Source organism: Mustelus asterias, chromosome 2 (assembly GCF_964213995.1).
Source record: "Mustelus asterias chromosome 2, sMusAst1.hap1.1, whole genome shotgun sequence".
Classification (NCBI taxonomy): Eukaryota; Metazoa; Chordata; class Chondrichthyes; order Carcharhiniformes; family Triakidae; genus Mustelus; species Mustelus asterias.
This window is the reverse complement of record NC_135802.1, coordinates 108,411,926-108,556,104: the sequence shown is the minus strand read 5'-3', so window position 1 is coordinate 108,556,104 and position 144,179 is coordinate 108,411,926. Positions and strand designations below refer to the sequence as shown.

The following is a 144,179-nucleotide window of genomic DNA, read 5'->3' as shown; positions in this document are numbered from 1 at the left end:
GATAAAGAATTTCCCCACCTATTCTTTATCAATTCGGAATTAAATGGGCAAAACTGAATACCTAAGTCCTCAAATCTGAGCTAGGGGTGTCTTCAATGGACACAGTTGGATCCTCCCGCCTCCACTCGAGCTGTTTTAATTTAAACTCTCTTTCCTGGAATCCTCTTTCCTCCTTCAATTCCTTCCTCATTTTCCCTTTCTCAAATCTCAGTTTCAATTTCCACTGCTCCAATCTTAATTTCTCCGCTGCTAATTTGTCTGTTTATGTTCCCCACTTCAATTCTTTTGTCAGTCCGTTAAAACAATCTGGAAAAGCCCCAATCCTGTTACGACCAGGGGAGAAGCTGTGCACTGAATTCCCCTCTGTTTAACCTCCTGGGTTGGTCACAAGGTTTCAGTTTCTGTTTTACAAGGATATGTCTTTTGCCAATCCAAATGTATTAACTACTTAAGTTATAAACAATGAGGAGCCAAGTTACACACACACAAATGTCTCTTCCTTGGACAGCGAAGAGCTTCAATGAGTCTGAGAATTATAGAAAATATCTCTCTTCACACTCTCCTGAGGGTAGTCTGTATTTTCACCTACACCTTGGAAGATGGCCTTACAATTTTAAGTAGTTTGTTCTGTCTCATTGGAAATTTTGTAATTTGAAATCGGGCGAAAGTTGAAAAGTAATATTTTCAAAAATATAGGGGCACAGCCATGTGACATTGTATTTCATGAAATTGTTTAAAAGTGTATCAAGCAGCTTGCTAAATTCAGGGTCATGGTTCAACAGCATCCATGACAAAGCAACCTACTTGATTGGCACCCCATCCACGAGCTTAAATATTCACTCCCTTCACAACCCAGCACACAGTGTGCATCATCTACAAGATACACAGCAAAACCGTACCAAGTTTTCAGCAGCATCTTCCAAACCCATGATCCGTCCCACCTCAAGGAACAAGGACTGGTGGGATCACCACCATTTGTAAGTTTCCTCTCCACATCACAAAATATCCTGAAATATATTGCCATTCCTTCATCACTGCTGGATCAAAAACTCCCTTCCTCATGACATTGTGGTATACCTACACCACATGGGCAGCAGTAATGCAAGAAGGTGGCTCACCACTACCTTCTCGATCCTAATAAATGGTGGCTATGTTGGTGACGCACGTATCTCAAGACAATAATAAAAAATGCGGCACTATAGCACAGTGGTTAGCACTGCTGCTTCACAGCGCCATGGACCTGGGTTCGATTCCTGGCTTGGATCACTGTCTGTGTGGAGTTTGCACATTCTCTCCGTGTCTGCGTGCGTTTCCACCGGGTGCTCCGGTTTCCTCCCACATTCTGAAAGACGTGCTGGTTAGGTGAATTGACCCAAACAGGTGCCGGACTGTGGCGACTAGGGGAATTTCACAGTAACTTCACTGCGGTGTTAATGTAAGCCTTACTTGTGACTAATAAATAAACTTTAACTTTAAAAATGTACGTACAGCCAAAACTTTCCATCTGCAATGTTGCATGGCTGCCCAACTGAGCTATAGACCAAGTGACTACTGTAGTTATTGAGAGTCCTCTGCAGGAGAACACTCTTGACTATATTCAGCCATAATGAATGCATTGATTACCATTCTGGGTGGCACAGTGGTTAGCACTGCTGCCCTATAGCGCCAGGGACCCAGGTTTGGTTCCCAGCTTCAATCATTGTCTGTGTGGAGTTTGCATTCTCCCCATGTCTGCGTGGGTTTCCTCCAGGTGCTCCAGTTTTCTCCCACAGTCCGGAAGATGTGCTGGTTAGGTGCATTGGCCACACTAAAATTCGCCCTCAGTCTACCCGAACAGTGGTCAGAGTGTGGTAATTAGGGAATTTTCACAGCAACTTCATTGCATTGTTAATGTAAGCCTACTTGTGACACTAATAAAGAAACTTTATAACTTAAAAAAATTTACAACCAGTGCCTGTATTATCCAAGCAACTGAACTCAATTCAGGTCCACTTCACTTTCAGAGCCATCAATTATTTTGAGGGCCTTAACAAGTAATCTTTCAACTCCCATCTCATTTCCCAATCACAGGACAGAGTACTTAAGACAAGTGAAGAAAAGCTGTAAAGCTCAAATGTCCAATATTCTGGGTTGCCAGAACCCTGGTGTGCAAACTACATTCTAACTATTTCCTAGAAAACTGCAAATTTCAGAGCAGCCATGGAACTGGAAGTCTTCAGGCTTGGGCAGAGTTGGCCTATTAATTATGTAATAATTTTGATGGAGACAAGAATCAAGACAAATAAACAGCTCACATGGCCTCCAAGAATCAAATGTTGCAATCACATTTACATAATTTACCAATACCATATGTAAATTAATCTGAGCATTATGCTTTCAAACTTAACCTGCAACGTACATTGTTTAAAGTTTATTTATTAGTCACAAGTAAGGCTTACATTAACACTGCAATGAAGTTACTATGAAATTCCCCTAGTTGCCACACTCCGGCGCCTGTTCAGGTCAATGCACCTTACCAGCACATCTTTCAGAATGTGGGAGAAAACCAGAGCACTCCGAGGAAACCCATGCAGACACGGGGAGAACATGCAAACTCCACACAGACAGTAACCCAAGCCAGGAATCGAACCCAGGTCCCTGGCGCTGTGAAGCAGCAGTGCTTACTACTGTGCCGCCCCATTGCCTGAAGGTAACATGATGTTGTATTCTGTGCTTCTCATTCCATACTTGGAAATAGGCTGCCATGGATCCTGCTCAGGTAACCTATTTAATGTTGTCAGTTAAATAAGCTATTCTACTACTTTTCCCATTGCCCTGTTGATCTTGCCACTTGAAAACTCTCTCTTTTTCACATTGCTGAAATCTTTGTTTGTGCAGAACAAAAATCGGGCCATAGAGTCACAGTCATAGAGATATACAACATGGAAACAGGCCCTTCGGCCCAACTTGTCCATGCCGACTAGGTTTCCTAAACTGAACTGGTCCCATTTGCCTGTGTTTAGCCCATATCCCTCTGAACTTTTCCCATCCATGTACCTGTCCAAATGTCTTTTAAATGTTGTAATTGTAGCCGCCTCTACCACCTCCTCTGGCAGCTCATTCTACATACGCACCACCCTCTGTGTGAAAAAGTTGCCTTCAGGACCCTTTTAAATCTTTCCCCTCTCACCTTAAACCTATGCCCTCTAGTTTGGGACTCCCCTACCTTGGGAATACCTTGGTTATTCACATTATGCCCCTCATGATTTTATAAATCTCTATAAGGTCATCCCTCATTCTCCTATGCTCCAGGAAAAAAGTCCCAGCGAATCCAGCCTCATAATTCAAACCTTCCAGTCCCAGTAATATCCTTGTAAATCTTTTTTGCACCCTTTGCAGGTGAATAACATCCTTCCTATAGCAGGGCGACCAGAATTATACTCAGTCAAAGCTAATTCATAGAGTTTGGGGAAAGTGTTTGGTTGGGGAGACTAATGAGGGCATCAAGTCTCACAGAGCAAGTGGTTGATATTCCAGTAGGGCACCAGGCAACAACAACCACCCTATCAACAATAAATAACTGCTACAAGATTGAACTGTTTGAGAGAAACAGAGTAACTAGCTATATTTCAGGTCAGTAACCTTTGAAATATTACCTGTTTTTCTCTCCACCTGAACTTGCTTGAGTATTTCCAGAATTTTCTTTATTTCAGATTTATTATTGCTAACTTTTCTATTTAAAAATCATTTAATATTTTTAAAAAGCCTTGGAAATATCTGGAATCCTAAGAAAAGGATTTGAGTCAAATTTTAATCTTTTGTGCGTTACTTAAATGATTAATTAGATATTCATTATTGTGAGTTTACGTGTGGCACAGTGGTTAGCACTGCTGTCTCAGTGCCAGGGACCCAGGTTTGATTCCCAGCTTGGGTCACTGTCTGTGCGGAGTCTGCACTTTCTCCCCGTATCTGAGTGGGTTTGCTCCGGGTGCTCCAGTTTCCTCCCACAGTTCAAAAGATGATTAGGTACATTGGCCATGCTAAATTCTCCCTTAGTGTACCCGAACAGGCGCTGGAATGTGGCAAGTAGGGGATTTTCACAGTAACTTCATTGCAGTGTTAACATAAGCCTACTTGTGACACTAATAAATAAACTTTTAAAGTTTAAAAAATCAGATGCACAATTGGAACAATATTTTTTCTTATCCTCATTTTTGTTATTTTCCACCCCATTATAGATCACTCATTCCTCTCCAAAATCCTCCCAGGATGGAGCACATAAATTAAGTGATCACCAGGCGACTGGCACAGAGAGGCATACCAGCCCCTTTCGCTCTCTCTTCCTTTATGTGGAATGTGAGCTGAGTTTTTTTCTTCACCTTCTGCAAAACTATTGAGATTAGGAAGTGATTGTGTTGGGTTATCTGTGATAAAACTGCATACCATCAAGCTCCAATTGATGGGCACAAGCAACACACTGTGCCACAGTCTCATATTTAAAAGAATCCCTCTTCGCAAGAATGTGCCATGAAAGCTCAAGCGTAAAGTATGAAGTACTTTGTATTTGCTACGTGGAAGGTTCAGTTAAATTACCCATGGTGTCCAGTACAGAAATCCAAGAGAGAATAAATCCATGCAAGGCTTGTGAATTCCTAGACAAATGGAATAAATAAGACTTATTAGTGACTTTTAGAGAAGTGGATATAGTTATATCTGGTCTGAAATAATGCTCATACAGATCATGAACTGTTGTGTATGAGCTTTATTTACACAATGGGGCTTTTATTTTCAATTAATTCATTAGTAGAATATGCACCCTGTTGTTAACTCATAGATGCAGACAGGAGTCATATGACAGGGCTCTAGAAAAAATAAAGTGGAAAACTTCTGCATTATTTTAAACTTGAACTTTGCGATTGTTGGCAATCCAAGGGTAATCCAGGTCTTGGAAGTTTTCGCAAATATTGGGCAAGCATCATTTGTCAAAAACCCACCGAGATAAAATACTAGGTTCACAGGGTCATTTCAGCCCAAATATAATGGGCCACAATTTCCTACTAGCAGTGGAAAGTCATGGCCCTCCCCAACAGCATTGTGGATGTACTTACACCTCAGGGATTGCAGCAGTTCAAGCTCAGGACCACCTTTTCAAGGGCAACTAGGAATAGGCAAAAATGTTGGTCTAACCAGCTCTGGAAAACTTTATTGGAACTTCCGCTCGCTGGAGCTGCTTGGAGTCTGCAGGGGAAAAGTCTCCATAGGCTACAGTGTGATGCAACTCCAGCAAACTCAGACGCCATGTGCCCTTTTCAACCCCCCTGGATGTGACAAAGCAGGTTGGATAAAAGGGCCCAGTGAAATTTACAGGCCAGGGAGAAGGGAAGTGGATGGGATTTGGTGGTTGGGAGGATTGCGTTGGCAAAAGGCAAAGAATCAGTGATCGGCTTGTGTGGTGGGGGAGATTGGGTGGGGTCAGACATTGGGGAGGTCATGATGAATTAGGGGGAGACCTTGCTCCACAACTTCTGCCCTGAATCTTGAGTAACAGCAATTGTGCACGCGTGTGTGTGGCAGGACAATACAGAAATCCCAACGCACAGACACGCACGCTAAAAGCGCGTTACTTTCAAACCCTCATTCCAGCTGTTTTCTGCAAGTGCTTTGCTGAAACAGCTGAATGCAAATGAACAAGACCGTGCTAACTTGGCCTGGTTGTCCCGATATTGGGTAAGTATTTACGCCTGATTTACAATTTTTATTTTCTCCTTCAGAATCGGCGAACAGAAGCAGGAGACTTATCTGAACATTTTTTGTTGGGCTAATCTTTTGTAGTAGTGTCCATAATGCTTAAAAACAGGAGGTGAAAGAAGATTGTTTTTAAAATTATGATTTATATATTGTAAGGAACTATAACAGATAGAGTGGGTTATGTAAAAAGCTTCAGCTAAAGCTTTTGCAATGTATTTGTTTAAATGTAATGTTGATCCTTACAAGCCTCAGTAATTAATTCAAATGCTTTAGGAAAGTTTAGTCCCTTAGTTGATGTATGCAAGCCTCCAGCAAGCTGATGTGAACAATTTCTCTGACAGATATTGCAGAATCCTGTGTAGAATGAAAATCTGGAGTCAAGTTCCACTAACGTTTGAACCTCTCACTTTTAGCTTGGCTTCTTAAAATCACTGAAATTCTTTTGAGGCTTTGATGTAGGCACTTAGATCATGAGAGAAAAGTCAGCAACATGTCAAATTTACAATTAACATGTCCAAACCTTCCCTTTCACCTTCCCCTACTCCCATCCCTCCCTCACCTTGTTGTTGACAGAAAGACAACAGAACTGTTGTGTTGATGTAAAAAATATTTTATTGACAGTTGTGGTAAAGAGATTTTTTTTATTGCAATTAAACAAAAATGTCATACTGCAGCTACTAAAGTAAAATGTTTAGTTAAATGTTAACATGGTATTAAAGTTTTGTATTTAACATTATTTTTGTTAATAAATATTTTCCATTAAACTTACAAAATTCTACAATTGCTTTATGATAGAATAGAATCCCTACAGTGCAGGAGGCCATTTGACCCATCGAGTCTACACTGACTCAGAGCATCCCACCAAGGCCCTATCCTTGTAACCCCATATATTTACCATGGCTAATCTCCCTAGCCTACACACTTCTAGACACTAAGACACAATTTAGCATAGCCAATCCACCTAACCTGCACAACTTTGGACTGTGGGAGGAAATCGGAGCTCCCGGAGGAAATCCACGCAGACACTGGGAGACTGCACACACACAATGACCAAGGCCAGAATTGAACTCGGGTTCCTAGTGCTGTGAGGCAGCAGTGCTATCCACTGTGCCGTCCCATGTTTTAATTGAAACATCAAAACACTATTTAAATGCGAAATTATACAAATGCTTTATTGAATCACTGCAACACAACATTTAAATATGATTAATTATAAAGGAAGTAAACAAGGCAGAAGAATATGTTTGGATTTTCCACAGCCAAAAATGTAAACTTTCCTTTGCTCAACCTCATGCAACAAGGTATCAAAAGTCATGGTCCAAGAAGTTCTGACCTCTTCTTCCTAATTACATTTTCAGTTTCCATATTCTAAATTAAAAGATTCGAACACTTTTAAGAATGCCACATGTAAAGTCTGGGTTGTGGGCGCAGGGGAATGAGGAGAATCCCATGGAGGTACGTCCTGTGATAGGATTGGTCTGGATGTTTAAAATAGGCAGAATCTTCACAAACACGGCATACTAAAAGAAAATCTCTCAGATTACACATTGGAGATTAATGGTCTGCCACCAAACAGAAGTCAGAGCGGCAGTTAGGAGGCTAAAGTGTGCCCAGTCCCGGGTATCGAAGCTAATTCCAGGCAAGCAGATAAAGAACAAAATTCATTCGGAGTTTCCTGACATCCATAGGAACAGATAGGAAGCATAAGCAACAGTTAGGCAAGAGGGGTGAATCAGTGAATGTACCAGTACCCAAGGAGACTTATAAAAGTAGAAAGAAATAGGAAGGTTTTTTTAATGTCTAATGAATCTTGTTACCACAAACACAAAAAAGTCAATCATTCAACAATTAACGGACATGGTATAAATATAATCAGGTTTTTAAATTAAAAGATTTTTATACTTTTAAATACTGGGATAGTTGTAATAACTCGGGTAGGGTATATTGATAAGATTAGTTGTGACCATTTGCATAACAGTTTTACACACTTCATAATCAGAATGGATACAAGTGGCAAATGCAAATAAATAAAGACTCTCTCATATTATTCTGGAGTTAATTTGGGAGACGGTTAGTAGAGCGCTCCTATTTTTCATCTGGTGATCAGCATTTCCCTCAATGTAAAAGGGTGTGTTGAGTTAATTGATGAGGTGGTGGGGAAGAGACCGTGGCTGACATTTGCATGGGCCTCGAGAAAGGGATCCATGTGCTGAAAACAGAAGCTGAACACTCTGAGGTGGCTCCCTACGCAGAGCCAAAAATGAAAGCAAATTACATGAACTGGTAGACAGACTAGCTATTGTGAGCAACTGCTATGTACTCAAGATGAACACCAGGTAAACAAACATGATGGTATGCAACAAAAAGTTGCAGACATACATACAAATAAAGAGAACTAAACTGCTCAGCAGATTTCACGGTTTGTGATTCTGGTCCACAAAGCCCAAAAAGAGGTTCATTGAAATAAGATTTTGACTGCCAGAAAATTTTAGACAGAGAAAAACAAACATATTCTATGGGATAGGGGAAGATTGTTCACAATTGTGATGGACCCAGTAGCCTTTGGTAGATGAGAAGTATGGACAGTCCAAAAGAGAACCCCAATGTTTTTGAGCCTTTTTGGTGCAGATGAACAGAAAGCTTCTGTGTCATACAGATCAATAAATATATTGGGGCACATATATCAAAGATCAAAATGACGATGGGTTGACACACGTAACTAGCAGGAATGTCTATCAAACTAGCAACAGAACGACAGATATCAACAGTGCAGGATGATGCATGCTCTTCTCTGTTCAGACATGAAAGTGACATGCAAATGAAGGAAATTCCTGGATCAGAGCCCACTCTGTAACCTTGTAAGCTGTAACTTATTACAGCTAGCCTTCTGCAGATGTTTGTTTTTAAACCTTTCCTTTCATTTGAAATGCCAGGTTACTGAGTTTTACTGACTAGCAAGGCCCGAGTGCTGAGCTAACCTAACTGAGGGCAGCATTTGAAGTGCTATTATTGGTCTATAATGACAGCCCCTAAAATAGGGAGGAAAAGAAAAATGAACTAGAGGCTTCTTGGCCCCAAGCAGTGACTCCTACTTGCAAAGCACAAGCCTAAAGATTTTCAGAATCCAGTAAAATGGAAACTGAAGGAGAAAATTGGAGCAGAGAAAGTTATTCAATTGGTGCCCTGATCTCATTGTATCATTGAACATGTCGCTGTCTGTACGTTTGCTTTCAAACCTGATAAAGAATTGTTAGGCAAAGCATAAGGTGAGAAGATGAGAGATTATGGCTGCACCAACTCATGACATTATTAATGGACCCATCCATGAAAGCAGGGAAAAGTGTATATCGGTCAATAAAACCAAAGATATATTCGGGATTATTAACCTTTTGAATATTATTACCCTTATGAGGAATCCATTATCTTTCAGAACCTAAAGTTTGCCATTTGTAACTTGGATTGGTGATTCATTTTAAAGGTCAGCACACATTTTGTAGAACAGATAATGAGACAAAATGATACTGACAATACAAATTTCCCTTTGCACCATACTGACTGTAAATCAAGCAGTGAAACAGACTTACTCAGCCATGAACTATCTGCCACACGAACACACAGTGAAAGCAACTTGGGGAAATTTATTTCACGGGAGGACTGGTAAGAGGAATAGACAGACACATACAAACCACATGCATGTTGAAGAAAAGGGTGCATGCAATGGTCCGAATTGTTTTTCAATTACATGGCAAAACAGATGTCGAGATAACAAAATGCAAATGCTCAGAATATGAAATTAAACAGTAAGAGCGAGAAAGGCACGCATGTGGATCAGCTTCTAAGAGAGGAATTCATACATTGAACAGGTCTACATATTTTGACTCATGAATTTGACCATTGTGGTTCTTGGGAATAAAATAGTTGTGCTGGATGTCAAAGGGCAAACTAAACCTAAATGTGACATTAACATAGTATTAGCCTTGCGGCATGTTGAACTTGCTTTGTCATTCAATAGCCTTAAAATAATTTTAAATTTACTAACAAAATGTCCATTTTCCAATGAGACTTACACTTGGAAATTACTGTTGGTGATATTGTTAAATTAGTGTTTAAAATTAGATTAAAGGGACAATCCTTGAAAACAAAGATGAGAAGGAATTTCTTCAGCTGAGAGTGGTGAATCTGTGGAACTCTTTGCCACAGAAGGCTGTGGAAGCCAGGTCATTGAGTGTCTTTAAGACAGAGATAGATAGGTAGGTTCTTGATTAATAAGGGGGTCGGGGTTATGGGGAAAAGGCAGGAGAATGGGGATGAGAAAAATATCAGCCATGATTGAATGGCAGAGCAGACTTGATGGACTGAATGGCCTAATTCTGCTCCAACCAAATTCCTATCTTCACTATATCAAGTGTCACTAATCCATTCATAATAGATTAGAACACTTCCTGGGTTTCACTTAATTCCTGTGATATTTCCCCTATGAACACTTTACTTGTTACATAAACAATTCATCCTCTGTGGGAAATCTGCTAGTTTATTTGAAAATTGATAGCATTACTCAGTAATTTCCAGACTTTGGCACTTTTATGAATTACAGGAATTTTGACAGTGCAGAAGGAAGCTGGTTGGCCCATCAAATCCACATTAACTCTAGGGCATTCTATCCAATCCCACTCCCTTGCCTTAGCCCCATAACCTTGCACATTCTTTCTTTCCAGATAGCAATCCAATTCCTTTTTGAATACCTCAAATCGAATCTGCACCACACAACCGTCTCAGGAAGTTTGTTCCAGACTCCAACCACCTTCTGGGTAAAAAAAAAATCTCCACATCACTTTTACTCCTTTTGCTAATTATTTTGAATCCGTGCCCTCTGGTTCTTGATATTCTCTTGAGGGGGAACAATTTCTCACTACTTAACTGTCCATATCCCTCATGATCTTGAGCACCTCTCTCAAGTTTCCTTTCAGCTTTCTTTTCTCAAGAGAAAACAGTCCCAATCTCTTCAGCCTATCCTGATCATTACAGTTGCGGTCATCCCTGTGAAAACAATAGAAATAAAATTTATTAAACTAAAACTTAAAATTTAAGCAGCTTTAAAATAACCATTCTGGTTTCCTTTTGTTCATCTTGTGTGAGAGAGATGAATGCACTTTTCACCACTGCTAACTTCACTATTACCTGCAGAGCAGATCAAACACCTGGCTCGATGAAGCCATGATGTGGAGATGCTGGCATTGGACCTATGGAGCCACAGACGAGTGTAACAGAGCAAGAGAGAAAAAAAACTGATAACACTTCTCATCAAGCTAGTACAGCCCAAATGCCATACACAGAAAATGTTTTTCTCATGTTTTATTCATTTAATAAAACCACCCATTTATCTCCAAGTGTATTACATAAAAAACATTATAAATAATTATGTTAAATTAAGTACCCTTAATATAGCAGAATGACCTTAGGCCTCAACATTTACAAATACAAAAGGACAAATGGATTATATAAGCCAAAATCACAGTATTTACTTTGTGAAAAAAGCACTTGCTACACTGACATTTATTTTATAAAATACATTGTGTAGGTTTCAGAATTCAATTTTAAATTGAAGTCATTGAATTACTACTTGGTTCATTTTATGCACAATGCTAGCTTTCAAAGTAGACAACAGCATACAGCAGTGGTGTTCAACCTGTGGCCCATCAGGGTTTTGAGTGCAGCCCTAACCCCCACCCTCCAAGTTTCTGTCCACATAGCTTTTTTCCTACTGAAATGATATGCACATAAAGCAAGAGTATGTGAAGTGAGGTACGTGCTGATTGTACACAATGACCGTCAGAGAGCTATGCGCTCCCTCTGCATCCAAAGTGCTGCCACAGTGCACTCAAAATTAGTGTGCACAATCATGGCATAAGCTGAAAAATGGTCAAGAAAAAAAAGGGGCAGATTTTAAGAAAGATGTTTAGTTACCTTCAGTACAGCCAGTACAGCATAGAATTTCCGCAGCAGCTTTGAAAGAGTTCTGGCATAAAAAGGCTCGAGGACATTGGGGTGGGAAAATTGCTGAGACCTTTCAAGAAACATAGGTAGTTTTAAAATAATCTGTACTAATATTTGTGGGTATTAGAAACAAGGTATAGCTTTAAGTAAGTTTAATGTGTTTTTGTGCAAGAAAAGGTTGAAACTTTAGTTAGTTTCATGTTAAACAAAGATGCTTGCATGTCTGTGGGTTTTAGTAACTTTAAACTGTGCTTGCATTGTAACTAAAGGGTTTACGACATGAAAACAAATAGGGTTTAAATAAATACGAGGCTGTTGCTTGGCAACTGGGGCCACCCTAAGTTAGAAAGAAATTTGGGGTTTAGTTTTAAGCTGGACCTAGAAGCAGCTGGACAGGATAAGGGAGCTGCAAAGAGCAGAGTTCCCCAAAGAAAGTCCAGAAACAAGGGAGTTGGGACAATAAGTATATCTCAGGAAGATAGTTAAGTTAAAGGAACAAAGAAGTTGAAAAATGTCCTGTTGAGTGAAGTTAAAGTAAAAAGCAGAGAATGTGTTCCAAGTTAAAGAGACAGTTGCAAGGCCCAGATTTAAAGTGAGAAGCCAGACATCAGAGATAAATCAAAGGTTTGGTGACAACTTAATACCGCCTGTGAAGAAGTGGTGTTCTGTTGGCATGGCTGAGAATGTGTGGAAGCTTCAATGCACATGGTAATTCAAGTCAGAGGAACACTGAAAGGAGAGAATGAAATCCTGGAAGTGGATCCTTGGTGAAGTTATCAGAGAGAAAGTGTTGCTTGGGAGAAGATTCCAACGCCTATTTATCCAAGAGTGGAGTTTGGAAACACTCGGGTGGAAGTAAGGTTCCAATGAAACCAGTTAGCTCACAGTGTGATAACCATCTAGGGAGATTTGATGAGAAATCCACAGAAGTTGTATTCGGTGGCATCTGCCACTTGGTTTCAGAGTGTGGTGTGTCTGATAACAGTTGGTCTACATAGACTGTATACTTACCAAGAACGATATAGTACAAGATATATTGTGTAACTTGTGTTATCTTTAAAAATCTGTGTATATCTGTGCAGAGAGAAGTGGGCTGAAGGAGTATTGTGTTATAGTCAATCTTTTCATGTTTAATAAATGTTTTAATCGTTTGTTACAATTGATTCTGTTCATCCACGTCTCTAAATTTTAAAAACAAGTTACGGTCTATTGAGCCAAGGTTCCAGTCTGGGACCTAACTATCCAGTAGTATCAGCTGGAACTGTAGATCGTAATAGACCCAGAAACTCTTGGGGGATGCGGGGTTAAGCTCCACACCTAACACCACAATTTTCTGGCTAATGTTCTCATGAGCATTGTTTGCACTGGATCTAACCAACTGCAGAATTAGCCCATTTTCACTTAACTGATTTGGGTACAACCCATTTCTCCTGTACAATTTATTTTCATTCATAAAGCGTCTCTGATTATTAATGAAAGTGACATTCGACCATGGGTATGTGTGATGAGCAAAGATTTTATTTAAACACAAATAGTGGTTGGTGAGAGGAGGCAGATTTTTGTTGGACTGAAACTTCTGAATAAGACTCCATTCCTCTGTGGTATGCTGAATAGACCTCTCCGCTTTCCAACAGCAGTTGCCACGGCACTTGCTTCCTATTCTTCATGGGGCAGGTTTGAGCAGCAGAAGGGACATCATCAGGCTCTCTGATTGACATTGTCTGCAGATCTATCAATAGTCCTTTCAGGATAGCAAAGTTGTGAAGCACATAACATATCACAATTTGCAAGTTAGTGCTGTGTGCAAATGCAAAGTACCCCGAGACTTATCCAAATCAGAACCTTCTTTTGACCATCACAATGGCTTGTGAAACTTTTATCATTGTCTTCATATGTGCTTCATTGTAGTGTTCCTCTGAGCAATTGGTGGTCCTACAAAACATATCTTGAGACATAGGACTAGCAAGAATGCATGGAAACAGTGCTACCTGCAAGTTCCCCTCCAAGGCACACACCACCCTAACTTCAAACTATATCGCCTGCCATTCCTACATTGTCGCTGGGTCAAAATCCTGGAACTCCCTTCCCAACGCCACATGGATTGCAATCGCTGAAGGCGGCCACCATTTCAAGGGCAATTAGGGATGGGCTACAAATGCTGGCCTAGCCAGTGATACCCACATCCCATAAATGAATAAATAAAGAAATCCCATAGTCACTAAACAGTCATTCTACTCCTTACATCCACTGTTGAAATAGAGCTGAAATTGTGAAGAATAAAGCACCATAACAGAATTTTATAAACCCACATTGCCTGCCAGTGCAAACGAGCTGCATATTTGATGAACTGGGCAATCTGGCACTTTGGAAAACTTTGATGGGCCTCTCAGGCAGCCTTGGCAAAGGCTTGCCTTGCAGAGGAGTGCACAGCTAATTGGCTGATCTGACTAAAGCGGCACAGTGGCTAGCACCTCTGCCTCACAGCGCCAATCCCTGGTTCGATTCCGGCCTTGGGTCACTGTCGATGCGGAGTTTGCACGTTCTCCTGGTGCCTGTCTGGGTTTCCTCCTGATGCTCCAGTTTCCTCCCAGAGTCCAAAGATGTTCAGGTTAGATTGATTGGCTATGCTAAATTGCCCCGTAGTGTCAGGGGGACTAGCAGGGTAAACACATGGGATTACGGGGATATATAGGGCCTGGGTGGGATTATTGTCAGTGCAGGTTCAAACGGCCAAATGGCCTCCTTCTGCACTGTAGGGATTCGATGGCTCCATTAAAGCCCCCTTGTGGCTCCCTGAAATAAGCTTGTGGCAGAATGGTTGAGCACTGGGGTTATTTTCTCTAACACAGAAAGAACCATGTGTGCAGTGGTCTTTGAAGATCTAGCTAATTGCCTGAAGCCAGACAGAGATCTTCTAGGACAGGGATTCTGTGGTGTCCCTGGGTCTACACATCCTGCTGGTTGGTGAGAAATGACAATTAGCTTCAATGCCTTTGATGGGGTTTGATGGGGGATGGGAAATTCCCACTCATTAGCAAGTGACATGAGCACAGAGCACGTGTGATAAGAGAGGAGTGGGCTCAAGATATTCTCCTAGCATCAAACAATCAGTCAATGCCTAATGTCCGGTTTCACATACAAAAATTGGTTATTTGAACGAGAAACAGTGAAGTTGTCAATCTGCTTGGAGCATTATCCCAATATATAAGAAAGCTCCATCAGAACAAGGACAGATGAAGGAATTATTTCAACATAGCCTCTGACCCCATTATTTTCAAATGAAAAAAATTGCTGAAGCAATGTTAAACTGCTCCCTTACGTTTGCAGTGTGTAACATCTGTGAGTCAGTTCGTCCTTTCCTTTGAGATGACCACCTGAAAAATTAAAATCCTACAAAGAGATATAGTCATCTCTGAGAAAGAAAATCCCCTCTTTCTGAACATCTAACAGCTGTGCAAGATACCATGACTTCTTCTAAACTCTTCCTCTTCCTTTTGGTGCCATGATTTTAAAGGGGACCCATTGGGAGACTACAGTTGATTAGATTAAATCAATGACAACACATTCAGAGCTGTGCTTCTGAGAAGCAGGTCAGTGTTAATATTCATTTAAGTTGTTACAAGAACATATCTATGATTTGGTCAAAGCAGCCGTTTCCAATTTTTCTACAAACAGTTTAGGAATTTTCATAATGAACTGCAGAAGTTTCATTTCTGTAGGAGACTGTTAGAATTACATTCAAACATCACCCCTCTCAGAAATGCTTGATGATTAAGCCATTGTACAAACATAAGCAACTACAGTACAAATCTTAAAGATATCCCAATTTAGTTTTCAATAAGGTGGGCTCCATAAACCTAAATTCAACCAATACCGTATCCCATCACCAAGTCATCACCCATCATCCCAATCCTTGCTAATCTACATTGGCTCCTGGTTTCCCAATGTCTCCAGTTTATAATCTTCTTCCTCCTGTTTAAGTCCTGATTTGGAGATGCTGGCGTTGGTCTGGGATGGGCACAGTAAGAAGTCTCACAACACCAGGTTAAAGTCCAACATGGTTATTTTGAATCACGAACTTTTGGAACGCTGCTCCTTCATCAACCTGGTGTTGTGAGACTTCTTACTGTTTAAATCCATTCACAGCCTTGCATGTTCCCACATCGTTCCATAGCCTCCTTCAATCCTATGCCCTTTGCTAGATCACTGACAACCATTCCCTCAGCATCTGAGCATCACATTCTGACATTCCTCCTCTTCCCTGTCAGACACTCCTTTAAATTCACATATAGACGAATAATGGATAATCCCTCCTCATGTCTCCTTCTTTAGATTGGAGAAAATATTTTGCCAGAAGAGACTATATAAATGCACGCTGATGTTGTTTTGTTAAATCCAATTCATTTTCTTGGCATTAATACCTGGAGATCTCAATCAGAAAAATGTATAGTGATTTTACACAATAGTTTCATACCACACAAACAAAAGGACACAGTGGACACATGCTAAAACTGCAGCGAGGCAAAACTGGATTTTTTCCTTGATTTTGACTCAGTGAGACACAACCAGGTGTTTATTGATATGGAGTTTAGTCACAGGATCACAAGGTTAAACCAGTAGGCAATGATAAATGAGCTTTTCCTCCTAATGGCCGATTAAGGATAAGGTGATCAATGATTAAAAGGGAATGGTAGCATCCCAAAAGTCCACTCACACAAATTCAAATGCAACCACAAATGCTCATTACGCATCGAAACCTGCTGTTGACAAGCAGGCTCACGTGAGTATTGTCACACAAGATAGCTAAGACCAAATTGCTATGCCTCCTCCGATAGCCCCTTCCAAACCTATGATCGCTAACATCTAGAAGAATAAGAGCTGCAGACACATGGGAACACCACCACTTGAAAGTTCCTCTTCAAATCACACACCATCCTGACTTGGAATTATATCACTGTTCCTTCACTGTCAATGGGTCAAAATCCTGGAACTCCCTTCCTAACAGCACTGTGGGTGCACCTGCACCACACGAACTGCAGCAGTTTAATTAAGGAAGCTCACCACCACCTTCTCAAAGACAATTAAGGATCAGAAACAAATGCTGGCCTGGCTAGTGATCCTCATAGCCCGTGAGCAAATAGAAAAGAATCCTCACGGAGAATTATCCAGCAAGAAATCAATCTTGTGGGAGGTGAGCAAATTTGGTCATCTCTCTAAAGAGTCATGCAGACTCGAAACGTCAAGCCTGTCTCTCCAACCACAGATGCTGCCAGACCTGCTGAGCTTATCCAGCATTTTCTGTTTTTTATTTTGATAATCCCTCTCCATTGTCGAGGACCCTAAAGGATGTTGTCAGCCCCATCTTCAGTGGCTAGCTCTCATCTCCAAGGAGCTATCTGCTGACTGTTTCAAGGCACGAGGAGCTCAGGAAGGCACAAGATGAAAGCATTATGGCAGCCCCCCAAAAATCCTGCAAACACACAAGATGGTCTGCTGGTTGCACACAAGCTTCACGTTGTTGGATTGGAAGGCTTAGTATTGAAGAAGATTCCAGGATGATCTGGGGTGCCACGATTGCCAGATGTTTATTCAAAGGCTCCCTGTATCTGTGGGAAGGCAGCCAGAGCTACAAATCAGAGCATCCACTTATTCCAATTAGCCTCATCAGTTGCAAAGTGCAGATATGTCCCGACAGCAGCTCCAATCAACCAAAGGGCTTGGACAAAGGTAAGGATGGCAGATTCACGCCATCAAGACTGCCATGAGCAGAGCGAAGATTGGTTCTGGAGAAGTGCACCATTTTGTTGTAGATTGTAGCCGTGGAATTTGGATTGATTGGAAGCTGTTAAATGAGAAACGGTAGCTAATCTTTTGAAGAAAAAGAGCTGCGATTCTACCTGAGAAAGTTCAGAACTTTGAAGGACAGTGTGGCCGAAATTCACGCTGTATATACTGTCCAGTAAATTTGAGAGATCTATCTTTGTAGTATCGCTATTTAATGCGTTTATAGTCTATATTTACTCCTATTCACCTGCTAATTCATGTTTAATTTATACTGATTTGATCGTTAAAGTAAAAGCTATAAAGTGATATCTGTCCATTAGTTTTCATTGGGATTGTTCGGTAACTGGTTATTTTGGTTTGTTGCTTTCCTCAGGGATCATAGCAAATGTTAGTTATAATTCAAATGCAAGTACTCATTTGATAATAATAATAATAGCTCATCACTTAAGTTACTTCAAAGTTTCCACAATTTAAACTGGCTTCTGATGTCAGGATGAAGTCTGATCTAACAATTCTAGTTATTACTAATAATAGATTTGAGACTAACCTGAAGCTACAACTTTTGAGCTACCATCTGTTGGAGGCTAATTGAGTGTAATTATTTACAACTGAACATTTTGCATTGCATAAGCAAAGCATATTCCATCACATTCCTGACTTGTGCCTTGTAGAAAAACTTTGGGATGTCAGGAGGCGAGTTACTCGCTGCAGAATTCCCAGCCTCTGACTTACTCTTGGAGACAAAGTGGCCGGAATTTTACTGCCACGCCCGCCCCAAAATTGGGACGGGCGCGGCTCGCAGAAGAATTCGAGGTTGTAAAATACCAGCCAGTATTCGTGTGACTGGTCATGAGGTTGATGGTCAATGCTAACCCCAGGATGTTGATGATGTCAGTGATAATATCATTGACAGTCAAGGGGAGACAATTAGATTCACTCTTCTCAGAAATGGTCATTGGCAGACACTTGTGTGAGGCTACTTTCAGCCCTAACCTGAACCTTGTTCAGATCTTGCTGGAAGTCGGCACGGCTTCAGTATCCGAATGATAACACAGGAGCCTGAGCTACTCAATCAGTGATGCCCTATGGCGGAAAGGATTAGTCTCCAATCACAATCATCTTCCTTTGTACTAGCTATGACTCCGAAGTACAAGCTGGACAATATTCAGTCGTGGAATAAGAAGTTGTAAGTGACAATCGCAAAAGTGTCATGGAATGGATGTCTCTACAAAGAGAGAATCTAACCATCACATAGCTTCTCTCTTTATGGAGACATCCATATTAAACTTTGTTACCATCACTGAATCCCCACTATCAATATCCTGGGAGTTACCACTGGACCTTAATAAATGATGCAGCTAGAAGAGCAAATAACTCACCTCCTGACAACTCCCTCCTCCCCCACAAAGCGTGTCCACCATCTACAAACCACACAAGCCCAGGAGCATGGTGGGATATTCTTCACTCGCCTGGATGAGTGCAGCTCAGACGCTTCTCAAGGCAATTTTAGATGGACAAATAGATTAATTTTTTAAAATACAAATAAGCTTATGATCAATCCCTGGTAGAATCATTTCAACCCATGATGAATAAATTATTGACTCTTTTTAATTTTTTGAAATATACATCAACTGCAATTTGGGAAGTAAACATCTGAACCTTTAAAATTTTGGAGTGAAACCAATTTTTTCAATGAAAATTTAATAAAGAGGAGGAGAATTTTGCAGACTGTCCTTTCAGTAAAGTATCTAAATTCACATTATTTTCACAAATCTGCAAAATACCCTCAAACAGTTACAACAGAAAAGCACTAAATTGCAACAATTTTGGCACCAAAACCTGGGCTCTCCGCTAAGAATTGGAATAAATTGGAAGTAAAAGTAGATGCTACTCCTCACATACAGCAGAAGATGAGGGAACCAATCAAAAATCACACAACAAACTCACTACCGGGAATTACAATAAATAGGCAAGTGTCAAGTGGAAAGAGGGCTGTGGAATTCTGTAGTCAGATACTGGACCAAAACCTTTTGTCCCTAGCTCTGTCCCTATGGAACTGCAAGTTTCAAGATCCCGCTATTGGGCTCAGATCAGAGGCCGGAGCTTATATTGTGCAAGGAACAGTCACTGACATGTGATTTTCCACAAATTAGGCACTTTGTGGTCAGAGGATGGGTTCAATTACAAATTAAGCGAGCGAGCAGGTTCTTGAAGCTGGAGGGCCAATAAGATGTCCTCCAGCTTGAAAGCAGGACAACAGATCAGATAAGAGAGAGGGTGCACAAAATTAATGCAAAACATCTCCAACATTGTCAAATATAAAATAAAGGCCTTTGCAGCCAGAGGATGGTGGGGTAAGAGGTTCTGAGGCTGCTGCTGAACCTAGGCTAGCACAGAATGCCTGTCTAGAGCACTATTCCTGAGTCTGCCAGCGGAAGGCCATCCACAGGCAGCAGTACTGTTTCCCGCTACTGCAGGGACCTACTGAAAAATCCCAGTCAATTCCAACAAGCAACTTAATAGGCCTTGAACAACCCTGCCACACCACCTTCCACTTCTGGGGAAAAAGGCTCAGGGAGTTGAGGAATCATCAAGCGTGCTATTTTTAGTGCCCCTGCTTCTGTGCCCATCCCCAGCAAAGCCTAAATTTCATGCCCCAAACCTTGCCTCGAAACCCTTTCTGCCAATGTCCCCAACATATATAAAATATAAAGCAAGAGTGGGCCATACCACCCCTCAAACCTGCTCTGCCATTCAATATGACTGCAGCCAATCTTCAAATTTAACTCCACTGAATGCGGGGATGTTGTTTCCTCTGGCTGGGGAGTCTAGAACAAGGGGTCACAGTCTCAGGATAGGACTGAGATGAGGAGAAACATGTTGACTCAAGAGGGTTGTGAACCTGTGGAATTTTCCACCATAGAAGGCTGTGGAGGCCAAATCACTGAATACATTTCAGAAGGAAATAGATTTCTAGACTCTAAAGGTGTTGAGGGGTATGGGGAGAGCACTGGAGTATGGTATTGAGATCGAGGATCAGCCATGATCATGCTGAATGACGGAGCAGACTCGAAGGGCCAAATGACCTACTGCTGCTCCTATATTATATCTCATCCTTGCAATCAATCTCGTGAATCTTTGCTGCATACTCAAAGACAGGCATCGTTCCATAAGTTTGCTTTTATTAATTCAAGGGATATGGGCCAGCATTTATTACCCATCCCTAACTACCCTTGAACGGAGTGGCTTGCTGGGCCATTTCAGAGGGCAGTTAAGAGTCAACTGTATTGCTGTGAATCTGGAGTCACCTGTAGGCCAGACCAGGTATGGATGGCAGATTTCTTTCCTTAAGGTACACCAGTGAACCAGATGGGTTTTTACAACAATTGACAATGGTTTCAAGTTCACCATTAGACATTTCATTCCAGATTTTTTATTGAATTCAAATTTGACCATCTCCCATGGTGGGATTCAAACCCAGGTCCCCAGAGGATTACCCTGGGTCTCTGGATTACCAGTCCGATACCACTAAGCCATCACCTCTACAGAGAGCAAGACTGTACACAGCACTGAGACATCCACTGAAATATACAAAATTTGCACAGGACGCCACAAGGTGCATTCTTCCAATCCACCTAACTAACCGCTACCCCACAACTCCCCAAGAATAAAGGTCAGACTACAGTGACCTTCACTCCTCCACAGACCAACATAACCAGCAGCTAAATGCTTCCGGTTTTCCACATATCGACCTGCATTTGCATCATCCCAAACCTTAAAAAACTTCTCATAGATCAACAATAACATCCACTCTTTGCATCCAAATACCTTCACGTAGCTTCTCTCTACCTCTGCCACCTCCAGTGTGTATCCCTGCTCTCGACTCCAACATGAGACTACTCATATCATCACTGATGATTGTTTTTTCAACCACCACACCCATCCTTCTGACTCTGTGCCAAAATTCCTTCAAGTTGCCATTTGTATTTTCATGAGGATTTTACCCTGAGCACTTCAGTTTATTGTCTCTTCCGTCCTCCTCAGTGCCAACATTTTTTGGAGTATTAAGACATTGTTCTTTAAGTATAAAGCTCTAAATTCGGAAACACTGAATTGTTAGGAGCATAATGTTCAAAAGGGCATAGGCAGATTGACAAAAAGGGCACTCAAGGGGCAGATGAAACTTAAGTCCAAAGACAGAAACAATGGCCCAAGTCTTCCAAGGATTGGCAATCACCATCGGATTGTTGTTCCGCTGTTACTTTTCTGCAGCTCCACATTTCTGGCCAGGACTTCCAAACCCAGCTTTTACAGAAATTTGGAGCATACCTGAAATGGAACTGCTCCTTTGTAGCATTGGATTGTTGGGGGAAGACAAGCCACTCCCCCCTTTGTACAGCACCAGCTGTCATATTCTGGTAGGCAAAGAGTTTAAATGTTCCAAAGCTTATTTGATAAGCTATGGACAGAAGGTAAGTGTGAAAAGGGGTAGGGTAGCAGGTGGGTTGGAGGAGGATGGTGGTGGTGGTGGTGGTGGTGGGGGGGGGGGGTTCAGTTATGTACTTCCCAGGAGTTAAGACTAGGATTTTTCTGTCCAACCGACGTTTCCTGGGAAACTTTTGAGGTAAGTCCCACAGAACTGTCCAAAGTCTCAGGATCAAACTCAGAGTTGGAGGCTTTTGCAGAGAGTCTAGGGCACAGAGAAATTATCCATCTGGATAGAAATGGTTCGATCAATCAGACGCAGCATGGATTCATGAGGGGAAAGTCGTGCTTGACGAACATGTTGGATTTTTATGAAGATGTGACTAGGGCGGTTGATGGAGAACCGGTGGATGCGGTGTTTTTGGATTTCCAAAAGGCGTTTGATAAGGTGCCCCATAAAAGGCTGCTGAAGAAGATTAGGGCACACGGAGTTGGGGGTAGTGTGTTAAAGTGGATTGGGGACTGGCTATCCGACAGGAAGCAAAGAGTCGGAATAAATGGGTGTTTTTCCGGTTGGAGGAAGGTAACTAGTGGCGTGCCGCAGGGATCGGTACTCGGGCCGCAACTATTTACCATTTATATAGATGATCTGGAGGAGGGGACGGAGTGTAGGGTAACGAAGTTTGCAGATGACACAAAGATAAGTGGAAAAGTGAATCGTGTGGAGGACGGAGAAGATCTGCAGAGAGATTTGGACAGGCTGAGTGAGTGGGCGAGGATATGGCAAATGGAGTATAACGTTGATAAATGCGAGGTTATACACTTTGGAGGAAATAATAACAAATGGGATTACTATCTCAATGGAAACAAATTAAAACATGCTACCGTGCAAAGGGACCTGGGGGTCCTTGTGCATGAGACGCAAAAGCCCAGTCTGCAGGTACAACAGGTGATCAAGAAGGCAAATGGGATGTTGGCCTATATCGCGAGGGGGATAGAATATAAAAGCAGGGATGTCTTGATGCACCTGTACAGGGCATTGGTGAGGCCGCAGCTGGAATACTGTGTGCAGTATTGGTCCCCTTATATGAGGAAGGATATATTGGCATTGGAGGGAGTGCAGAGAAGGTTCACCAGGTTGATACCGGAGATGAGGGGTTTGGATTATGAGGAGAGGCTGAGGAGATTGGGTTTGTACTCGTTGGAGTTTAGAAGGATGAGGGGGGATCTTATGGAGACTTATAAGATAATGCGGGAGCTGGATAGGGTGGAGGCGGAGAGATTCTTTCCACTTAGTAAGGAAGTTAAAACTAGAGGACACAGCCTCAAAATAAAGGGGGGTCAGTTTAAGACAGAGTTGAGGAGGAACTTCTTCTCCCAGAGGGTGGTGAATCTCTGGAATTCTCTGCCCACTGAGGTGGTGGAGGCTACCTCGCTGAATATGTTTAAAGCGCGGATGGATGGATTCCTGATCGGTAAGGGAATTAAGGGTTATGGGGATCAGGCGGGTAAGTGGTACTGATCCACGTCAGATCAGCCATGATCTTATTGAATGGCGGGGCAGGCTCGAGGGGCTAGATGGCCTACTCCTGCTCCTATTTCTTATGTTCTTATGTTCTTAAGTTCAAACATCCCAAGAAATTTCAAAGGAGTCAGATGTATTGAGACTTTCGGGTCTTTTCCGGTCTCTAATATTTGGCAATCAGAAAATCTGGGGCCAATATAAAAAGGGGTCCATTTCTAACCAGGACACAGGAGCAGAGGGACCTGGGGGTATACATGTACACACCGTCGAAAGTGACAGGGCAGGTTGAGAGCGTAATTAATAAAGTGCACAGCATTCTAGGCTTCATTAGTCGAGGTACAGAGTACAAAAAGTTATGATAAACCTGTACAAAACGCTGGTTCAGCCTCAACTGGGCACTACACTTTAGAAAGGATGGGAAGGCATTGGAGAGAGTACAGAAAGGATTTGCAATAATGGTTCCAGATATGGGGAATTTCAATTCCATAGATAGATTGGAGAAGCTCGGGCTGTTCTCCTTGGAGAAGAGGTCGAGAACAGAGTTGATAGGGGCATTCAAAATCAAGGAGGATTGGGACAGGATAGATAGGGAGAAACTGCTCCCATTGGTGGAAAAACCGGAGGACACTAATTTCGGGTGATAGGCAAAAGAAGCAATGGCCACATTAGGAAAAATTCCCAATCCTAAGCACGCAGCACGTGCTTAGGATTGGGAATGCGCTGCTTGAGTGTGTGCCAGTGGCAGATTCAATTGTGGCTTTCAAAGCTAATTTGGATCATTATCTGAGGAGGAAAGATTTGCAAGGGCTATGGGGAAAAGGCAGGTGAGTGGCACTGAGTGCACTGCTCTTACTGTGAGCCAGCACAGACGCTATGGGCCGAATGACCACCTTTTGTGCTGAAACAGTTCTATGAAATAGATGTCAGCAGTAAAAAGAAATGATTTATTTTAAAAATCAGGAGCAAGAACTCTCATCCTGATATGTCTTAATGCTATCAGAAGTAGAAGGCTGTAAACCTGTTTTTTACAAAGCAGGAGAAGAGAGTTTAAAATCCCAAAGTCCACGTGCATACTTATAAAAAAAGAACAATAATCATTCAATGGTAACTACTGAATTATAAATTAAGATCAGTGTTGGAGATTGATATAAATGATGAGATTAATTTAGTAGACTCCTTAAATAGGCTTTAAATAGCTTCTCTAATGAAATATTAAAATCTATACGCTTGTAGTTAGTAATGTTTACAGAATTTCTACAAACCATGAGTAAGATTAAATGAACAGGTTCCTTTGCCTTTCTCTTTGGAGATGATTTCATCTTCTGAGACATGAGTGTTATGAACCTGCATCTGCCGAGGTGCTATCCATCCCTCCTGGATTTCCAGCCCTTGGGTAATTCACCTTCCCTGTTGGTAACTGTACCTGGACTGGCTGGCCCAAAACTCACCTCTCCTGATCCCGGGTAAACTAGTGCCTCTATGTGACACACTTTATCTGTCTATATTTGGCTGGTATAGCCACACATTCCAAACTGCTGGACTCAATCTCACTTGGATGTGTACCTTCCAATTTTACATCTTTTACATATAATTAGGTAAAGATCTCCTGAGATTCAACCAAAAGCAGAGCAAGAGCTAGAAGACTAAAGGCTCGAAACTTATCAAAAATACAGCACCTTACATTTCCTTAATTTACCAAAAAACCTTTCTCTCTACAGGCCATGCTGAGTGATAAGGTCTACAAAATTATGAGAGGCATAAACAGGGTGGATGGTCAGAGGCTTTTCCCAGGGTGGAAGTGTCAATTACTTCAGGAGAGCAATCCATGTTTCCGACATTAAAACAGTGACTACACTCCAAAAATACCTCATTGGCTGTAAAACGCTCTGAACATCTAGTGGTTTTAAAAGAGCTATATAAATGCAAGTATTTCTTTCTTTGGTTTTGGCAGTCAAATCTCTGAATCAGATTATTCAAAAATTAAAAAGCACACTACATAAGTTTCCATTTGTAGTTTCCAAATCTCCCAGTCTTAAAAAGTGGCTTTCATTATAGTTATGCAGTACGATTCAACCCCAAAAGAGTATTTTAAAACAAAACAACACATACCCCAAACCAATGGTGTGGTTCACAAATAGTCAGACATTATCAGCAACTCAGAATGTCCTTCATCTGCATCCCATTAATTTGATTACAAAGCAAATACATCATGACTAAGATCTGCAGGAATTCGGTGCTCAGGGTTTTAAAGTTTGAGCCTTTCAAATACCTCCCCTATTTTGTTCTACGCACAAAAGTTGTTCCAGTGCTGGCAATAAAGTTTAATCCAGAAATGCTATGGTTTGTGGTTCTTTATTTGCCTTTATGTTCCATTGATGTCAAAACCACAGAATATTTCCGTCTTGTGATTCCATTCAACATAAGAACACTCAGCATTTGAATTGATGATACTAGCCTTATAGGAACATTTTTAAGGAATTGTACCATGTGAAATTTGACATCTTGTAACTTAAAAATTAAACTTTTCAAGGGAGATAAACAGAATAAGGACTCATAACACTTTTAACCTAAACCTTCACTAAACCACATGGTTATTTACTTTTTTTGAAAACAAGTTTCAAAAAAACTTCCAGCTGCCCTTCCATCCTTTAATCTTTAGTTTCGCCTCTTAAATATACCAGGGAATGCAAAAGCCACTGCCATGCAGTCCAAAATGTACAAGAAATAAGCGATGCACAATAATGAATCTGAACTTCCATCCCTGCCCCCTCCAAAACATCTTGGTTTGAATCCCTGGACAATTATGGAATATGTATCAATTCTTCCACAATACCAAAAAAAAGACAGATCAGATACAACACCAGCTCCAGACAGGTGAAAGTGCCACACCATCACCCTTCTACTACCCTTGGTCACAGCAAGTTGCCCACTACAAATCAAAATTTCAAGCATAGGTGTGGAAAAAAATCATTGCGCGCACCTACTAATTAATTCAGTTCACAGTAAATTACATCAGTATAGGTAAACAGTTTGGTTTTGGCCCGTCCCAGTCAGTTTAGTATCAAATGAAAATTCTCCAACACACTGTGCAAATCTGTAATGCTGCCCAAGGCCATTAAAGCACCAGTCTATCTACAAGCAGTTAACAAGAAACCTGCACATGTCCCTCTCAGGCATTGCAAGAAATAGGGAAACACCCAAAATATTTTCCCAATTATCTTAGCTCCAGCTGAGCTAAAAAAAGAAATACAAAATTATAGTGTGGCAACACAGAACTTGGCAGCAGAAATGCACCATTTTCAAGGGAGAAAGATGGGGTTGATTGCAACAGTACCACAGAAGAAAGAGTTTAAAAAGTCATCTTCAACCAGGTCACTCACATTGTCTGGAGACAGAAAAAGCACAGATGCTTGCCTGAGAGTAGCTTGCCCATCCTTAGCTGTAGAAGTTGAACTCAAAAAGGACAAAATAAAAAAGTGAGAGAAAGAAACCTATTAAAAGCAATGGTAGCAGTGGTTAGCGCTGCTGCCTCCTGGGTTCAATTCCAGCCTCAGTAACTGTCCTGTGTGGAGTTTGCACATTTTCCCCATATCTGCGTGGGTTTCCTCCAGCTTCTCCGGTTTCCTCCCATACTCCAAAGATGTGCAGGTTAGATGGATTGTCCATGATAAGTTGCCCCTTAGTTACATGGACAGGGCCTGGGTGGGATTGTTGTTGGTGGATACGCAAAGGGCTGAATGGCCTCTTTCTGCACTGTAGGGATTCTATGGCTCTATGAAGTACTGCCCTTGCATGCCATTAAGGGATCCCATTTAATTCTGACCTCCTTTCAATGCTGCTTTCAGGCTGCACATACTGAACACATACAAACCACCAGCAGTACTTTGATCTTATATTGAAAATAAGATCATCCATTTTCCCATAAGAATATCAAACGTTACTAGATAGCACAAAATGATCCATATGATTCAATACGCTACCACACCTTTAAATGCCAGCAATGTACTTCGTGCTGCAATGTACAAACTGCTCTTTCATCCTTAAAAGACTCGAGCAAATGTCCAAATGAAAATAACACTCTGCAGTAGTCAATTCTTTAAAATAACACCGCCTCATTATACTTCATTTTACATCAGCACTGTGGATGGTTTAAGACAGTAACCCAAAGGAAAAGATTTGTGAATGGATTGTAACTGATTTAGAAGTCACCCAGTTAAAGTTTTTGGGCAACTACTTTCCAAAACAGGCTGCACAATACAAAAGGATCCTCTGATTCTCTGCAGATAAAAGAACCATAAAGCAAAGTATGTTAGGTTAGAGGTCATTGGAATCAGCTGTCCAGAAACATAATTCCTCCTTTCTCCTAAACTAGGGGGAAAATGGAGGTATATTCACTGCCAAGCTCAATAAAACCTCCCTCTGTCCTACTAACCCCTTCATTTGACTCAATGCTATTTTATTTGATAACCTTCCAGTAAAGTGCAGCGGAACATTTTATTACATTTCAGATGCTTTATAAATTCAAGTTGTTGCTGTAAGTCATCAAGAATCTGTTCAAATCTGTTCTGTAGGAATAGGGATGTTTTGCTGCTATTATATAGGGCGTTGGTGAGGCCACATCTGGAATAGTGTGTGCAGTTTTGGTGTCCTTATCTGAGGAAGGATGTCCTTGCTATGGAGGGAGTACAGCAAAAGTTTGCCAGGCTGATTCCTGGGATGGTAGGTCTGTCATATGAGCAGAGACTAAGTCGGTTAGGACCATATTCACTGGAATTTAGAAGAGTGAGGGGGGATCTCATAGAAACTTATAAAATTCTAACAGGGTTAGACAGGGTAGATTCAGAAAGAATGTTCCCAATGGTGAAAGAATCCAGAACTAGGGGTCATAGTTTGAAGATAAGGGGTAAACCTTTTAGAACTGAGGTAATGAGAAATTTCTTCACCCAGAGCGTGGTGAATGTGTGGAATTCACTACCACAGAATGTAGTTGAGTGCAAAACGTTGTCTGATTTCAAAAAGAAATTAGATATAGCTCTATGGGCTAAAGGAATCAAGGGAAATGGGGGGGGGGCAGAAGGGGAATCAGGATATTGAATTTGATGATCAGCCATGATCCAAATGAATGGCGGGGCAGGCTCGAGGGGCCCAATGGCCTACTCCTGCTTCTAGTTTTCAGTTTCCTTTGCATATCCAATCTACTCTTTAAAAAACATACACACATAATCAGGCACATTCCAACTTTAACCCAAAATAATCATAGTTGGGTTAAATCTGTATGGTCAGAAATCAACCTGTGACACCAGAAGTTTTTAAATCATCAGTTGTAGTGAGGAACACTTCTCTGCCATTTTTTTTTTACTTTCTTCATTTGCTCAAATGGCAATGATTCACACTGGTGCACAGCTCCACAGAAGCTGAAGACACGATTAGCTCATCCAAGTGGCCACTATCCAAGTGTAAACTAGGACAATGAGTTCAGCAGACCACTAGGTCAAAGGGGACATTACAGCTGAACTAAAATGTGTTCCCACAACATACACCAATGCCCTTATTCTCAGGATGGTATGATTGCGTACACTTGAGAAAATCATAAAATCAGCAAACAGTAATTAGGCCCAATAAATTTAGCAGATTCTTCTCCTCCAAAGCCAATTATTACACCCAGTATTACGATCACAACTGCGATCAAAATAAGAACAGGAATCATGCCTGGAAACAAGTCTTTTGAGCCTCTGGGAGGCAACATCACCAAAATCCTTTAAAATAAGTCTTTCCCACCCACAAGTCCAGTAATTTAGTAATCACAACTATATTAAGATGTATATATAGATCTTTAGGATGACCTTAATGACAATCAACATCTATTACGCAATTTGACTGTTTACTATTGTGAATCACATGGAGAATCACAGCACATTGGGATACTCAATTGCTGTGTCATTTAGGATCTTAGTCAATTATCTGCAGAGATCAGGGTTTCCATTCTAAAATTTTCAATGGAGAAAGGCAGCAAACAGAAACAAGACAACTCACCCAAAGAAGTTCAAGTCCAACAATTGCATCCCAACAATCTCTCAAGAATGTCTTCATGACTGGTTTCGGAATACCAATGGCAGTGTTCTGAGAACTAATTATTTGTGGTTTGTGATGTGACTGGAATCAAGGAGAACAAAACATTTAAAAACAAAAACTCACCTGAGAGTAAAATGAGCACCTTCTGGGTTCCTTGGAGAATTTGATGCTGACCCTGATACTCTAACATTTCTGTTCTGGCAATGAAGAAAAGAGACTTGCATGAAGTAAATGAAAAAGATTCATCAGAAGTTTATCTTTTGTCTTCGTTTTGGGTCATTACAAAGCTAATTTTACTAATCAAATGATTAAGAAGCAGTGACACTTTGAAAGTAAATATTAAAATATGCCCATGCATGGAGAAAGAATTTTGATGAGGATATGAAGATTCAATTATTTTTTCAATACAACCCAAGCAAAAATCCTGAGTACATTGTACATTTAAAAAAAGGTTACATACTGTAATTTTAAGAATTACATACTGTATTTCATAACAAGTGCTTTAATATTACATGAAAAATGCCCGAAGACGACCTCAATTGACGCAATATTTGATCAAATGGCACATTTAAATTTTAAAGTTGTACTAGCCATTCGTGACAGCATGTTATTGCAGATGACAGCCCTTCAAATTGGCTCGGCATGTTTAATGAAACTTGCAATCTATAACTTTGATCCAAAGTGAAGCAGACTTCCGAAACAAAGTTCTGTAGTGCACTGACTTCTATTTACTCAGAGTCGAAGTGTTACAGAACTTTTGTCTTGAAAGAATAAATTCCCACATCCATGTAAAACCTTCAATGAAACTGCAAAATGATATTCCGACACGATACAAAGTGTGGGGGGAAAAAAAGAGAAGCTATTTTATGCAATACTACAAATTTACTATTAAATAAATTCAGATCTATGGACATTTTAACATTCATTCTAAATCCATTAGCTCTCCATTTTACATGCGGTCAAATTGTGGTCCAGATCCCAGAAATCAAAACACTAATACAGAAATATTAAAATTATAACTATGTGCCCAAGAGTGTAAAAGCTGATTACACATTCACCGCATAAGGGTTGTGCACTCAGACATTTCAAATTAGCTTCCACATGCACCATCGTGAATTTTAATTTAATTTAAATATTTCAATTGTTATTCTGGAAGCAACAGTAGAATTAACAATTAAATCCATTGCAAGATAGAATGTGCTGATCTCATGTCCAACATTACACACTAAAACTTATAAAACTTTAACAGGTTCCAGCTACAGCCACAGCTTGCAGACAACTCACGACACCAGTGGAAAGTTATTCCAGTTATTGCTGAAGGGTGGCACAGTGGTTAGCACTGCTGCCTCGCAGCACCAGGAACCCAGGTTTGATTCCCAGCTTGGGTCACTGACTGTGTGGAGTCTGCACGTTCTCCCCATGTCCACGTGGGTTTCCTCCTGGTGCTCCGGTTTCCTCCCACACTCCAAAGATGTGCAGGTTAAGTTGATTGGCCATGCAAAATTGCCCCTCAGTGGCAGGGGGATTAGCAGCAAAACACGTGGGGTTACAGGGGTGGAACTTGGTGGGATTGTCATCAGTGCAGGCTCAATGGGCCAAATAGTCTCCTCCTGTACTGTAAGGATTCTATGATTGCATCTCTTGCAATGCTGAACTACCACTTTCGATATTACTACCAGGACTCCACTACATCCAGGACCTCCCAGCCGTGGATACACCAGTGTAGAAAAGAATGTGCATCCATTGAACCAGGGCAGAGCCAAGCCCTGGAGCGAGGAGCCAAACCCAGAGCGAAGCGCAAAGTGCAGCCCCTCAGAACGCAGCCCCCAGAGCCCCGCACCCCCCCAGTGCCAGAGCCCAGCCCCCACCCAGTGCCAGAGCCCAGCCCCCACCCAGTGCCCAGCCCCCACCCAGTGCCAGAGCCCTGCACCCCCCCAGTGCCAGAGCCCAGCCCCCACCCAGTGCCAGAGCCCAGCCCCCACCCAGTGCCCAGCCCCCACCCAGTGCCAGAGCCCAGCCCCCACCCAGAGCCCAGCCCCCACCCAGTGCCAGAGCCCAGCAGCTCCCCAGTGCCAGAGCCCAGCACCACCACCCCAGTGCCCAGCCCAGCCCCCACCCAGTGCCAGAGCCCAGCACCACCACCCCAGGTCCCAGCCCAGCCCTCCCCTCCCCTCCAGTGCCCAGCCCTCCCCCAGTGTCCACACCCCCCAGTGCCCACACCCCCCAGTGCCCAGCACTCCCCTCCAGTGCCCAGCACTCCCCTCCAGTGCCAGCCCCCATATCACAATCCCGGTTCTGCTGCTGCGTCTCGGTGTCGATCCCGGACCTGGATTCCCGGTCCCTCCCTCTCTCCGGGTGTCTCTCTCTCTCTGGATTTCTCTCTTTCTTTTCCTCTTTCTCTCCCTCCCAGTTTTGCCGACGTGGATATTTTGGGTTCCGAGACGAGATGCTCGTTGATTGGTTCTTGGCCGCCGGGGTGGAAGGTCACGGTTTCCAAGATTCCGCGCCAAAAACACCAGAAACCCAATCCTGTGTCCGAGAGACTGAGCCCTGTGTGTGTGTGAGAGAGAGACTGAGCCCTGTGTGTGTGAGAGAGAGAGACTGAGCCCTGTGTGTGTGAGAGACTGAGCCCTGTGTGTGTGTGAGAGAGAGACTGAGCCCTGTGTGTGTGAGAGACTGAGCCCTGTGTGTGTGTGAGAGAGGGACTGAGCCCTGTGTGTGTGTGAGAGAGAGACTGAGCCCTGTGTGTGTGAGAGGGACTGAGCCCTGTGTGTGTGTGTGTGAGAGAGACTGAGCCCTGTGTGTGTGTGTGAGAGAGAGAGAGACTGAGCCCTGTGTGTGTGTGAGAGAGGGACTGAGCCCTGTGTGTGTGTGAGAGAGAGACTGAGCCCTGTGTGTGTGAGAGGGACTGAGCCCTGTGTGTGTGAGAGAGAGGGACTGAGCCCTGTGTGTGTGTGAGAGAGAGGGACTGAGCCCTGTGTGTGTGTGAGAGAGAGACTGCGCCCTGTGTGTGTGAGAGAGAGGGACTGAGCCCTGTGTGTGTGTGAGAGAGGGACTGAGCCCTGTGTGTGTGTGAGAGACTGAGCCGTGTGTGTGTGAGAGGGACTGAGCCCTGTGTGTGTGTGAGAGAGAGACTGACCCCTGTGTGTGTGAGAGAGACTGAGCCCTGTGTGTGTGAGAGAGACTGAGTCCTGTGTGTGTGAGAGAGAGGGACTGAGCCCTGTGTGTGTGAGAGAGAGACTGAGCCCTGTGTGTGTGTGAGAGAGAGACTGAGCCCTGTGTGTTTGTGAGAAAGAGGGACTGAGCCCTGTGAGTGTGAGAGAGACTGAGCCCTGTGTGTGTGAGAGGGACTGAGCCCTGTGTGTGAGAGACTGAGCCCTGTGTGTCTGAGAGAGAGACTGAGCCCTGTGTGTCTGAGAGAGAGACTGAGCCCCGTGTGTCTGAGAGAGAGACTGAGCCCTGTGTGTGAGAGAGACTGAGCCCTGTGTGTGTGAGAGAGAGAGAGACTGAGCCCTGTGTGTGTGAGAGGGACTGAGCCCTGTGTGTGTGAGAGAGAGGGACTGAGCCCTGTGTGTGTGTGAGAGAGAGGGACTGAGCCCTGTGTGTGTGTGAGAGAGAGACTGCGCCCTGTGTGTGTGAGAGAGAGGGACTGAGCCCTGTGTGTGTGTGAGAGAGGGACTGAGCCCTGTGTGTGTGTGAGAGACTGAGCCGTGTGTGTGTGAGAGGGACTGAGCCCTGTGTGTGTGTGAGAGAGAGACTGACCCCTGTGTGTGTGAGAGAGACTGAGCCCTGTGTGTGTGAGAGAGACTGAGTCCTGTGTGTGTGAGAGAGAGGGACTGAGCCCTGTGTGTGTGAGAGAGAGGGACTGAGCCCTATGTGTGTGAGAGAGAGGGACTGAGCCCTGTGTGTGTGTGAGAGACTGAGCCCTGTGTGTGTGAGAGGGACTGAGCCCTGTGAGAGAGAGACTGAGCCCTGTGTGTGAGAGACTGAGCCCTGTGTGTCTGAGAGAGAGACTGAGCCCTGTGTGTCTGAGAGAGAGACTGAGCCCCGTGTGTCTGAGAGAGAGACTGAGCCCTGTGTGTGAGAGAGAGAGACTGAGCCCTGTGTGTGAGAGAGACTGAGCCCTGTGTGTGTGAGAGAGAGAGAGACTGAGCCCTGTGTGTGTGAGAGAGAGACTGAGCCCTGTGTGTGTGAGAGAGAGAGAGACTGAGCCCTGTGTGTGTGTGAGAGACTGAGCCCTGTGTGAGTGCGAGAGAGACTGAGCCCTGTGTGTGTGTGCGAGTGAGCCCTGAGTGTGAGGGAGAGAGAGAGACTGAGCCCTGTGTGTGTGTGTGTGAGAGAGACTGAGCCCAGTGTGTGTGTGAGAGAGAGACTGAGCCCCGTGTGTCTGAGAGAGAGACTGAACCCCGTGTGTCTGAGAGAGAGACTGAGCCCCATGTGTCTGAGAGAGAGAGACTGAGCCCCGTGTGTCTGAGAGAGAGAGACTGAGCCCCGTGTGTCTGAGAGAGAGACTGAGCCCCGTGTGCCTGAGAGAGAGACTGAGCCCCGTGTGCCTGAGAGAGAGACTGAGCCCCGTGTGTCTGAGAGAGAGACTGAGCCCCGTGTGTCTGAGAGAGAGACTGAGCCCCATGTGTCTGAGAGAGAGAGACTGAGCCCCGTGTGTCTGAGAGAGAGACTGAGCCCCGTGTGTCTGAGAGAGAGACTGAGCCCCATGTGTCTGAGAGAGAGAGACTGAGCCCCGTGTGTCTGAGAGAGAGACTGAGCCCCGTGTGTCTGAGCGAGAGACTGAGCCCCGTGTGTGTGTGAGAGAGAGACTGAGCCCTGTGTGTGTGAGAGAGAGACTGAGCCCTGTGTGTGAGAAAAAGAGGGACTGAGCCCTGTGTGTGTGTGTGAGAGAGAGACTGAGGCCTGTGTGTGTGAGAGAGAGAGAGGGACTGAGCCCTGTGTGTGTGAGAGGGACTGAGCCCTGTGTGTGTGAGAGGGACTGAGCCCTGTGTGTGTGAGAGAGACTGAGCCCTGTGTGTGTGAAAGGGACTGAGCCCTGTGTGTGTGTGAGGGAGAAACTGAGCCCTGTGTGTGTGAGAGAGAGACTGAGTCCCGTGTGTGAGAGAGAGACTGAGCCCTGTGTGTGAGAGAGAGACTGAGCCCTGTGTGTGCGAGAGAGACTGAGCCCTGTGTGTGAGAGAGAGAGACTGAGCCCTGTGTGTGTGAGAGAGAGACTGAGCCCTGTGTGTGTGAGAGAGAGAGACTGAGCCCTGTGTGTGCGAGAGAGACTGAGCCCTGTGTGTGTGTGAGAGAGACTGAGCCCTGTGTGTGTGAGAGAGAGAGACTGAGCCCTGTGTGTGTGAGAGAGAGACTGAGCCCTGTGTGTGTGAGAGAGAGAGAGACTGAGCCCTGTGTGTGTGTGAGAGAGGGACTGAGCCCTGTGTGTGCGAGAGAGACTGAGCCCTGATTGTGAGAGAGAGACTGAGCCCAGTGTGAGAGAGAGACTGAGCCCTTTGTGTGTGAGAGAGAGACTGAGCACTGTGTGTGTGTGAGAGAGAGAGACTGAGCCGTGTGTGTGAGAGAGAGACTGAGCCCTGTGTGTGTGAGAGAGAGTAAGAAGTTTAACAACACCAGGTTAAAGTCCAACAGGCTTATTTGGTAGCAAAAGCCACACAAGCTTTCGGAGCTCTTAGCCCCTTCTTCAGGTGAGTGGGAATTCTGTTCACAAACAGAGCTTATAAAGACACAGACTCAATTTACATGAATAATGGTTGGAATGCGAATACTTACAACTAATCAAGTCTTTAAGAAACGAAACAATGTGAGTGGAGAGAGCATCAAGACAGGCTAAAAAGATGTGTATTGTCTCCAGACAAGACAGCCAGTGAAACTCTGCAGGTCCACGCAACTGTGGGAGTTACAAATAGTGTGACATGAACCCAATATCCCGGTTGAGGCCGTCCTCGTGTGTGCGGAACTTGGCTATCAGTTTCTGCTCAGCGACTCTGCGCTGTCGTGTGTCGCGAAGGCCGCCTTGGAGAACGCTTACCCGAATATCAGAGGCCGAATGCCAGTGACCGCTGAAGTGCTCCCCAACAGGAAGAGAACAGTCTTGCCTGGTGATTGTCGAGCGGTGTTCATTCATCCGTTGTCGCAGCCAACGTTGTCTACCTGATACGCTGCAAGAAAGGATGTCCCGAGGCATGGTACATTGGGGAAACTATGCAGACGCTGCGACAAGAGAGAGACTGAGCCCTGTGTCTGTGAGACAGAGAGACTGCGCCCTGTGTGTGTGCGAGAGAGACGGAGCCCTGTGTGTGTGAGACAGAGACTGAGCCCTGTGTGTGAGACAGAGACTGAGCCCTGTGTGTGTGAGAGAGAGAGACTGAGCCCTGTGTGTGTGTGAGAGAGACTGAGCCCTGTGTGTGTGAGACAGAGACTGAGCCCTGTGTGTGTGAGAGAGACTGAGCCCTGTGTGTGTGTGAGAGAGACTGAGCCCTGTGTGTGTGAGACAGAGACTGAGCCCTGTGTGTGTGAGAGAGACTGAGCCCTGTGTGTGTGAGAGAGAGAGAGACTGAGTCCTGTGTGTGTGAGACAGAGACTGAGCCCTGTGTGTGTGAGACAGAGACTGAGCCCTGTGTGTGTGAGACAGAGACTGAGCCCTGTGTGTGTGAGACAGAGACTGAGCCCTGTGTGTGTGAGAGAGACTGAGCCCTGTGTGTGTGAGAGAGAGAGACTGAGTCCTGTGTTTGTGAGAGAGAGACTGAGCCCTGTGTGTGTGAGAGAGAGAGAGACTGAGCCCTGTGTGTGAGAGAGAGACTGAGCCCTGTGTGTGAGAGAGAGACTGAGCCCTGTGTGTGTGAGAGAGAGACTGAGCCCTGTGATGCACCATCAATGAAGTAAAGACTCGTTTGTATGCAAGGACAAATAGGCTTTTATTCGCAAAAGACTTGGAGCACACCCATGCTGATGAACTGGTCCAGAGACTGAGGCAGGGGGCTGGGGAGCAGTCACCTTTATACCTGGACCAGGGGGGAGGAGTCCCGGGCACGGCCGGCAGGGACGTGTCCAGGCATGTCACAAACACAGGCAATAAGCTAACAGTGGTTTACCACATTCACCCCCTGTTTTAAAAAAGAGTCCGGCGGGGGTGAGGTGGGTGGAACGATATTTACAGAATTACAAATTTAGTCTCTCTGGGGGCTTGATCCTCCGCTGCGACCGCCGTAGTGCCGGTTGTGGTGTCGGTTCCGGTGACTGCGGTGTTGGTTCAGGCGCCAGTCCGTAGTCGCTCGAGTCGTCTGTAGTCCCTTCCGATTGTCGGGTGCGTGGTGGCTGCTCCTGGGGCTCAGGCGTGCTGTATACGGGGGTTGGGGTTGTGGGTCGTAGTGGTCCCTGGGGCACCTGCGGGTGCCAGGTCTCGAATAGAGACCGTGTCCTCCCGCCCGTCGAGGTACGCCACATAGGCGTATTGGGGGTTGGCGTGGAGGGGTTGGACCCTTTCGACCAGGGGGTCCGACTTATTGGTCCTCACGTGCTTCCGGAGCAGGACAGGGCCTGGGGACGTCAGCCACGATGGTAGTGAGGTCCCCGAGGAGGACTTTCTGGGGAAAACAAACATTCTTTCATGAGGGGTAGCATTGGTAGCTGTGCAAAGGAGTGATCTAATCGAGTGCAGTGCATCAGGGAGGACCTCTTGCCAGCGGGTGACTGGAAGACCTTTAGATCTCAGAGCTAGTAAAACGGCCTTCCAGATTGTTGCGTTCTCCCTCTCTACCTGTCCGTACCTGTGGTTGTAGCTGGTGGTCCTACTCGAGGCTATGCCTTTGGAGAGCAGGTACTGTCGCAGCTCATCACTCATAAAGGAGGATCTCCTGTCGCTATGGATATAGCTAGGGAAACCGAACAGGGTGAAGAGGCTGTGCAGGGCCCTGACGACTGTGGCCAAGGTCAGATCCGGGCAGGGAATAGCGAAGGGGAAACGTGAATATTCGTCAATGACGTTGAGGAAGTATATGTTGCGGTCAGAAGAGGGGAGGGGGCCTTTGAAGTCGACGCTTAGGTGTTCAAAAGGGCGGGTGGCTTTTATGAGGTGTGCTCTGTCTGGCCGATAGAAGTGCAGCTTGCACTCTGCGCAGACCTGGCAGTGTCTGGTTATAGACCTGACTTCCTCAATGGAGTAGGGCAGGTTACGGGCTTTAATGAAGTGAAAAAACCTGGTGACCCCCGGGTGGCAGAGGTCGTTGTAGAGAGTCTGCAATTGGTCTATTTGTGCGCTGGCACAAATTCCCCGGGACAGGGCATCTGGAGGCTCATTGAGTTTCCCGGGCCGGTATAAGATGTCGTAATTGTAGGTGGAAAGCTCGAATCTCCACCTCAATACTTTATCATTTTTGATCTTGCCCCGCTGTGTGTTATTAAACATGAATGCAACTGACCGTTGGTCCGTGAGTAGGGTGAATCGTTTACCAGCTAAGTAGTGGCGCCAGTGCCGTACAGCTTCCACTATGGCTTGGGCCTCCTTTTCGACAGAGGAGTGTCGAATTTCAGGGCCTTGGAGGGTTCGTGAGAAGAAGGCCACGGGTCTGCCCGCCTGGTTAAGGGTGGCGGCTAGGACGAAGTCAGACGCATCACTCTCCACCTGGAATGGGATGGATTCGTCTACAGCGTGCATCGTGGCCTTCGCGATGTCTGCTTTGATGCGGTCGAAGGCCAGGCGGGCCTCTGCCGTCAGGGGAAAAGATGTGGATTTGATGAGCGGACGGGCTTTATCTGCATAATTGGGGACCCACTGGGCGTAATACAAGAAGAAGCCCAGGCATCTCCTCAGTGCTTTGAGGCTGGTGGGGAGGGGGAGTTCCAGGAGGGGATGCGTGCAGTCGGGATCGGGACCGATGACCCTGTTTTCCACAACACAACCAAGGATGGCGAGGTGGTGTGTGCGGAATACGCACTTCTCCTTATTATAGGTCAGATTTAGGAGTGTGGCGGCGTGGAGGAATTTGTGGAGGTTGGCGTCATGGTCCTGCTGATCATGGCCGCAGATGGTGACGTTATCCAGGTACGAGAAGGTGGCCCGCAGCCCGTTCTGGTCTACCATTCGGTCCATCTCACGCTGGAAGACCGAGACCCAGTTGGTGACGCCAAAGGGGACCCTAAGGAAGTGATAGAGGCGGCCATCCGCCTCGAAGGCAGTATATTGGCGGTCTTCCGGGCGAATAGGGAGCTGGTGGTATGCAGATTTTAAGTCGAAGGTGAAGAACACCCGATATTGCGCAATCTGATTAACCATGTCAGATATGCGGGGAAGGGGGTACGCGTCCAGCTGCGTGTATCGGTTAATGGTCTGGCTGTTGTCAATGACCATGCGATGTTTCTCCCTAGTCTTAACAACTACTACTTGGGCTCTCAATGATCCCCTCCCCTAGGAGCCGTTGTACTTCGGACCTGATAAAAGCTCTGTCTCCAGCACTGTACCGTCTGCTCTTGGTGGCAATCGGGGGTGAGATTTTCAAACAGTGAGGGAGGGGCGACTTTAAGGGTCGAGAGGCTGCAGGTGGTGCACGGTGGGTGATCTAAGAACTGCTGATTGCAAACGGAGAGCGGGGGAAAAGGCCCATTATACTCCATGGTGACGCTCTTAAGGTGACTCAGGAAATCTAGCCCCAGGAGTACGGCACTGCAGAGTTGTGGCAGCACGAGGAGCCTGAAATTTTTGTACACTGTGCCCCGTACAGTCAGGGTGGCAACGCAGTACCCGAGGACATCCACCGAGTGGGACTTTGAAGCCATGGAGATCGTTTGCTTCACTGGCAGTACTGAAAGGGCGTAGCGACTCACTGTGTTAGGGTGAATAAAGCTCTCCGTACTCCCACAGTCAAATAGACAATTTGTAGTGCGACCGTTTACCTCGATGTCCATCATGGACCTGGCGAGTTGGTGAGGCCTGGACTGGTCCAGCGTAATCGAAGCCACCGTTGGATTTTGTGACACGGCTGACGGCGTCCAAGATGGCAGCCCACACGGCTCAAACGCGGCTGATGGCGTCCAAGATGGCGGCCCGCACAGCTCACACACGGCTGAAGGCGTCCAAGATGGCGGCCCGCACGGCTCACACGCGGCTACCGGCACCCAAGATGGCGGTCCCCGCGGGTCGCACGCGGCGCTACTAGGCTTGGAGGTCGATTTCGCCCTGCATACCTTCACGTAATGGCCCTTCTTTCCACACCCGGAGCAGATCGCATCCTTCGCCGGGCAGCGTTGTCGGGGGTGCTTCCCCAGGCCGCAGAAGTAGCACTTCGGGCCTCCGGAGACTGCCGCAGCGGTCGAGTCATTGGTGGGACGTGGCGTAGGCCTGCGGCCCTCCTGAGTACAGAGTGGCGCCGACCGCGGTGTCCATGATGCGCCCCCGTGGTCGGGTGTGTAGGCCTCGAGATTACGGAAGGCCACCTCTAACGAGTCGGCAAACGCCACAGTCTTTTGTAGGTCCAGCCCACCCTGTTCCAGCAGTCGCTTTCGGATATAGTTTGACCTGATACCCGTGACATAGGCATCTCTGATTGAGCCCTCAGTGTTTTGGGTGGCTGTTACGGCCTTGCAGTTGCAGGCCCTGCCAAGTGCTCGCAACGCACGCGGGAATTGATCACCCGATTCTCCTGGCTGTTGTCTGCGAGTAGCCAGAAGATGTCTGGCGTAGATTTCATTAGACTGTTTGTTGTACCGGCCTTTTAAAAGTTCGATCGCATCCTTGTAAGTTTCAGCGTCTCTAGTCATCGAGAATACTTGATCGCTTACCCGGGCGTGGAGCACGTTTAGCTTGTTGGTTTCGGTCCAGACGACGGAGGAGGAGGCGAGGAAAGTTTTGAAACATCGCAGCCAGTGGTCGAAGCTGTTAGAGGCTCCTACATCTTGAGGGTCCAGTTCTAATTTATCGGGTTTTAGTATCTGCTCCATCCCAAAACTTTTGCTAATAAAATTGATGCACCATCAATCAAGCAAAGACTAGTTTGTATGCAAGAACAAATGGGCTTTTATTAGCAAAAGACTTGGAGCACACCCATGCTGATGAACTGGTCCAGAGACTGAGGCAGGGGCTGGGGAGCAGTCACCTTTATACCTGGACCAGGGGGGGAGGAGTCCCGGGCAGGGACGTGTCCAGGCATGTCACACACACACAGGCAATAAGCTAACAGTGGTTTACCACACCCTGTGTGTGAGAGAGACTGAGCCCTGTGTGTGTGTGTGTGAGAGAGAGAGAGAGAGAGAGACTGAGCCCTGTGTGTGTGTGAGAGAGAGAGACTGAGCCCTGTGTGTGTGTGAGAGAGGGACTGAGCCCTGTGTGTGTGTGAGAGAGAGACTGAGCCCTGTGTGTGTGTGTGTGAGAGAGAGAGAGAGAGAGAGACTGAGCCCTGTGTGTGTGTGAGAGAGAGACTGAGCCTGGTTTATTTGTGAGAGTGACTGAGCCCTGTGTGTGTGTGAGAGAGAGAGACTGAGCCCTGTGTGTGTGTGTGTGTGTGAGAGAGAGAGAGAGAGACTGAGCCCTGTGTGTGTGTGTGAGAGAGAGACTGAGCCTGGTTTATTTGTGAGAGTGACTGAGCCCTGTGTGTGTGTGTGAGAGAGAGGGAGAGAGAGAGTGAGAGACACTGAGCCTTGTGTGTGTGAGAGAGGGTGTAGAGACTGAGCCCTGTGGGTGTGTGAGAGAGAGACTGACCCTGTGTGTGAGAGAGAGAGGGACTGAGCCCTGTATGTGTGAGAGAACATAAGAGCTCGGAGCAGGAGTAGGCCATCTGGCCCCTCGAGCCTGCTCCCCCATTCATTAAGATCATGGCTGATCTTTTTGTGGACTCCGCTCCACTTACCCACCCACTCACCATAGCCCTTAATTCCTTTACTGTTCAAAAATTTAGCTATCCATGCCTTAAAAACATTCAATGAGGTCGCCTCAACTGCTTCACTGGGCAGGGAATTCCACAAATTCATGACCCTTTGTATGAAGAAGTTCCTCTTCAACTCAGTCCTAAATCTGCTTTTGAGACCATCTAAATTTTGAGGCCATTCCCCCTAGTTCTAGTTTCACCCGCCAGTGGAAACAACTTCCCTGCTTCTATCTTATCTATGCCTTTCATAATCTTATATGTTTCTATAAGATCTCCCCTCATTCTTCTGAATTCCAAAGAGTATAGCCCCAGTCTACTCAGTCTCTCCTCAGAGAGCCAACCCTCTCAACTCCGGAATCAACCGAGTGAATCTACTCTGTACCCCGTCCAGTGCCAGTATATCCTTTCTCAAGTAAGGAGACCAAAACTGTACACAGTACTCCAGGTGTGGCCTCACCAGCACCTTATACAGCTGCAACATAACCTCACTGTTTTTAAACTCCATCCCTCTAGCAATGAAGGACAAAATTCCATTTGCCTTCTTAATTACCTGCTGCACCTGCAAACCAACTCCTTGTGATTCTTGCACAAGGACACCCAGATCCCTCTGCAGAGCAGCATGCTGCAATTTTTTACCATTTGAATAATAGTCCATTTTGCTGTTATTCCTACCAAAATGGATGACCTCACATTTACCAACATTGTACTCCATCTACCAGACCCTTGCCCACTCACTATCCCTTTGCAGGCTTTCAGCGTCCTCTGCACACTTTGTTCTGCCACTCATCTTAGTGTCATCTGCAAATTTTGACACACTGCACTTGGTCCCCAACTCCAAATCATCTATGTAAATCGTAAACAATTGCAATCCCAACACTGATCCCTGAGGCACACCACTCGCCACTGAACGCCAACCAGAAAAACACCCATTTATCCCCATCCTTTGCTTTCTGTTAGTTAACCAATCCTCTATCCATGCTAATACAATACCCATAACAACGTGCACATTTATCTTATGCAGTAGTCTTTGGTGCGGCACTTTGTCAAATGCCTTCTGGAAATCCAGATACACCGCATCCACAGGTTCCCCATTGTCCACTGCGCATGTAACGTTCTCAAAGAATTCCATCAAATTAGTCATACATGACCTGCCCTTCATGAACCCATTCTGCATCTTACCAAGGGGACAATTTATATCCAGTTGTCTCAAGAGGGTGCAGAGACTGAGCCCTGTGTGTTTGTGAGAAAGAGGGACTGAGCCCTGTGTGTTTGTGAGAGAGAGGGACTGAGCCCTGTGAGTGTGAGAGAGACTGAGCCCTGTGTGTGTGAGAGAGAGACTGAGCCCTGTGTGTTTGTGAGAAAGAGGGACTGAGCCCTGTGTGTTTGTGAGAGAGAGGGACTGAGCCCTGTGAGTGTGAGAGAGACTGAGCCCTGTGTGTGTGAGAGAGACTGAGCCCTGTGTGTGTGAGAGAGAGACTGAGCCCTGTGTGTGTGAGAGAGAGACTGAGCCCTGTGTGTGTGTGAGAGAGAGACTGAGCCCTGTGTGTTTGTGAGAAAGAGGGACTGAGCCCTGTGTGTGTGAGAGAGACTGAGCCCTGTGTGTGTGAGAGAGAGACTGAGCCCTGTGTGTGTGAGAGAGAGACTGAGCCCTGTGTGTGTGTGAGAGAGAGACTGAGCCCTGTGTGTTTGTGAGAAAGAGGGACTGAGCCCTGTGAGTGTGAGAGAGACTGAGCCCTGTGTGTGAGAGAGAGACTGAGCCCTGTGTGTGTGAAAGAGAGAGACTGAGCCCTGTGTGTGTGAGAGAGACTGAGCCCTGTGTGTGTGAGAGAGAGACTGAGCCGTGTGTGTGTGTGAGAGAGAGAGACTGAGCCCTGTGTGTGTGAGAGAGACTGAGCCGTGTGTGTGTGTGAGAGACTGAGCCCTGTGTGTGTGTGAGAGAGAGACTGAGCCGTGTGTGTGTGTGTGAGAGAGAGACTGAGCCCTGTGTGTGTGAGAGAGAGAGACTGAGCCCTGTGTGTGTGAGAGAGACTGAGCCCTGTGTGTGTGAGAGAGAGACTGAGCCCTGTGTGTGTGAAAGAGAGAGACTGAGCCCTGTGTGTGTGAAAGAGAGAGACTGAGCCCTCTGTGTGTGTGAGAGAGAGACTGAGCCCTCTGTGTGTGTGAGAGAGAGACTGAGCCCTGTGTGTGAGAGAGAGACTGAGCCCTGTGTGTGTGAAAGAGAGAGACTGAGCCCTGTGTGTGTGAAAGAGAGAGACTGAGCCCTGTGTGTGTGAGAGAGAGAGACTGAGCCGTGTGTGTGTGTGAGAGACTGAGCCCTGTGTGTGTGTGAGAGAGAGACTGAGCCGTGTGTGTGTGTGAGAGAGAGACTGAGCCGTGTGTGTGTGTGTGAGAGAGAGACTGAGCCCTGTGTGTGTGAGAGAGAGAGACTGAGCCGTGTGTGTGTGTGTGAGAGAGACTGAGCCCCGTGTGTGTGTGAGAGAGAGACTGAGCCCTGTGTGTGTGAGAGTGTGCACAGCCTGTGTGTGTATGGTGTTCATCATTGGTGATTTTCAGCTGAACATGAACTGGTTTATTGTTACATTGAAATGAGGGTTTGGAGCATAAAACACAGTTAGAGAAAATAAATAAAGATTGATGTTTTGTCTCCAAATCCTTAAGCAATTATATTTACTCATCCATTTTCAAAACATCCAGATTTGGATGAACCTATTCTGAATTATAACCTTACTTGATCCATTTTAATCTGAGAAAATGAGCACAGCACCACATATTTAAATGCTTTTGTTACCAGTCTATTTTTAAGTAATAAATCACATCATTTCAGTAAAGTTCTTTTATCATTAGCAATAGGAGCTACTGCACATATTGTGAAAATTGGAGCGAACCTTACTTTTTCTGCATCTTGTGATTCCTAGAAGTTCAAATTAATCACACATTTTAGACACAAAAGCTAAAGCTGCCATGGGATATCTTTGATATATTGTTGTTTTGGTACACTGACAGGGTGATGTGGCAATTTAGATCTAAATGTACACATACACATGAGAACTGAAATGCAATCACTGTGTTCGGGGTTGGGTGTTTTAACAAAAAAGTAAAGATGTGGTTTGTAAATGTAAATTCAAACTAACAACAAGATTTATTCCAGGAGTTCTTGTACAAACTGAAAGTAGAACAGCCTGTGGCAATACCCTAATGACATCGTCATCAAATCATGTGATCAGCTCTTAAAGCAGCCTGCAACCCTTTTAAATGCATAACAGCCTCCCCCTTTACTTCTGTGGCCATGACAACAAATTACTATGATGCTATACATTGGATTAATAATACTCTAGACACAGTACTATGCATTATTAATTGTTATACACAGTTAATAAGAAAGTCAATCAGGAGGATGTCTATTCCTCTTTGGTTATATATGACATTCTGGAATTTGCCTGTCCTTGAACCTAGAAGTATGATTTGGAACGATAAAGAACAAAGAAAATTACAGCACAGGAACAAGTCCTTTGGCCCTCTGAGCCTGCACCGACCTTACTGCCCGACTGAACTAAAACCTACTCTTCAGGGGATCATATCCCTCTATTCCCATCCTATTCACGTATTTGTCAAGATGCCCCTTAAAAGTCACGATTGTATCTGCTTCCACTACCTCCCCCAGCAGCAAGTTCCAGGCACCCACCACCCGCTGTGTAAAAAACTTGCCTTGTACATCTCCTTTAAGCCTTGCCCCTCTCACCTTAAACCTATTCCCCCTAGTAATTGACCCTGGGAAAAGGCTTCTGACTATCCACTCTGTCCATGCCCCTCATAATCTTGTAGATTTCTATCAGGTCACACTTATGTGGACACTCCTTCTCTTGAAACTAGTTGTGCATCATTCTCATGTGGTGCAGTAGTGTAGACAGAATCATCAGGCAACTCAGATTCAATTAAGTCTTCTATGGTAGTATTCACAGCACTAGGGACCAAAGAAGTTGGTATTTCTGGAGATGATTCTAATGAATCATTTTGAGATGACAATAATTGGTCAGCATGGCGTCACCAAACTAGTTCATCTTGGGCTTGAACCGTGTAAGAAATTAGAGACCCTTTTGCTAAAACTATGGCCGATACCCATTTCTCATTTATGGCAAAATTAGACGCTCTCCATCTCCTTGTTGAAATGAGTGTTGTCTTGCTTTCACTTCTCGTCTAGCAACTTGACTTTGTTGACGCTCTACTGTTGCTGAAGTTTCTGGAGGTAAATAACAAATCAAACGTAGTTCTCAACTTTCTCTTCAATAGTAGTAATGCAGGTGAACTTTGGGTAGTCACATGAGTAGTGTTTGTATAAGATGACAAAAATTATTTACACAATGCGATAACGAACCTTGCTCTTTTGAAGCTTTTAAAGAATGTTTCGAGGATTGTATTAATCTTTTAGCTGACCCATTGGCTGATGGATGATAAGGTGTGGATTTTATATGCTAATACCACTTACTTTGAGATAATCCTCAAACTCTTGTGAAAGTAAACTGTGAACCATTCTCATTAACAATCTGTTCTGAATTACCAAATCTCGCAAAAATTTCAAGTTTGTCAATGGTTTGTCCAGATGTAGTTGATCTCATTATAACAACTTCTGACTCCTTTGAGTGTGCATCAATTATGACTAAGAACATATAACCCTCAAATGGACGAGCAAAATCTACATACAATTATTGCCATGGCATTTTAGGCCACTCCCAAAGATGTAAAGGAGACCATGGTGGTGTATTTCTTATTCAAGCATTGGACTGACACTGTCCCACATTTTCTTCTATGGTAAGTATTGGTTGAGATTCAGCAGTTACAGTCATCTGTAAATATGATTGTGAGAGATAAATCTTGCGGAATTTCTGCCCACCTGATAACGCAGCAAACTAATCTTCAATTAAAGGAAGCAGATATTGATCAGCACACAACACCGGATTAATGGTTGTTATCAAATCACCACAAATACGAACTGAACCATTTGGTTTCATGGCAGATATGATTGAAGTAAACCAGTCACTCATTGTAACTGTCTCTAATGCACCTTGTTCTTCTCTTTGAAGGTACCCAGATTCTCCTTTTGCAGAATGTTCTCAAGGGAAGCTGGCCTAGCCTAACAAGCTTTTGCAATTTGACCAATTTTGCCACAATTCTTGTATTGACTATCCTTGCTCCAGCATTCACTCACATATCTATGACATGCTTGTTGCTGTTTTGACTTATGGGTTTCGAACTTATGAATCTTCATTACTGCACCAAATTGTGAAGCTTCTTTAGCAGCCAGTTTCATTGACACTGCAATTTCTACTGCTGTTTTTAAAGTCAAAGCATGTTCAGTAAGCAATCTTCTTTGGATAGCCTAATTTTGGAGGCCACAAACAAGACAATCTCAAAGAGAATCTTCTAACAACTCATCAAACTCACAATGTTGTGCCAGTCTTTTTAAGGTTGCCACAAACTCAGACTGCTTTGACCTTCCACTTGATTCCTTCAGTGGAACCTGAATCATTCCACGATGATCAGTATCATTGGCGAGTAATGCTCTTCAAAGATTTTTGTCAAGTCATCGTAAGTTTTGGTTCCAGACTTTGCTGGATCAACCAAGCTCCAGAGAAAACTGTAGGTTTTACTCTCTAATGTACTGATGTGGGTGAGAATTTAGGAAGCATGGTTAGTAAGTTTGCAGATGACACCAAGATTGGTGGCATAGTAGACAGTGAAGAAGGTTATCTAGGATTGCAATGGAATCTTGATCAATTGGGCCGGTGGGCTGATGAATGGCAGATACATTTTAATTTAGATAAATGTGAGGTGATGCATTTTGATACATCGAACCAGGGCAGGACTTACTCAGTTAATGGTAGAGCGTTGGGGAAAGTTATAGAACAAAGAAATCTAGGGGTACAGGTTCATAGTTCCTTGAAAGTGGAGTCATAGGTGCACAGGGTGGTGAAGAAGGCTTTTGGCATGCTTGGTTTCATTGGTCAGAACATTGAATGTAGGATTTGGGATGTTTTGTTGAAGTTGTACAAGACATTGGTAAGACCACACTTGGAATAGTGTGTACAGTTCTGGTAACCCTATTATAAGATGGATATTATTAAACTAGAAAGAGTGCAGAACAGATTTATTAGTGTACGACTGGAACTTGATGGTTTGAGTTATAAGGAGAGGCAGGATAGACTGGGATTTTTCTCCCTGGAGCGTAGGATGTTTAGGGGTGATCTTATAGAGGTCTATAAAATAATTAGGGACATAGATAAGGTAGATAGTCAACATCTTTTCCCAAAGGTAGGGGAGTCTAAAACTAGAGGGCTTAGATTTAAAGTGAGAGGGGAGAGATAGAAAAGAGTCCAGAGAGGCACTTTTTTCACACAGAGGGTGGTGAGTGTCTGGAACGAGCTGTCAAAGGTAGTTGTAGAGGCGGGTACAATTTTGTCTTTTAAAAAGCATTTAGACAGTTACATGGGTGAGATTGGTATAGAGGGATATGGGCCAAATGCGGGCAATTGGGACTAGCTTAATGGTAAAAACTGGGCAGCAGAGACAAGTTGGGCCGAAAGGCCTGTTTCCATGCTGTAAACCTCTAGACTCTACTGAAAAAAACTGACACAAGCAATTTGTTTGCAATTTTATTCGTTTGCACAAAGTACCGAAAACACTCTACATGGTTCATTTTCTTCACTGAAAGGCCCCGTGGATCCAAATTGACCCGCCAATTCTCTTGCAGACACTAGCAACTCGAGACGACTCAGTATATATTTTTTTAATATTGTCTTCCCAGTACTCCTCTTTTGACCTTGGAGACCATTGACTTAACAGCTCCAGTGTATAGCAAACAGTTCCTCTTTTCAAATATACCAGATACTGCCTGAAATCTCACCCTTCTCTGATCTTGAAAAAACCTCTTTTAAAACCACAGTTTTTTTTCTTACTTGGCTTCCTACACTGACACTTCAATCTTCAACCCCATCATTGCTTTTCCCTAGCATTTTAATATTCGAAGTGTGAGGACCCACAATGATTTTGTCTTCTACTAAGGATCTTTTCTCGATTTCTTTTGATGAAACAAAATCCTGACTCATCATCAATTTTCTTTCTGTAATGTCCTAACTATGTTAGAGGTTGTGGGTTTTAACAAAAAGAAAAATCATGGTTTACACAGATAGATTCAAACTAACAATAACAGATTTATTCCAGGAGGTCTTGCCTGTGCAAAGTAGAAACTGTGGCAACACGCTAATGACATCAACCATCAAATCATTGAATTGAATTGAATTGATTTATTGTCACATGTATTGAGGTACAGTGAAATGTATTGTTTCTTGTGAGCTGTTACAGACAAACCATTCATAGAGTACATAGGAGAAAAGGAAAGGATAGGGTGCAGAATATAGTGATGCAGTTACCGATAGGGCAAAAAGAAAGTTCAGCTTAATGTGTGATAGGACCAGGACCAGCTCTTAAAGCAACATGCAACCCTTTTAAATATAGAACCATAACATAGTTCCTGACCTTTGTGAATAATATAACTTCCCTTTTTCTTTGAAGAAATAATGCCTCTGTATATCTTTACAATTTCCAATCATTACTTTTATTCTATTATGTCTAAACCAAAAAAGTTTAACACAACTTTTATAATTAAACTGGACACATTAAGAGGCTTGTAATAGCTTGTTTTCTTTTCTCAAAAACATTATTCACAGTATTGCTTTGGTGGTAAGATGCTGTGCCTCTTCCTAGTTAAAGCGGCAGTTGCCATCGGCCAGTGGCTTACTTCTCCTTAAGCTGTGTTACAACACAGCTTTCTTCCGCTCACCCTATGTGCCTGTCTTCCACCCATTTTCCAGCTTGTGCCTGCTTGGCTTGACTTCTTGCACTCCATATTTCCTCTTTTAGATGCTCCAGCATTTCTCGCAATTTGTTAACTGTCTCTAGTAAATCATTCCCTGTCTGTGATATTGTAAAAATAAATCCTAACTTGAAGCGGTAGTTGACTTCCTGAAAGCTGCAATTTGAAGTGAAACAGCGAAGAGATTTTCCCATTAAAACCAATGTAAAAGCTGTACTTAGGTTTTGCAGGACATTTCTCATCAGAAAGAACATAATGCCTGTGAGTTGAAATACTTTACATTGCCAAATTCCTATGTTGATAAATTAAATATCTTTTTAAATAAAATTTAAAACATAGGCTAAATATGCTAATGTTTTACTTACCTCGTAATCTATGACTGGAATTTTCCAGTTCCACCGCAGTGGGACTGGTGAGCCTTGAAATCTCTGTTCGCATCAGTGGGACCAGAAGATTCTGCTGGCATGAGGGGCTGGAAAATTCCAGCACATGTCTTTCTAAATCTCAGGATCTCTTATGTCTTTTTAACCATTTTCTGAACCTGTTTTGCCACCTTCAATGATTTTTGTGCTCCAAGGTGCTCTGTTCCTGGGCCCCCTTTAGAACTGTACTCTTTACTTCATATTTTTTTAATATACTTTTCCAATTCAATCAAATCAAATCCAATTCAGAGTCTCAACAAGTTGAGACATTTCAGATCCAGGCTGACAAGACAGGGCAAGCGACCAAACCACCCTGTCCTGGGCCCGATCTACATGAGCCAAGCTGATTGGAGAAGGGGGAGGTTCCTCCTCCAAGACTTGAGCTCATTTGCATCTTAGCCAAAAGGCCGAGATGCCGCTTTTAAAAATTGCTTCATATGAAACATATGAAGCTTCAGTGTAACCTAATGACCTCTTGCCCCTCCTCATTTTTCCTATTAATGTACATCACTTCACACTTCTCTGTGTTAAACTGCATCTACCATATGTCCACTCAGTTCTTAGCTTACCTGCACTACCCTTCTCACAGTTTTATGTCATCTAGTTGTGCCTTATACTCGCAAGCCTACCAGATCAAGAAAAGTAGTGGTCCTAGTACTAACACTTGAGAAACACCACTGTTAATCTGCCACCACTCTGAAAAATAACATTTAACATTATTCTTTGTGTGCCAACACCACTTTTTTCTTATTGCTTAACCAACTGCATATCCATACTGCCACTGCCCCTTTTATTCCATGAGCTTCAAGTTGACTAGCAAGCCTGTTATGTAGCATTTCATTAAGTGCCTTTTGAAAGTCCACATATGTCAAATCCCTCATCATTACCCTCATCAACCCCTTTTACTAATATATCAAAAAAATTCAATTAAGTTAGTTAAACATAATTTGCCTTTAATAAATCGGTGCTGGCTTTCCTTATTCAATCTGTTAATTTTGTCTGGATCATTGTTTCCAAAGATTTCCCATCATCAAGATTAAATTGACAGCACTGAAGTTGCTGTGTTTAGCCTGATAGCCCTTTCTGAGCAAGGGTGGAGCAATTGCAATTCTTCAGTCCTCTGACACCCCCCCACTACTCCCACCCTTCACTTTATCTAGGGTAGGGTTTGGAAGATTGTAGACAATACCTCTACAATTTCCACCTTTACTTCCTTCAGGAAGTTCAGATGTACCCCACCTGGTCCTGTTGATATAACAGCTTTAAGGACAGCCAGCCTTTCCAGTGCCCTTACTTTATCCCATCTAGTATATCAACTGTCTCCTCTTTCACTATGGCTTTGGCAGCATTCTCTTCTTTGGTAAAGACAGATGCAACTATTCATTTAGTTCCTCAGTCATGTCCTCTGCCTCCATGTGAGGGTCTCCCTTCTGGTCCTGAATCAGCACCATGCCTCTTCTTACTATCCTTTTTTTATTTATGCCTGTCAAAGACTTTTTCACTTCCCCTCTGTACTTTCTATATTCAACCTGATTATCATTTGCATGAAAAACCTAATGTCTGTCACATGCCTCTTTTTCTGCTTCAATTTATTCTCTTTTTGTCATCCAGGAAGTTCTACTTTAGTTGCCCTACCTTTTCCCTTGTGGACGTGTACATCAATGTGTACATCGAACCATTTCCCATTTAAAGGCAGACATTGTCTGATGACAATTTTGTCTGCCAAACAGAGCAGTGATTAACAGTTGTTTCTTCAGACTGCAGGAAGCTTTATAGTGAAGTTCCCCAGCAGTCAGTGTTAGGATCCCAAGTCTTCCTGATATATATTAATGACCTCAACGTTGATGCACAGGGCACAATTTAAAAATTTGCAGGTGATACAAAATTGGGAAGTTTGTAAACTGTGAGGAGGATAGATGTAATTGAACTCTCCTCAGTTGGAAAATTAAAACATTCATCAAAGGCTGCTGACAAGTCCTCAAGGCTGGTTTCAGATTCATCAATGCGTTGCATCAGGACAACGTGATTTGCAAGATTAAAAGTTTAAAAAAAGCATTAATCTGGGGTTCCACTAATTGTTTTTCTACTGAGGCCTAATGTAATTACGTGATGTGAAAAATCACTTCTCAAATATGTCAAATGTTCTGTTGGCTTTGGTCCTTGTGTTGGTCCAAACTGATCTGGTGAGTTTATTTTATAATCGTTCATGGGATGTAGGTGTCGCTGGCTGGACCAGCATTTATTGCCCATTCCTGAGGGCATTTAAGAGTCAACCACATTGCTGTGGATCTGGAGTCACATGCAGGCTAGACCAAGTAAGGACGGCATATTTCCTTCCCTAAAGAACATTAGCGAACCAGATGGGTTTTTGTGACAATTGACAATGGTTTCATGGTCATCATTGGACTTTTAATTCCAGATTTTTAATTGAATTCAAATTTCACCATCTACCATGGTGGGATTTGAACCCGGGTCCCCAGGGCATTACACTGGGTCTCTGGATTACTAGTCCAGTAACAATACCACTCCACCACCATTTTGATTGGATGTGTGTTTCGTTTTGAAGATTTAAAAAAGTTTGGGTACAGCTTTAAGAGATTACAGATTTCCAAGATGGCATTGCTGTTCACTGCCAAACAATAGATATTCCCATGCAAATTGCACGGGGAGTGGGGGGGGGGAGGGAGTGGGGGGGGGGGGGGTGGGGGGGGGGGGAGTGGGGGCGGGGGGGGGTGCATTTCTGCCTAAAGCAAAAGGATCTGCAATGGCTGTGTGGGTCAGCTGCCCGCTGACTTAATTTAAACAACAGTAAAGCGCTGCGACTCGAGACGCGTAGAAAAGAACCACTGGCTTGCTGTTTAATACATCAGACGGTCGTGAGGTACCCAAAGTTGACATTACATTTTCTTTCCTTTCTGAAACTTGGGAACCACATCGGGATTAGTGGGCAAGGTGGCACAGTAGTTAGCACTGCTGCCTCACAGCGCCAGGGACCTGGGTTCGATTCTCAGTTTGGGTCACTGTCTATGTGGAGTCTGTACGTTCTCCCCCGGATGCTCCGGTTTCCTCCCACAGTCCAAAAGATATGCTGGTTAGGTATATTGGCCATGCTAAATTCTCCCTTAGTGTGCCCGAACAGGTGCCGAAGTGTGGTGACTAGGGTGTTTTCAAACTTAATTGCAGTGTTAATGTAAGTCTACTTGTGACTAATAAATAAACTTTGCTTTTAGTGACGGATTTCTTTCAAATGGCACTTCTGACTGAATGAGTGAAAAGACGTTTCTCAGGACAGGTTGGACTGGAAATTTTTTTTAAATGTCACCTTTGCACCTTGTGAGCTTTGCTTGCTGAAACTGGATTACTTACAGGCATATTGAACTTTTTAAAGGAGACACGTGTTTTTAAAGTAAAAGTGCCGAGTCAACGATGGCTGAGAATGTTAAGTAACCCCCCTTGTGGTAGTTCCTGTGTGGATGACACTTAGTCCTGAGAAAGACCTAGGAATGTCGCACCTGGAGTGTGTCAAGGCCTAATTCAGATGGACACACTTGAAAGGGGAGATAAGAAAAATGCAAAAGACCAAACCTTAATCTCCTGTGGTTGCGAAGACAGTGAAGGCTGATTGTCACATCCCAGCAGAAAATCCAAAACCCATCTCCTGCTGATCCATATCTCTGAATGTGAAAATGGTCTGAGTTCAAAGAAAACTGACTCTGGCGTGAGGGACGTATTGTTCCCTTTCAGAATACACAGGGAAACTGGGATTTTAAAAAATGCCAATTACACACCTGTTCTGTCTAGTGCTGGAGGCATGAAGTGGAGATGCCGGCATTGGACTGGGGTAAACACAGTAAGAAGTCTCACAACGCCAGGTTAAAGTCCAACAGGTTTATTTGGTAGCAAAAGCCACTAGCTTTCGGAGCGCTGCTCCTTCGTCAGGTAAGTGCTGGAGTGTCAGTGTGTGTGGCACAGATCAAGAAAAGGCAGAAGTCAGTCACCCCTGCAAAAAGTTTGCAGGCAAAAAAGGATCTCTTCCTTTCTCTCTGAATGGAAGAAAGCTCAGCAAAGGCACAAGCTAAAGTAAATCAGACAGCTTTTCAGCCACTGCAGAATTCAGTGTCTCCAAACTAACTGCTAACCTGCCAGTGTCAGCTCCACTGGAATTAACCAATTTAACAGCTGCAATGTTTTGCCATCTATGCTTACAGATTAGCCAAAGATTGATTCATATGTTGCTTTACTTTTATCTTTTTTTAATTCATCCATAGGCTGTGGTTGTCGCTGGCTGGGCCAGCACTTCTCGCCCTTCTATAATTGCCCTTAAACTGAGTAACAGGCTAGGGTATTTTTTTTCATTTGATTTATTGTTGTCACATGCATTAACACACAGTGAAAAGTATTATTTCTTGCGTGCTATACAGACAAAGCATACTGTTCATAGAGAAGGAAACGAGAGAGTGCAGAATGTGGTGTTACAGTCATAGCTAGGGTGTAGAGAAAGATCAACTTAATGCAAGGTAAGTCCATTCAAAAGTCTGACAGCAGCAGGGAAGAAGCTGTTCTTGAGTCGGTTGATACGTGACCTCAGACTCTTGTATCTTTTTCCCGACAGAAGAAGGTGGAAGAGAGAATGTCCGGGGTGCGTGGGGTCCTTAATTATGCTAGCTGCTTTGCCGAGGCATCGGGAAGTGTAGACAGAGTCAATGGATGGGAGGCTGGTTTGCGTGATGGGTTGGGCTACATTCATAACCTTTTGTAGTTCCTTGCGATCTTGGGTAGAGCAGGAGCCATACCAAGCTGTGATACAACCAGAAAGAATGCTTTCTATGGTGCATTTGTAAAAGTTGGTGAGAGTTGTAGCTGACATGCCAAATTTCCTTAGTCTTCTGAGAAAGTAGAGGTGTTGGTGGGCTTTCTTAACTATAGTGTCAGCATGGGGGACCAGGGCAGTTTATTGGTGATCTAGACACTTAAAAACTTGAAGCTCTCGACCTTTTCTACTTCGTTTCCATTGATGTAGACAGGGGCATGTTCTCCTTTATGCTTCCTGAAGCCAATGACAATCTCCTTTGTTTTCTTGACATTGAGGGAGAGATTATTGTTGCCGCACCAGTTCACCAGATTCTCTGTCTCATTCCTGTACTCTGTCTCATCATTGTTTGAGATCCAACCCAGTATGGTTGTGTCGTCAGCAAACTTGAAAATCGAATTGGAGGGGAATTTGGCCACATAGTCATAAGTGTATAAGTATAGTAGGGGGCTATAGCCATGTGGGGAGAACATAGCCATATGGGGCACCGGAGTTGAGGATGATCATTTTAAAGGTCAATGATATTTAAAGGTCAATGACGTTGTTGTGGATCTAGAGTCTTATGTAAAATGGCAGATTTCTTCCCTAAAGGATTTTAGTGAACCAGGTGGGGTTTTACGGTTTCATGATTGTCATTAGGTTTTTAATTACAGATTTTTATTGAATTCAAATTTCACTGTTTGCTGCTGTGGGATTTGAAACTGGCTTCCCAGAGCATTACCCTGGGTCTCTGTATTACAAGGCCAGTGATAATACCACCATGTCACCGCCTCCTCATTTTCTCATCTGATCAATGTGTGAATGTGTGTATTGCACTCTTTATTATTTTCTCCAGTTTCTATTTTTTGTAACTAATAAACTTACTATTTCTTTGTACATAAGAAAACTTGGTTAAATGTGCTCCTTCTAAAGCATAAATACATTTGGATCAGCCAAAAGCATCCAGGGGGGAAGGGATTCCTTTGAAATTAACCTTGTTTTGACAAAACAATAAAGAAGGGAGCCAGGACCCAGGGTCAGCACGGTGGCACAGTGGCTTGCCCTGTTGCCTCACAGCACCAGGGATCTGTGTTCGTTTCACGGCTTGGGTCACAGACGCCAGCGTGTGGTGACCAGAGGATTTTCACAGTAACTTCATTGCAGTATTAATGTAAGCCTACTTGTGACACTAATAAATAAATTTTAAAAGAGTTGTAACAAAATTGGTGTCCCATTCAGGAAGTTAAATTAGGGGACCTTGATTGGGGATTGATCTGTGCTGGAATTCATGGAGTACTTGAGATGTATGTACAACTATTACAGGAAATGTACAAGGAGTGCTAGACAAGACTATGAAGCAATGTGGGGGAGAGTGAGAGTTTCAAGTCAAATTTACATTGCACCAATACTTGTCCCTCTGGTGCTTCCTCTTCCTGATTGTCATCAATGTTCTGAGCAGATGAGACAGGAGGTGCTATGGTCAATGATGTTCACGGATGACATTGAATCATGAGGTGAAAATAATGATAACAAGACTGAATATCAGGAGAATTGGAGATAAACACTGGAGAACAGTTATGAAGATCAGCTGAACAATGACCCAATTTATCAACTGTCAGTTTTTGCCTAGAGAAGAAGATCATAGTAAACGTGTAACGATTATGGATGAAAACCTAGAGAAAGTGAACAGCTTCAAGTACCTGGAGTCAGTGGTGGCAGAAGACGGAATGGAAACTATGCAACAGATCAACTTTGGATAGAGTTAGACGAAGTTAGATGAAGTGTTGTCTGATAGTAAAGTGCCACTAACCTGAAAGGAAGAAGACAGTTGTAAGATCAGCCTTGTTACATAGCACAGAAATTAGGACAACATCAAAATGAGAGGAACAAAGACTGGATACTAATGCGAAGTAGATACTGGGATGGGTGTGTGGAGTGATGAGAAAGGATAAAGAAGCAGCACATCCTGGAGTCAATGAAAATTGTGGTGGCATCGAAGAAAGTAACCAAGAAGCTATTGAAATGGATGGTCATCTGTTGTGGAAAGAGATGGAGGACATGGGGTGAGGCGATTGATGGAGTTGGGACTGGTAGGAAAAATAAGGCCTAAGAGCAGATGAAGAGAATGCAGGGAAGAAATTTAGACAGTGAGATTGGAAGAAGAATGGGTGACTGGCAGGAGGAGATGGAGAATAATGATCAGGCAGCATTGTAGCGATTTCAGGTAAAATGGGAGAAGTTGAAAGATGAAAAATCTATCTCTGAATTTTGGTCTTCACTGGAGTCACTTTGTTAAGTTTGATTTTATTTATTATTTCTAGAATTGAAAATGCATTGTAAAAAGTTATGAAATATACAAAATCTTTTTTTCGAAGTTATTTATATCAATGTTTTTATTGAACCCATGGCATTTACATCCGTTTATCCTTTGTGTTCTTTGTATGATTTTTAAAAAAGTTTATTTATTGGTCACAAGTAAGTCTTACATTAACACTGCAATGAAGTTACTGTGAAATTCCCCTAGTCGCCACACTTGGCGCCAGTTCGGGTCAATGCACCTAACCAGTACAGTCTTTCAGAATGTGGGAGGAAACTGGAGCACCCGGAGGAAACCCACGCAGACCCTGGGAGAATGTGCAGACTCCGCACAGACAGTGACCCAAGCCGGGAATCGAACCCAGGTCCCTGGAGCTGTGAAGCAGCTGTGCTAACCACTGTGCCCCATTTACAAACTGTTAGCATTTATAAATTGTTAGTCATTCCACTGTAAAACAAAATTTTATTTTATTCAGGGTTCAGTGATGGTAAGTGACTCGACTTAGTTCAATAACATTTGGAAAGAGTGGACAATTGTGATATAATAAAATCACCATCATTGGCATTCTTCATTTACATTAGATGATGGACAGACAGCAAATCAAATCCTTTGGGGATGGAATACTGGGTGTCCTTGACAGGTATGTCCCTGTCAGGCAGGGAGGAAATGGCCGAGTGAGGGAACCATGGTTCACAAAAGAGGTGGAATGTCTTGTGAAAAGGAAGAGGGAAGCTTATGTAGGGATGAGGAAACAAGGTTCAGATGGCTCGATTGAGGGTTACAAGTTAGCAAGGAATGAGCTGAAAAAGGGGCTTAGGAGAGCTAGATGGGGACATGAGAAGTCCTTGGCGGGTCGGATCAAGGAAAACCCCAAGGCTTTTTACTCTTATGTGAGGAATAAAAGAATGACCAGGGTGAGGTTAGGGCCGGACAAGGACAGTAGTGGGAACTTGTGTATGGAGTCAGTAGAGATAGGCGAGGTGATGAATGAATACTTTTCTTCAGTGCTCACCAAGGAGAGGGGCCATGTTTTTGAGGAAGAGAAGGTGTTACAGGCTAATAGGCTGGAGGAAATAGATGTTCGGAGGGAGGATGTCCTGGCAGTTTTGAATAAACTGAAGGTCGATAAGTCCCCTGGGCCTGATGAAATATATCCTAGGATTCTTTGGGAGGCAAGGGATGAGATTGCAGAGCCTTTGGCTTTGATCTTTGGGTCCTCGCTGTCCACGGGGATGGTGCCAGAAGACTGGAGAATGGCGAATGTTGTTCCTCTGTTTAAGAAAGGGAATAGAAATGACCCTGGTAATTATAGACCGGTTAGTCTTACTTCGGTGGTTGGTAAATTGATGGAAAAGGTCCTTAGGGTTGGGATTTACAACCATTTAGAAAGATGCGGATTAATCCGGGATAAGTCAGCACGGATTCGTGAAGGGCAAGTCGTGCCTCACAAATTTGATTGAATTTTTTGAGGAGGTAACTAAGTGTGTTGATGAAGGTAGGACAGTTGATGTCATATACATGGATTTTAGTAAGGCGTTTAAGATCCCCCATGGTCGGCTTATGATGAAAGTGAGGAGGTGTGGGATAGGTAACTGGCTGTCTGATCAAAGACAGAGGGTGGTGGTGGATGGAAAATTTTCGGATTGGAGGCAGGTTGCTAGCGGAGTGCCACAGGGATCAGTGCTTGGTCCTCTGCTCTTTGTGATTTTTATTAATGACTTAGAGGAGGGGGCTGAAGGGTGGATCAGTAAATTTGCTGATGACACCAAGATTGGTGGAGTAGTGGATGAGGTGGAGGGCTGTTGTAGGCTGCAAAGAGACATAGATAGGATGCAAAGCTGGGCTGGAAAATGGCAAATGGAGTTTAACCCTGATAAATGTGAGGTGATTCATTTTGGTAGGACTAATTTAAATGTGGATTACAGGGTCAAAGGTAGGGTTCTGAAGACTGTGGAGGAACAGAGAGATCTTGGGGTCCATATCCACAGATCTCTGAAGGTTGCCACTCAAGTGGATAGAGCTGTGAAGAAGGCCTATAGTGTGTTAGCTTTTATTAACAGGGGGTTGGAGTTTAAGAGCCGTGGGGTTATGCTGCAACTGTACAGGACCTTGGTGAGACCACATTTGGAATATTGTGTGCAGTTCTGGTCACCTCACTATAAGAAGGATGTGGAAGCGCTGGAAAGAGTGCAGAGGAGATTTACCAGGATGCTGCCTGGTTTGGAGGATAGGTCTTATGAGGAAAGGTTGAGGGAGCTAGGGCTGTTCTCTCTGGAGCGGAGGTGGCTGAGGGGAGACTTAATAGAGGTTTATAAAATGATGAAGGGGATAGATAGAGTGAACGTTCAAAGACTATTTCCTCGGGTGGATGGAGCTATTACAAGGGGGCATAACTATAGGGTTCGTGGTGGGAGATATAGGAAGGATATCAGAGGTAGGTTCCTTACGCAGAGAGTGGTTGGGGTGTGGAATGGACTGCCTGCAGTGATAGTGGAGTCAGACACTTTAGGAACATTTAAGCGGTTATTGGATAGGCACATGGAGCACACCAGGATGATAGGGAGTGGGATAGCTTGATCTTGGTTTCAGATAAAGCTCGGCACAACATCATGGGCCGAAGGGCCTGTTCTGTGCTGTACTGTTCTATGTTCTAATATTGGTGCATGGGTTCTGCCACAAATGCTGCATTGAGGTGGTTATCAGGTGTCATTGTGGGTTGTTGTTTTTGATGTTGGTCCTTGTTGCCAAGCTGCTGTAGCCACTGATCATCAACTTAGTGCATGCTGACTCAAAGGTGATGTCGCATTTTCCCTCTGTTGTTGACTATTATCTCTCAGATGCGCAAATCGATGTTTAGCTCCTTCATGTCATGCTTGAGGCCTCCTTGAAATGGATCTTTGGCTGTCCTACTGCACCTCTTGTTCTGGCTACCTCACTGTACATAAAGTCCTTGTGTCGATATCCATCTTCCAACCTGACTGTGCCCAAGCCAACAAAATAGCCTCTGCTTAATGCATGCCAACGTTCTTGGGAGATTTGCCTTTTAAAGGACTGCTGCATATATGATTTTATCCTTCCATGATGTAATCAAATGTCATGTGATCAAACATTTGAGTAGTATCACATGATTAAATATATGATTAACTGACCAGAAATATAAAAATGTTTTAAAAAGGAAGTAGACAAAAGGCGGGTAACTACAGGCCTGTTAGCTTAACGTCTGTAGTTGGGAAAATGCTGGAATCCATCATTAAAGAAAAAATAGCAGGCCATCTGGATAAGAATGGTTCGATTAAGCAGACGCAGCATGGATTCATGAGAGGAAAGTCGTGTTTGACGAACTTACTGGATTTTTATGAAGATGTGACTAGTGCAGTTGACGGAGGGGAACCAGTAGATGTGGTGTTTTTGGATTTCCAAAAGGCATTCGATAAGGTGCCTCACAAAAGGTTGCTGCAGAAGATTGGGGCACACAGAGTTGGGGGTAGGGTGTTAGCGTGGATTGGGTATTGGCTATCCAACAGGAGAGTTGGAATAAATGGGTGCTTTTCTGGTTGGCAAATGGCAGATGGTGACTAGTGGCGTGCCACAGGGATCGGTGCTGGGGCCTCAACTGTTTACTATTTACATGGATGATCTGGAGGATGGGACTGAGTGTAGGGTAACAAAGTTTGCTGACGACACGAAGATAAGAGGGAAAGTGAATTGTGTGGAGGAAGCGGAAGGTCTGCAGAGAGATTTGAATAGGCTGAGTGAGTGGGCGAGGATCTGGCAGATGGAGTATAACGTTGGCAAATGCGAGGTTATTCACTTTGGAAGAAATAATAGCAAATTGGATTATTATTTAAATGGAAAAAAATTACAAAATGCTACTGTGCAAAGAGACCTGGGGGTCCTTGTGCATGAGTCGCAAAAACTCAGTCTGCAAGTACAACAGGTGATCAAGAAGGCAAATGGCATGTTGGCATTTATCGCGAGGGGGATAAAATATAAAAGCAGAGAAGTCTTGCTGCATCTGTACAAGGCATTGGTGAGGCCGCAGCTGGAATACTGTGTGCAGTTTTGGTCCCCTTACTTGCGAAAGGATATATTGGCCTTGGAGGGAGTGCAGAGAAGGTTCACCAGGTTGATACCGGAGATGAGGGGTGTAGATTATGAGGAGAGATTGAGCAGATTAGGTTTGTACTCATTGGAGTTTAGAAGGCTGAGGGGTGATCTTATAGAGACCTATAAGATAATGAAGGGGCTGGATAGGGTAGAAGTGGAGAGATTCTTTCCACTTAGAAAGGAAACCAGAACTAGAGGGCACAGCCTCAAAATAAAGGGGGGCCAGTTTAGGACAGAGTTGAGGAGGAACTTCTTCTCTCAGAGGGTGGTGAATCTCTGGAATTCTCTGCCCACTGAAGTGGTGGAGGCTACCTCGCTGAATATGTTTAAATCACGGATAGATGGATTTCTGATCGGTCGGGGAATTAAGGAGGAGCAGGCGGGTAAGTGGAACTGATCCACTTCAGATCAGCCATGGTCTATTGAATGGTGGGGCAGACTCGAGGGGCTAGATGGCCTACTCCTGCTCCTATTTCTTATGTTCTTATGTTCTAATATAGCAAATCAAATACCATACATTGAGTGCTAAGAGTAGCTATGGAAGTGCTTTCTTATAACCATTGTTTAACAGTATCAGAAAGGCAGGAGATGGATTTGGGGACAGGTAAGTGGAAAGGATAAGAAAGAGACCTTTGTCAAATTGAAAGGGAGGTGTGATCAGAAGGATGGGAAATTCTGGTGGTAAAGGAGGAAGCTGATGATTAAGGGGAAGAATTAGAGCTGTTACAGAGGAAAATAATTTAATAATTTTAATTGAATTATTAATGTTTCAAAAGTGATCTATTTTTACTCTGCTAACCAAAGCATTGTAAAGGTTATGTTAAGCTGACACCCTATTGATCTTGACTACACTCGCTCCACCCCACTTTATGCAAGGACTCTTCTCCATCTCCATTGTATCTGTTCTGAAAATGCTGCCTTGCATACCAATCCTTCCAAAATTGGACTCCTTGTCCTCAATGAATGATTCCCTTCCACTATGGTCAGTGGTGTAGTGCTGCCAGAGCACAACTGAGTGCCACTCCAGCATCTCCAACCAGGGTCTGGGAGTCGGGGCGGGGGGGGGGGGGGGGGGGAGGTGGTTCCAAACATTGGTTAGGGGGACACAGTGTTTTAAACAGAATTTTTGTCATCCACCCTGAGTGGCCAGAGCTTAGGGCCTGACAGACTGACTTTAAAACATTAGAACTTAAGGTTTCCTTTTTTTAAAGCTGCTAAGTCAATTGCACTTGTTGCTGCACAGCAGCTAATGAGATGGTGGGGGGGAGGCATTTAGAGGCGGTTGGAACCATAGATTCCTTACAATGCAGAAAGAGGTAATCCAGCCCATTTAGTCTGCACTGACTCTCCGAAAGAGCATTCCACCCAGGCCTTCCCCTTCACCCTATCCCTGTAACCCCGCACATTCAGCCTGACCAATCCACCTAACCCGCACATCTTTGGACTGTGGGAGGAAACTGGAGCACCCAGAGGAAACCCACGTAGACACGGGGAGAACATGCAAGCTCCAATCAGTCACCCAAAACACAATGGTTTCAGATCTATGACCTTTCCTAAGTACAGAACTGGAAAATGTTTAAGAAATGTAACAGTTAACAGAATATCAGTGCCAGGCTAAGTTAAACTTTAACAAATGTGCTTAATGGAAACAGTTCAGTATCAAACTGACCAAAAAATGTTGTTACACAAACAGGACAACGTGGAATGTGAGGATATAGTTTCTGTCTTTAAATTCTGCTCTCGTAATATTTCATTTTATATTGGGAAAAAATCGAACCATATTAAAGGTTTGTCTTTACTCATTTTTGCCACATTATCTGTTACGAGTTGCATTTCTGCCTGATTTCTCAGGACACTATTTGCAAAACCTGAAATAAACTAAACACAAATACCAATAAAACCTGAGCACAGTGCTAAAAGCTTTACAAGAAACAAAAGAGAAATGAATAAACTACAGAAAGAATGACAATGAAAATGGAAAGCGCTGGACAGACCGAGCACATCCTGCAGCATCTGTGCAGAAGAGTTAACGGTTCAGGGCTCTGAAACTCTGTTAGAGCTGGAAGCTTCATTCGAGCTCCTTTCCACTGATATATTTGTCGTTTTTTCCCCATTATTTTTGTAAATTTCTGGTTTGATTTCAGAGTTGCTGATTTCATATTGAAGGCACTCTGTAGCTCCTTTGATTGACAGCTCTCTCTCTCCCAGGGCCCGCCCCACAGTGTCCCTCTCCTTTACACTGCCGCCCGAAAGACGCCGCGCCTGCGCTCTGCCGTCACAGCTACTGCAGGAGAGACGCTGCGCCTGTGTCGTGCCGTCACTGCTGCTGCCGGAGGAGCGCCGCGCCTGCGCTCTCCAGTCACTGCTGCCGCCGAAGAGACGCTGCGCCTGCGCTCTGCCATCACTGCTGCTGCCCGCGAGACGCTGCGCCGTGCCGTCACTGAGCCACGTTCCCTTAGCAACGGGCCAGGCCAAGGTGATGGTGCGACGGTCTCCACACTGCGGAGGGAGCCAGCAGCTCATTACTGAGAGTATCATCAATATTTGTGGGCTAGCATGACGGCCTAGGTCTGTGAGGATGGTCATTGTTAGTGACCCTAAAATAAAAATAACTGACATAAAAGGTTACCGATATTTAACAAGACTTAAAGTTCTGAAAGGAGAGCTGCCTCATAACAAACCGGCTGAATGGCTACCCTCAACTCCAGGATCCAGTCTGCCAGCGAGACAAAACAAGCTCTTGAGCTCTGGCGGCAGGAAAGGAAGGAGCCATTCAGCCACTGACCCATCCATTCACTCAGATCAGGGTGATCTGGGAACCAAACTTGATCCACCCGCCTTCACATCCACCCACTTGGGCAGCAAAACTATGCCCATTAAAAAAATACTCCATTCTTAAAGTAACAAAGCTAATGCTCAGAGTGAACTGGGCAGACCCAAATCCTTTCCTTGCTTGCTCCAAAAACAACAAATTCAAATTGAGTCTAATTCAAGGTCCCCATAAAAGAGACGAACAAGATCCAAGCTGACAAGGCATTGCTCCTCATGCTGGGTTTGATCTGACCCAAAAAAACAAGTGATATCCCCTCTCAGGCTGAAATTATTCACTGAGCGAGCATCTACTGTTTTACAGAGGAGGGTCCTTCCCAGGAGGGAGTTTCCCACTTCCATCATCCTTTATGTGACTAGACTATAGTGCCCACTATAAAATCTGACAAAGGGTCATCTAGACTCTAAACATTGGTTAAATGTTTGAACACCGCTCGACAATCACCAGGCAGGAGTGTTCCCTTCCAATTGGGGAACACTTCGGCAGTCACGGGCATTCAGCCTCTGAAATTCGAGTAAGCGTTCTCCAAGGCGGCCTTCACGACACACAACAACGCAGAATCGCTGAGCAGAAACTGATACAGTAAGAAGTTTAACAACACCAGGTTAAAGTCCAACAGGTTTATTTGGTAGCAAAAACCACAAGCTTTCGGAGCCTTAAGCCCCTTCTTCAGGTGAGTGGGAATTCTGTTCACAAACAGGGCATATAAAGACACAAACTCAATTTACAGAATAATGGTTGGAATGCGAATACTTACAACTAATCAAGTCTTTATCAGAAACTGATAGCCAAGTTCCGCACACATGAGGACGGCTTCAACCAGGATCTTGGGTTCATGTCACACTATCGGTAACTCCCACGACTTGCCTGGGCTTGCAAAATCTCTCTAACTGTCCTGTCTGGAGACAATACACACCTCTTTAACCTGTGCTTGGCCCTTTCTCCACTCACATTGTCTGTACCTTTAAGACTTGATTACCTGTAAAGACTCACATTCCAACCATTATCTTGTAAATTGAGTTTGTATCTGTATATGACCTGTTTGTGAACACAAGTCCTCACTCACCTGATGAAGGAGCCTGAGACTCCGAAAGCTAGTGCCAAATAAACCTGTTGGACTTTAACCTGGTGTTGTGAGACTTCTTACAGGCACCTAAGTCCATTCCTGGAACATTTTTTGGTCAGTTTAACACTGAAATGTTTCCATTAAGCACATTTATTAAAGTTTAACTTAGCCTGGCACTGATATGCTGTTAACTGTTGCATTTCTCAAACATTTTTCAGTACTGTATTTAGGAAAGGCCATGGACCTGAAGTCATTCTGTTCTTTCTGCACAGATGCTTTCAGATCTGCTGAGTAGTTGCAGCATTTCCTGTTTTCAAAAAAAAATTCAGAATTTTAGCATTGATTTTGTATTTGTGTTTTTTTTGGTGCTGACTCTGGTGTTATTAAGGTTACCTCTAAGGGGAAACAATACTTTGTACTGATCTGCTTGTACTTTGTTCATTCAATAAATATTGAAACCGACCATTTGAGGATTCATCAGGGGCTCTTGCTTGATGATAGTTCCTCAGCCCTAGGTCCTGAGTGCTGGATTTGCACCCTGTATTTAAATGCATCCTCCCAGAGGTAGCTCCATATCCCCAACCTACTAACCTGGTGTAATGGGACAGAATCTTACCCACTTCCTCACCCCAACCATTTCTCCTCCCATTCCCATCAATCCTCCTCCTCTCTATTCCCTCCCCCCAAAATCCTCCATACCTCTAAATCGTTCCCCTATCTTATTCCTCCACATCTCATTCCTCTCCCAGCCCACATTCTTTCTTCCGTCTCTCCTCTCCCTGCCCAATTCATTCTCTCTTCCTCTCACTACATTAAATTTCATCTGCCATGTGTCTGCCCATTCTATCAGCCTTGAATATATCCTCTTGAAGTCTATTACTATCCTCCCCATAGTTCATAATACTTACAATCTTTGTATCACTTTCAAATTTTGAAGTTGTGCCCTGTACACCCAGGTCTGGATTATTAATAAAAAACATTGGCTCCTCTACATAGCATTGCCCAGTCAGAAGAAAATAAAGCTTTCTGTAAATCATGCTTTTAATAGGCTTGAATTAAATAATTAAACGGTTGCATAATGAAATTCTAGCTAAAGATTAATGATTCAAAATACCACGTGGTTCGAAACAAAAATGTCTACTGGCACTAATATTTTTCACTTAAAAAGCATAATTTTACTAAAGTTTGGGAACTCAAATGATTAGTACATAGGAAAACAATCTAATAGTAGATTTAGAAATTATATGGCCAACACATTTTCTTAGAGCTCCTGTACCTCAAAATATCTCACTACACCACTGGCTTTGGTTGATGGTACCATTGAACTTGTCCATCCCATTTGTCACACTTTTTTTAACCACAACAGTTCTATGAGGTAAGGGAGGGAAGGGTGTGAGGAGGAGTAAGGAGGGGAAGGGAAGGTGTTATAATGTAACCAATGGTAACATGCTGTGAGGATCAGCTGACCTGCTGGACAATGTAACCAAAGGCAAAATTATGTGGTGGTCAGCTGACCTGGTATAAATAGAAAGCAGATGGTGATTGTGGGGAACTTATGGCCCAGGGCGTGGCCTGAATGTTGGTGTAATGAAGTTTCTTTAATAAACCTTTTTCTTTGATTTACTTTGTGAAGTTACTTCTTTTATTGCTTGTAACTGAAGTATCCTTACTGCCGGATGATCAGAAGGGAGGGGAAGGGTTTGGACATGTTAATTGTACATTTTACATGTAGCCTGATTCTTCTCTTATGATCTCTGCACCTACATCAATGCCTCAAAAGAACTTCATTAAGAAGCCAAGCTAAAAGCATGATGTACTAGTGGTGATGGAACACAAATCCAGATTTTCAATCTGCAATGGATTCTGCAATACCTATCAAAGAGATAATTCACATCAGCTTACATGAGACTTGCATATATCATTTTAAGAATTACATGTTCCTAAAGCATTTGAAATAGCCAAATTGCATACTTCCAACTGCAAATGTAGAACACATTTCACCCTATATCTTAAGAGGCATCTAAGGATCAACATTGCATCAGGAAGACTTTTAAATTTGGAATAAACAGCACTGATTAAAGTACATAGGAAAATCCAAATGAACTTCAGCTGAAACTTGTTACAGACATTGCAAATCCACTTTGTTATATGTTTTAATGATGACACAGTGTGTCATGACAATGTTGTAAAAAAATTTAAAAATAAATCTCTTGCTTTCTGTACATTACATATATTTTAAACATCTTTTAAAACATGTACAAAAAAATTAACTCACCCAAAGAATGTCTGCTGCCTCTACTTGCGATGTGGAGATGCCGGCGTTGGACTGGGGTAAACATAATAAGAAGTCTAACAACACCAGGTTAAAGTCCAACAGGTTTATTTGGTAGCAAAAGCCACTAGCTTTCGGAACAGGCTGTCCCTTCGTCAGGTGGGTGGAAGTTCTGATTACAAACAGGGCACAAAGACACAAACTCAATTTACATGAATAATGATTGGGATGTGAGGCTTTACAGCTAATCAAGTCTTAAAGGTACAGACAATGTGAGTGGAGGCAGCATTAAGCACAGGTTAAAGAGATGTGTATTGTCTCCAGACAGGACAGCTAGTGAGATTTTGCACATCCAGGCGGGTTGTGGGGGTTACAGATAGTGTGACATGAACCCAATATCCCGGTTGAGGCAGTCTTCATGTGTGCGGAACCTGGCTATCAGTCTCTGCTCAGCGACTCTGCGCTGTCGTGTGTCGTGAAGGCCGCCTTGGAGAACGCTTACCCGGAGATCAGAGGCTGAATGCCCGTGACCGCTGAAGCGCTCCCCAACAGGAAGAGAACAGTCTTGCCTGGTGATTGTCGAGCGGTGTTCATTCATCCGTTGTCGTAGCGTCCGCATGATTTCCCCAATGTACCATGCCTCGGGACATCCTTTCCTGCAGCGTAACAAGTAGACAACGTTGGCCGAGTTGCAAGAGTATGTACCGTGTACCTGGTGAATGGTGTTTGCACGTGAGATGATGGCATCCGTGTCGATGCTCCGTCACGTCTTGCAGAGGTTGCTGTGGCAGGGTTGTGTGGTGCCATGGTCACTGTTCTCCTGAAGGCTGGGTAGTTTGCTGCAGACAATGGTCTGTTTGAGGTTGTACGGTTGTTTGAAAGCAAGAAGTGGGGGTGTGGGGATGGCCTTGGCGAGATGTTCGTCTTCATCAATGACATGTTGAAGGCTCTGGAGGAGATGTCGTAGCTTCTCCGCTCCGGGGAAGTACTGGACGACGAAGGGTACTCTGTCTACCATGTCCCGTGTTTGTCTTCTGAGGAGGTCGGTGCGGCTTTTCGCTGTGGCGCGTCAGACCTGTCGAGCGCCTTATCCTGTTCTTATGGGGGCATCTTTCAGCGTCTGGAGGTGTTTGTTGCGATCCTCCTCATCTGAGCAGATCCTGTGTATACGGAGGGCTTGTCTGTAGGGGATGGCTTCTTTAATGTGTTTAAGGTGGAAGCTGGAGAAGTGGAGCATCGTGAGGTTATCCGTGGGCTTGCGGTACAGTGAGGTGCTGAGGTGACCGTCCTTAATGGAGATGCGTGTGTCCAAGAATGCAACCGATTCCGGAGAGTAGTCCATGGTGAGTCTGATGGTGGGATGGAACTTGTTGATGTCATCATATAGTTGTTTCAGTGATTGTTCACCATGAGTCCAAAGGAAGAAAATATCATCGATGTATCTAGTTTATAGCATCGGTTGAAGGTCCTGTGCGGTAAGAAGTCTTGTTCGAACCTGTGCATGAAGATGTTGGCATATTGAGGTGCGAATTTGGTCCCCGTGGCTGTTCCGTGTGTCTGGATGAAGAACTGGTCATTGAAGGTGAAGACATTGTGTTCCAGGATGAAACGGATAAGTTGTAAAATTGCATCTGGAAACTGGCAGTTGTCGGCGTTGAGTACTGAGGCAGTTGCAGCAATGCCATCATCGTGGGGGATGCTGGTGTAGAGTGCCGAGACATTCATTGTGACGAGGAGTGCTCCTGGTTCAACTGCTCCATGTGTGCTGAGTTTCTGTAGGAAGTCCGTAGTATCACGACAAAAGCTGGGGGTTCTTTGTACAATGGGTTTCAGGATGCCCTCGACATAGCCGAAGAGGTTCTTGCACAGGGTCCCAACAGGAAGAGAACAGTCTTTCCTGGTGATTGTCGAGCGGTGTTCATTCATCCGTTGTCGCAGCGTCTGCATAGTTTCCCCAATGTACCATGCCTCGGGACATCCTTTCCTGCAGCGTATCAGGTAGACAACGTTGGCCGAGTTGCAAGAGTATGCAAGAGTACAGCCCTTCTTTACTCCACAATGCTTTTCCATGCATGTGCAGGAGATGCCTCATTACCTCATTCTCTCCTGTTCTCTTCCTGTTGGGGAGCACTTCAGTGGTCACGGGTATTCGGCCTCTGATATTCAGGTAAGCGTTCTCCAAGGCGGCCTTCACGACACACGACGGCGCAGAGTCGCTGAGCAGAAACTGATAGCCAAGTTCCGCACACATGAAGACGGTCTCAACCGGGATATTGGGTTCATGTCACACTACTTGTAATCCCCACAGCTTGCCTGGACCTGCAGAGTCTCATTGGCTGTCCTGTCTGGAGACAATACAATCTCTTTAGCCTGTCTTGATGCTCTCTCCACTCACATTGTTTGTATCTTAAAGATTTGATTAGCTGTAAGTATTCGCATTCCAACCATTATTCATGTAAATTGAGTCTGGGTCTTTATATGCCCTGTTTGTGAACAGAATTCCCACTCACCTGAAGAAGGGGTTTAAGGCTCCGAAAGCTTGTGTGGCTTTTGCTACCAAATAAACCTGTTGGACTTTAACCTGGTGTTGTTAAACTTCTTACTGTGTTTACCCCAGTCCAACGGTGACATCTCCACATCACAAGTAAGCAAAGTCAGGGCTTTTCTTTGAGGGACTTCAGCTTTAATCCCGACAGCTTTAAAAAACAGAGCCGGAGGTTTAAACTTGGCGCGCTGTCAGCACATAAATCAGGACTTCCGTATTGTCCCAACACACATGTGCGGTGCACTGTCTCCATAAATCAGGATTCAGGACTGAAGTTACGGGCCATTATCCTGTCCTCTCCCCTGACAGCATTCCGAAGCCCTCTCTTCACTCACCTCCACTACAGCCCTTCTTCACTCCACAATGCTTTTCCATGCATGTGCAGGAGATGCCTTGTTACCTCATTCTCTCCTACCATCCAGGACACCAAACACACCCGCCGGGTGAAACAGCAATTCACTCGTTCCTTTTTCAATTTAGTCTGGTGTATTCGCTGTTCATGATACAGACTCCTTTGCACTGGGAGAACAAATGCAGGTTGGACGCAAGGCCCTGAGCTGCCAGTCACTTGTTATCTTAATTCTCCACTCTAACTCCTCGGCCTCCTCCATTGTTCTAATGAGGCTCAATGGAATGGCTTTTGATTTGGTATTTTACAGCCTTCCAGATTCAAATTTAAACAGTTCAGATTATGACCGCTGCTCTCCATATTTGGACTGCAGTTGCACCGTCATACTTTTTTTCATTTAATTTCTCCTGCCTTCCACCTAATCACAGTTAAAAGGAAAATTCAGATGGATTTACTTACAACAATACTAAATTACGCAAAAGGGAGGAGGGCGGATAACTGGTTACCACAAGACGTTGAGTTCTTGTTATTATACAGACTACTATATAATGCTGCTGATTGAACTGAAAGGAGAAAGTAAGGGTTAATGACAATACACAAGTGAGGACTCAAGATGCAGCAGCAAGCAGAAGTAGACTTACACTGTTAGGGACCCCACACTCTGCCTCTGTGCCGGGGTCTCCCGTGATGTCACCCCCCCCCCCCCCCCCCCCCGCCGGTGATGTCCTCCAGCCCCACTCCAAATGATGTCAAACCCCACCCCCCAATGGCATTCCTGCCCTCCTCACCCCACTCACCTTCAGCTCACACAATGCAAGCTACAAAATTATAGAACAGTGCAAAAATCACTGCTTCTGTGCTTTTTAACTTATGAAAACAAGCCTATAATTGTTGAATTTAAATCCTCAATGCAAGCCACAAAAATACAAAAAAAACACAAATGACAAATCACTGATTAACTGCTTCTTAACTTATAAAATCAAGCCTATTATTGATGAATTGAAATCCAAGCCTGTTATCAGCAGTAGAGATGGTCAATATTGTGATCTATATGTCTTGAGGTGAGCAAATATAGAACTGGCTGATGAGCAACGAGATGGAGAAATCAGCCAATGATATGACTCCAGCAAAGACCAGTGCAGGACAGAATGAACCAGAAAAAATCCAGTGCAGGAGCACATACTCCAATCGAGTGGAGTGCAGTGAGTCCAAGTGTAACATCAATGGTTTTTCTAGCAACTGTTTGGCAGAATCCCATTATTTGTCCAGTAGAGACTTTCTGAAGGCCAATATTAAGAGCGATGGGGGATGGCAGTTACTCACCAGTTATAACTGTCTGCAAGTTATAGCTATGATATCAGAGAAGCAAATGGTTGTCCCACTTGAAAAACAGAATTTATACCAGAAAATATGGAAGAATTTTTAAGATGTTCGTGCTTCACCAGTTATTTGCAATCCATGGCAATTTAGATAGCTTTTCTTCTGCACTTTCGCTTCACAAAATCATCAATATCATTTTGGATAAAATCTTGTAAGGATACATTTTCAATCGTCAGTGTTGCTGAATTTGTTAAATGTTCCTGATTCATCATACTTCATAGATAATTTTTAACTCTTAGAACATTCACTGGAAGCATTTGTGATAGGTATTGTTAAAAATATTTTCAGAATGGTTTCCATATTTGGAAAAGTTGCCTGCAAACCATCATGTACAAGAATGCACAAGTCAACTTGAAGTACAGAGCTCATTATTATTGATGAAATGAATGAATTGTTTCACTTCATCTTCAAAAAGTTGCGTGTTTATGTCTCCCCGATAGAATTCAGTTAATTTCTTACTGTAGCAGCTCTTAGCATTTTCATCCAAACTTCTGTCGAAAAGCACAGAAATAATTCAACAGTTCCCTTCAGAGATTCACTTCTACTCTGCAATTGCACCATTATTGTCACAACTAACATTGACAGTCTCAACGATGATTTTCTCTTTCCCTTTTAAAATGATTTCATTGTCTCTCGTTTCATCCAGTTTGGTAAAAGAAAAACCATAGTAATTTACCATTCCCAAAAATGACTTGAGCTCAAATATCATTTGGGGGCCGGTGCTTCCTTTATGGCCTTGACCTTGTCTTCCACCAGGTGTAATCCTTGTACATCTACACTGCATCCAAGGTAGGTTTCCTCAGTGGCTTGAAAAGTACATTTATCCTTCCTAAGGTGAACTCCAGCCTCTTGAAATCACTTCAACATCTCTAAGTTTGCGAGATGCTCAGCTTCTGCCAATCCAGTTATGAGATTATCAAGGTATACCAAAACTTGTGGCAGCCCCTGCAGCAGATTCTCCATTGTCCTCTAGAAAATTGAACATGCTGAAGACACACCAAAAGGCAGGTGCATGTATTGGAACAACACTTTGTGTGTGTTTATCATGACATAACCTCAGGAAGCATCGTCTAGTTCGAGTTGCTGATAACCGTGATTCGCATCCTGCTTTGTATAAGATTAACTTTCAGCCAGTTTTGCATGCAGGTCGCCAATTTTTGGGATTGGATATTAATCCAATTTGGCAGCCCAATTAACAGTTAACTTGTAATCACCATAAATGTGGACAGTCTTGTTCAATTTCAATATGGGAACTATGGGTGCTGCCCATTCTGAGATCTGAACTGGTTGGATAATGCCTAGTTCTTCCAATCACATTAATTCAGTGTCTACTTTCTCTCCTAAAACATATGACAATGGCCTTGCCCTAAAGAATCGAGGGGTCGCCCCTGAGTCCACATAGATGTTCGCTTGCAGGCCTTTTATTTTGCCTCCTACGTCATAGAATCGTAGAATCCCTACAGTGCAGAAGGAGGCCATTCGGCCCATCAAGTCTGCACTGACCACAATCCCATCCGGGCCCTATCCCCATAACCCCATGCATCTATCCTAGCCAGTCCCCCTGACACTAAGGGGCAAGATAGCATGGCCAATCCATCCGCACATCTTTGGACTGTGGGAGGAAACCCACGCAGACTCTGGGAGAATGTGCAAGCTCCACACAGGCGGTGACTCAAGCTGGGAATTGAACCCAGGTCCCTGGCGCTATGAGGCAGCAGGGCTAACCACTGTGCCACCCCAAATGTCCTTGAAGACATTCTTGTATTTAGTCATCAATTTGAGCAAAACTCTTTCCTGCACTTGGAAAATCTCAATGTAATTTAACTTGATTTCCTTAAGCTAATTACAGCCAAGAAGGTTTGGACTTTCACCTGTCACTATGACTACTAGGAGTTGACTACGAGGACTACTACCGCTCGACAATCACCAGGCAAGACTGTTCTCTTCCTGTTGGGGAGCACTTCAGCGGTCACGGGCATTCGGCCTCTGATATTCGGGTAAGCGTTCTCCAAGGCGGCCTTCGCGACACACGACGGCGCAGAGTCGCTGAGCAGAAATTGATAGCCAAGTTCCGCACACACGAGGACGGCCTCAACCGGGATATTGGGTTCATGTCACACTATTTGTAACCCCCACAAAGTTTCACTGGCTGTCTTGTCTGGAGACAATACACATCTTTTTAGCCTGTCTTGATGCTCTCTCCACTCACGTTGTTTTGTTTCTTAAAGACTTGATTAGTTGTAAGTATTCGCATTCCAACCATTATTCATGTAAATTGAGTTTGTGTCTTTATATGCTCTGTTTGTGAACAGAATTCCCACTCACCTGAAGGGGCTTGCAGCTCCGAAAGCTTGTGTGGCTTTTGCTACCAAATAAACCTGTTGGACTTTAACCTGGTGTTGTTAAACTTCTTACTGTATTTACCCCAGTCCAACGCCGGCATCTCCACATCATTACTAAGAGTTGGGCAGACTGTTGCCCATAGCTCACAGGCACCATTGCAGTGCCCACTATTTTTATCACTTCTCCAGTATAAGTTGATAACTTGGCCGCAGTACTCTTCAAATTCAATGACTGAACTTCTTCTCTCAAGTACCGATATGTATGCTCACCTTTCACAGTGTGTGTGCTTTTGTACAAACCAGGTTTCATGTTGGGTTTCCACAGAGGCCATTTTTGGACATCAAGAACCCCTAAAATCTTGCATCTCAGGAAAATTAGATGATTAAGTGGCAAGATCCTTTTGTCGTTGCTATAAAGCTTATAAAGGGAGCACAGACTAGTTTGCAATTGTATTGCAGTTTCTCTGAAAAAGGCATCATTAAATCTCTCAGTTCTTGAAATAACCTCTTTAGAGTACAAAATAGGGCAATTTTCATTTTGTTGTTTAACCTTTCAGACCAATATACAAACTAAATAGCAGCTCCATCACCATAATCATAATTCTTAATTTTGCAGATTCTATTAATTACAACAAAATTAATTAGTTTAGTGCAATATTGTTCATTAATTTCAACACACCAAGTCCAAATAAGTGTCAACTATTATTTATGATGTCTTAAATATTCCTATAATTACAAATTTGAAGTTATGGGCTAATTATGCATTGCCATTATGTTTCCATCAGGCCATATTGCATTGCATAACCGATATGAGAGTAATGTTGAGAACTGACCTTGCATAAATACCCAAGGTTGAATGTTTTGATTACCACGTTGTTATTCTATGTGCCATTTGGCTCTTGTGTACGGAGCATACTTAGTACATAAACTGGAGTATCCAGCCACTGTTAAAGTAGAACTGCCTATTGATAAACTGCTTGTGGTTGAGGGTGGAAGCAAAAAAGACAGGGATCAGGACTGGGAAGGTATCCATTGAACTCTGTCCTTCACAACATTTCATCTGCTTGTCCTTACTGACCTTCATTGATTTTCTCAGTGCATCGATTTCAAATTCCTCATTTTCATTTACAAATCCAGCTGTGGCTTAATTTCTCCTCACTTCTGCAACTTGCTCTAGCTCTAAGTCCCTGCTCGCATTTCCACTCTTCCAGCTGAGTTACTGAGCATCACTCCCTTAATCTACCCCAGAATTAGTAACAGAGCTTCTAGCCTTCTTGCTTAAACACACAAACATGCTTCTTAAATCCCTTCAGTTTGCTTCATATATCCTCAGAAAACTGAACTTATTGTGTCTTTAGCCATCACCTTTAATTCCCGTCTCTATTTCTGTTGGGCACTGACCACAACTGTAAACACTTTGTGATCTTCGCTGGGTTAAAGGTGCTACATAAAAGTAAGTAATTGCCTCAATAGTTAAATGTGAACTAGTCAGGATCAGATGTTGAGGTGGCTAGGCAAATACCAAATATAATACATTCAAGATAAAAAAAATGATCTAAATGCTAACAAAGGAAAATGTAATTTTGTTGATTTGGTGCTTCTATTCGAGAATAGAACCACAAATCAGAGATAGGACTTATACTGTGGTGCTGATTCTTCAAGCATGGTGATTTCACCCCTTAAACCCCAAAGCATATACATTTAACAAAGTTTATTACTATTCTGTTCTTCCCAATCAAACCTCCCTACTTATTTTCAGGTTCTAATCCACCCACCCATGGAAATGTGGTTATTTTAATCGCAGCATTAAAACTTAACATTTTATACAATTAATATTAATGCAGACAGCCTCATTAAGCTTAAACAATCCTAAACAAAAACAGCTGGATAATGACCCAGATGTTGAAATCAAAACCCTGCTTGATGAAGTCACCGGAAAATGACACCCAAGCCTGAGATTCCTTGGCAGACCTTAAGGAGTAACTATGTGGTGCATTTTCTGGTGGCTTGTTACAACCTGATCCAATCCCATTTCCAGAGTTCAAGTCTTTCGCAGGCATCATACAAAAATGTCATTTTTGACAAGTTGGTATTCATAGTCAGTTGTCCATTCAAGTCCTTTCAATTTTATCTTCTCTTCTCTTTTATTTTTGTGGGGCCAGAGGAATTCTCCACCTTAGCCCGACAAAAATATTCAAGCTGACTGTCCTTAAGTGACTGCTTTCCCCCTCCCCAGATCCAGACAGTTGGCCAAATAGAGAGGCCTTATCAGGGCACCAGTGTAGCTTACCCAACCTATGCAAATAAGACTACCATCTCAGTGGCATCAACAAACAAGTCCTTCCTGTGAGAAAATGTTCAATTTTTGTTTCAGAGTATCCTGGCTCATTACAACACTGGCTTAGCAATAGATTGTGTTTCTTTCTCGATATAAAATATTGTAAATGTAAAAACCATGGTGGTAATTCTCACCTTCACGATTTTGTTTCTTTATTTGTTGTTAGTCGCAAGTATGCTTGCATTAACACTGCAATGAAGTTACTGTGAAAATCCCCTTGAGTAATAAGAACTTCCCATTTTTTTTCAATGATTTCAATATCAGGTTTAAATTTGAAATCTATTTTGGTATGACTAGACTCAAGACCTTCATTTTTTTGTATATGAGAGTGAATGAAATATAAATAAACGTGGAATTTCCAATAAAATCAGTGAACAGAAGATGAATGGAAGAACATTGGTATGAAAAATAGGGTAATAAATGACGGTCAATATAACACCAGTATTTAATTGACCAAAAATTGACCTCATGTATTTGATTGTGAATATGACATTGCAAATTACAAGGGGCAGCCGCAGGTCACTTTATAACTCGATGTCCAGAAGGCCTTTAATGAAATATCACATAAGAGACCCCTTTACAAATTAAGGTCAGTGGGCATCAATATTAATGGATACAAATTAGTAACTGGCTATAAAGACAGATGCAAAAAAAAAGTCATTGTGAGAATTAAATTCAAACAAGAAGTGCTATTGATTGACATGTCCCAAGAGTTGAAGCTAGGTCTCTCTGGTTTGTGGTATACATAAATGACCTGTATTCAGAATCCCAAAGCTCACTAGTAATATTTGGACTGTGGATTCAGAGAATACATTCAAGATGTTAAAAGGGAGTTTGATAAGATGGCTTAGTTATGTGTTACGTTTGCCAATTGAACCATCAGAGGAGCTCTATATTTTTCTATCAACTAGCCCTTCCCCATGATGTTTTGTGTAGTCTGCATACAAACACGTGATCATGCTACCTGGCACTATCGCATACCAAACTAGAAAATATGCAAGAATTTGACTAAAAACACACACAGTGAACCCAGAGTGCACCAGTGGAAAACAATAAGCAATATAGACAAATACACAGTTTGGTGTATTGGAATCTAAAGTTGTGGGTCCTGTCAATTCTGCAGCTGCAAATAAAGGACAAAAGAAAAAGAACCTTAAAAGTGGTGATTGGTCAAAAGCCTGAGTGTGTCCAAAGAACTATTTAATCAGAATGCCAAACCAAGTAGAGCTGATTTACCATCTCCAAAGTGCCCAAGAAGCAGTGGTGTTTAAGGCAGAGTGGCCTTGAATAGAGCCACTGGGTTTCCTGCCATTTGTTCAAAGATTTTAGATAACGAGTCCTTTAAAAAAATTACAAAAGCTTGCATAAGGGGAGTTCGCTTCCATGACATCCTATGCCGTGTTATCAGTCAGTAAATGAATATTATTCCAAAATAAGATGGAAAACCATCTCATTGAATCCTACAGAATCCTACAGTGCAGAAGGAGGCCATTCAGCCCATCGAGTCTGCAACGACCACAATCCCACCCAGGCCCTATCCCCATAACCGCATGCATTTACCCTAGCTAGCCCCCCTGACACTACGGGGCAATTTAGCATGGCCAATCCATCTAACCCGCACATCTTTGGACTGTGGGAGGAAACCGGAGCATCTGGAGGAAACCCACACAGACACGGGGAGAACGTGTAAACTCCACACAGACAGTGACCCAAGTCTCAGAGATCCAATTCATTAGTCATGTCTGATTATTCATAAAGATTATTTGTTTCTGAACATTTAAGTTAAAGTTAATTTGTTAGTCACAAGTAAGGCTTACATTAACACTGCAATGAAGTTACTGTGAAATTCCCCTAGTTGCCACAGTCCTGCGCCTGTTCAGATCAATGCACCTAACCAGCATGTCTTTCAGAATGTGGGAGGAAACCGGAGCACCCGGAGGAAACCCACATAGACACAGGGAGGACATGCAAACTCCATGCAGACAGTGACTCAAACTGGGATACGAACCCAGATCCCTGGCGCTGTGAAGCAGCAGTGCTAACCACTGTGCTGCCATGCTGCCCCGAATCCTTGGGCAGAATTTAATGCCCTCCCCCAAGGCATGTTTGGAGGCGGGGTACATTTAATTCACTGGGAGGGTGCTGGATGGGGACCCCACCACGTTCCCACCTCTGTGCTAATTAAGTCTGAGGTGACAACGGAATCAGATTTGTGCTGCTTTTTGTGGACAGGATATACAGGGGCAATTTCCCACATTACTGCAACACTGGCATCTAGATGGCAAAGTAAAGTAAGTAAAGTCTATTTATTAGTGTCACAAGTAAGGCTTACATTGACACTGCAATGAAGTTACTGTGAAATTCCCCTGGTCACCACACTACGGCGCCTGTTTGGGTCAATGCACCTAGCCAGCACGTCTTTCAGACTGTGGGAGGAAACCCATGCAGATATGGGGAGAACGTGCAAACTCCTCACAGACAGTGACCCAAGCTGGTATTCGAACCCGGGTCCCTGGCTCTGTGAGGCAGCAATGCTAACCACAGTGCTACCTTGTGGTCTGTGCAGCTGTACTAGAACAGTTTGGCTAAGGGTGCAGCTAGTTCTGGAACAACATTTTCAGTTTGATCGTTGGAATGTTGTCAGGGCCCACAGCCTTTACAGTATTGAGTGCCTTCAGCCTTTCTTGATGTCATATGGTATGAATCAAATTGGATGAAGACTGATATCTGTGATGCTGGGGACCTCAGGAAGAGGCCGAGATGAATCATCCCTTCAGCACTTCTGGCTGAAGGTCGTTGCAAATGCTTCAGTCTTGTCTTTTGCATTGATGTGCTGCCTCCATCCACCCAGTTCAACAGGGCATACCCACCGAAAGTGATGGTGGTGTCTGGGATATTATAAGGAATGGGTCCATGAATATGACTATGTGAGGCTGTTGCTTAACTAGTCTGTCGGACAGCACTCCCAATTTTAGCACAAAATAGTTCAACCTTTATGTTAGTAAGGAGAATTTTGCAGGCTTGACAGGACTGGGTTTGCAATTGTTGTTTGCGGTGCCAAGGTCGATGCAGGGCGATTTGTAGACTTTTGGAGAGGTTTTGATACTTCTGAGTGGCTTGCTAATTTCAGAGAGCATTTAAGAGTCAAACACAGTCAACCAACATGAATACACAGAGTTGGTTGAGCAACAGGAAACAGAGACTACTGGTGAATGGTTGTTTTTCAGTCTAGATATATCGTTGGGTTCCCCAGGGTTGATGTTTGGACTACTGCTTTTCTTGATTTATACTAATGACTTAGATTTTGGTGAACAGGGCACAATTTCCAAATTTTGAAATGTTGTGAAGTGTGAGGAGAACAGTGATAAACACTATGAGGAAGAATGCTGGTTGAATGGGCAGACAAGTGGCAAATGAAATTTAATACAAATTGATAGTAAAAACCAAGAAAGACAATATAAAATAAAGGGTACAATTGCAAAGGAAATGCGGGAACAGAGGGACCTTGGAGTATATGTGCTCAAATCATTAGAGGTGGCAGATCTCCATCTGTCACCATCTGTCTCAATCCCTCCACCGTCTCTATGTTATCTGATAACAATCCAGAGATGATTCCCTTTGATGTTCTGCATTTAAAGTTTGACCCTAACTGCTCAAACACTTTAAGCAGAACATCATTCTAAATCCTACCTATGCCCTTGGATTTTATGCGGACCATAACAGCTTGATTCTCCTCCTCCTACTCCAAGTTTATCTCCAACCATGGGGAGATGTTCTTAACCCTGACACTGGGTCAGCAACACAGACTTTAGCTGGAGCTCCCAGTCATGGCTTCAGAGAACAGTATCTATCAGCCTGACTATACTGTCCCCCATTATTACCACATTCTTTCTTGATAACCCTATTTAAAAAGCATCCTGCACCACTGTGCCTTGGTCAGTTTGCTCATCTACCTTCTCCTCATCAGCACTGGCTAGCACCTGCTGATCAAAGTCAAAGGCTAAGTTTCTCAGATAGGGCCTGCTGGATTCCCATACTTGCCTGACCCACAGTCACACCCTCCTGCCCCTGACCATTGGTCAACTGTAAAGTTTTTAAAATTTTCCCACAGGATGTGGGCATCACAGTTAGCCCAGCATTTATTACCTATCCCCAATTGCCCTTGAGAAAGTGGTGGTGACCTGCCTTCTTGAACATACTGCAGTCCATGTGGTCGATATAGGTACACCCACAGTGCTGTTCGGAAGGCAGTGCCAGAATTTTGACCTAGTGAGAGTGAAGGGATGGCGATATAGTTCCAGATCAGGATGGTGTGTGGCTTTGAGGGGAACTTGCTCTGATTCTTCTAAGTGGTAGAGGTCACCAATTTGGAAGGTGCTGTTGAAATTCTACTCTCCGTCTCCCTGATGCTCCACAATGTCTGCACAGTAACTCTGAGCCAAAATTGCTCAAGCTGCAGACACATCGCAGGTATGAGTGTCTGGTACTGCAATGAATTCCACAGATTCCCATGTTGTTCTGATGGCACACCACAAACCCTGACTTGTCTGTCTGTTCTTATTTATTTAAATATCAAGACATTGTTATTACTTTAGCTACATAAAGTAATAAGCCTTTTAGCTTGGAGACTAAAGAACACTCACCAGTTGTGGGAGGCTGAAAAAAGGAATAAAATGTATCTTTTCCCTCATCAGCACCAAATTCTCAGTGAACCAAGTTCCCGATTTATCACTTGTTCCTCACTGCATTCTGTGTTCACTTATTCAGTCCCTTCATCATCTGGGCCAAACTTCCTCAAAAGGTTCCCCCCAGCCCAGACCCCTGAGCTTGCAACTTTCTCTAGTTCCTGTCCCATCTTCCTCATGCCCTGTCTCCAAGCTCATCCCAATCTGAGGCCCACCTTCTGCTCCCTTGGCCCTATTCTCAACAAACTGCTGACCACTTAACTTCCTTTACTGGCCTCAAATTAATGGGTCCCTCTAATCAGATGCTGCCCCCTCTCTTTCTCCTTGACCCCTGTCCTTGTAAACTACCTCTACATCTCCAATTTCTCTTCCTTGTGCAAAGTTAAATACACACCTTTCTTGACACTCCCATATTTTAAGCCATCCAATTAGGTTTTCTCTCCATCTCACTACTTAAATAACTCTTAAAGTCAAAATCAATATCCCTCTTCATCCTTCTTGATCTTTCTGCGACCTTCAACATACTTGATCACTCCATCCTCCTCCAAAGTCTTGCCTCCTTCATCCACCTGGCTGGCACTGAACTAATCTAGTTCTATTCTTAAGTATCAAGCTGAAACCAGAGAATCATCCACAGTTGCTTCTCTTCCAGCTCCCGCATCATTACCTTTGGAATTCTTCCAAGGATCTATTCCCTGCCTTTTCCCATTTCTCTTCTACATGCTGACTCAGTGGCATTATTTGAAAATATCAAGTTCCACATTAACACTGATGGCACCCAACTCCACCATCATTACCATCATCACTTGGCCCCTCCACTGTTTCTAAATTGTCAGACTGCTTGTCCAATGTCCCATGCTAGTAGAAATTTCCTTCAACTAAATACTGGATAAGGCCAATGTCATTGTCTTTGGTCCCCCTCGTAAACTCTGTTTCCATACCAGAATCTCTATCTCTCTATCTTTTTTCCTGGCAACTGTGTGAGACTGAAGCACTGTTTAGAGCCTTGGTGTCATATTTGACGAGGAGATGAACTTCCGACCACATCTCTGGCGTATTACCAACACTACCTGTTTTACTCCAGAAAGCTCATCGCTGAAGGATAGAAACCTTACATACCTATAAAGGCTTTTCCTCATTAAGAGAATTATTACATCTAACCCAACAATTCTAGTTTCAGAAATAAAAATAGAAAAGTTGGAAATACTCAGCAAGTCAACCAGTGTCTGTAGAGAAAAACAGTTAACATACTTTACAGGCAATTTAAAAATCCAGCCATTCATTTTATGTAGGCAATTATTGGTCAACTTTTACAATAACAATAAGTATGATTAAGAACTGGAAAAGCCATTGAGCCGTTAACTGTTTCATTTCACAGATGATACTTGACCTGCTGACATAATTCCAATTTTTTCCGTTATTCTTTTTGATTTCCAGTATCTGTAGTATTTTGCTCTTGCAATGCTAGTTTGTCTGTTTTTACATTCCTGTTTACTCAGAGGAGAACAAATAAATCTCCATTTAATGCACGCCACCTGCAAGCAATTAAACACAATTAACAAATTCCTTTCTCTCAAAATAAATATAGAAAATTTTTAAAATTAAATTAAGATATTTCATGACACACCTCCTTTAGGGCCTCAATTTATTCATACATGCGAGTCGGAAGTGCCTCTTGCATCAGAAAACCTTGGTACTTGCATTGCATTCTCTTGCTTTCCACTCTTTCAGCGCATTCTGCCCTCCCTCACCTTCCACTCTTGTTCACGTTCATCACAAAATACAAGTGGGCAGCACGATGGCACAGTGGTTAGCACTGTTGCCTCACAGCTCCAGGGACCTGAGTTTGATTCCTGACTTGGGTCACTCTCTGTGTGGAATATGCATGTTCTCCCCGTGTCTGCATGGGTTTCCTCCGGGTGCTCCGGTTTCCTCTCACAGTCTGAAAGATGTGCTGGTTAGGCGCATTGACCCGAACAGGCACTGGAGTGTGGCAACAAGGGGAATTTCACATTAACTTCATTGTCGTGTTAATGTAAGCCTTACTTGTGAATAATAAATAAACTTTGAGGTACAAGGTACCTTATTTACTTCCATAAGCTCAAAATCAGGGATTTTGTAATTAATTCCATTAATAGGTTCGTAGCAGTTTGATTGTATACTATTACACCCTATTTCCCCACCAGAACCTTTCTATTGACTCTTTTTTTACAGTATATTAAATCTCCTGAATTAAACTATTTTTCAGATGGTTTTATGATTTCTCAGCTAAGTACTCTCTGAAATTTAAGACTCCTGCCTTGATTAAAGCATGGTTCCCTGCATGTAAAGCATTCAATGTGCAGGAAAATTGAAGTAACTATAATACTTCTGGAGCAGGAGGACTACATAACAGAAATTGGGATTTTGTCCATGGACTAATTGATTGTAATTTTCTCTCCAATCATCCAGAGTGAAATGTTTGCATGAACCATTTATGCCATGACAATTGTCAATTTACAGTTTAGTTACCAGCTAAGATTTTATACAGAATTCCAATAGTTACCCAGAAAGTATTGGACAGAAAAATCCCTAGTCTTAACTCCTGTGTAACTATGCCAACTTGACCCTCAATCTGACTACCCTCTTGACATCCCCCCAACCTGACCTGTCTAGCCATCCTAGTGCTAACTTACCCATTTAGTTCACTCACGCTACTAGCGTAACTGACCCACTCTGCACACTTATTCACCTATCCATTTACTCACCCATTCACTCATACATTAACATACTGAAAAGCTGATGAGGTGTTCCAAAGCTTTCCAGTGTGATAGTGAAAACTTTGCAGAATATGGCAGCTGGTGCTATAAAAAGGGGGCACTGGCTTGTTCCTCTCTCCCCGACCCCCAATAAATTAGCGCTACAAGAAAGCAGTTTGATAAAAGACCACTCCCCATTACTGAAGAAGCCAGGATTGGAAGACCCAGCCACAAATGTGGAGCTCCATCATGACATAATAAAGGAAAAGAACAGCAATCCAATGGTGATTGCTGCTCCTTGGAAAATTCATATAATTATTATAGAAGACTAAATTTAGTCACACAGTCCACGAATTGTAGGATGAAAATATTTCTAATATTTCTTTGTCCAATACCTTCAGACCCACAGCAACTACCTTAAGGTCTTGTCAATGGAAAGCTTACTATAGTGTTCTTCAATACTTCTACAGATTTCACAATTGTTACTAATGTATTATTAGCCTTGTATACACCTAGATCTTTTAGCAGGATTTTTAACCTTTGCAAAGTAAGATGAGCAAATTGCCTGTGTAACTTTAATTTAAGACAATTGTTTTCACTCTGATTCTCATCACCTAATGCAACATATATACGAACATACGGATTAGGAGCAGGAGTAGACCACTCAGCCCTTCAAGCCTGTTGAACCATTCAGTAAAGATCATAGCTGATCTGATTGCAAGCTCAACCCCACATTCTTACCTACCCCCAGAGACCTTTCACCTTGTTAATCAATAATCCATCTTGCTCCTCATTAAAAATAATCAAAAACTCTTCCACCGCTTTTTGAGGGAGAGTTCCAAAGACTCAAAACCCTCAGAAAAAAATTCTCCTTACCTCTGTCTTTTTGCACAACCCCTTCTTTTTAAACAGTGACCCCCTAGTTCTAGGTTCTCCCACAAGAGGAAACATCCTCTCCACAAACGCCCTAATAAGACCCCTCAGGATCTTAAAGGTTTCAATCAAGTGTCCTCTTACTCTTCTAAATTCAGTGAATACAAGCCTAATCTGTCCAATCTTTCCTCATCAGGCAACCCACTCCTTCCTGGTATTAGTCTAGTAAACTTTCTCACTGAACCGCTAACACATTTACATCTTTCTTAAAGAAACCAATACTGTACACAGTACTAAAGATGCAGTCCCACATAACCTCCCTAACTTTGTAATCAATTCCGCTCATTATAAACTAATTATTTGCTGTACCTGCCGACTAGACTTTTGTGATTCATGTACTGAGACACCCAGATCCCTCCGAATCTCAGATCTCTGCAAATTCTCACCATTTAGATAATAAGTTTCTTTTCTATTCCTCCTGCCAAAAAGGATCATTTCACATTTTCCCACATTACCCTACACTTGCAAGTCCTTTACCCACTCAGTGAACCTATCTAGGTCCCTTTGTAGTCTTCCTGCATCCTTGATGTGGAGTTGCGGTGTTGAGCTGGGGTAGGTACAGTAAGTAGTCTCACAACACCAGGTTAAAGTCCAACAGGTTTATTTGGTAGCACGAGCTTTCGGAGCATTGCCCCTTCATCAGGTGAGTGAAGAGTTTGGTTCACAAACAGGGCATATATAGACACAAACTCAATTACAAGATAATGGTTGGAATGCGAGTCTTTACAGGTAATCAAGTCTTAAAGATACAGACAATGTGAGTGGAGAGAGGGTTAAACACAGGTTAAAGAAGTGTGAATTGTCTCCAGCCAGGACAGTTAGAGATTTTGCAAGCCCAGGCAAGTCGTGGGGGTTACAGATAGTGTGACATGCACCCAAGATCCCAGTTGAGGCCGTCCTCGTGTGCGGAACTTGGCTATCAGTTTCTGCTCAGCGATTCTGCGTTGTCGTGTGTCGTGAAGGCCGCCTTGGAGAACGCTTACCCAAAGATCAGAGACTGAATGCCCGTGACTACTGAAGTGTTCCCCAACAGGAAGTGAACACTCCTGCCTAGTGATTGTCGAGCGGTGTCCATTCATTCATTGTCGTAGCGTCGCATGGTCTCGCCAATGTACCATGCCTCGGGACATCCTTTCATGCAGCATATCAGGTAGATAATGTTGGCTGAGTCACGAGTATGTACCGTGTATCCGGTGGATGGTGTTCCCACGTGAGATGATGACATCCACGTCGGTGATCCGGCACGTCTTGCAGATGTTGCTGTGGCAGGATTGTGTGGTGTCATGGTCCCTGTTCTCCTGAAGGTTGGGTAGTTTGCTGCGTACAATGGTCTGTTTGAGGTTGCGCAGTTGTTTGAAGGCAAGTGGTGGAGATGTGGGGATGGCCTTGGCCAGATGTTCGTCTTCATCGATGACATGTTGAAGGCTCCAGAGAAGATGTCGTAGCTTCTCCACTCAAAAACCACACCAACCTCCTCAGGAGACAAACACGGGATGCGGCGGACAGAGTACTCTTCGTCGTCCAGTACTTCCCCGGAGTGGAATCAACAGAATCAAGTTATTATTTTAACCAATCTCTCCCACATATTGTTGAGGTACAGCTAAAGGAGTCTATCACTAACACATTCATCTCAGGATCAAAAATATTGATGAGTACAATTTGTTTGTATTTATCAGTATTTTCATCTTCTTCCGCAGAATTTGCTGTCGTTTCGAGGACCCTGTCTCTTTGCTCTCTGAAGCTTACCATACAATGATACTTCTAATCACACCATAAGCATGCATTAGCTGCTCTTTTGTTATTTCTGGGATTCATTTACCCATATTGTTGTTCCCATTTTGTCCTCAAGTGTAATAGCCAAATCTTCTGCTATGGATATTGTCAGCCTCAATCTCTGTCTTTAATCCTTCTGTTGTATTGTTGCCTGTGTCCAGTATCTGGATTATTTCTAAATTTGGCAAGCTTTTGAATATTCTCTTTTGTGTCATCACAATTTCTAATTTTCTCCACGAAGGCTTAAGGAAATGTTTCTCCAGAATGTTTTTTAAAGCAACACACGTTTGATCCAACAGTCCCCCCCCCCTCTAAGAACCGAAGTTAGAACTTATGCCTGTCCATAGACACCTTAGCACAATCCAATAATTTAAATGTTAATACCATGCCCGGAATTTCCAAATTGAATTTTATGCAATCCATTAAGGTACATGACATATTCTTCTGTAGAATAACTTCCGTCCTCTTAAATCTATTGATACTGACCATGCCACATTGGCATTTAAGAGATCATCTTTCTTGTGATGATCAAGAACCAACAGAAAGCTCCAACGTTCACCTTCATCCAATTGACAGGCATCCACTTCACAAGATAGTTCTGATTTTACTTCCCATAGGGTGTGACACCAAGTCCAAGTGTGTATGTCCACTTCATTCTTCCATTAGACATAGGGTGGGGTTTCCAACAGAAGATAGTCATACCCCAACACCTTACACTTGCTTTCTGCCATTTTCACAGTAGTCACGAGGATTTTAGTTCTTTGTCTGAATTTTTAAATAAGCTTCCAACCTGACAGCCATTCTCTGCTGCTGTGTTTTACTCCAGAAAGCCCAGCAGTGAAAGATAGAACAGGAGCCAATCTTTTCAAATTTATACATTTTATTGCACAGAGATGCACATTACAAACATTCACTATCTAATCCCAACCCCAGCTGCAGTTCATTCCTAATTATAATACAATTGAATCCCTAAATCATGCCCACCATCTATATACAACTGAATGCAATTGACACCACCTACATCCACCTTACTAGACTCTTCCCATGAAGTAAACAATGCCTTTATTTCCTCAAGATTTGATTATTCCAGCACTTGTCTGGTAGCCTACTGTCTTCCATGAACTTTAGCTCAGTATAAAACTCTATTGCCCTTATCCTAAATGCCAAAGTCCAATATCTACTGCTATCATCACTGACTCTTGGACTGATAATATATTAATTTTAAGATTCTCATCCTTGTTTTCCAATTTTTCCAGTACCTCACCCCTTGCCATCTCCAACTAATCCCAGCCCCATGTCTCTCAGGTCTCTACACTCCTGCAATACTAGCCTCTTGGGCAACGTCTATTATAATTGTTCCAGTGTGCTTTCAGCTGTATCAGCCTTAAATTCAAACCCCACCTCCACCCCCCCAATCTCTTCCTTTACAACACTCCTTGCTACACGTAAATAAACTGACAGATCAGGAGAATTAACACATGGCTAAAATATTGGTGTCCAGGGGATTATAGTCCAGTTTATTGGTGGTAGGAAAAATAATGCAATCTCAACTAAATAGATAAGATATCAAAAAACAGAGTAGTCAGCATGGATTTCAATGCGGAAAATTTGCTTGACAAACTTTATTATTTGAAGAGGCTATTTATTTAGTTAGCGAATTCCAAGTCCCTAAGCCAAGCAGTTTCTTCCAGTCCTGCTGTGTTGAGTGTGGATAGGCCTCCTCTGAGTCTGTGGATTGGACTCTCCTCTATGATGTGTTACATAGTTTGCTCACCCACAGGCACATTGGAGACTGGCACTAATGCCCCATCTGTGGAGGTTAGACAAGTAGGGGCCATGGCCAATCCTGAACCTGTTGAGAGTGGACCACTCTTTCCTTGGAAAGTTGGAACCAGTCAACTGTTGGGTTGAGTTTGAGACCAGGTACTTGTTTGCTGTGTCCAATGATTTCTATTCATTTGCCCAGGTGGGATTTGCATGGGAGGGCTCTTCCAGATGGCCTTCTTGATGGGAGTCGTGCCTTGGGTGGGCTAAATATATCTGCATGGGGTGGCAGATTAAGGGCATCGCAAATCTTTTCTATCATTTTGTGGGTTGTTGCAAGTTGGTGGATATGTGGGGGAACTAGTGTTCCAGTAATGATACGCATGGCCACATTTTGCTGGGTGTCAACTGCATGCAAGATGATCTTGACCAAACAGAAACACAGCATTCTGCCACTGTGTATGAGTGCACGTGTTGAGGTTTGAAGGGTGGTGGTAGCAGCACCCTATGTTGAGTGCAAAGTCCCTAAGCCAAGCAGTTTGGCATTCAGGTTGTTTCTGGACTTAATCTTGGCTGCAGTTTCAGGTGTTTCCAAAAGGTCAGTGTCCATCCAGGATCACTCTAAGGTATGTTGGAGTTGGGTGGTGCTTTAATTTGAAGCCATTCAATTAGATATTGAGCTCTTCATTGGCTTTTGCATTGAGGATGTAATAAGCTGGATACGGTTTCTGCAGGGCTGGTCTTGAGTCACCATGTGGTGCAGTATTGTTCTCAAGTTTTGAGAAGTCCTCATTTAGGGCCCAGTCCAAGATGAAGTCAGGGGCTTGAGGTGTGAGGCAGTTGTTTTTGGCATATATGAATTTGGAAGGTAATTTGCGTACAAGTTGAACAGAGTTAGAGCCGGTACTGATCCTTTGGGGGGGGGGGGGGGGGGGGGGGGAGGGAGGGGAAAGAGTCCGTTCGTTTGCATTTTCCATGTATTTTTTACCTGTCCAAGGTGAACTCTTGAGTAAACGACAGTAATGCAGATGTAATTAACCTGAATTTTCAAAAGGCCTTGGATAAGGTATCACATAACATTCCGCACAGAACAAGTTGCAGAATGGATTAATAGCTGGTTGCAAGATAGAGCAGAGTTGAAGTAATGGGTAGCTTTTGAAAAAAAGGTTGAGGTTTACCTGATGGCGATCTTTAAAATTAAGGAAGGCTTTGATGGAGAGAAAACATTTCCATTTGTGGGGAAAAACATAACTAGAGACCATCTATAAAAAATTCAATATGGCACCAAAGAGTAGCAACTTTCCACTGTATACTAATACATGTGACAATAATAAATTTATTAAGTCATCAAGAAATGAATTTAAGGAATTAAAAAACTTAATTGCCTAAAGTGCTAAGTATGTGAAACTTGCTATCACAGTGGTGGAAGTGAATACTAGGTGCAGGCATGACAGTGAGGGAATATGGTAGAAGACTTGAATGCAACATAAATGCTGACATGGACTAATCAGGCCAAATGGACAGTTGGTGTGTTGTATATCCTATGTAACACCAACCTTTTCAATAAACTATCATCTGACCCTAATATCTTGTGTAGTTTGGTGTTAACTTCAGCTTGTTGACCAACACTGCAGTAAAGCACCCTGGAACATTTTACAATCGCAATAAATGCAAGTTGTTTTCGGGTCCTCAATTTCAAGGCCACTACTACACTTGGCCCTGTGCCTGTGGAATGGTGGATGCAAATTAAACCACAGCATATTGCAGTATGGCCCACTATTGAAAACCAGTTGTGCTCATTCTGAATCGTGGTTGCAAGGTAAAAGGCAACCGTTTTGCCACATTTTTGTAAAGAAAATGTCAGGTGAGAATAATAGTTATCTGGCTCAGTGTCATTCCCTCTCCCTTCAGCTGACAGAAGCATCATTGTATTCAAGAGAACTCCAGCTGTGATGAGGTGTGCAGATCCACTTCCGGAAGTGAAGCTCTCCCTCCTTCAGCCATATAGTAGATTTTAGCAGTAATAGAAGCAAAATAAATCTTGCCTTAGCTCTCATCTTAAGCTGTTGTCAAGGTATTCACACCTTAATCAGCTGAACTCTTGCCATCCTCTCACATCATGCCCCATAATAGCCATCACTTACCTTTCCACACCGATGTGATCCCAAATAATGTTGCCTCAGGCCCTGCCCATTATAACCTCTCATCAGTTTTAGAGAGAGATAAAAGGACAATGGCAGACTGATGCGAAGGTAGAGCAGCTTAAGGCACATGCATAGTTCTTCATTATATTACTCTATAATCATATCTCTATAATCATAGGGCCTGCTTACTGTTTGATCACAAGCAACAAGCCACTACCTGCGACTGATGGCCCATTACTTTGTCCCATTATCCCTCAACATCTAACCAGTACTTGCCAGTACTTTGATGCACAATAACCACATTGGGAAACTAAAATAGCTTGAGAAAGTATATATTCATGAACCAATTGATGTAAATCATTGGAGTTGGATTTTAAAACGTGGTACAGCATTACTGTGAAAGTAGCAACAAGCTGCAATGAAATGTGATGAATACAAGTACATCAGAGAAGTCACATTGCCTAAACATGTCAAAAATGCAATAACCAATGAATATAGTTTCTGGTGGGATTGGCTGAAGGAAGGATTTTGCCCAGTTAGATAAACTTCTGCTCTTTGAATAATGGCGAATTTTTAAAGCACTTAATAGAAACTGCACAAGGTCTTGCTCTACATCTCAACGGGTACAAAATTGCACCTTTGATCATGTAGTTGTTTCAGTACTACATTGTGAAAGTAACAACTGATATTGACAAGGTTGTCAGGCGAATGAAGAATGAACAAGAGACCACTTTCAGAGTAAATGAATTAGGTGAATGTAGAACTTATAGCATGAAAGCATTTAAACATGAGGGTAACAATTTTAAAATGAGGTACTGGGGAACCAGGGCTGATGTAGGTCAGTAAGGACAAGGCAATGGGTGAAGAGAACTTGATGCAGGATAAAATATAGGCTTTTAGATAAACTGAAGTTTAGAGAGGGTGTAAAGCCAATTAGAAAGGCTGGAATAAACAAGGAGTTTACAAAGAAATAGATAAGGGCATCAGCAGCACACATAAATAGGGGTAGAAGCAGGTAATGTTCTGCAAGTACAAGTGGGCATCTGTTAAATGGAGAATACATGAAGGTGGAAGCTCAGCTCCGGGTCAATTGGAAGACTGAGATTCTGTCCGACTGGCTTAGTCAAAAACAATGGCCAAAGGGGAAATTAGGTCATAGCTTGAGAGTTTGCAACAGGGCTAAAGACAATGACATCAGTCTTTCTAGCATTTAATTGTAGCTCACCTAAGACCAGAAGTTGGAGAGTCATTGGGACAGGAGGGGGTAGAGTTAGCTGTTATGAGTATATGAGGAAACTGAATCTAACGCCGTCAGATAAATTCATTAATGATAGATCCTTGGGTGATTCCAGAGAAGTGTGATGGGGAAAGAAAAGTATTGCTGTAGAAGCTCAGGCTACAATTAAGGAAGAGTGAAACCAAGTGAGAACCATCCCACTTAATTGGAGAAGAGGAAAGACACTGAACGATGAAACAGTTCATGTCAAAGGCTGTAGATGTAAATGCTGAAATGCACTCACTCATTGCTCCTTCAGCTTGCTTTTTAAAATAAAGTGTTGCCTCATCACTTGTCCATACTTGAATCCCTTCTACAATTCAAAAAGCTCTACACCTGATCTCAATGTACCATGTTGCCCACAGTAGAGAAGGTCCTGTTCCATCTCCTGTGCTGCTGGCACTATTAAGGGTAAACAAAAAATGTCTTCCTTACAAGGCCCTCATTTCTGAAGACTTTAGATTGAGATTTGTTATAATTAGAACATGTGAAAAATTAGTAATTTCCTCTGAAACCACAGTAATCGATCACTTACATTAGATGCCAATGCAGCAATAAGTTTATTCTCAAATTGAGTCCACCCTGTACCTAATTACATCAATTAGACAAGTGGCCTTAAGTGATAAACGTTTTATTTTAGCAGAATACAACGTCCATTGCATGTTTAAATTTTAATGTTTGCTTCAGGTGAACCCAAGGTTTCAGAGTAATATTTCGGATGCAATTTGTGTGACTGACCATATTATGTCCCTCTAAGGTATGATAATCTTAACACCCTTTTGACTGTGAAGATACTATCTGATTTTCTGTTGTGTAGGATATAAAATTAGCCAATTAGGTTGTCTGTTTCTGACTCTAGGGTTAACTTTAATGAGATGTTTGACATGTATTTAATTAGAACATTTTGATTAAATCAAGAGTTTAACAAAGGCCTAGATTAGTTCCTTAAAACTTTAAGCTATCTGTCCACTTCAGCGCCTTGACCTAATGGTTCTGACTCAAGTTCGGGGCACAATTTCATCATCATGTCTAGAACATACAGGTAATACAATGCCCGAGTTGACTAGAGACCTTACATGCCAAGTTATAAAGCTAGAAATAGAATGGCTTGCTGGAGATTTGAGCATCAACCACATATCTGCCTACCCTTCTGGCTCAGTAATTGGTACTGTTTCAGTTCAGAAACTCTGGCATTGCTGAAAGCATGTTTGTGTGCAACAACATTAATCTATTAAAATTCCTGGCAAAGTAGCATTGACAAGCTGTAATGCAGTTTCACAGAGAACAACTTCTCATAAAGACATAATTACTGTGTGCAATGATGGCCATTTTCAATAAAATTTTTGATAGTTCATCTTGCTCTATTTCTCAGATGAGTGGCTTTCTAACTCTGAGTGGGTTTATTCATTAGACCTGGAGCAATGTACAGAGAGTAGATCTTTTAAGTTTTCCAAATAAGGTATAATGACAAATCAGGAGAACTACAAATTTATTGGTGTATTTAACTGCATCATAGAAGTGTTCACTTCATAAATGAACAAAGAAAACCAAAGATTCATATTGTGAAGGGAATAATTGGACAGTTTACGAGTGCAAGGAAAATGATCCAACAAAAATCAATCACAAAATAATCTGTAATTGGTTTATTATACCAATCTCTGAATATACGTGTACTAAGGACCACTGTCCTTTGAGCACTGCAGTAATATTGCACTTCCATCATTTACTTATTTTTCCTTATAGTTCTTACGATTCCATATCCAACTTCAGACCTTCAGTCGCCAAGATTACACGTTTGAGGAAGACTGTAGCAGTAAAATTTAAAGTTCAACTTATAATAAGAAATGTTTCTTTCTGTTATTCAATTAATTGAATTGCTACCTGGGTTCACATCCGGAACAACCTAGTTTGAAAAGTATAGAAAGTTTTGGAAGAATTCTGAATGCATACTCTGTACACAGAAATTGTAGACCAATAGCATTCAACTGGTTCTTAAATGATACTGAGGCTTTAATCTCCACCACTCTATCCAGGAACCTAGTCAATATATTGATTACCTATTGTGTGAAGAACTTCCTAACTCAAGCTCTAAATTTGCCTTTTGAAGCTGTGGCCCCTTATTATACTGTTGCAACTTTAGCAATTGCTGCATTTACTGTTTCCATGCAATTTATCACTAATGCTTATCATTTTCAGCCATACAGACTCCAAAGAAAGCAGTAACAAGTGAGAAACTACAATAAAAGCAATGGGGCTAGTGAATTGCCACTTCCCTTGAATTTTATGACTTATCTACCTTCTGATCAAAACTACCTTTAAAGCCTGACACTGAATGGAAAACTATTTACTGAACTCAGCATCCTTGTCAAAAACATCCACAATCCATTGAATCCCGTATCAGCTCCTAGAAAGGGAGAAAAAAATTATCACTATCCAAACTTAAGTTTCATATTTCACAGAAACGAACAGTGAAGAAATTAAGCAATTTCAAATTATTAATTAAAATCGATTTTTCTGTAGTGCAGATCCACAAGCCAAAACCCATACACAAGACTTGGATAGCAAGCATGAGGAGAAATTTCTTCAAGAGGGTTCTGAATCTTTCGAATTCTCCACCCTGAGGGCTGTATTGCTGAGTATGTTGAAGGCAAAGATCACTCGGTTTTGAATACTAAGGGAATCGCAGGATACGAGAAAATCAGGAGGGAAAGTGGAGTCAATATTTAAGATCAACCATGATTTTAATAAATGGCAGAGCAGGTTCGTGGGGCTGTGTGGCCTATTCCTGCTCCTATTTTATGTTCTTCATGGGGAATTTGATCAGAGACTATCCCAATCAGACCTGAACCTCTATTAATCCAATAGCCACTATTAGAACATTTCCAACAGGGACCATTGGTTAACAAGGGAACAAGAACCTCAGCACCACCGTAACCAAGCTTAACTGTGATCAGCAAAAACTAGTCTAAATTAGAGAAGAAAGTAGGCAGCAAAGAGCACTGTTACACCTTCTCTGATTCTATCCGTGCCCATCACCCATACATCTTTTACAGCTCAACTCCAATGCCATTTCCAATATATAAAAGCAAGTTGCTGTTCCTGAAATCACCAATGCTCAAGATAAGGTTCATCAAACGGAATGCCTAAAGATCAGTTTTATTTCACAAAACTTAGTAGCACACCATAATGTCCTATATTAAATAGGAATAATAATTTGAGTCAATGGGGACCACACAAGTTTCTTACTAATAAATCTTCTTACTAATGCAGCATGAGACTAGAAACTTCTAGTTCCCTACAAACTGCAAGATATCCTAGTTACAAAATACCATTTAAAACATCAAACATTTGCCTCAAGAGCCCATCTGCCAGCTCAGATAATCCCTGCACGTAACTGTGCATGCTGTATTTGCCAACTTAAATACTTAACACCATTCCTGTGACATTACAAATTGTAATTAAATCAATATATTAATTAGATTACCTGCAGATCCTCATATAATGTCCCCCAAAATCTCATTCCTAGGCAACCATCTGCTAGATACGCATAGGGAAAATAGGAGCCAGGCACACGTCTTAACAGGAATAGCAGGGAAGGAAGCAAAAAAGACCAACACCCCCCGCCAACACCTAATACATAGTGGATAAGAACAGTAGGTTTGAAATCTGATAACTTGATTTGTTGTTTGAGTAAATTTTCCAGGACCTGACCGACGTTAACTCAAAGTGCAAGTGAAAATAAAAATACAACTATGAAAGATTCAGCACTTTTGCCAGCAAAAAGTAAACTTGGCTGAACATTTATCTGATGCATGCTTTGTTTTTACTGAATTAGAGTACTGTAGCTGTTTCTTCACTACTGACCTCTCATTTTCTGATCTGCTTAAATTTTACTAAATCACAAGCACATTAAACATTTAGAACATGGGACACATTTTTAATGCAGAATCTGCACAGAACAGGCCCCAGCCAGAATCTAGGAGGGAATCTATCGCTGAAAGATAACTGGATGTAAATGCTCAGCTATTTAATCAATGGTGTGAAATATTTTGTCTGCTCGAGGCTGGGATGATCAGGCAAAAATCTGTATTTACCCAAGTTCGAAAGATCAAGATTCTGAAAAATTACCATCAATCGTAATATTCACTATACAATAAGAGTCAAGTTTTAAAACAAGAGGAATATTTTCATTACACAAAGTTCTCTTCATATGCTATGTTAACAATTGTCCAACACTAACTTGACTATTAAATTGGCAAGCACTAATTTGTGCTTGAAATTTTGACATGCCAAACCCCTTCAGTTCAATTCAATTATTCAAAAAAAATCACAGCTCATTTTGAATGTTATTCAAATCAACACATATTGCTGTGTTCTGTACACTTACCTACTCCAGCAGAGAACAAAACTGATCATGGGGCTTATAGCCTAGATCACTGCCCTCTCCACTGTGATTTCAGTTTCAGTGCAGCTCAGACCAGTTGATAGAGGTCAGACGCTGGCTGAGGATGGTTCTGATCACATGTGGAATGAAGTCTGGCAGCTCACAGTTTAAGATCCAGTGGACAATCAACACCCACCGTCAGATACTATAACCTTAAATAGCACAGAAAAGGTAAATAGTTAGGCACAAAGAAACCACGAGTTTTTTATTTTGTGCAGATTTTAACTTTGCACAAAAGGGAACTGGTGTGGATCAAAATCCCTACAGACCAAGAATGTGGTGCTATTGTGGTACTATGGAATAAATTGAAAATCAAAAACAAATATTATCTGCCAGCTTGCTATGTTTGCATTGACTACCTCTTCACTTCTGTAAAATAAAAGACAATTAAATAATATCTTACTTACATGATGAAGTTTAACTGATGTTTAGCTCTATTCTGCTCTACAAGACACCTCTGTTTGCGTTGGCCTTTTCTTTACATTTACTGCAGTTAAAACTTTTGATGCATGAATATTGCTCACTTTTAAAAGAGTGCTGGCTGCAATTAGGCTTCTTTGTCCAGACTTCTTGTGCTAGACCTGTTTTCTTGAAAGTGTAAACCACTTGCTGTTTAACGCCGGATCATGCCTTTCCTGGCCGATGAAGGAGCTGCTGTATCTACAGGATCTAAGGATCTTTCCTTCTTGCAGAAACCACTCAGTTCTAGCAGTTTTTAAATTGAGGATTTGAAGATTCATCTCTGCACCTTTTGTCTGTTTAGCAGTCCTTGCATTTCCCTGGCTGTGTCAAAGACTGAGCATTTTACCCACCCAAAACAAATCTACCTAAAAAAACAATTAGACACCCCCTTTTCTTTTTTTTTGGGATTTTATTAAAGTTACTGTGGACATACAACATTTTCCAAACTACACACTGCAGATATTGAACATAGAAAGACTGAATATTATAACTCCATGATCCTGGTTCATAGCTCTCAAAGTTCTCAGTGCATCTAGGAATATTTAAATGTTGAAAAATCCCCTCAACTCATAACAATTCCACATTGCAACTTATGTAGAACACTACAAAGATACTACAGCAAAGAAAATTTTTAAAAAGCTAGAAATCTGTCTCCAAGGCATCTTTACAGTCCTTTCTCCACATCAAGAGTCCGCTCAATTAAACAATCCCAAGAATTGACAAAATGGTTTTCTCTGCCTGTGCTCTGGAGTCTTCCGTCATCTCACTGCCTTTTTATGTTCCGCTGAGATAATTTTTTTCCTTAAAATTTTGCTGAGAGAATAACCTGCAGCTGTCCTGTAAACTCTGGGCTCTCATCCTCCCCTATTTATATAGTGATGCCTGTTACAATAAAATAGAGGTAAATAGTAAGCAGCAGTTAATCATAAAAATCCAATGTTACTATCCATTTAACATTGTAATGGTACAAAGCCCTTAAGTGGTATGCTGAACGAACCTTATGTTTTCTAGAAACATGTTACTTAAATAAATTGTGGCTACATTATTCCTCCCCAGACAACTTGCTACAATTATGAATAGTTGTGCATATCTAACTGGGTTAAGGATACAAAGGAGTTGCAACTCCAAATTATTACTTGAAACCTAAGAGTCTAAGGATTCAAACATTCAGCAAAATATTAGAAGTAACTTTAAAAATCTCTGCGACTGGTACTATACACAACAGTAATAAATAATAGGAATAGATCACACTTACCCTTGGAACGGGTTGTTACTGAATTAGTATCTGTTACGGCCACCAAATCCACCACCACCTCCACCACCATAGTTCCCTGAGATCAAGATTATATAAAACTGCATCAGGATAATTCTATTTTAGTTTGTTGCAAAACATTAAAATTGCTTAATTTTGGTACAATATTCCACATTCTTCCTTTGGTATTCAGTCAACATGAGTTCAAACTCATAATTTGATGGAGAAATTCACTGGGATTTTGATCACCATGATCTCATGAAAACCATGTGGTTATCTGATCCTACACCAAGAACTGTAGTTTGGAATTCCAGTGTTAATTCCAACAACGGCCACATTAGATAGACCACATTAATTTAAATTATCAACAGGTTTTAAGTATGGCTGGACTTAAAAGCACTGCTTTCAAGATCTATATGGGCCATAGCAGAACAAGTAAATTTTTGTTTTGACTTTAAATTTCATCAGCTATTTCTCAAGAATGTACAGTTAGATGGGATTAACTCAGGCTTTATTGAACAAAATATTAAAGTAATTAATGAACAAAATTGCAAAACATTTTTAGAAAATATTGGGCAATGCCTGATAATTTCAACATTTGTTGCTCACTCACAACATTAAAAAAATTATTTGGCATTCCCAAGAAAATGAGAATGGGCTCTTGCAGAGAGGTTGCATGAGGAAAGATGCACATTTGTAAACAAAATTTATACTGATATTCAGAATCAGCTAAGTAGAATTATCAAGATATAATATGGGGTAAAGCAGATGCAGAAATTGCAATTGTTAAGTATAAAATATCGCTTACAACACAAAGAGGATTTCAAGAATGAATCTGCCAACTGGAATTGTAAAACAATTATTTCCTCTATCTGAGACATCAAATTTCACCTGTCACAGGCAGGTAGAACATCCTCAAAACCCTGATCCAAGAAGCTAACTTTCTCCAGTTAGCTTTCCCCCTTTTTTGAGAAGTGGGAGGGGAGAAATTCAAAATTAAAATTCTCATCCATTGCAAGTTTCCACTTGCTCAATGCCAAAGATTTATTATTTCAGAAATTATGTAGTGGGACAATTTCTAAAATGCAAAAAAGGCACTCCAATTTATTAGATACGCAACTGTCAACAATGCATATGGATGCATCCAGTGCATTTAAGGAAGGGATTTTCATTTATGGGTGCAATGCAGATATCGATAATCAGCAAAAATATAAGAAACTGCTACTGACTAAACTATACTAAATCTGACTAAGCAAAGAACCCAAGTATCCATCAATCCTTTAGTTCCATGTTAATATTCATGTTTCTTTTGTAATAACATTCATAAACAAAATCAAAGGAAAACAGTGTCCATAGTTAAGAGAGAGCAACTGGAGAATTAACTTCCAATTTTTCAGCTGACCTTGAAGTATGTTCAGATATATTTGAACAATTCCTTTTTTTTCAGAAGAGAAACGTTTTTCTCTTTGCTGGCCAATATTGTTTATTTCAGACATTACTACATTATGGCTATATTGTGGTTACCAATTGCAAATTAACTCTGATGACTAAAGCTAAAGTTTTCAAGCACAGACTTGATCCAATTAAAAATTCACACGTTTCTTCTTATCCCCAAGGAAATCAGGGAAATTTCTAAAAGGGATTTTTATAGTAAACATAGAACATTCCAAACCGTTGCTACCCACCTACAATCACAAGTAAAAGAATCAAGTGTGATGATTTTACTGCAATTGATTAGTAAATATGCCATTCTAAAAATGGCAACAATGGACACCTCTGGAGTACAACTGGTGTTTACTGATTACTACCCAGCTATTTGTAAAGCACAATGTTCAATGCAATATGCCTTTTGTATTTAAAAACTAAACACCCATTTACGATGAGTACAAATGGAGATTACACTTGAAACCCATCTACCAATATGACTCTAGGGAGCTGTTACCCTGTTTTGGGCATTTTCATTACACAAGGAAAAGTGCAAGTATGCCTCATGAGCTAAGATGCTGTCCTACTATCATTAGCAAATCAGATGATCCTGGGCTGATTGAGGGCAGAGGGTGGGGGAGGAGAAAAGAGGAAATAAACAGGGTTTCCATGCATGATGGTGCTCCAGTGATTCTTGGATGGTGAACAATGGATGAGGGCAGATTGTCTCAGCTGTAAGCTCCTCAGCAGACCAATTATCTGCTGCCATTTATTGTTTACACTCATCAGTCAAGACTCACTTGGCCATGAAACTATCAGTACCTTAAATCAACAGAAAAATGGAAAGCGAACAAATGAATATCAACAAATTAAATGAACAAGACAAGGTAAAGCTGTTAACAGTCCACAGGAGGCAAAAGGAAAATTCTAAGGCTGTTTCAACAGGCCCAATGTTTGACTCAAGGCAAAATTCACAAGTGATTCTTGAGTTGGGTTAAACTATATTGCTGTACCAGAATGGAAAGTTTTACCCTGTCTGCCCAGGAACACTCAACCCAAATACTTAAACATCAAAAGTGATCAGAGTGTTTCTAATTTTCCAACACTTTTTAGCCTAATCAAGCCGAAAGATGTAAAATAAGTAAACTCATCACTTTCTTTTAATTTAGGAGTTCTTTGAACCTCCACTACACTGCTTTCTGCCATACAGTAACAAAAAATATACCTCCATATGGTCCACCCATATTTCTTCCTCCATAGTTTCCACCTTTCATTGGTCCAAAATTAGAGTTCTGATGATGGTAATTTCCAAAATCATTGTAGTTACCACCTCCACCAAAATTTCCTAGGATACAAAATACACTGATCACCAAGTGAGTTATTTAATTCCTACATATTCTATACTCCCATATGAAACCTTCACTGTTCATGCAGAAATGAATCTTCACTGTCCTCATTCAAATATTACAACCAAGACTCAATTTTAATTTCTTCCCATGTTATGAGGCTGGTAACGTAATACTTATGTTACTGGACTAGTCACCCAGAAGCCTGGACTAATGTTCCACAGACAGAAATTCAAATTCCACCATAACAGCTGAGGGAATTTAAAAATCCAATTAGATTTGGAATTTTAAGCGCTATCAGCTACATAAGTGACCAGGAAACTGCCAGATTGTAGTAAAAAATCATCTGGTTCACTAATGTCCTTAGAAAGGAAATATGATGCCCTTACCCAGTCTGCCCTAAACAGGACCACAGACCTTTGGAAACAGCCCTCCAAAATGGCCAAGCAAGCTACCCCATTGTATCAAAGTTTTGCAAAAAAAAATCAAATAAAGATAAAACCAGACATAACACCCACCATCAATCTAAACACAGGATGTAACAAAAGCATAACAGGCCACCCCGCAAAGCTCACTAACACCCAAGGATGTGTGTCAAAATTTGGGAGAACTGTCCCCACAGACTAGTTAAGCGACAGTTCAACATAGTTACCAATGTCTTAGATTCTTCCATCACCCATCCAACATCAAGATAGACCCACCAGAGGTGGTAGCACAGTGGTATACAGATGAGAGAATGTGCCTACACGGCCTCAACATTGATCCCATGAAGTCTCATAGCAACTGAAGTCTCAAGGAAACCTCTGATGATTACCACCTACTGCCTGGCCATCCCTCAGCTGATGAATCAGTATTCCATGTAGAACATCATTTGGAAAAAGCACTGCAGATAGCAAGAACATACTCATGGTGGAAGCCTTCACCAAGTGGCTTGGTAACAACACCACTGACTGAGCCTGCCAAATTCTGAAGGACATATGAACAACTTACTCAACAATAACCTACTCAAAGGTGCTCAGTTCAAGTTATGCCAAGACCATTTAGTTCTAAATCTTTTGATTTGATTTGTCACATGTATTAGTATACAGTGAGAAGTACTGTTTCTTATGTGCTATACAAAGCATACCGTACATAGTTCTAAATCTTTTGATTTGATTTGTCACATGTATTAGTATACAGTGAGAAGTACTGTTTCTTATGTGCTATACAAAGCATACCGTACATAGGGAAAGAAAGGAGAGAAATCTCACGACAGCACTGATCCAAATATGGAGAAGAACTGAATTCCAGAGATGAAGTGAGTGACTACCCTTGACAATTGGCAACATTCGACTAACTGTGACATCAATGATCCCTAGTAAAATTGAAGTCAATGAGAAATAGGGGAGAAATGCTATATGGCTACAGTCAGATCTAGCACGAATAAAATGTGTGGCTGTTGTAGGCTAATCATCACCAGTGATGTCCTGAGCTGAGGAGTTTCTCAGGGCAGTGCCATAGGCCCAACTATCATTAGCTGCTTCCATGATCTTCCTTCCATCGTAAGGTCAGAAGTTGATGTCCCGTTAGTGTTTGGTTCCATTCAAAATTCCTTGGAAAATGAAGTAGCTCTTGCCCGCATGGAACAAAATCTAGACCAACATAGGCTTGGGCTGACAAGTGGCAAATAATATTTGCACCATACAAGTGCTAGACAACGACCATTGCCAATAAGAATGAATCCATACCTTTGACATTCAACGGCATGGTTATTTTAGAATAGCGCACCATCAAGTTCATCACTGACCAGAAACTAATCTGGACCAGCCATATAAGTACAGTGAGTACAAGACCAGAGCAAAGACTTGCAATTCTGCAGTCAATGACTCACCCCCAACTCCTCAAAGCCTGTCCACCATCTGCAAGGCACATGTCATGGAATACACCACATATACCTAGATGAGTGCAGTTCCAACAACTCCAGAAGCTCTGCACCATCCAGGGATTCTTGAACAGGCTTCCTGATTAACATCCCACCTCATCAGCAACTCACTAAGGCTATTTTGGCCACACTGTACAAATCCACCTAGAAGAAAAGGGCAGCAGGTGCATGTGATCACCATCTGCAAGCTTCCTTCTAACTCACACACCATCTGAACTTGAAAATAGATCACCGTTTCTTCCTCTTTGCTGGGTCAAAATAACAGTATTTAACAGCACTGTGGGTTACTGACACCATGCAGACAGCAAAGCCACAGCTCACCATCCATCGTTTTTTCAAGACTGGTAAAGGACTGGCAATAAATGCTAGCGACACCCACATCCCATAAACAAGTAATTTTTTTTGTGATTTACTACTGCAATACTTCCATTGTTGCATACAAAATCAATTGTATGCATGGATAAGCAAATCCAGAATACAAGCACTCTTGTAGGATATTAATGATTAATTTGCCAAACTTTCAGTTATATAAATTTACATCATTCTGAAAAACTTATAAATTATATGGTGCCTGGGACTGGTGATTGCAAATAGTTATTCTTCTTCCTTTTCCACTCTAGCTCCAACATCTGTAATAAGCTGTGTCACTGGAATGCCATCCCATAATTAGGAAAAGATTGCGAAGGATAAATGTCCCTGGATCACCCTCCTGCTTAAAATTTCTGTAGAAAAACTGTCAGTCATATTTTTGATGGGGAGAAGTCAAGAAAGTGACATGCAGTAACTCAAAGAAGTAAACACAGATCTATTTCAACCAGCCTTGTGCTTGTTTAAATAGTATGAAAATGCACATTGGAAGACATAAATAACTTGCGACAACGCCCAAATTCACACATTCAAACTTTATGGAAGTTCTTATTGGAACAGCACATTTGCTATTTTGATTATAGGGATTCTTTAGATTTTTGTTTGAGAATATTGTTTCCCCCTTTAATTAAGTTAATGCCTGACCCTTTCTCATCCACCTCATAACTGGCTGCCAAAAGAGCAAGTGTGATCCAGGGATAACTCTTACTTCAAATCTTTCTTGCTCTTGGATTCTCTTCTATACTGTGTCTCCAGCCTCCCTGACAATGCTAAGTTTCAGCAACAAAATTTAGGAAGCCATGTTAAATATTTGGTAATTGTATTCAACAATAAACAGGAAATACTGTCCCTCATTACTACCCTGCATCAAAGGTTATGCACCACAATGCACCAAATGCCGCAGTAATTGCCATAATGTAGCTCGATTATATCACATACTTCAGAGTGACTTCATAAAGATTTTTCAAATTTCTCAGTAGTTGTAGCAACAAAGTACTCACCACCATAATTTCCACCTCCATCATAGCCACCACCATGGTTGCCAAATCCACCACCAGGGCTTCCACCAAAGCCTGAGCCTCCACCAAAACCAGTGCCTCCAAAGTTACCACCTTAAAACAGAAAAAGCAAACTGAAAAGCTTGCCCAATTCATTTGGTGAATGATGGTGTGGGAACCCAAGGCGATACAATAGTCTCAGAGATAAATTTGTTTATTGAACAAATTCCTGAAGGAACTCAAGTAAATGGAGAAGTTATGTCTGAAAATAGGATATAAAAGACACACATATAAAATGCAGTTATTTTACAAGTAATTCCTATATCAGTTAGCTGTTAAATTTGTTTGAGAGCTTTAAAAGGTTGCATGTTGATCAAGTCTGGAAGAATAACTTAATGCTCAATGAGGAGGTGAAACCTTGCATCTGAACTAAGCACAGGTATTCCAGTTTGACATCTTGCAGATCAGTTTGCACATAGAAAATGAGAAATAGGACCAGGCCTTAATCAAAAGTCTGCTCTGTCATTCAAAATCATAGCTTATCAATATCATCTTCTACTTCAGTAACACCTTCTTGTACTATTTTCTATCTCAATTCTCTTACTAACCAAAAATCTATTGACTTCTGATTTGAATATATTCATTGAGCATCTACAGCTCTCTGAGGTAGGAGTCCCAAGATTTATAATCCTTTGAGTGAAGAGATTTCTCCTCATCAGTCCTAAATGACCAATGCTTTATTCTGACTGCGACCACATGTCTAGATTCCACAACCAGCGGAACTTTTTTCTCAGTATCTACTCTATCAAACCCCTTTGTACTTTAGTGTTACCACTTCTTATTCTTCCAAACTCTAAAGAATATTTATGGACATTGGCCAAAATTCCAATGCAATGCATTTTCCCGCTGGCATCACAGAGAATCTGGCGTGGGGGTTGAATTCCAGTCAGACCTTCATCTGTAAATCTGTTTTACGCTAGCTACCAACAGGTTTCCTGATCCACCATGGCGAGCAGCAGCAGAAGATCCTGCAAGAATTTCATGCTGGCATGAAACTGATTTTTGGACTTCCAAATTTCTCTTCCTCCCCCCCTGCCTCAAACCTCTCAGTGGGGCCAAGGGAAAATTCCACCCACTGTCTTAAGATAATTCCTTATCCCAAGAACTAATCTAGTGAATCTTTGTTCCATTCTCTCTCAGGCAAGTACATCCTTCCTGAGGTAGGGAGAACAAACAATCCACAATAATTCTAAGTAATTCTAAGTGTAGCCTCACCAACATCCTATACTTCTTTAATCTTGTACTTCAATTCCTTTGAAATAAAAGTCCACATATTGCTTTCCTAATTGCTTGCTTTACCTGCACATTAACTTCCCATGATTCATGTACAAGAATATACAGACCCTCTAAATATCTGTATTGCTCAGTCTCTCACCGTTTAAAAATATTATCTTCTATTTTTCCTACTGAAATGGATAACTTCACATTTCCCCATGCTACATTTCATCTGCCATCCTGCCCATTCACTTAACCTGTCTAAATCCTTTACAATTTCACAGCTTACTTTCCCATCTAACTTTGCACCATCAGCAAGCTTGGATACATTACAATCTAGCAGTGAGACTGAATGTAAATAGCTCAGGCTCAAGCACTACCCTATTTATTATAGCTTGCTAATACAAAAGACTATTCTGTTTTCTGTTAACCAAAACTCAATCCACACTAACATATTACCAGCAATCTCATTAGCTCTAACTTTACATTTATAGCCTCATGAGGCACCTTGTCAAACAATAAAGCACTTTGGGAAGCTCAGTGGTCATGAAAAATGGTGTATAAATGCAAACATTTCTTGTTTCATCGCTTTACTTCCTGTACTATGTGCAAATTTATAAAAGAATTGATAAATTGTAGTCGTAGCATGCCATCCCCCATCCCGTGCACATACCATCAGAACTTGTTGGTCAAACTTAAGATCTATTCATTCTTTGTCAGTAATTTCTAACAGTTATTCCGCATCTTCATGCACACCATCTTTCTCACTGACATCATTTGCAAAATTTAAATTTGTTATAACTTCATCCTGAAGTCACATTTAATGATCGTTTCCTTCAGTCAATTATTGCATCATCTTCATCTCACATGCGATCCCCGGTTCCTGCCATTCCTTTCTTTCATGCTGCTCTCTATTAGTGCTGTAAGTCCTCACTCAGTCAAGCTCTCAACAGATAACCATCTAACATACAATGCAAGTGTGTCTGGCATGCATAGCCAAAGATAGGATAAGCTCAGCTGCACAGGCCCTCAAATAGCCTGCCCAAACAACTCAGTCATGAATAGCATGTGGGCAAAGTAAGGAGGAATCTATGGTACCATTAACCAGTAAGGAGTTAACATCTTGAGAGAAGGTTGAGAAGAGGAGAAACAATTGGAAGAGAAACACTGCAAGAGAAAAGACAGTTTATATAACGTACCGCCTCCACCATAACCATTAAAACCAGGACCATCGCCAAAACCACGACCACCCCCATATCCATCTGTAACAGAAAAAAAAAGTTGTTAAACCATCTCAAAATAAAGGAAATTAATTTAGAAACATAGAAAACTACAGCACAAAACAGGCCCTTCGGCCCCACAAGTTGTGCCGAACATATCCCTACCTTTTAGGCCTACCTATAACCTTCCATCCTATTAAGTCCCATGTACTCATCCAGGAGTCTCTTAAAAGACCCTATTGAGTTTGCCTCTACCACCACTGACGGCAGCCGATTCCACTCGCCCACCACCCTCTGTGTGAAAAACTTCCCCCTAACATTTCCCCTGTACCTACACCCCAGCACCTTAAACCTGTGTCCTCTCGTAGCAGCCATTTCCACCCTGGGAAAAGGCCTCTGAGAGTCCACCCGATCTATGCCTCTCAACATCTTGTATACCTCTATTAGGTCTCCTCTCATCCTACGTCTCTCCAAGGAGAAAAGACCGAGCTCGCTCAGCCTATCCTCATAACGCATGCCACTCAATCCAGGCAACATCCTTGTAAATCGCCTCTGCACCCTTTCAATCTTTTCCACATCCTTCCTGTAATGAGGCAACCAGAACTGAGCACAGTACTCCAAGTGGGGTCTGACGAGGGTCTTATATAGCTGCATCATTATCCCCGGACTCCTAAACTCAATCCCTCGATTGATAAAGGCCAGCACACCATACGCCTTCTTAACCACCTCCTCCACCTGCGGGGCCGATTTTAGAGTCCTATGGACCCGGACCCCAAGGTCCTTCTGATCCTCCACAGTACTAAGAGTCTTTCCATTTATATTGTACTCCTTCATCCCATTTGACCTGCTATTAATTTAGTTAGTAAATACATGTCCAAAACTTACTGGGGCTCCCAAAGTTTCCTCCACGTCCCATAGGAAAATTGCCACTTCCACGAGAGTCTCCTCTAAAGCCACCACCTGGCATTAACAATAGCAAAGTTTTCAAATTGAAGTAATGTTACTGAGAGGTGTCTTCGCAAAATTGGGAAAGGTTATAACATTACAAATCATAAACTTAGTGCCTACAAGCCTTATCTCACCCACATTTAGGATCAAATCAATGTCTCTGAAATTTCAACATTCCTTCTGCAATTTTAAACTACTCTTTCAGGTAAAAGATTTTCTGTACAGAATTGTTAAAAAAGTGAATTGTCCAAGTTTAGATTACATACCTCCACGACCTGACCTGTTACTTTGTGCATCCAGTATTTCTTGACGAGACAAAGCTTTTCTTACTTCTGCATTGTGGCCATTAACATAATGATACTTTTGAACTGCAATAGAATTTATAAGAGAACACATACATTGAAGTATAGCAACAAATATGATAGGTGTTCACAAACAAAAATGACAGATTATACAAAATCTCAGGCATTGTGGAATATTAAATTTAAAATGTCAATTTTGAGATACTGCTATTTACAGAGCTCTCCTGTACATGCTAATTTGAGCAGATATGCTGAGCGAGCACAGTCTGAGTGAATCTCCTCAGAGCAGACGATATCTGCTGTGTTCAGTCTGTCAATCTGCAAAACTTCCAAGTTTCACATGTAAATCTGTTGAAGGCCTCAACTCTCCTGTGTCCAGCTCACATTCCTCCAGTTATGCAGATTCTTTATTTCCTTTGCCCACCACCACCATATCTCCAGCTGCCTAGACCCCAAGTTCTAGAATTCTCTCCAGGAAATTATCTTCTTTCCTCCCTTTGACACCCTCCTTAGTGACCACCTTACTGACCAAACTGAATATTGCTGACTTTACACCCATTTTTACTGTCTAATTACACTTTTGTGACATACCTTGAGATGTTTTTTCTATGTTAAAAGTGCTGTAAATACAAGGTATGGCGTTTCAGACCAAACAATGTTTCCCCCAGTCTCTAATTACTTTCTGTAGAAAGCAAATGATGTGGTCTCTTTCAAAAACATAACATGTAGATATCAGCAATCACTTAACTGCCAGGTGAAACTGAGCAAAGACAAAGGAATCTATCTGGAGCTCATTAGAGAAAAAGATTTCACTATGATTTCCCACTTTATAGAAAAAGATAACATATAGAAATGCAGAAATCCTTAAATGGCTACGGGACAGAACGCAGAACACTGAGGGTTTGGGTGCTTGGGGTAGAGGGGGGTGGTGGCAAAGAGATCAGACAACCTAAATTAAGTAAAGCAGTTGGTTATGGAAGGTACTTACGGACTACTTTGTCAACAGGATCATGGTCATCAAAAGATACAAATGCAAAGCCCCTCTTTTTCCCACTCTGGCGATCTGTTATTACTTCAATGGTTTCAATTTTTCCATAGTTCTTAAAGTATGCTCTGAGGTGATGTTCATCAGTGTCATCTTTTATTCCACCAACAAATAGTTTTTTCACTGTCAGGTGAGCTCCTGGTTTCCCAGATTCCTAAAGAAATCAGGGACAGAAACTGACAATGTTATTCTTAAAATTAACCCAAATCAACATATGTTGGGGCATCAATATTTGCCATGTTCCTGAAAAGACAGAATTTTTGCTTCTTCCTATTTTTAATGGAAGATCACAGATAACCAATGGGTGAATACAGGATTTGTCTCTAACGTGATGCATGCTGAGACATTATTTTGGAGAAAACGGAAATGGAAGTTAGCAAAAGAAATTGCTTAAAAGAAAAAAACTGGGACACCATCTCCAAGTTTTGCATCTTAGAGACATTTCACCATCGCTGCACGCAAGGCCTTGATTATGTAGTCACCATCATCAAATTTTGGTTAAATAACAGCATGCTATGACTTCAATTAAAAAAGGTGCAACTAAGTATGGATCTAAGAGAATGAAGGAGTAGAAAAGCTTCATACACAAGTTGAGCTAATTAATGAGGAAGATCACACCCACGAGATAATCGAACATTCTTGTTAATCAATAGTCCAATTCAAAATGCAGGAATATATGAACATGACAAACAATGTAGATGTTGATTCCTGCAGAGGTCTAAATTTCCATTTGAAAGCAATGGAATCATCTTGGCTTATTTGCTCAAGATAACTGAAGGCACCTGTCCCACAGAAAAGACTTCGCAAAACACTCAAAAAGGCCATATTATAAGCATATCATTTAGGACTAGCAATTTTGCCTCTCTGACCAGTTACATAAGATTCATACCCAGATTTCTCTACCCCAGCGGGTTCCATTGTTGAATACATTCATGGCTGAGATGGACAGATGATTTTTATAAAATGGCAGAGGAGGTTTGACAGGCTGCACTGTCTGCTCCTGCTCATATCTTGTGATTTTTTGAGCAAGGAGCATTTCATTCATTATACACATTTCTTTCAACTGGAGATTTAAGAATTAGAAAATTATTCTGGCTGCAATTCCAAAATGACTTTTGGACAAACTCTTCATTCACTGAAGCACAAAGATTTTTAAAAGTTTATTATTCATTAGTCACAAGTAAGGCTTACATTAACGCTGCAATGAAGTTACTGTGAAATTCCCCCAGTCGCCACACTCTGGTGCCTGGTCGGGTCAATGTACCTAACTAGCACGTCTTTCAGAATGTGGGAACAAACTGGAGCATCCGGAGGAAACCCACGCAGACACGGGGAGAACGTGCAAACTCCACACAGATAGCAACCCAAGCCGGGAATCAAACCTGGGTCCCTGGAGCTGTGAAGCAGCAGTGGTAACCACTGTGCTACCATGCCGTACAAGGGACATGTACAAGATGCCCTATGCTGTCTTTTAAATTTAACACATTCATGATCCAATGTTTCCCCCTCATTAGAAAAACTTACTTCTCTTGCGACTGCTCTTTTAGGCTCCACTACACGACCATCAATTTTATGAGGCCTAGCAGCCATTGCATCATCGACTTCTTCAGGAGTAGAGAATGTCACAAATCCGAACCCTCTTGATCGCTTGGTCTGAGGATCTCTCATGACCTGCAAAGATCGTAACTTGTAATTTCATACGGTACCACTTCTGAATTCTAGTATAAGAAATTAATATTTGTCATGGGTGGTGCCCATGGATAGATAGGGTTAATAGTTTAACCTAGGAAAGCGTACTTCCAAGTGCTTCTTTGCAGGCAAGGGTCGACAAAAGATCGACATCACAAGGTCAATTTCAGACAACCAACTCTCTGAACTTTCCTTGTCAAGGGTAAATGATTGGAAAAAACAGCTCAAGATTAGAAATAAAACAGCAGGAACTGGTCGTTTCAGGCTTTTTGCATACTTGCATACTAATTTAGTCTTACAATAACCAATCAAGACCAGATATGGACAATATTTATATATATCTTTTCAAAACTTACCACACAATCTGTAAGCTTCCCCCATTGCTCAAAGTGGCCTCTTAAATTTTCTTCAGTCGTATTAAAGCTGAGACCACCTATGAACAGTTTGCGATACTGCTCCTTATCCCTGTTCTGGAGAGAAAGATTAATTGCTTAATTAGATGAGGTACTCATTTCCTTGAATACTAAGACAACCTGTAAAGTTAGTACATAGATGGAGAGGGTACTGCAGTACTGAGGATAGAAAGATAGTAGCTCTGGGGCAAAAGCATATCGACAAAAGGTCAACTATTTTCTCATCAGTGAGTGGCCAGTGCAGTGCTTGACAGAGTTGATTTCTTAACTGATGGACTTGAGAAGATAGATAGCTGAATACTTATTTGATGAAATATGCCCATGTTTCCCCATGGCTGAACAAATCCCCTTGCAGTCTTGATCTGACCTCAAGATGGCAGAGGGTGGGAGGACACTTTTCAGCAGTGTAAATCTTGCAACAGATCCTTTACATCCTGCTGTTACTAGACCTCAACTTGATCTTATGATTGTAGACCAAGGTCCAGAGATATCTGAGTGCTTTAACAAAGACTTAGTTAGAAATGCTGTCGGATAAGTTAGGAGATATTTTTCCATAGTCAGGACCCACATCCACACCAAAAGCACCCAGTGGTCCCTCAAATACATGGCCAATCCACCTAAATCGCAAATATTTAGACTGTGGGAGGAAACCAGAGCACCTGGAGGAAACCCCCGCAGACACAGGGAGAACATGCAAACTCTGCACAGTCATCCAGTGCCGGACTTGAACCTGGGTCCCTGAGCTGTGAGTCAGCAGTGTTAACCACTGTGCCACCCAATGCATTACATAAATACAAACTGCTGCTGTTGATAGCATATTCTTTCCTTCATATTACAGACAAGTGTATAGATCAAATTATGCAAGTGCAGATTTTGAAGGATGTTACTGTTATGCCCCTGGTAACCCATTCATTGTTCAAGTAGACAAGGATACAAAATTGGCTTGATGATAGAAGACAGAGGATGGTTATAGAGGGCTGTTTTTCAAACTGGAGACCTGTGACCAGCACTGTGCCTCAGGAATCAGTCCAGTTATTTGTTATTTATAATAACAATTTGGATGAGAATTTAGGACACATGGTTATTAAGTTTGCAGATGACACCAAGATTGGTGGGCATTGAAGGTTATCTTGGATTGCAATGGGATCTTGATCAATTGGACCACTGGGCCGATGAATGGTGGATGGGATTTAATTTAGATAAATGTGAGATTATTCATTTTGGTAGATCGAATCGGGGCATAACCTACTCAGTTAATGGTAGGGCATTGGGGAAAGTTATAGAACAAAGAGATCTAGGAATACAGGTTCAGTTCCTTGAATGTGAAGTCACAGGTGGACAGGATGGTGAAGAAGGTATTCTGCATGATCAGTTTTATTGGTCAGAACATTGAATACAGGAGTTAGGATGTCTTGTTGAATTTGTACAAGACATTAGTAAGGCCACATTTGGAATACTGTGTACAGTTCTGGTCACCCTATCATAGAAAGGATATTAAACTAGAAAGAGTGCAGAAAAGATTTACTAGCATGCTCCTGGGACTTGATGGTTTGAGTTCTGAGAGACTGGGACATTTTCCCCTTGGCTTAGGGGTGATTTTATAGAGATCTATAAAATAAAGAGGTAGATAATTTACCCCTTTAAGGTAGATAATCAACATATTTTCCCAAAAATAGGGGAGTCTAAAGCTAGAGGGCATAGATTTAAGGTGAGACGGAAGATACAAAAGGGTCCAGAGGGGCAATTGTTTCACACGGAGCGTGGTGAGTGTCTGGAACAAGCTGCCAAAGGTAGTAGTAGAGACGGGTACAATTTTGTCTTTTAAAAAGCATTTAGACAGTTACACGGGTAAGAATGGTATAGAGGGATATGGGCCAAATGCAGGCAATTGAGACTAGCTTAGTGGTAAAAACTGGACAGCATGAACAGGTTGGGCCGAAGCGCCTATTTCCATGCAGTAAACCTCTATGACTCTAGACAAAGGACAGCTCGAGACAACTCCCACAAATCACAGAATTATAGAATCCTACAGTGCAGAAGGAGGCCATTCAGCCCATCGAGTCTGCACCGACCACAGTCTCACCCAGGCCCTATCCTCATAACCCCATGCATTTACCCTTGCTAGCCCCCCGGACACCAAGGGGCAATTTAGCATGGCCAATCCACCTAACCCGCACATCTTTGGACTGTGGGAGGAAACCGGAGCCCGGAGGAAACACACGCAGACACAGGGAGAATGTGCAAACTCCACACAGATAGTGACCCAAGCCGGGATTCGAACCTGGGATCCTGGCGCTGTGAGTTAACAGTGCTAACCACTGTGTCACCCGTGTCACTGACCTGTTTGCAGAAACAAATCAAAAAGGCATTTATGTCAGATTTTAATTTGAGATAGTAACCACACAGATGCATTTGTACTATACATTTACTATTTTCACAGTAGGAGAGATCAATGTAAAAATTTAAGTATTAGGATTCAATTACTTTAGAAAATGACTGGGGTTTGGCACATATACTCAATTATTTTCTAACTGATGCCTGGGAACTCACCAATCAGAAAAGTGAGAATTGTGATATACAAATACAGTATTATACACACAAAGAGTAAGATCAGAATATCTCATTGGCACATTAAGTCATAGATATGAGATACATATGTGTCATTTTACCACATTGCATAATGCTAAGGTAGGTCTGTATCCTACAAGACCATAAAATAATTTAGAGATAGACTGAGAACAAATAAATTTAAACTGTCAAAGAAATTTACAGATTAGTAATCACTCATCAGACTTCTATATACATTTAATTTCACAGCAATTAACTGTAAAGCAGCATTGCACAGATCAAAAGTATACATGATTTGCAGATTGTAGATGTAACACTTTTGCGGTTTTTATGCATTGAAGAGAATGTTTTTGATCTAGCGATCTCCTGTGTAAATCAGGCACAATGCTTTAAAACAAGCATGAAATCATATAATGTTCAAGGTGGTAACATCCAAGTTCTGTAATCAATTTAAGGCCATGATGTGGAGATGCCGGCGTAGGACTGGGGTAAACACAGTAAGAAGTCTCACATCACCAGGTTAAAGTCCAACAGGTTTATTTGGTAGCAAAAGCCACTAGCTTTCGAAGCGCTGCTTCTTCATCAGGTGAGTGGGATTTCAGAAATCCCACTCACCTGATGAAGAAGCAGCGCTTCGAAAGCTGGTGGCTTTTGCTACCAAATAAACCTGTTGGACTTTAACCTGTTGTGAGACTTCTTACTCAATTTAAGGCCACCAGAGCTAAATTAGGTATGCAGTGCCCTAGACAGCAAGAATATTATGTCATTTCAATTCCCCCAACTCCGATAGGTCACATGGAACATGCATTCCCATGGCCACATTTTCACCCTGCTTCAGAAATGCAGTACTCCACTGAAACAGGGGCTGCAGTGATACCACATCTTGACAATGAAATTTCATAAATTAAGTTACCCTATACCTTTCCATGGTCAATGTTTGACTTCCCTTACCAGAATTATGCTCTCACCTCTTCAGATATCATTCTTAGGGTAAACCTTCCAGTCCCACTTGCAATGATTCCTATGGTGGGCAGGATAGATTATTTGACGGACCATTTAAAGATCTGCTGACATCAGATGGGGATTTCTGGTCTTAGGGCAGGCATCACTGGAAAATCCCACCCCTTTGTCTTTATCTCCCATACTCAAGATTATACATGGCTCCTCCTCCTTCTCCCCACTTTGTGGAAAGACTGTTCCATCACACCCTAGTTCACTTTTTCCCCCACTACCATCTGTTCCTTCACATACAAATACAGAAACTGCAAGATATCCCATGCCATTGTGAGATTCCATAGAATCTCTACAGTACAGGAGGCCATTCAGCCCATCGAGTTTGTGCCAACCACAATCTCACCGAGGCCCTATTCCCGCAACCCTCATTTACCCTGCTAATCCCCCTGACACTAGGGTCAATTTTGCATGGCCAATCAACCTAACCCACTCATCTTTGGACCGTGGGAAGAAATCGGAGCATCCGGAGGAAACCCACACAGACATGGGAAGAAAGTGCAAACTCCACAGATAGTGACCCGAGGCTGGAATTGAACCTGGGTCCCTAGTGCTGTGAGGCAGCAGTGTTAACCACTGTACCACCAATAAGGGTGAGTACTTTCTGCAACCAACTGTATCCGCATTTAATGCTCAATGTGCAGTATCCTCCACAGATCAGAAGCAAAATAGGCAAGCATTTTGCAATTGTCTATAAAAACACTTGTTTATTGCACCTTTCAAGACCACTAGATATCCCAAAGCACATTACATCCAATGAAGTACATTTTGAAGTGTAGCCACTGTTGTAATGTAGGAAATGTGACAAGCCAATTTGCAAACAGCAAGTTCCCAAATGTAACCGTGATCAGATCATCCATTTCTGTGATGTTGATAAAGGAATCTTAACCAGGATACCAGCAATAACACCTGTGGCTCTTCTTCAATAAGTCACATGGGATCTTTTTCAACCATCTGAGGGAACAGTCACAGCTGTACTTTAACATCTCATCCATAAGACAGCACCTAACAGTGCAGTACTCCCTCAGAGCATCAGCCGAGATTGTTGTGCTCAAGACATACAGTGGGACTTGAACCCACAACATGTTATCAACTGAGTCACAGCTGACAAGCTAAGTTTATCTCAGAATAAATGTACTGTCCCATTTCTTTATTTTTGGCCTTCTATACTGTTCCAAGAAAACTTAACACAATCCCCATTTCTGGCACTGTAATATCTGAATACCTCAGCCTTCTGGCCATATGGATTTAACAGCTTCACTGGCAAGTGGTGCTCATGTGGGGTGAATGTGTCACCTTTGCTCAAGAAACAAGTGAGGAGCAAATCAATGGTAGAATGGATGATGCTTGATGTGGGAACACTCCAATCGACCTTTATGTTCTCAGCCTCCGACAGTCTATTCTGCTTTTAGTTTCTGATGTTTTTAAAAATACCTACCTCAAGTTACCTTTCTTCCTAAAGATCAGTTTGAAGGTACTCCTGCAAGCCAGCCAGCCAGCCACTACTTTCTTCTCTGCCACCTCTCTCCTTGATGTGGAGATGCCGGCGTTGGACTGGGGTAATCACAGTAAGAAGTCTCACAACACCAGGTTAAAGTCCAACAGGTTTATTTGGTAGCAAATACCTCTCTCCTTACCAGAAGCTTCAACTGAGTATGGCACAGCCTCGAGGAAGGCTTTAAAATTATCTCTACGATTCTTTTTAATTATAGACTATATGAAAATTTCCAGCATTTCCAGAAAATGCTGGAAAATCTCAGCAGGTCTGACAGCATATGTGGAGAGAGAATTAGAGCCAACGTTGAGTCTGGATGACCCTTCAGAGCTGGGGAAGTTGGTTGCATTTTTTGGTGGCGAGATTCTGGACCGAATAAAGAAACTCATCGGAAATAAGTAATGTTTTGAGATTAAATTTGTTGACCGTTTATTAAAAGATTGGGACCAATCGCGAAATGTTTGGAGCATTCGCACTTCACAAAGAGCTGGAGAAATCTTTTCCTGGATATCATGGGCAAGCTGACAACAAAGATGCCGTAAAAGAGAAGCGTAGTCTGGAAATGAGATGTTGACAATGTTTTTTTGGGGGGAGGGGGGCGGTGAGGTTGTCCTTTGAATCCTTACCTACACTCACTCCCCCCCCAGTGGTAACGGTACAGCTCACGAACGGACGGACTCCAATTAACTACCGTTATCAGCGCAACGACCCGTTTCCTTCAACCACCACGGATTTTAACTTTTTCATAATTTTACACCAAAAAAATAGACGACCCCCCATCCTCGTTTTTTTCCCCTATCCCTTACCTCCATCCTGCTCGAAAAAAATTTTTTTTTAAATAGAAAGGCTATACTTCAACTCAAGCGCTTCGTAAGTAACGTTATATCGATAAAAATTCGCGTTATGACTAAAGAAAATCGATTGAGGAGACAAGCTCTGAGCAGCAGCCTCCCGATCACTGCTGCCGTCGCCGCTCAACTCTTTCTAGAAGCTTCTCTCAGCCCCACAAAATGGCCGCCCGGCCGTCACGTGAGGCCGATCCGCCAACGGAAAAAATGGCTACGAAGCCAAGCAGGATTCGGGAAAAAAAGCCCCAAAATAATTATATGCCGCAGTTCTGAAAAAAGAACGTAGTTTTTAAAAAATAATGTTGCATATCTTCATTTATTAACAATAATTAAGCCGTGGTGACTTTTTGGCGGAAAAAGCCGAAACCGCTTCGGCTATGACGCAATTCAAACTCACTTTTAAAATACTTTACCGGCGATAGTTTTGAATGGCGTCTTTTTTTCCCTATGAAAATCTAGTTGAAGTCATGGGTGCAATTTCTAAAATTAATTCCCCCCTAAAAAAACTTAATCTGGATCACGTGACGGGCGCGAGGGCTTGAGAGGTGAAACGAAGTCTTATTATTGAGCAGAAAAAGGGTAGTTTTTCCACTTTGACAGACGGCTCTGGGTTAATAAATAACTAATGTCAAACTAGATTGTGTAAAATGTAAACGGATGGTGTTCTGGTGCGCGCATGCGCGGTTGCCCAGCGCATGTTTTTGGCGGGACTGCAAGTGGAGCTCAGAGAGAGAGGCCGGGCTGCTGGAGTCAGAGTGAATCTGGGCAGGTAGGGCAAGCTGCTCGCTTGCAAGCCAGCCGAATAGAGCTTCACTGCTTACTACAGTCCCGTGGCTTCCGCCCCCCATCATCCCATAAACCGCGCCCTGCCGAGGCCCCAACAGCTCTCCGGCTGTTGGAGATTAAATCAGACAACTGATCAAACTTCCGTTTAAATCGAGTGCAACCAGGGTGGTGTAGGCCCCGAACTCGCTGTAGATTTTTTTTTGTGCCTGCGCAGCGGCAGCTCACGGAAGTTTCTCCATTATAATCAGCTGAGCCTGTGGTTTTTTTCCTCACCCGTATTTATTTTGATTGTCGAGCGAAGGTTTCAAGGACTTGTTACTTATTTCCCCTGTTTCCCGGTGGGCTGGGTGGGTGCGTGGGGGGGGAGGGCATCCTTGGAAAATTTTACACCTACCGTGATTCACGGATCTGGGGGAGGGGGCATTAACTTCAGTTTTTGTTCACTCGAGAACTGTTTTGGGTTTTATTCTCTGGTTGCTGTTTAAATATTTTTTTTCTCTCGTTAGACAAGTTATTTACGCAAGGTTAAGGTTGCTGCGTAAGTGGGCAATGCAAAAGAAATTTCAATTACACTCTAGTGCGGAAATCGGTTGCTTGTGTTTGTTTAGTAAATACTGAAAATTAATTATCAATCTGTAAGTGGCACTTTTGTAATCTAGCTGAATCCCGATAACGGCATATATAAAAATTCTGAGTTTAAGGCTTGGAATTATTTTGAATTGCGCATTCTTTATTTTCCATTATGGGGAAAGTCGATAGGTTAATACTGCCTGCAACACTCTAGTGTAATTTAGCCCAAAGTCGTTGTAGAGGAAAGTCATAGGTTTGTTTATTTCTAATCTTCGGTCGTGAGTTCACGGAAAACACTTAGAAAACAAGATTAAAATGGTGAACGAGCGAATGTAAACGGGATAGGCACCTTTAAGTAGAATCCAAAGATTAATAAGAGTAGTAAGCCACAACAGAGAATGTATTTTTCCAGTGGCTAGTTAGTTGGTGTGGTAATGTTGACAGGCATAAATCGAAGGAGAAATAAAATGAGTTTAATGTTCTGTATGTACTTAGTTTTATAATTATTATTCTGCTTTAGAACAGTTGTCATTTAAAATTTAGCAAAAGTTTGACTTTTTAAATAAACGTGTTATTATACAACCTGCGCTTGAATCAAACACTACACAACAGGAACGAGTGATAAATTTGAATTCATTACTTTGATGTAATGTTGCCTTAGGAATGTTCCTGTGCAGTTGACTGATCTAAATTGGGTTCCTATAACCTTTGCCATCTTGCACTATGTATCCCTTTTCTATTTAAAATCTAATTTAAACAAGTTTTAAAATGGTTAAAATCATGTTTACACCAAAATGTAAATGTTTGAAATGCTGACTTTATATATCTATGTGAGCAATTGCTGATTATTTTTTCCTAGGGGCTTGTGTAGGCGGATACAAAGTAGAAGATGACCACGGTTGAAGATTCCTTTTTTTCTCCTATTAGCCTTGTTTCTACTAGTGAGTTAATCCATGTTTACAAATAATAAAACACATACATCATGTTATATCCCATTTACAGTACCTAACCATTAGACCATATGTAGAATGTTGAGTAAAATTTGTTTGACAACTCCCAGGCCCTAAACAAAACCTGAGTTCCTGTTGTGGTGCCAGGTCTGCCATTCTGAGTACAGAATGAGGTTGACATTTTGTCTTGGGACAATGACTTTTCAACATGCAATTGACACTATTCAGAAGATAGTTATTGTGCCACTTTTGATGTTGGAGTTGATAAAGGACTTACAAATTTAAAAGTCTGCCATTTTGTTTATTAAGAATTTGCTAAGCTAAAATCTTCAAATTTTGATAGTCAGCTGTTCATCCAGGATCCAACATAGAGCTAGTAAGTGGGGAATATCATGGATGTGTTCAGTGGAGCTAGGAAAAATGCTCAATTATATTCTTAGATTTGTTATTGGAGCTTAAATGTGCTTGGTGTGGTTCCTTGTAGCGATTATGCATACATCTAACAAAACCTTTTTATGAAACAAATGCAGAAGCTTGCAACTTCAGGTAAATGCTCTCCTGCCTATCTTCCATGATAAACCAAATTCTGAAATTTGATGGTGTTCTAATTCACTAGAGTGTGAATCGCTGTGGCAACATGCACTTTTGCATGTATGTTCTAGTCTGGAGCTATGGATAGTGATTTGAAGAGGCTCCAATATCCTTTCCATCACCTGGCTGACCAGGAATATCTCCTGCTGTTGCTGCCATTGGTGTGTGTGTTGGACGTTTGCTGTGTTATGAATGTACCTTGACTATCAAGTCCACAGGGCTTAAATTTTGAAAGTTTTTTTTACATGTTTTCACTTTTCCTCTTCCCAACCTTGCTGGAGTGGCTTCTAAGATGCATTCACATGTGGTCCTTGTCTTTTAGAGTTCACAGCCTGGAAAAAGGGCTGTGTAACCAAACTTAATCTTGCCCTTTTCTTAATAGGATAGCTAAAATATTATGTTCTTTTCCCCTCTTAACCCAGAGAAACTGAACCCAGTTATATCTCTTGCTGTCCCAGTTAGGATTAGCTAGCGTAGAATTAAATCCTAGGACTTCTCATTTGTATGGCTCAGCTATTCACTACATAAGAAACTAAGCCAGTGAAGGAAAACTGCTACCAAAACAGAGAAAATGCTGGAAAATCTCAGCAGTCTGGCAGCATCTGTAAGGAGAGAAAAGAGCTGATGTTTCGAGTCCAGATGATCCTTTGTCAAAGCGGTCAGCTTTGACAAAGGATCATCTGGACTCGAAACATCAGCTCTTTTCTCTCCTTACAGATGCTGCCAGACTGCTGAGATTTTCCAGCATTTTCTCTGTTTTGGTTTCTGATTCCAGCATCCGCAGTAATTTGTTTTTATAAGGAAAACCGCTAACAATTTTCAAAAGATTAAGTTGTCCAAAACTCTCTGCACTTGCTCCCACTATTGCATGCATGTGACCCTTAAGCAGTAATAGGGTGTACAAGTTTTTTGTTCATTTCTTTTCTAGAAAATGAGAGGAAGGGCCAATAGAGCTTATAACATTGGCACCTTGAAACTGAGTATAGGAAATATTTTGGTGATGGGGCAAGGTGTGAGAGAAAGGAAAGATCACAGCTGACTTAATTTCAATGTTCCTAAGTATCTGGAAGTGCGCATACCTTCAGCAGTAATTTCAAACAATTACTATTTGGCAGCATGATCAGATTTTCCTCCTTAGCCCAAGGGCACTACCTGGAAACTTGTGTTGCTGAGCCCAAGCAAGCATTTGAATTTGTATACTTTTTTTTTCTGATTGTGCAACACTTAGCCAAACACATGCTATTGTGGTGGCTTAAATAAAAATAGTGCAGTGGGCTAGACAATTTCCTTTGCCTTGAAATTTTGTTAAATCTAAAACACATTTGATTATACCAAACAAAAATGTTTATCCAAGGGTCCAAATGCAAAGTCAGTGTGGGTAGTCTCTCTTGCCTTCAACACAAAATGATTGAACTGTGGCATAATAGCCAAAGGCACACCAAAAAAGTGTATGTGTTTTTTTTTCATTCTTCCCACTTTTGCACATCTATATGGTTATTTTAATTTAGATTGTTTAGATTTACAATGATCTAGAATTGATATCTGTAAAAAGCAACAAAATTGCTCAACAATTTAAATTATTAAAATCTGACTCCCAAAAAACATCATCTAACTAATTTCTTGGATTGAATCTTATTTTTCCCATAAAACAATAGCACGCACATTTTCCTTTAACCCTATAAATTAGCTTATTTCAAAATCTCTACAGCAGTAATTGTTGTTCAGGTTCGCTCTGACTTATTTCCTGAGCCATAGAATGCATTTGTGGACCATTAAAATCCTCGAGGGCCATCCTACTTTTACAAGCCAGGCTAGCCAACAAAACATAGTCTGTGAGAGGCATGTATTTCCCATGGTCTTCGAACATATCACTGTTATCTACTATATCTGCTACAGATTGTGTTCTGCCTTTCTGTAGGAAGGTTTTCAAACATTTTCCTTCAGTTCTACATCACCAGTGCCTTCAAGAATTCAAAATTGTCACTGGGTTGGAATTTCCTTTGCAGTTCTGCTGAAATAATGGCAAGAATAGCATGTAAAGTTTTATTGCAGAAGGTCAAGAAGTTCACATTTAAAGGAGCTTGCACTTTACATCTGAGTTTCTTCAAATTTTTTCACCACTTCAGTAAAACCTCTGCTGGAATCTCTTTTGCTCATTAACATAGCTCCACCTCATTTATAAATCGACTGAGTTTGCTGCATTTATGATTAATCTGAACATTTGCCTTCAATTTTTAAGTACAGCAGTAACATGTCATTTCTGCTACTTTATGGTGTTTCTATATTTTCCTTTTTCACCGAGTTCTGCATTACATTTTCTGAACCACGTTTAAATTGAAAAGCTTCCCCAATTACATTTTCTTGATTTCAGGCTTTAAGTTTCATGCATTAAAGAATATGGTTTATGGCCTGCACTTTCCCTGGCACCCTGATTTGTTTTTTTGCTTACTTCCACTTATTTTTGTTTCCTTGCATTCCATTCTTGTATCTTAATGACATTTTCTGAAATTTTGAGAGTGCTGATTAGCTTAAAGTGGTGTAAATTTCAGCATAACTGAATTGGTTATGCTGTTGAGGGAATTCCAGTTCTTTAGTTTTTCCATCTGAATGATAAGTCAGGTCAAAATTGACTCGGGTCTTGAATGCAAATCTTCCTGGAGAAATGTGTTTGAAACCAGTTCCTTTTGAGGATCGGTGTTCCTTTAGTGCCCTCCTGGCATGGAAACCAACTCTTTAAAATACAAGTACGTGCATTATATCTCCCTTCCCTGTCTCTGCTTCTGCTTCAGTTTGTAATCCACTTGTGGATGTTGACCCAGAAGTTGAGTTCAAAACCCATCATGGCAAATAAGGAAATTGAATTCAATAACAATGTTTGTTTGTGGGCTTGCACTATTTGTTATAATAAAAACTAGTTCGCTATCCTTTATCGAATTGAGCCACCATTCAATGGACAGATGCGTTTGGTTGGCACTTATCCTTTGGGTAAGTAGACATAAAATGCCTTGGCAGTGTTAGCGCATCCCAAAGTAGAAGTAGTACCAGTGACCCAAGCAAAACTCTACCATTTCATGCTCAACAAAATTGGTAGGAGTTCTGTGCTTCTAATTGAACCCCGATTTAAAGATTTGCAATTGAGCTTTCTTATAGGTTGTAGCTTTAATTTATTGAAAGCCTCTTAAATTTGAATGCTCCATATGATTTAAGTTGTTTTGTCTGCCTATGTGGTACTGATCCTTTTTTTCTTGCTGAGAGTTAGTAGTTCAAGTGGGGCATTTAATTGGTTTATTGGTATTGAGATATATTGTATTGATAACACTTTGACATTGTTGCTTGGGTACCTTGTGATTACTTCAATTTCAGGTGGGCAAATTTGGCGTTGAGTTGGAGAAAAGCACTTTTTTAACAAATTAAAGAATGCACATTTAAATGTTAGCATGTGGATCTATATCTAGATTCTGCAGCATGTAGTACTTGAGCCTTGGACATGCTTGAGCATATCTCACCTAGTGTAACAGTTTCAAGTGTAACTGTACAAAAAGTAGGTCACAGCCTCAAGATTGTGTTTAGTACTTACAGAGCAGACATAATTTCGTTTTTTAACAGAACTTTGAACCTTGAACTGTGTGCATACACATGCAGATGTGTTTTGAGCATACAGTTTTCAACTTAATATTTTAATTTGATGGAAGGATTGGGTTGGGTGGTGCAGTTGAGACTCTTTTTTAACCTTGAGGATGATGAGGATTGTGTCTGAAAGAAAGAAAACCTCATAACATTTTAAAAATATTTGAAGATGCACTTGAGGTGCTGTAACCTACAAAGCTACAGACCACTTGCCTATATGGACTAACCAACTACAGTACGTGCATTTGGGTGTTGCTGGTGGTCAGCTTGGTTCAACCCTACATCACAACTATGCAGTACATAGTCAGACCACCTAAGTGGAAAACCTCAAAACTTCTGTTGTTCATACTATACCTGGTATCAGTAGCCATCATGAGAGAGACGTACTCCAGTAGAATAGGGAAAACCAGTATATGTTTGAAACACAAATGCTGGCCTTAGCTCAGACCTGATTGTAACATACAAGGTGAGCATGGGTAATTGGGAGTGTACAGGTATTACCTGTTTTGATTTATCATTCATTTGTAAATTTCAGTGCAAATTAAGAATATCTAAACATTGTTTTTGGGAGCTGCTATGTGCTTTATCATCCTGTTCTTTTTTTAACAGCTAAAATGGGGAAGAAACAAGGTAGCAAGACGAAAAAGTCTGAGGATGTTCAGCCTGAAGAATATATTGTCGAAAGAGTGTTAGACAGACGAGTTGTGCAAGGAAGGGTTGAGTACCTTCTGAAATGGAAAGGTTTTACAGAGTAAGGAGTTTTACTGCAAGGGCAAATCTCTTTAATAACTTTCTCTGCTCTTTAATTCATTTTTCATATTGAGATGTTGAAATTGTTTTTTTTCTGCTGAAGCTCTGAGCTCAGAAATAAAATCAAATTTGGTATTTGGTAACATTTAAAATGGCTGCCATAAAGTTGATATCTTACTGGCACCAAATGTAGTGAAATTGTTTCAATCATTTGATGGCTTCTAACTTCCCTGTCTGAATCAAAGAGTGTAAAATTCATTATACATTGACGTTTACCACAAGTGTGGAAGCAGTTCTGCCAAGTGCTGTAGCACCTGGTACTGTGAAATCTTATCCTTTTCTATCGAGAGAGATTCCACAGTGCTGACGACAACAAACAAGCAAGTGCTCATATCATTTGCAAAGTTGCAAGTCAATGACTTTTAATTCCCATCTGATTTTTTTCCTTAATCTAAAAAGTGGCATATTTCTGTGTTGTGCATGTAATCCAGCTTGCAACATTTAGCAGTTGGCATTGGTAACCTTTGGTAAAGCTGTCCCTTAAGGTGATTGTCTTGACACTTGCGTTACAGCGCTGTGGTCAATGTCACAGCGGCAGTTCCTTTAAGGCATACTCTTCTAGTTTATAATCCTCAGCTATGTAGTACTGCATATTGGTGTCTCTAGTGTTCCAATGAGCAGTATGATTCATGTTTGTTTGGTAACCTCTTGTACTGTATACATTTGCAGCAAAGCTTGGAGGATGCGCTAATCCTGAACCTCTTAGTTTTTTTTGCATTTGCATTACTGTTTCTTGGGGAAGAACTGGATAGTGGGTGCCAGTGGAACAAATTGCTCATGTGTTAAGAAATGTCATGCCAAGTATGGATCTGCATGTTGTGCTTTCTTTCTAGCTTTTATTAAACTAATTTAATGTGATCCCTGCTAAATATATTAAATGGAATACTCTAAATATGTTAAATGGAGTAAGCACTTAATTCAGTTTTGATATGAACCTGTTTCAGTGCTGACAATACATGGGAGCCAGAGGACAATTTAGATTGCCCAGAGTTGATCCAGGAGTTTCTGGATTCCCAAAAGGCCACCAAGGAGCGTACTGATGGATTCAAAAGAAAATCTGTCTCTGAAAATGAGAGTGAAGAAAACAAGCCAAAAAAGAAAAAGGATCCTGTAAGCCACTGTCTCTAGATTTGGTATTTCCAGAACTAATTCAGCTGAAACAGCTTTTATTTACTACAGCAAGGCGGGCTAAGTAATTGTCTAATTCTCTTTTTTTTTTAAAAAGTGCAGGCAAGAGCTGTGGTGCATAGCCACAACCGGTTCTTTTCTGTGTCTAGTTGCTGGGTGCATTGAGTAGCTTGTATCAATGCACTTGGGGCTTTAGGCATTTGATTATTCCCATTACACTCAAACATTGTGAATCTGAGTCAATTAGGAAGAATGTAGCAGATGGTATAAATTCACGTCATGAGTTTACGACCAATTTGCATCAGATTGCCACCTGCTTAGCACCTTAGCCCAAAGATAAATTTTAATTTATTGCAAATGTGAATCAACTTGTCGGTGAGTGGAGTTTTTATGGGGCTGTTAGCTTTTTGGCATTTAAGATTGCACATGATTGACATTCTGAACTTAGTGTTTTGAGTTGTCTCCCTGTGATACGTTTTTAAAATGTCTTGCTCCAGTAGTGATTTTGGAACTGTTGTATATCTGCTGACTTCATTTAAGTAGTAGAAAGTGACACAATGGAGGAAAATGGTTCAGTGCATAAAATGGCAAAAGCTGAACATCTTCACCACACAGCACAAGCTGTCAATCCATAATAATCAAAAATCCCAAGAGGTTAACCTCGTACAACACTGCAGAGGTTGAGGGGAATGAGATTTGAGAAGTACACTGTGCTTGGGGGAGTAATAAATGACACAGCTAACTTGCTATGGTGGTGTTAGTTGTGGGATAAACGTTGGCCATGAAACCAAGAATGCTCCCCTGCCCTTTAAAGGTGCTATGTGATATTCTGTCCAGTGTTGGTGACCATAGGGACCAGAAATGATAGCTGAGTTGGGGGCAGTTAAAGGAACCCATGGTGGCTGTGGTAATAGTTTGGCCATGGTAGGAATAGAGATGGGAGTAGTAACCAGTAGGGTGAGGATGGGTTCAAATGGATGATAGAGACCTGTGGAGATTGCAAGTGGGGAAATCATTGCAGTTTTGAAGAAAAAATTGATAAATCTTTGAAGCGGAAGAAGATGCTCAGGGCAGTTGAGGGGGAGAGAAGCAGTTGATTTAGCTTTCAATTGTATTAGCAAAAGGTTGGCACAAACACAGCTTTTTAAACTTCTTGTGACTTTGCCCTTTAGCATGGCTCAAAGTGGCATATGTTGTAGAACTTAATAAAATCTATTGGAATTAGAGGTGAGGATTGAAACCAAAGAGCCAGTGTTTGATGGCTTGATGGCATAGCTACAAAAACAAGTTAGCCAATGAAGTTATGGTCTCTCAAGGCACGGTGACTTGGTACAGGAGCCAAATAAGAGGAGGGCAAGAAATTGAATTGTACTGAAAAAGTTGGGGGGGTGGGTAGTGTTGAGTATGGGGAGTATGGAGCAGGAGGAGGTGAAGGATACAGGATCAGAATGGTTAATGCCTCCAGTATTCTAAACTCAAACACATCAACTTTAACCAACCATCGTTATGTATTAAAGCTCACATCCATGTTAGCTGTAGCATGAACTAAATTGAGTCTACTCGCTCTTGTCCAGGTCCAGCCAGAGCATCCATCCTTGTGTGAAGTCATCTTGGCCCATGCCAGTGCTTGCACTGACACTTTTTTACTTTGTTTCAAACCCTTTTTTTTCCTAATATATCCATTGTATAATCCTTTTCTGTAGTATGCTTGTGTATGCATTTGTTTTCTAAAACTTCAATTGACACAATGCAAGTATGTAATTAACTTTTTTCCTTTTTATAAGAATGACAACCAACCAAGAGGTTTTGCAAGGGGGTTAGAACCAGAACGCATCATTGGTGCTACTGACTCAAGCGGCGAATTAATGTTTCTAATGAAATGGTAAGGATTTCTATTCTAAATCATGCTAGAGCTCCGATGCGGATTAATACATTTCTCCAGTTTTTTGTGTAGTAGCAGGGTGACAGTGCTGTAATGGTAATCTCACTAGACTAGTAATCCAAAAGCTCAGGCGAATGCTCTGGGTACATAGATTCAAATCCCACCATGGCATCTGGTGGAATTTACATAAAATAGTCTGAATAATAGTGACCAAGCTGTCATCGATTCTCATAAAAGCCCATCTAGGTCTGTACCAGGACCATCATCTGGTACAAAAGAAATCCAGGCAGTGTGCCTTAATGACTAGCATCCGGTGGCTCTGACATCCATCATTATGAACTGCTTCGAAAGGTTAATCATGGCATGAATCAATTCTGGCCTCCGATTGCCTGGATCCACTACAGTTTGGCTACAGCCACAACAGGTACACAGCAGACGCCATCTCCCTGGCCCTGCACTCAACCCTGGAACACCTAGAAAACAAAGACACCTATGTCAAACTCTTATCTATTGTCTACAGCTTAGCTGTCAACACCATTATTCCTACATTGTCTGGGGCTTGGCTCCTCCCTCTGCAACTGGATCCTGAACTTCCTAACCCACAGACTGCAATCAGTAAGGATAGGCAACAACACCTCCTCCATGATCATCCTTAACACCGGTGTCCCACAAGGTTGTGTCCTCAGCCTCCTACTATATTCCTTTATACAACTATGACTGTGTGGCCAGATTCCCCTCCAACTCGATTTTCCAATTTGTTGATGACACCACTGTAATGGGCCGGATCTCAAACAATGACGAGACGAAAGAATCTGGTGAACTGGTACTACGACCATAATCTCCCTCAATGTCAACAAAACAAAGGGGATGGTTATCAACTTAAGAGAGAGTAGTGGAGGACGTGCCCCTGTCTACATCAACGGGGATGAAGTAGAAATGGGAGAGAGCTTCAAGTTTTTAGGTGTCCAGATCACAAACCTGTCCTGGTCCCTCCATGCTGATGCTATCGTTACAAAAACCCACCAATGCATCTACTTTCCCAGAAGTCTAAGGAAATTTGGCATGTCTGCTACGACTCCAACTTTTACAGGTGCATTCTTTCTGGTTGTATCACAGCTTGGTATGGCTCCTGCTCTGTCCAAGGCCACAAGAAACTACAAAGGGTTGTGAACCAAGCCCAGTCCATCACTCAAACTAGCCTCCCAGTCATTGACGCTGTCTATACTTCCTGCTGCTTTGGAAAAGCAGCTAGCATAATCAAGGACCCCACGCACCCCGGACATTCTCTCTTCCACCTTCTTTCATCGGGAAAAAGATACAATAGTCTGAGGACACGTACCAACTGACTCAGCAGCTTCTTCCCTGCTGCCATCAGACTTTTCAGTGGACCTACCTTGCATTAAGTTGATCTTTCTCTACACCCTAGCTATGACTATAACACTACATTCTGTGCACTCGCCTTGGGGATGGTACACTTTCTGTAGCATGCAGGAAACAATGCTTTTCGTTATATACTAATACATGTGACAGTAATAAATCAAATAATGTCTTTTTAGGGAAGGAGATCTGGAAATTTGCAATGTGGTTAACTCTTAACTGTCTTCGGAAATGGCCTAGCAAGCCATTTAATTCAAAGTTAATTGGGGATGGGCAACAAATGCTGGCCTTGCAACACCTGTACCTTATCTGTCATATACACTAAATAAAATTCGTGTATGTGATAGTGATATGCTGCATTTAATAAAGCATTTCGGTTGAAATCCACCTGACTAATACTAAACCAAAAAAGCTCAGTTTGAGACAGTAAAACTTAAAAAAAACGTGAATTTATGTAGTGCCTTTCCTGACCGAAGTGTCATACAGCACTAGTCACTGTTGTAATCTTGGTAACATGGCAGGCAATTTGTACACAGTGTGGTCCATATCGGTTGATGGATATATATTAGTCAAGGCACCTTTTTTAATCTGTTTTTCTTTGGATAAGGCACAGAGTTGAGCCTATTCTTTTTCCTATGTTCATTCCCTGCTAAAAATTTGGTTGGCCTTGCAGAAATTCTGTTTGCAGTTACTGTACTATAAAGGTCTGGCATGTACAGGGTTAATGTGAGACTGAGTACAGTACTGTCCACAGTGGTCAGTATGGTGTTGGCCAGGCTGTACCCTTTACTGTGTATCTGTATATAATTACAGGTAGTTAATAAAAACTTGCTGTAAACATATAGAAGACTATAAAGGCTTCTTTAACAGACACATTCTGCAAACAACATGGTGGCAACTTGTGATTTTTAAAAGCCCCCAATCTCATGAATGTTGAAAAGCTAAGAAAAAGAAAATCTTCAACAGATTCTGAATTGAAAGAAGCTCACACTTAAGCTACATGCACTGAAGATTTGCCAGAAAAATCACCAGACTGAAGAGCCTGGAATCTAAAGGCAAAAGCTATACAACAGAAGAAGACTATAGAATCTCCTTTTGGAAGTCCAGTTTCAGCACGCAAAGCCTATATATAGCCTGCAAGGGTGAGCTAAATCTTTTTCACTTCCAGGATGCAGCAAGCCCACTTTTACTTATACCAATTCTAATTCAATAAGTGTCATCTGAATGAAACCCATCACCAATCCTGATCCCTGACACTGTGCCTCAACACAGCCTCCAAGTTGAAAACAAGAAAAAATTAACTTGCTCCACTCAAACCTCATGACGGCCCGAATCCTTACCCATAGCAAGCCTGTGGTTAATTTAAACACCTTGCTACTTGCAACGTTACATCGTTGATAGGCAATCTGTGGTGCCATGTTTAAAAAATTTCGTTCAGTTGCACACCACTGCCATTTTGCGAAGCACACCAAACTGGATGAGAACTATCGCCAAAACTGGCAAGCACCATCTTGAATTCTGAGAGCTACAACAAGCGTCACTGAAAAAATGTTTTAAAAAATGGGAGGGGGTGTTCAAAACTCTCCTCCCAGGATATTTTCTGTTTTAAAAATTAATTAGAAGGCCCAAAACTTGTTTTCCATTGTTGCATGCAGGAGGAACAGTTCGTCTTCTTTCTCTTTAGTAACCCACGATCATAGCAGGAGCCTGTCAATACTGACAAGTGTTGGAAGTGCAGAAAAGAAAAGGCACAAATAATAATTCTTACAGTACAGAGGGCAATCTTTTGGCCCATTGTGTGTGCACTGACTCTCCTGCCCATTGCTTCAATTCAAGTAATCATCCAATGCCTGGCTTGAACCTGTCTCCTCCACACTTGCGGGCAATGCAAAAAGTTGTGATAAAATTTTCTCATCACATTTGCTTCTTTTGCAAATAACTTTTAAGTCTGTATGGCCTCATTCTTGATTCTTTTCTGAGCAGCACCCTTGTCCAGTCCCCTCATTATTTTGAACATCTCCATCAAATCTCTTAGCCTCTCTCTCAGTCCCAAGACTATCCTCATAAAAAGTTTCTCATTCCTCTAACCATTCTAATAACCTCTTTTGCTCACTAGTCAATGTGTTCTCATCTTTCCTATAGTGTGGCACCCAGAACTGTACAAATATTCCAGCTGAGGTCCAACTAATGTCTTATATAGGTTCCATATAACATCCTTGCTCTTGCACTCTTAAGTCTTTATTTACAAAGCCCAGAATACTATTGGCTTTATTAGCTGCTCTTTCCTCCTGTCCTGTCACCTTTAGTGATCTATCCACATATACACCTAAATCCCTCTGTTCTTACACCCTCTTAAGAATTTGACACTTGTAATGTCTCTCCATGTTCGTCCTACCAAAATACATCACCTCTCACATCTCCACATTGAATTTTATTTGCCACTCCACCCAACATGTCTATGCCCTTATTGAAAATTTACATTGCCCTCTTCACAGTAAACTATGCTTCCAAGTTTTGCCATCTACAAAATTTCAAATTATCTCCTGCACACCAAGATCAAGGGTTCCAATGCTGACTCCTGCGGAATGTCACTACAAGCCGCCTTCCAGATTGAAAAATATCAAAAGCTGAGTTGGAAGAATTCAGCTTGAAGGATAGCCAGGCAGTCTTGAAAAGACTCTTTGAACCAATATGTGCTCCTAGATAAATGTGAGGAGTTGGAAAAGATGTTGAATGCTACTTCAGAAAAAGCTGCATTGGAGAAATCAGCGATGACATTACCAATATAGAGATTGAGAAGGCAAAGAGTTGAAAAACAGCTAATTGTTCTTCTAAATCAGATGTAGAAACAGTCCATTGAACAAATGAGTTTTCTTATAATTTAACAGAATTTCAAGACTAAGTACTTGAGCTTCGCAACAAAATGGGAAAGCTGTTGAAGGATTTTCAAATGCTACAATCTTTCAGGTCCAAGTTAATAAACAATGAATTTAATGCTGCTTTTCAAAGAACTGACAAATCCATTTTCAAAGATATTGGAATTATAAGATAGTGGTTGGAATGCAAGTCTTAACAGGTAATCAAGTCCTTACAGGTGCAGACAATGAGAGTGGCGAGAGGGTTAAGGACCGGTTAGAGGTGTGAATTGTCTCCAGCCAGGACAGTTAGTGAGATTTTGCAAGCCCTGGCAAGTTGTAGGGAGTAAGCCAGAAGGTATGAAAAAGAAATTGCAGCGCTGGAGGAAACCGTTGCACATTTAACAGGAACCTTGGAAAAATATTACATTCCCAAAGAGATATACAAAGATAAAAATCAAGAACATAGAATGGCAAATGAAGGCAGAAGTCCTCAGTAATGAATGCGAGGTCTTTCAAAAAATAATTGGCGTAAGAGCAATTCAACATGAAGTCCTCAACATCACAGGTGCCAGTCTTCAGCAAATTCAGTTCTTTCCACGTGATGTCAAGATATGGCTAAAGGCAGTGGATACTGCATATTCCAGCAATACTAATACAGACTCATGCTTCAGATCTTGCTGCACCCCTAACCAAGCTGTTTCAGTACAGCTACAACACTGATATTTACCTGCCAATGTGAAAAATTGTCCAGCTATGTCCTTTTACACAAAAAGAAGTCTCTCAACACCAGGTTAAAGTCCAACAGGTTTATTTGGTGGCACAAGCTTTGTGTTGCTCCTTCCTCAGGTGAGTGAAGAGTTGTGTTCACAAACAGGGCGGACATAGACACAAACTCAATTATAAGATAATGGTTGGAATGCAAGTCTTAACAGGTAATCAAGTCTTTACAGGTGCAGACAATGAGAGTGGCGAGAGGGTTAAGGACCGGTTAGAGGTGTGAATTGTCTCCAGCCAGGACAGTTAGTGAGATTTTGCAAGCCCTGGCAAGTTGTAGGGGTTATAGATAGTGTGACGTGAACCCAAGATCCTGGTTGAGGCCGTCCTCGTGTGCAGAACTTGGCTATCAGTTTCTGCTCAGCAATTCTGCGTTGTGTGTCGTGAAGGCCGCCTTGGAGAACGCTTACCCAAAGATCAGAGGCTGAATGCCCGTGACTGCTGAAGTGTTCCCCAACAGGAAGAGAACGCTCCTGCCTGATGATTGTCGAGTGGTGTTCATTCATCCATTGTCATAGCATCTGCATGGTCTCCCCAATGTACCATGCCTCGAGACATCCTTTCCTGCAGCGTATCGGCAAGACAACGTTGGCCAAGTCGCAAGAGGATGTACCATGTATATGGTGGATGATCTCACGTGAGTTGATGGCATCCGTGTCGATGATCCGGCACGTCTTGCAGAGGTTGCTGTGGCAGGGTTGTGTGGTGTCGTGGTCACTGTTCTCCTGAAGGCTGGGTAGTTTGCTGCGGACAATGGTCTGTTTGAGGTTGTGTGGTTGTTTGAAGGTAAGATGTGGGGATGGCCTTGGCGAGATGTTCGTCTTCATCGATGACATGTTGAAGGCTCTGGAGAAGATGTCGTAGCTTCTCTGCTCCGGGGAAATACTGGATGACAAAGGATACTCTGTCCACCGTTTGTCTTCTGAGGAGGTCAGTGTTGTTTTTTTTTCCCTGTGGCGCGTTGGAACTGTTGATGAGTCGAGTGCCATATCCTGTTCTTATGAGGGCATCTTTCAGCGTCTGTTGCGATCCTCCTCATCTGAGCAGATCCTGAGTATACGGAGGGCTTGTCCTTGGGGGGGATAGCTTTAATGTGTTTAGGGTGAAAGCTGGAGAAGTGGAGCATCATGAGGTTATCCGTGGGCTTGCAGTATAGTGAAGAGCTGAGGTGACCATCCTCGATGGAGATGAGTGTGTCCAAGAATGCAACCAATTCCGGAGAGGAGTCCATGGTGAGTCTGGTGGTGGGATGGAACTTGTTGATATATAGTTGTTTCAGTGATTGTTCGCCATGAGTCCAAAGAAAGAAAATATCATCCGCACAGGACCTTCAACCGATGCTATACACTAGATACATCGATGAGATTTTCTTCCTTTTGGACTCATGGCGAACAATCACTGAAACAACAATATGACATCAAGTTCCATCCCACCATCAGACTCACCATGGCCTACTCTCTGGAATCAGTTGCATTCTCGGACACACGCATCTTCACCAAGGATGGCCACCATAGCACTTCACTGTACCACAAGCCCATGGATAAACTCACTATGCTCCACTTCTCCAGCTTCCACCCTAAACACGTTAAAGAAGCCATCCCCTACGAACAAGCCCTCTGTAAACACAGGATGTGCTCAGATGAGGATGATCGCAACAGACACCTAAAGATGCCCTCATAAGAACAGGATATGGTGCTCGACTCATCGATCAACAGTTCCAATGCACCACAGTGAAAAACCGTACTGACCTCCTCAGAAGACAAACATGGGATATGGCGGACAGAATACCCTTCGTCGTCCAGTACTTCCCCGGAGCGGAGAACCTACGACATCTTCTCCGGAGTCTTCATGTCATCAATGAAGACTAACATCTCGCCAAGGCCATCCCCACACCCCCACTTATTACCTTTTAAGCAACTGCACAACCTCAGACCATTGTCCGCAGCAAACTACCCAGCCTTCAGCAGAACAGTGACCACGACATCACACAACCCTGCCACAGCAACCTCTGCAAGACGTGCCGGATCATCAACACGGATGCCATCATCTCACGTGAGAACACCATCCACCAGGTACATGGTACATACTCTTGCGACTCGGCAAACGTTGGCTACCATATACGCTGCAGGAAAGGATGTCCCGAGACATGGTACATTGGCAAGATCATGCAGATACTATGACAACAGATGAATGGACACTGCTCGACAATCACCAGGCAGGAGTGTTCTCTTCCTTTTGGGGGACACTTCAGTAGTTACGGGCATTCAGCCTCTGATCTTCGGGTAAGCATTTTCCAAGGCAGTCTTCACAACAATGCAGAATCGCTGAGCAGAAACTGATAGCCAAGTTCCGCACACATGAGAACGGCCTCAACTGGGATCTTGGGTTCATGTCACACTATCTGTAACCCCTACGACTTGCCTGGGCTTGCAAAATCTCACTAACTGTCCTGACTGGAGACAATATGTACCTCCTTTAACCTATCCTTAACCCTCTTGCCACTCACATTGTCTATACCTGTAAAGACTTGATTACCTGTAAAGATTCACATTCCAACCATTAGCTTGTAAATTGAGTCTGTATCTATGCATGTCCTGTTTGTGAACACAAGTCTTCACTCACCTGAGGGAAGGAGCAACATTCTGAAAGCTTGTGCTACTAAATAAACCTATTCGACTTTAACCTGGTGTTGAGACTTGTTACTGTACTTACCCCAGTCCAACGCTGGCATCTCCACATCATGGCTTTACACGAAAAGCAGGACAACTCCAACCTGGCCAGTTATGGCTCCACCAGTCTAATCTTGATCAGCAAAGTGATGAAACGGGTCATCGACAGTGTTATCAAACAGCATTTGCTTCGCAATAACCTGGTCATGGGCACTCAGCTTGGGCTCCGCCTTGGCCACTCTGGTCCTGATCTTATTAGTGTTGCTATAAGCATGGGCAAAAGAGCTGAACTGGTGAAGTGAGGAATGACTGTTCTTGACATCAAGGCAACATTTGACAATGTGGCATCAAGGAAATGGCGTCAATAGGAATCAGAAAATTATCTGCTGGTTGTTGGTCAGTCATCTCCACTTCAGGACATCTCTGCAGGAGTTCCTCATGGGAGTGGCCTAGGCCCAACCATCTTCAACTGCTTCATCAATGACATTTCTTCCATTACAAGGTCATAAGTGTGGAAGTTTGAGGTGTTCACCACTGGAGTAGTCCAGGTCCAAATGCAGGAAATCGGGCCAATATATAGGCTTGGACTGACAAGTGGCAAGCACCATTCACAACAAATAATGACCACCTCCAACAAGAGAATCTTAACTATTGCCCCTTGACATGCAGTGGCATTGCATTCACTGGATCTCCCAATGATCAACATCCTGGGGGTTGTCATTGACCAAAAACTGAACTGGCCATGTACATACTGTGGGTACAAGAGCAGGCGGCACGGTAGCACAGTGGTTAGCACTGCAGCTTCACAGCTCCAGGGTCCCGGGTTCGATTCCCGGCTGGGTCACTGCCTGTGTGGAGTTTGCACATTCTCCTCGTGTCTGCGTGGGTTTCCTCCGGGTGCTCCGGTTTCCTCCCACAGTCCAAAGATGTGCGGGTTAGGTTGATTGGCCAGGTTAAAAAACTGCCCCTTAGAGCCCTGAGATGCGTAGGTTAGAGGGATTAGCGGGTAAAATATGTGGGGGTAGGGCCTGGGTGGGATTGTGGTCGGTGCAGACTCGATGGGCCGAATGGCCTCCTTCTGCACTGTAGGGATTCTATGATTCTATGAGGTCAAAGGCTTGGAATCCTGTGGTGGGTAACTTGACCACCTGACTCCCAAAAACCTGCCCATCTTCCACCATGCACAGGGCAAGAATGTGATGGAATACTCCCCTCTTGCCTGGATGAGAGAAGCTCCAACACTCAAAGCTTGACACCATTCAGAGGAAGGCAACCCACTTGAGGTGCCATCCATTCTTCCACAATCAAAGCAAGGTAGCATGATCCTTCAACAGCACTTTCCAAACCTACGACCATTACCATCCAGAAGGGCAAGCGCAGCAGAGACTTAAATGTTGTTGTTTCTTCACTTCTGCTGGGTCAAAATCCTGGAACTCTTTCCCACTAGCTTAATGGGTGTACCTGCATCATGTGGACTGCAGCAGTTCAAGAAAGCAGCTCATCAGCATATTCTTGAGGGCAATTAGAGATGGGCAATAAATGCAAGCTTAGCCAGTGAAGTTCACGTGGGCTTGAGGTTAGTACAAAGGAATTGTACTCTGCCAAGGAAAACTGACCAGTGAGAGAATACAATCGGAGCAGCAAACACATGAGTTGATGAAATCTGTCAACCTTATAGTTGTGGTTACTACTGTCTCTCGCAGTGCAAACAGTTTCTCATATTTACTCCTTAATTCTCCCCTTTAACTTTTTTAGAATCTAAGAACAACAATAACTTCTCTGGTATCTCCATGAAGCTGGCCTTGCATCTCTGGTACCATTCTAGTAAATTTCCTCTGGATAATGACTAGTTCCTTTTTTATACTCTTTATCTCTCTATTAAACTGGGGATCCTATATGCTTTTCAACCTGCCCTTTTCTGCCCAAGGTCTCTCAGCAGTTTTTAAGTTGGTTCAGGAACAATTTTAATTGTCGCTTTTTCCGCATCCTACCGAAATGCATCACTTCATACTCGTGTTAAATTGCATCTTACTACATTGCAACTTTCATTATATTCTGAATGTTACCATGATGCCTCGTGGCTGTTTTGTTTTTGCCTGTGTTGGGGTTATGTTAACTTTCAAGTTCTATTTATCATATTTGTTCATGGGTTGTGGGCATCGCTAGCAAGACTGGCACTTGTGCCTATCTCTAATTGCCTTTGGGAAGATGGCGAGTTATAATGGAGTGGCATTGGAAAGTATTTTGCATATATGCACTGCTTTGATGGATTACATGTAATATAGGATGAAGGCCATCCTAAAATGAAAGCAAAATACTGCAAAGGTTCGAAATCTGAAATACACAAAATGCTGGAAAAACGTGGGTTTATCAGCATCTCTGGAGAGAGAGAGAAAAAACAGGTAATATTTTGAATGTATATGATGACTACGAACTCAACATTAACTCTTGTTTCTTTTTCCACTGATGCTGCTAGACCTGCTGAATTTTCCTAGCATTTTCTGTTATTTCTGAAGTCCATACCAATGGTTTTGAATGTTGAAATGCTGAGGTCGCTTTGGTAGTTTGATTCTCTTGAACGTAGCATAAAAAATGTTTTTTAAAGTGTAGGTTGTGATTGCATTTTAGTTTGAGCCAAACCTTCACAAGAAATGGCAATCACAATGTTCCTCTGCTTCGCTTGGCCTTGCCCCACTACATCTTTTACAAGATACCTCTGGAATGCAACTCTTTCTACGCCATCATGGAGAGCAGACGTTCTGTCTGTTTCTGTCCATTTAATAATTGCACATTTTTGAAGTGGCCTAGAAGCATTTGCATTCATGCTATATTTAAATAGTTCCTTGGTCACAAAAACATACACACATTTTGTCTTTGGCAACTTTCATATTCTTGTTCGATATTAAATAGACAACTTTGTGCTGCAGACCCTAATCCCACCTGGAGTTAAATTGAGACTGCCCAAATTTCAAGTAAACTTGAAGAAAAATAACTGCTTCGTATATAACCCAGTAATATCAGGTTATCATTTTAGTAATGAACCTTAAACAGATGCATGATTTTAAGATAGGACAATTAAATATAGTGTAGGAGGCTGGTGACTATTTCTTCCTAATACGTCAGTCTGCTGTCCAATTTTTGGAGCACCTTTAATTCCTTTGAGGGGAACTGGCCTTGGGAATTAATATACTTTGGGTAATTTGTGCCAATGCTACTACCAGTTTATGCCTGGAACTCTGGGGTCCTGAGCTCTGTCGAATTGGGTTAATAATCTACCTCAGATAGAAGTCAGTTATGAATTCAAGCTGAGTGAAGAGGCAGAGATTCTGAAAGCGGTGTCACATTTTCAGGAGTTTGAGATTTACTGGTGCTGCATGAGTGGCTTGTTAAAAGTCTCATTTCACAATGTTGTCTTTAGAGCATTTTTTTAAAATGTCAGAAATTGAGATCATTTTCTATTTTCACTTCTTTAGGAAGGATTCTGATGATGCAGATCTGGTTCCATCCAAGGAAGCCAATGTTAAGTGTCCGCAGGTTGTGATTGCATTTTATGAAGAGAGACTGACTTGGCATTCCTATTCCACAGATGATGAGGAAAACTAATTTGCAGTGTGCAGTAAAAATAAAGGTTGTTGTGGAGAATTTGTGTATTCATGTTCAGAAGTACTGTTATTGTCCAGTTTAAGAACCTGCACCTAAAATATAAAGTTCACCATCTATTTAATGCCCTTTGACTGCAAGGTGAATTTCAGCTGGATAGTTTATGCATTGAGACTGGGACATTTGTTACTTAGGATATATTGATTAAATGCATAAATATCAAATGTACTTCTGCTCCTTTTATTGACAATAAGGCTGCCTTGGCTGTTTCCAGAAAATTTGTTGTGTACGTCAGCAGCTAGCTTGTATTAGATCTGTACTGAGAATCTGAGTTTACCATGGTCACCCTGATTTTTAAATGGCTTTTGTGTGAACCTGTTTGCTTACATTGTCAATTTTTTAAAAACTAAACTGCAAATGGCACAAGGTGGCTAATTTTGGACAAATGATTGCTCGAGTTCCAACTTGCAGTATATTTTGGCTCAGCATCCTATTGTGGCTATTTTAATTATTTTAACCATATCCAATTTCTAAAGTCACTGTTGTAAAAGTTTCTTTGGTAGCTTAAATGTATGGTTTTTGAAATAATTTGCCATGCATTATTTCTCTAGAGTTGCAATTCACTCAGGTTTTTTTTTGAATGGTTCAAACAACCAAGAAACTGATCAGAAACTTCAGATTCAATAAGTTTGCTGTTGTAATACAAATAATGAATTGAAACTTGGGTACTTGATTAAGTTGCAAAGTGCCATTTGACAATAACAGTCAATTGTATATTGCAGGCTGTAACTATTTCAAGCTGGCCCTCAGTTTAAGCCTATAAACAAGGATGATTATGAAGTAACTAATCAGTCAAAAAAATTCTGCTCCAATATTGAGCTGGTGCAGCAATTTGTTCTCAAATTAAGGAATTGTGACCAGTTTTGCGATACATAAGTTGGTTTTGAAAGCTGAGCTTTTATTTATAAATTTAAACTTAATGAGCAATGTTTTTGTTGAATACTTGTAACTGCCCAGTTTTTTCCGTGAAGTTGATTTCCATTTCTTGTTAACTGTTGAGGAAAAATGTTTAATAAAACTATTTTTGTCTTTTTGAATACATATTTAATCTCTGTCCCATGATAATTCAAGAGTCTCAAGCTGATAATGGTAGCACTGGTCCCTTGACCAAACTGAATAGAATTAGTTCAAGGCTAGATTATTGGATCTGCTTAACTTGCGTTGAGCCTTCTATGCAAATCCAAATGCTTGCATTGGCATTAATATGGTTGAAAAAGTTGTCTATCTATTGTTTCAGTTTGGTCATCTAAATTTTGCATATTGGCTGTTAATGTTTTACATAGATTAGAAGATTAGAAACCCTACAGTGCAGAAGGAGGCCATTCGGCCCATCGAGTCTGCACCGACCACAATCCCACCCAGGCCCTCCCCCCACATATTTTACCCGCTAATCCCTCTAACCTATGCATCCCAGGACTCTAAGGGACAATTTTTAACCTGGCCAATCAACCTAACCCGCACATCTTTGGACTGTGGGAGGAAACCGGAGCACCCGGAGGAAACCCACGCAGACACGAGGAGAACGTGCAAACTCCACACAGACAGTGACCCGAGCCGGGAATCGAACCCGGGACCCTGGAGCTGTGAAGCAGCAGTGCTAACCACTGTGCTACCGTGCTGCCCCACGGGATCTCCAGCTTAATATAGTTTTGAATAAATCATCTCTTTCAGCTAAATTTTGAATAGTATAATAGAATGCAGGACTCTGAAATTAAAAGGTTTACATCAGAACATGAACAACTATTTGCATAGAGCCTTTACAGAAAAGGAAGGCTTCAAACATTTGAATCCCTGCAGTGCAGAAAGAAGTCTCTGGTACATCAAGTCTGCACTGACTCTTAAAAAGCATCCCACCCTCTATCTCCATAACCCTGCACATTTTACCATGGCTGATCAACCCAAACTTCACATCTTTGGACACCTAAGAGGCAATTTAGCATGGCATTATGAACTACTTTCATTCAGCCAACTCCCACAAAAACAATGTGATAACCAGAATCTGAGGGATAAATGTTGGCTAGGACGCTGGGATAACTTTCTGGATAATCATCTGAATACTGCTATGGAATTTCTTTTTGCAATCACCCGAACTGGCAGATGGGCCTTGGTTTAACAGCTCATCTGAAAGACAGCACCTCCTGAGTGCAATGCTCCCTCAATACTTCACTGGTGTGCATCTTGATTTTTGTACTTGAGCCCCCCTTGAATGAAACTTGAACTTGGAATCTTGTAATTCAGGAGCAAATGTGCTACCAAAGGAGTCACAGCTAACACTCAAAGGTAGAAAGGTGAGGTATTCGGCCCCCTTTTTGGGGAATTGAGAGGTAAAAGAAACTGGGATGGCCTTTAAGCATAGGCTTCCTATAGATGATTGAATTCTGCACATAAAATTGAGGTCAGAGGTTAAGAAACCTGGATTGGGTGTGGTAGTTGAGGTGGAGTGGAAGGTGTTGGAAGTAATAGTATCTCCATTGGCTGTTTGAATTATGATGCAGTCTTGGTAATGGTTTAAAGCTCAGCAGTTGCTCATAGAACATGAAGAAAATATAAAATTGATCTAATCAAAAATTGAGATGTTTGTGGTGTGATCAGAGTCCCTAGAAATTTGGCAGTCAATTCAGTTTTGCCTCGATTAGATACATAAATATCACTAAATTAGCATGTGGTTTAAATTCGTAGGCTCTTTTTTTAAAAAACTAACATTTCTTAAAATGACAGATAATCCTTGTAGCAAATTAATCATGCCAAATTCTCCTGAAGGAGTGGACAGGATTTTGTTCTGTGTCAGACCTAGATATCCGGGTCAAATGGGGCTCTCTATCCTCACTATGGGGAACAGCCCTGCAGCTTTCTCGAGCTGTGGGGCCAATAGGAGGCTCCAGCATGGAAGGAGCCATTACAGATAAGGGGGAAAGAGGCCACCTCCATCTTGAGACGACACCTCACCTAAGCTGTGGCTAGATTGGTGGTGGGGCCTGAACCTCGCGCCCCCCCCCCCGCCAATGTTACATGGGCTCTGTGGGTCAACTGGAAAGTTTAAACTTTTGATACTATTTGCTGTTGTGAATAAAATGAGTCCATTTGTTTTGCTGGTATAGTTTGAGGGATGGATGTAGGTCAGGTTAAGGGGATAATTTGATATGTAATCCCATGATAGGATGTAAATTGATAAGCACTCGAGCAATTTTTTCATAGTCATTAATTCAATTCCACTAAAGCAAGTCTGATTTCCCCAAAGCCTGTCCCAACTCCTACAAGGTTGGACTTTAACCTGGTGTTGTGAGACTTCTTACTGTGTCAACTCCTACAAGGCAGAGTCAGGAGTGTAATAGAGTACTCACCATTTGCCTGGATGAATGGAGTCCAACAACACTTGAAGCTTAATACCATCCAGCTCACAGCAGCCCGCTTGATTGTCACCTCATCCACTACCTTCAATATTCATTCCGCCACTGGGCACACAGTGGCAGCAATGTGTAACACCTACAAAATGCATTGTGGTAACTCACCAAAGCTTCAATGGCACCTTCTGAATCCACAACCTCTACCAGCTAGAAGGACAAAGGTCATAGACTCATAGAGGTTTACAGCATGGATACAGGCCCTTCGGCCCAACTTGTCCATGCTGCCCTTTTTATAAAAACCCCTAAACTAATCCCAATTGCCCGTATTTGGCCCATATCCCTCTATACCCATCATACCCATGTAACTAAATGCTTTTTAAAAGACAAAATTGTATCCGCCTCTACTAGTATCTGGCAGCTTGTTCCAGACACTCACCACCCTCTGAAAAAATTGCCCCTCTGGACACTCTTGTATCTCTCCCCTCTCATCTTAAACCTATGCCCTCCAGTTTTAGACTCCCCAACCTTTGGGAAACGATATTGACTAGCTGATCTGTGCCCCTCATTTTTTAGACCTCTAAGATCACCCCTCAGCCTCCTACGCTCTAGAGAAAAAAGTCCCAGTCTATCCAGTCTCTCCTTATAACTCAATCCATCAAGTCCCGGTAACATCCTAGTAAATCTTTTCTGCACTCTTTCTAGTTTAATATCCTTTCTATAATAGGGTGACCAGAATTGGACACAGTATTCCAAGTGTGGCCTTACCAATGTCTTGTACAACTTCAACAAGACATTCCAACTCCTGTATTCAATGTTCTGACCGATGAAACCAAGCATGCCAAATGCCTTCTTCACCACTCTGTCCACCTGTGACTCCACTTTCAAGGAGCTATGAATATGTACCCCTAGATCTCTTTGTTCTGTAACTCTCCCCAACACCCTACCATTAACTGAGTAAGTCCTGCCCTGGTCCAATCTACGAAAATGCATCACCTCGCATTTGTCTAAATTAAACTCCATCTGCCATTTGTCGGCCCAATTGATCAAAGGTGACAGGAACACTACCTACAAGTTCCTCCAAGCCATACGCTGTCTTGACTTGGAACTATATTGCTGTTTCTTTGTTTGTCACTGAATCAAAATGCTGGAATTCCCTTTCTAACAGCATTGGGCATTCCTAAATACATAGACTGCAGTGGTTTAAGAAGGCAGCTCACCATCACCTCCAAAGGCAATTGGGGCTGGACAATAAATGTTATGATGTGAAGATGCCAGCGTTGGACTGAGGTAAGCACAGTAAGGAGTCTCACAACACCAGGTTAAAATCCAACAGGTTTATTTGGCACAATAAATGTTACGTCAGTGATGCCCACATGCTGTGTATGAATTTTTAAAGTTATTTATTCCTACTTTATCACTGATTAGGCAGCATTCACCATTGAATGAAAAAAAAATTGTTTCATAAATCTATTAGGCTTTAAGAGTGTAACAGGCAGTGTAGCTAAGGCAGAACCAGTGAATCATAGAATCCCTACAGTGCAGAAGGAGGCCATTCAGCCCATCGACCACAATCCCACCCTATTCCCATAAGCGCACACATCCACCCCAGCTAGTCACCCTGGAATATATTTGGACTTTCCTGGGTGTATGGTTAAGGGAAGGTTAACACAAGATTAGAATGGGATTGGTGTAATAAGTTTAATGCAGGGTTAGTTAATGGGCAGAAAACAGTAGGAATAAATAGGCCATTTTTAGCATGAAAGGATGTAACCGGTGGAGTGACTCAAGGATTGAGGTGGGTTGTTAGCTGTTCACCATATAATTCAGTATGATGGAACGGTGGAATATATCCAAATTTGATGTCAATACAGAACGAAGCTGTGAGGAGGACGCAAAGAAACCGCAATGGGATTGTTACAACTGGACCCAGGGCAAAGTCCCCCCAATATGTTAGGAGACTGGATGAGATGCCCCAAATTGTAATGTTCCTGGGTGAGGAGGGGTGAACTGTCCCCCCTATTTTATTTGATCCCCTCAGTTGGTTGCAACAAGGTTAAGTTAAAAAGGATCCCTTCCCCCTTGGATGCCTTTTCACAGTCCAAATTTATTTATGTTTGAAAAGGAGCGAATTTAAACAGGGTTTCTTGAGTTAAAAGAAGTGGGTTTATTCATTACTAAAACATAAGGAACTAATAAAAATGCAACATACGTATATACTGATTAGAAATGAGAAGTGAGGACAAAAATAAAAGCTAAAGATAAACAAATCAGTCTTTGCCTTGTCTATGAGGAATAGATGATGAAAAGTTGTGGCTATTAAGTTGTGTGATTCCAGTAGCACTGACTGCAGTTGAGCAGTTTGGAGATACTTGGTTCTGTAGATTAGTTGAAAGGAGTTGTCCGGTTTCCTTTCTGACTGACTTAGCTGACTTGTGACTTGCTTACAGCAATCAGAGTGAGAGAGAGACTTTTTTAAATCTGCAAGTGCAAAGTTATCCAGTGGATGTTCTTCAACTGCGACCTTCACAGCATACACTAGCACAGTAGAACTAGAACACCAGATCAGCACACCGAGACCAGGGTTGCAGTTAGTTTTTGACCCCTTGTGTATTCCTGGAAGGGGAAAAACACAAACATGTCTTTTACCAGAATTCTTTTCTTTTAACTCACAAGATATCCACAGTTGGGGACATAATTCACAGGGTATGGTCTCTGCTGAGTGGTAATCAGTCTCCATCATCTCTACAGGACATTGCAGTTCAGGTTTTACATTGCATGTCTTTGAAGTGTCTGCCTGAAA

At 42.2% G+C, this 144,179-nt stretch overlaps 2 protein-coding genes across 13 annotated transcripts; one reads left to right on the top strand and one right to left on the bottom strand.

Annotated features, from left to right (window-relative positions):
- Positions 1-93,115: 93,115 nt before the first annotated feature.
- LOC144510567 (heterogeneous nuclear ribonucleoproteins A2/B1-like) lies at positions 93,116-116,510 on the bottom strand. 8 transcript variants are annotated; one of them, XR_013500647.1, is made up of 12 exons: positions 116,312-116,510; positions 110,375-110,488; positions 109,854-110,000; positions 108,273-108,483; positions 107,249-107,350; positions 106,920-106,994; positions 106,014-106,076; positions 103,543-103,653; positions 100,134-100,253; positions 97,487-97,562; positions 95,713-95,921; positions 93,116-93,729 (listed from the first exon to the last, which is right to left on the bottom strand). XR_013500647.1 is itself a non-coding variant. In XM_078240103.1 (11 exons), the coding sequence occupies exons 1-10, from the start codon at positions 116,315-116,317 to the stop codon at positions 97,510-97,512; spliced, it is 1,002 nt and encodes a 333-aa protein (XP_078096229.1). In that variant the 5' UTR covers positions 116,318-116,487; the 3' UTR covers positions 96,635-97,113; positions 97,487-97,509. The 8 variants fall into 8 exon arrangements, 4 of the variants coding, with proteins under 4 accessions (XP_078096229.1, XP_078096242.1, XP_078096255.1 ...); XR_013500651.1 differs by lacking the exon at positions 106,920-106,994; XR_013500652.1 differs by lacking the exon at positions 100,134-100,253 and having other exon boundaries at positions 116,312-116,486.
- A 409-nt stretch (positions 116,511-116,919) lies between these two features.
- LOC144510592 (chromobox protein homolog 3-like) lies at positions 116,920-139,076 on the top strand. Of its 5 annotated transcripts, XM_078240185.1 has the most exons (7): positions 117,086-117,440; positions 117,646-117,677; positions 118,569-118,650; positions 123,487-123,628; positions 124,632-124,797; positions 126,600-126,697; positions 137,849-139,076. In XM_078240185.1, the coding sequence occupies exons 3-7, from the start codon at positions 118,599-118,601 to the stop codon at positions 137,976-137,978; spliced, it is 588 nt and encodes a 195-aa protein (XP_078096311.1). In that variant the 5' UTR covers positions 117,086-117,440; positions 117,646-117,677; positions 118,569-118,598; the 3' UTR covers positions 137,979-139,076. The 5 variants fall into 5 exon arrangements, with proteins under 5 accessions (XP_078096283.1, XP_078096319.1, XP_078096302.1 ...); XM_078240157.1 differs by lacking the exon at positions 117,646-117,677 and having other exon boundaries at positions 116,920-117,122; XM_078240176.1 differs by lacking the exon at positions 117,646-117,677 and having other exon boundaries at positions 117,049-117,440.
- Positions 139,077-144,179: the final 5,103 nt, after the last annotated feature.

What these genes read in the sequence shown, in the direction of transcription:
- LOC144510567 (XM_078240103.1), bottom strand. An exon ending in GGAAGCTTACAGATTGTGTG is followed by an intron (nt 110,001 to 110,374) that starts GTAAGTTTTGAA and finishes CGATCTTTGCAG; the next exon opens with GTCATGAGAGATCCTCAGAC. An exon ending in AAAGAGCAGTCGCAAGAGAA is followed by an intron (nt 108,484 to 109,853) that starts GTAAGTTTTTCT and finishes TGATTTCTTTAG; the next exon opens with GAATCTGGGAAACCAGGAGC.
- LOC144510592 (XM_078240157.1), top strand. Translation starts at nt 118,599, where the DNA reads ATGACCACGGTTGAAGATTCCTTTTTTTCTCCTATTAGCCTTGTTTCT. An exon ending in AAATGGAAAGGTTTTACAGA is followed by an intron (nt 123,629 to 124,631) that starts GTAAGGAGTTTT and finishes AACCTGTTTCAG; the next exon opens with TGCTGACAATACATGGGAGC. An exon ending in TTAATGTTTCTAATGAAATG is followed by an intron (nt 126,698 to 137,848) that starts GTAAGGATTTCT and finishes TCACTTCTTTAG; the next exon opens with GAAGGATTCTGATGATGCAG.